The sequence below is a fragment of the Tetrao urogallus genome, assembly GCF_951394365.1.
Source record: "Tetrao urogallus genome assembly, chromosome: 27".
Taxonomy (NCBI): Eukaryota; Metazoa; Chordata; class Aves; order Galliformes; family Phasianidae; genus Tetrao; species Tetrao urogallus.
In genome coordinates, this window is record NC_136840.1 from 3,860,997 (window position 1) to 4,005,175 (window position 144,179).

The window sequence follows — 144,179 nt, forward strand, 5'->3', positions numbered from 1 at the left end:
CACTCGTGTCAGTTTGTCCTAGAAATTCTTTCATGCTGGTACCCTGTTTTGTTGATTTTTTTTATTTTTTTTTTCTGCATAAACTAAATTGATATCTGAAAGGCTCCATATAAAATAGAAACTTCAACTTTTTTCCCCTACAAAGTAAAACAAATTGTATCCAAAATATCAAGCTTGAATCATTTTTGCCAATTTCTTTTTCCTTTTAATATTTTACAAATCTTAGGAAGGTTTCGTGTCTTTCAAGACTTTGCATTTCTGATCCCATTCTGCCAACTGTTGTTTGTCCTCTGGCTCTTGGCTGATTCTTCGTTCGCAGTGTTCTAGGAGTTGACGTGGTTGTGTCAGAAATATCAAACAGGTAAAAGATGCAGCCTTCTGTCTCGTCCAATCCATAAAAAATGTTCCTTTTATTTCCTGGGCCTGGCTTTCCCCCCAAAAAGAGCTTGTAGTGCTATTTATTTTTTTTTCTTTTTAGTGGTCCATCACAATAAGTAGTTTTGTGCTGTAAAAGAAAAATGAAAAAAAAGAGGAAAAAAGGGAAGAGGGAGAGGAGCAAAGCTGCCTCTTCCTTACATCGGGGGAACGACAAGACCAGTCATGGCTGAAAAAGAAAATTGACAAAGATGAAATGCTGGCATATTTTTATGGAGAAAAGTTTATTTGAGCCCTTCACCCTTCTGTGTGCAGTCACACATTGCAGCAGTGCATCTATTTGCAGGTTAAATGATGGTATTAAAAGACCTTCAATGTCTCAGAATGTTTTTATGCTTGATTTGTGCTTTAGTGAGAAGAGCCAACAGTGCAAGCCTGACAGCAGCCACAGAAAATGAACAACGTGCCACTTCACTGTGGGTTCCACAGGGCCAGGCCCATCGTGGCTTTTAAGTCAATAAAGGAGAGAACGGATTAATTGAAGCCCCAGTGCGTGAACTTTCAGAAATGCCTAATAATTTTTGGTGCACGTGTCCTAAGACTTCTTGCAAATGGACACTGAAATTTTTGGGACAGTTCCTAGCAGATTTCTCATGCTTTCTCAAGTTGAGCACTCAAAATCATTCTTGAACTGTCAGGACCAAGCGGGGTCCTTGTTTCTCACTCAACCTGCTAATTTGCGTGCAAGAAAAGGTTATGGTGTGAGTGAGGAAGGATAATGTGAAAGCAAACGGGAATTTACCCAGGAACCACTTATGGGACCTCGCCATAGAACTGTGAGTGCTGATTCATTGGAGAATGACCAGAGCTGAGCTTTACTAATTCAGTTTCAGTGGAAATAATGGACCAGCCTCTCTTTCTCGCTTGGTTTACCCCATATGTCTGAATCACTGTAGTCTTACCTGGCACGTTCCCAGAACACCGGGCTTATGTAAATTATTTATTAGTCACTCTCACTGCCTTTAATTGCAGTTATATTCTTCGTAACTGACAACGGCAACATTTGAAGCTGCCTGGAACTGGTGCTGTTCCCAAAGGTTTTGAGGGGTAAGTTAAGTTTATATGTATTTATATAACAAATGAGTGAGTCATATTTTCAAAGGGGCCTCAGCGTAGTGCAAGGTCCTAATCCTGTGAAGATTTACGTTCATTGAAATTTGTGGGATTATTCATGTGTTTAAAGCCCTGTCCTCCGAGAATTAATTTCACCCTTATGTTCACAGTGTTTAAAAAAAAATGCTCAGGGCAAGATCCTCAGCTAACATGACTCTTTTATTGGAGCTCTGTTGATTTTAAACAACTGTGGACATGGTCTGTGATTTAATACAATAGGAAAACAAATATTTTCATATTTTCTATGTGACTAGGGCTAAAATTTCCTGCCAATTTTGACAGCTGAAAAAGAAAGTGAAACTGAACAATCTTGAGTCAAGTATCTGCTGTTCTTAATGGCATTTGTTAGTGTGTTTCAAATGGAGATCTTTTTCAAACAGGCAATTGATATCACCCTAAATGAGGAAGGTAAATATTTGCATGCCTACTGAGGGTCAAGGGGGAAGAGAGTGCATCTGAAGAAGAGAGGCCTTCTGGTCACGTGAGGGGCTGCTCCTCTCTTCTTCCTGACTCCCCCAAACTGGAAAATGACTTTAATTTCCTGGAGGGCTGGGACACTGAAGAGTTACCCACTGACCTGCCTTTCTACCCTCTAGAAAACTGGATTTAAGCCTTGGGTTGACGCCCTTGCCTGGATTCTGCAATGCTGGGGGAAGAGGCACGCGCTCCCTCGGCTGCTCACCGCCATCCACAGGTTTCCCAGCGGAGCAATCTGTGCGAGCACTTCCTAATCTGCTTCAGGCAAAATCATCCAAGTTAGCTCAAAGAATTTAAGTTGTTTGTCTGAAGTATCCTGGCTGGGTCTTTTGCCTGAAGCAAAGAAAGCAAGACTTGCACAGACTGTGCCTGGTCAGTCCTCTGTTTGGATGACTCTGCAGAGAAGCAGCAGTCCCTGTTACAGCTAACATGGTTTAATTTGAGACATCCATAGTCTGCTGTCAGTGTGGTTTAAACTCTGTTCCTAAGGGGGAGAGGCCACACTGGCGTAGGAGCCACTTCTGATACTACTCTTATCAATGTTATTGTCGTTCTTTTAATCAAGTTAAATTTCCAGCAGATCAAAACAAGGATTAAATCTGAGTTTCTTCCAGGAGCCTTCAAAAATATTTTAGGAATGCTTGCAGAGGCAGCATTTTGTAAAGCTCCTTACAGTGAGGGAGGAGCACATTTTCACGGCGTAATTAAAGAGATGACGTTTTGGTCCAGCAGTCCTGGACTCAGACTGCTGCCAGCAACAACAGAATTGCCATCTGCAACCCACTGCGTTATTACCTCTGGGGCTCTGATCTCTCTTTTGCCACCTTTTCCCCTGAGCAAGTCTCTCTATCCTCTCCTTTCACCCCCCTCGGAAAGTTTGGTTTGTCATTGCAGGCTGTAAATGCTCCGGAGTGGCGAGAAGCCCTTGGAAGCTGTTAGGATGGAATCTGCCCGTGGAGAAATCGAGGTGGAACTGTAAGATAATAAGGACAGGCAACGAGCTTTATTGCTGCCCTGGTGTTTCATCTGAATGTTGCAGCTTCACCTCTTTCTGCAACAAAAAAGGAGGCTGAGGACTGTTGGCTGGGATTCTCACCTGTTCTTCCCCAGCTCACACAAACGCCTTTGCTCTGTGGTTCTCTCTTTCTGCCTACCCTTATCTGTCCATTTCCACCCCACCTCCACTCCCCTTTGGGGCTGCACTGTCAAAAGCCTATTCCCAGCCTGTATCGCTTTTTATTGAATGTTTGTGAGGTTTGGATTAAGGTCTTACACTGCTAGCAAAGCTGTAATTATTTTTGCCTGTATTACTATATATTGAATCGATGTAACTTTTCAATAAAGGTGGTTCAATGCAGGACACTCCCTGATGAGTTGGGAATATAGAAACCACAGTCATTATCCCAGAGGGTGGGTTTTTTTTTTTTTTTTCTTGGAGGGAAATGGAAAAAGAATTAGAGATGAGCCTTATTGTATTAACCTTGACAGCTTGCAATTATCAACTGAAACACTTGATTAAAATTGTCACAAGGTTGGAGAATTTTTTTATAAATAAATAATCAAACATGGATAGTACCCAGATGCTATGGTGATAGGCACCTTTAATGGCTGTAATTAATAATGATCATAAGCCCTAGTGTACACGAGTGGCTCCTGGAAATGCCATCTTGCTCTGCAGTGGAAAGAACTCTGCAGTTCACACAACCATTCGGTAAGAACTGGAGATGGGCTCTGCACTGCTTATGCATTCTGTAGCTAGCATAGGTGCTTTGGTGGCTAAATTATGACTTGTTTTACAAACCCCACTTTCTAAAGAAGGGTGTTGAGCGTTTTCAGCCACTGTGTCTTCCTCTCTCCTTTGGTTGTATGACTCTTTGTTTTCCTCTTTTGCCAGTTTCCAGCGAACTGCAATCTTACAGTTCTACAGCTCTCCACAGAAGTGAACAGTGTGCTGCAGTGGTGCAATTTTGAGCATCTTAAATGAATGCTGCTATCCTGCAAGGTCAGAAATACCTCTGGCATGAGATGTCCTGCACACAAAGAGGTAGGTTTGTAATTGCACAAGCCACCAAGCTGTTGGTACTAGATGCAGCTGGTAGGTGCAAGCTTTACCCTATTGCTATCTTTGCTTCCCATCGTGGCTGCCACTAGAAAATGCATAGTTTCACTTTTAATATTAAGACTGGGGAACTGTTTGTAAAACAATGCACTGTTTTACAAATGAGCAATCAGCTCGGTGTTTTCCTCCAGAAATCCTAGCTGTACATTGTGACATATAAAGAGCTCCTATAATTAACATCCCATCAAGTGAAGGATAAGCAAATAATAGGATTTTTGTTTAGCTAACTTCTAATGAAGTTTGAAATATCTTTTACGACTTTCTTTATTTTGAAACAGTTTGTGCCCCATACGTCTCTGCCAATAAACTGCAGAGAAAAACGTACTTCATCCTTATATATCAAATTTAATCAAATGACACATATATAGTTTTCTTACATATTGACATCATGAATATATCATTTACGGTCTGTAAGGTACTTAAAGCACTGTCTAGGCTCTGGAGTCACTCTGACTTGGCAGCATATCACTGGAGGTTCCCAGCAAGGAAATGCCCACTTTTATTTTCACCTGGTTATGGCTGTTAAGGGTTGGTTTGAAGTGCTGTGTTGTAAGTGCTGACTGGAGCTAAGATTCCAGCTGGCAGGTCAGGCACTGCACTGGTAGCAATCAGGAACAGTGCTTTGGAAATGTGAGCCAGTCGTTCCATCTGAATCCCACCCTCTACAAACTTCTGAGCAACTGTTCTCTCATTACCTGTTTGTACAAATGTTCAATGCAAGAGTCCCTCGTGTTAACACCTCTGACTTTGTCAAGACAAGATATGAATAATTACGGCCTTCAACTCAAATACCTCTATTTCCTTAGGAAATAGTACAGATGTCCCCCTTGCTAAATTGAGGCTGTTCCTATGGGTATCAGACTTCAATACTTTTTGGGTTGGCTAGGATCCTGATGGTTAATGGAACATCTGACCTTCTGGGGCTTGCCTGCTATTCCTTGTAACTGAGCTTGCATTTTCATGTTGAGATGTGCTGAGCTGGCCAAAGGTAATCTAGGCAGTCAGCGGTCCATGCTGTTCCAGCAGTTTCCAATTTGCTTACTTCTCCCCATCAGCTGTCCTCCATCTGAGATGAGTTGATTAGGCATTTGTGTACTAATCATGCTGTGTTGCATCACGTCACATTATATCTTCCCAATGCCTTCTTTAAACTCCCTTGACATCTGACATGAATGGAGAATACAATTGTTCTGATCAGGATCACCTGCTCTCAATTTGGGTAACATATAGAACTGAGTCGCATCCAGTATGGATTGCTGCTTGTTCTCTACCTATCGTGTCCTATAACAGTGTAGGAATGTATAGCAGATGGCAGGTGGAAGAGGTAAGCAAGAACACGTGGCACAGGATGGGGTTATCAGAGGGCATTCCACAGGTCTTGGCTGAGTTGTGCAGCCCCAAGCTGAAAGCCAGCAGATAGGCACATCTCATGCTTAGCTCATAGTTTTGATTCACAGTGTGTTTTCCTCAAGCTGTCCTGTTATTTCCAGCACAAGACTGTCCCTCAAAAAAACATCTTTGCATCTCTAAATGGCCAGGAATAATGAGAGTGCTGATCTGAGGATTAAGCTCATAAGGCTCCTGTTAAGACTAGTTTTTATCCAGGCTTAAACACTGCTGTAGTTAACGTACACAGAAGCTCCATTCAAGACTTCTGTTGCTGCTTGTAAGCAGAGTGGCCCTGGGGGCCAGGTAGCATTTTTGATGCTATCACTGCAACAGGATGCGATAAGTAGGATGGAGGTTGTATCACTAGGAGACTTTTTGCCTTTCAACAACAGATGCAGGCAAAGTACAACACTGGAGATGTTACAACAGAGCTTAAAAAAATCCCAGCTGGAAAGATGCTTTCGCTGTTTTATGGGTAGGGAAACTGGGAGGTGATGTCAAAACCACTGCATGATGTGCTTTCAGTTGGAGCCTGAATATACTTACAGCTTGTTCTATGCTTTTGCTGATGCCCATGTTAAAATAAAATTTTTATATATATATATATATATATATATATATATATATATATATATATATATATATATATATTAACAGCATGCCTGTTCTTAGCTTATATATTACATGGCAATGGCACAGCAAAAGGAGATTAACAGTGTCCCATTACTGCAGCACAGTAAGTCTATTCAGGAGGCCTGTTTGGGACCCTCCTGTTGACTTTCTGGCCACATCTGTCTGTCAACACTGTGGGAATATTAATTTGGATATCAGGCTGTGCGTAGCTGGACCCTCTCCAAATCATGCGCTCCTCAGCATCAATTTAAGCAGTTCAGTTGGAAAAAAAACTTTCCATCTCTGGCTGAAATAGTTCAATAGCTACAAAAACCTGACATAGCGAACCTGGGGCAGAGTGGTCTGTGAATCAGCTGCTGTCTTTGCTGTGAGTCACAGCTGTGGTTTGCTGCTGCAGCCTGACTGACAAGTCTCACTGTGCAGGTACTGTATCTGCTGAAGTCACTTGTGGCTTTATTACTGCTGTTATGTATTGCAGTGCTGAAGCACAAGATTTCCCACAGTGAAGGAGACACAGTGGACTTCCATCGGTGAAAAATGCAAAGGTGTGTGTGCTGGGTTTTTAGTTCTAAGATTTTATGTTATATTGAAGTTCCATTACTAGAATCTCTTATTTCCAATTAATAGACTGAATAAAACACATCGTGAACACTAAATGCCATTAATAGCACAAAATGAACTCTGTTACTTCACTTGTTTACAAAAGGGATTAAAGAAAAATTAAAAAAAACTCTTGCTAAGCTGCATCTGAAGCAGATGGGACAGACACAGTAAGTCAAGGGACAGTGTTAACTGAAGTTCATAACTAGTCGGTGTGGTTTTTGTTACCCAATCTTTTCCTTTCTCCCAGGAAGTGTCTTGACAATGATTTTTCCCTGAACTGATCTGCAGTTAGCTCTGCCTTTGGTAACTTGTTAAAATAAACCTTCTAGCCTGGTGGGTTCACAAGTTTGAATTTAAATCCAATTTAAATCTACTCTGAACACAAAGCTGCCGTTGAGTGATTTCTCTTTAGATTACGTCCAACTGTTTCAATCTATAGAACCAAACTACTACTGAGCTTGATAGGCGTTCCTAGTTCAATGTTCAAACCTGCTTACAATCACGTGGCCTTAGAACAGTTTCTCAAAACAGCTAAAATCTCACCATGGGTTTTGTTTGCTTTTTACATATAAAAATACAGTGAAATCAGTATGGTCCAACATTAGCTGATAGAACTCAAAAAAAAAACAACAAAGGTAACTGCAGACCAGGTAGTGATGATAACTCTTCAGAGTCCATGATCATACCCGACACAAAGATAAATTTGCCTGTAAACACTTTAGATAAATAGCCCCAGCTGTTGGGTCAACAAAGCTTTCTTTATGTACAAATCTGTGTACAAAAATTGCTTCAAATACTCCTGCCCTTCTCCTTTAAACAGAGTAGGAAAGAAATTGTGTTCCCTGTCAAAATGTTGCCTGTGCATTTACATGGATGGGGCAATGTGTTTCTTTAATGGGGAGGAGATGATCTTAAAGAGGCATGAAGTTTCAGGTAATTGCAGCAGGGGAAGAAGCTGTTTCACATATATAGCAGAATTCTGCATGCTAGCTTTTAAAAATGTAATTATTTTTGTTTAACACACCCAAAATTTCCTTATTATATAAAATAATCACAGCTTATGTAGGTCCCTGTGGCCTGGCTAAGGATTTATAATGCACCCAAATCAACAGGTGCGGTTTGTAGGACTCATTTTTAGAATTACCACTGGCTCTTGGCATGGCTGAGTTCCCAGATTTGTTTTTTTTCTATGATATCTCTAGTGAAGTCTGAAGGAGCCAGATGACTTCTAAGGCCCTATAAAAGCTTTCTTTTATGGAGACTTGGAGTGTATTTATGTGCTGCACAACCCCCCCTCCCCTCCCACAGCCTGTTAAAGCAAAGAATTTAATACAGGTTTCCATTCTTATCTTAATACTCACATTTGTTTTGCAGATCACCTTTAAAAAGGCTGTAAATGTACTATAGGGCTTAATTCCCTGCATGAGCCTAAACCTTGCAGCAGGTTTCAAGACATTGGCCATTGTGTGCAGAGCTGTCTATTAACTCTGCAGGGCAGACATTTGTTTTACAAGTCCCTGCAGCTTAAGGAGAAGCCATTCCTCGCAAAAGAGCTGGTATTTAAAAGAAGCATGGGTGAAATCCTTGTTGGTATAAATGAGTATCTGTCCCTCATTGCTTTAACGTGAAAAAGACAAAACATGGAGTGATGCTTTAATCCAGCTGAGTTGGGTCAGAATTTCACTATAGAGTCCTCTAATGGTGTAATGGTCTTTCAGGTGGTTATTGTATTGGCTACAGATGAACACAGTGTGCTTGGTATATGCCAGCTGAATGTGAATTGTGCATTTCTTACCTCTAAACCCATTTCCATTGCCACTGGAGCAGGCAGGAGAAGGAGACCCTTGGGGTCTGATGACGGGAGCAAAGGCACTCTTCTGTTTGACAGCAGGAAAGACGGAAGAGGAGAACGGAAGGATGGAAGAAGTGCTGGAGGAGCCAACTGTTGGACTTGAAGACATTACTGCAAGAGAAGAAAAAGTTATTCCTCATCAGAGATGCAGTAAGACATGTTTGGTGTTGCTTTCTATGTCTGTCCTGTTGGCTTGGCTGAGGTAAGTCTAAAGTAGAAGGGTAGTTCAGTTATATTGAACAGCTAGGTCAAAGAAAATATGTCTAATTAGCCCAAACTGTAAGAAGAATTAACCAATATTTCTTGTGTTTTCAAATGAATCCCCAAATCTCCTTTAAGTATTAGTTAGAAAGAATAACAACAATATGCTGCAGACTTGGTCCTTTCCTTAATGAAGTCCTACAGAGGGAAATCAAGTCATGGAAGGAAGAGTGACTTGCCTGTGGTCACCCTCGTAACTGGAAGTGCAATAATACTTACTTCATCAAAGTAAAAATAATCCAGAGTTCAGCTCTGTTATTGCTAATGTAGTACAAAAGTCATTTCAGAATGTCTTTTACTAAGGATATTCAATTCACAGGCAGGGTTCAGTATTCCTCTGTTATTCTTGAAAGAGGGGAACGTTTGTAGATATACTAGAACACAAATTCTGAGCCTCTTACAGAATTTTCACTGAATCTCAAAAACTTTTCTTGAAAGATGTTGCTCTGTTACTTGATGCGGTAAATGAAATTAAGCAGGGCCAGGCACAAACGTAGAAGAAGCAAAGCACTTACTTCCATAAGGGGATCCTGTTGGAGAGCCGTTAATGAAACCGGGGGAGCCTGGAACACCCAGGTTTGACATGGGGACGTTGCTGTAGCCGTTCATGCTGTTGCTGGAAGTGCTGTAATTGGACTGTTGAGGCGTGGAACTGGATGAGTAACCGCGGGGTGAGATGCTGCTTGTGTTACGAATGTAACCTACAAATAAAACATATTTCATGGAATGCCAAGGAATTTAGCTTAAAACTTTCTCTTTAATAATAAATAAAAAAAAAACAACCCTGGTTCACAGTTAAATTATTTATTTAAATCCAGCTTAAATAAAACAGCCAAGTAAGTGTAATTAAACTGTGAGGGGGGAAAGAACAACGTAAGTAAATAAAAGCCATTTGTTGTCTTTCATGTTTGGTTGCAAAATGTTTGTGGTATTTTTCTTAGCCTTCTTTTCCTCCAGAAGGAGATTTGAAGAATACTACAGCTATCATCATTAAAGTACCAGTCTATTAAAAAGGTTTTTTAACCCTTTATTAAAAGGGTACATTAAAGTACCAGTCTATTAAAAGTAAAAGGGTTTTTCCACTGAACAGACTTCATTAGAAGGATGTGACCCAATACTCTTAACTACAACTACTACACCAGGTCACACAGGTAGACATCCAGATGGGTCTTCAGTACCTCTATCGAAGGAGGCTCAAGTTGAGACACTACTGTTGAAATAACTGAGATTCAATTTCTCACTGTGTGAATTGACACTGTACCGCTTGCACTGCTCACCTTGGTTGTTTCCCTGTGTTGACTCTGAGATGCTGACCCCCAGCTGGCTGCCGTAGGAGTTAATGCCCATCATGCTGCTGTGCGCCGGGGAGCTGGACAGCGCAGGGATCTGCGCGGGATTCCGCGGTACGCTGTAGAGAGCTTCTGCGATGTCTGCAGCTCGTTTCAGAATGATGTCCTGCAGAACGAAGGGCACAACTTCAGCAAAGTGCTGGCAGAAAAGTGCTGGAGTTCGTTACAAAAATCTCAAGGCATCCCACTACCCTGCCCAGAGTAGTTACTCTGACCTGGTTGTTATGCGGCGTTCCGTACAGTGCTTCAACTAGGTCAGCAGCTCGTTTCAACAGCATTTCCTAGGGAAGGACCAGATAGAGAGACACGTAAAGCAGCTGGAAAGGACAGGAGTCCCGTGCAGGGGAAGCGGCACGGTGCGGGCGCTGGACGGCAGCGGGCGGCGGCTGAGCGGCGCGCCGGGCCCGGAGCTCTCCAGCGTCCTGAAGGCGGTCGGCCATCCCGGATTTCCAACAGCAACTCGGCTTCCTGCTGGATTTCAGTACATCTTTTTGCATAGACACATCAGGCGAGAACGCAGAACCTGATCGCCTATCATCACGCAGAGATAGGTAATAACAGTTAGTCTTCTACTGCACTGAAACAGAGGAGTAAAGTCATTCATGCCGCTCTCGTAGTGCGAGGCACTGCATCAACAAGCTGCAAGATTACACACAGCGCTTTCAACACGTACATGCTGCGGTTGTGGCTGCAGAAAGCTGACTTTCAAGTGATCTTTAATGAAAGATTCCTTTCAGATTAGACCTCTACAGCAATTCCTTTATGCTTATCATATTTAGGTTCAGAGATTTGCCAGTGTGGATAAAGACAAACAGAATATCACAGAATCACAGAATTGTAGGGCTTGGAAGGGACCTCCAGAGATCAGCGAGTCCAACCCCCCTGCCAAAGCAGGTTCCCTACACCAGGTCACACAAGTAGGCATCCAGGCAGGTCTTGAACATCTCCAGAGAAGGAGACTCCACCACCTCCCTGGGCAGCCTGTTCCAGTGAATATATCCATATGAATATGAATGGAGAAGATATCTGCAGTCAACGCACATTTTAGCAGTAAAAGAATTCATAGACAGTGCTTGAGTTCTAACAGGTAAAACTTACTGGTAGCTATAGAGCCAACATGATCAAATTGTTGTTTGGACCTACAACCAATTAGTGAACTTTTACTTATGTTCAGATATAATTGTCAGTTAAGGTACAATTTTCCATCTTTATGAGTTATTTAAAAGTGAAAGAAAATACTTACTGGGCTTGGTTGGAATGCTTAAAAATGTTTTTACCTTAGCTAATCTTTCAGGGTCCCCAGGATGTCTTGGGATGACTTTTTGCAGTCTTTGGAAACCGTAATCTATAGTAGGTTCATTTAAAGCTGAAAGGAAAACAGAAGATAATGTATTACATGATTATGTGTCTCAGGCAATACAAACTCAAAGTCTTGCAAAGAAAGATGAGTTTTACAGCTTCTCCACTGCCACAATATCTAGCAAGTTATGGAGGAAAAAAAAAAAAAAAAAACCCTCAAAAATTTGCATACGGTATTGATTATACAGTCAGAAATCAACAGTACCATATTTGGTCATCTAATAAACACATCACCCACCCTGCATACATTCTGCTATCACAAACTAGGGTGCAGCTATTCATTAGACACATTAAATTCTTTAATTGTATGTGGCTTTTATGCATACGTAACCACTTCACTGTAACGATGTTAATTTCTAGTGGCAAACCAAGATATCCTTAGTACGAGCTGGTGGAGCCCTGATGGAATCTTTGATAATTTCATAAAACTTCAGACATGCTGATAATCTTTACTTTGACAGTAATAATGTAGTTTCTGATTATTCAAAATTAAAATCTGTTTGAAATTAATATAGAAACCAACATCAGCTCTTCAGAATTCTGCACGCTGGTAGGATCTGCCTCTAATATGTTAGGATTATTAGTGTTTAGTAATAAATATATAGATAGAATTTCATTATACTTCAGAATGAGCATTGTAATGTAAACGACACATTCATGCAATCGTATGCAAAGAATCTTACTTAGAATTCCATGAACCATTTAACAAGTGATGCATCTAACTCCTGTAGCAATATCCTCATTCAGTGCTGGCTTCTTTCACCTTTTGGTACAATTTCTCCTTCTTCCACAACTTTTTTTTTTTTTTTTTTTAAAGAACTGGTGACATCAGCACAGCTGAAAAAATACCTGATTCCAAGAAATGCAGGTGACATTTACTGACTCCTCTGAAATATTCTCAGCATCTTTCAGGATAACCGTTTCAAACACCGGGAGAATTAAACTATCAAGTGAGACAGACTATTATACGGATCCAAATTCTCTGTTTATCTGTTTCTATCTTTGGTATAACAACATGAAGGTAAAAGGTCATATTCCCCACCGAGATACATTTTATATTTACTTTTTATTAAATAATTATGGCATGGCATGAAGTTTAAATATTACAGGAGATAATCAAGTGGGAATTGTGAAGAGAAAACCCAGACCAGAGAATTTAGTCTTGGCTATACTTAGAATGTCTTTGCTCTCCACTGGGAGCCATTCTGGTTTGCTTAAGGAGTTTAATAATACACATTTCAACTGCCACAGAATCTACATCCCATTTGGGAAGAGGTTTTTTTGAGGGGGTGGGTTGTTTTTGTTGGGTTTTTTTTTGCCAATAATCCTGAGAATTATAGGCCAATTCTCTCACGAGCCTATACATCATTGCGTGCCATTTCTCTTCTTGATTACAAGTCTAATGAGTTATGTTGCATTTTTTAGATATAAGCAAGAGCAATGTAAAATATACAAGAAATATAACATATATCTATATATAGTTAACTAAAATTAGCTAACGGGAATATACAGCATTCTAATTCAGGAAAAAGAAATAGGCTGTTATTCAACAAACATTTTTCCAAAGTACTGACATGGATTTTTTTAAAATTCTATTCAGACAAATAAATAGCAACAAATAAATTCTCAACAATGTTGAACTGTCTAAGAACTCAACCATTCACAGTTCATGCAGATATTATGCCTCTTGTCAAAAAAAGGTTTTCTGTATGATCTGTGGTAAAAAAGATTACTGCTTATTTTACTCATTAATGAAACAAAACTATCTCTGTCATGAAATCCTGCAAAGAAACATGTGACATTTTTGGAAATAGATGGTAGCTTTTCAACTGAAGCTGCAACAGGAGAGGTGAGATGTAGACTCCACCAGCAAGCTTAAACAGCTTTACCACAATACCACCTCCACTGAGAAAAGAACTATTGGATCAGCAGTGATTTATCTATGTGTTACATAGACTGTATGTCAAAGTTATCTCCAAATGCTTTTTGGTTCCTGGTAGAGACCAGAAAGAGATAGGTATCCAAAGTGAAGCCCTCCAGAAAACTGACTGAGGCATAGCAAAATCTCTTTGACCGCTCACAGATCCAATGTTTCAGGCACTAAGGGTCTCTTGAATTTCCCAGAAAGTAACTTAAAAAATTGTTCATGACATGAGATAGCATGTGCACAAAAGAGCACTCATCTAGAAAATAAACACATTGTTGGTCAGTTTATAAACTGCACTCTAGCACAGTTGTTAGAATTATGTTATAGAATTGTCACAGTCAGCAGCAGGGAGAGGTCTGAATGCCCCACAGCCTGCCTGGCAATTTATGACAAGACCCAAACAGAGTACAGCATAATGCTGCCTCTTTTATATCATTACTTATCCTAGATAAACCATGCTTCCATTTTAAATACAAGTCTCCGGTTACTATGGCCCACTGGAATATGATGCCATGACACCTGTCTGCATTTGCACAACCTGAAACAACAGCTCAGTCCCATTCATCTCAACGGGGACTAACTCAGATACCCAATGATAACAGTGCTGACATTTAAAGTATTAATTATTTCACCACACATCAAAGCACATAAGACTGGTGAAGGAGGAGGATGTTTTGAAGATCTGCACAATTTACCATGAGTGACAGCTCGCTCTGATATCACAGTGATGCCCTGGGAGATGCGTGTTGTCCCTCTCCGCCAGTCAAAAAAGGGCCTCAGTCAAAGCCCTTGGCAAAGTTCTGCAGCTTGCCTATGCTTTACTCTATGACACAGAGCAAATGCCAACAAGCCCACTGTTTGCAAAGCATAAATGAGAAGAAAGAAGGTATGCATACTTCTAGATGTATCTGGAGCATAGAAAACTGAGCAAGGGAGCATATTTAATATTCAGAGCATGACACCTAACCTTCAAGAACTTAACATACAGAAAACAAAGCACAAAGTCTTGGACTCCAGCTTTGCACTGAGGACTACCATCACTCAAACCAACAGTAAAGAGATGCTTAGTATTCACCCTACAGAATAAAATATTTATCTTCACATTGCTGACTACAGAAGATCTTTGCTTACAGTCAACAGCAATTCTGTGCATTGGGAATCATGTGCATCTGGTCAGTCTACTCGGAGGAGTACATTAGGACCTAGAGACCTAGAATTGGAAGGATGCTACCAGAAGTACACACCTTGTGCTATATTTGCTGTTTCAGTAACAGCTTTCTCAAACACCACACTCCCAACACAGCAATGTCTTCAACAGGCTGAAGGAGCCCAGGAGCTGCCCTGTGCAAATGCTTACAGATCACATCAGTTGTGTTCGGGCCAAGTGAACTCACTCTTCCAATTTCTAGAACTCACTGTATCCTTGTAAGCGTTGCTTTCCACAAGCAGATAACAAGAGCTTCTCAAATCTACTTACAAGCTTTAGTAAAACAGTACCTCCTATCCTTGGTACCTGGCACAGAAAGTGAAACACCACAGCCTGGGAGACCAACATATCCTACAGATTAGTTTATATTGCATTGCTCTGACAAGTTAACTCCAGGAGGATTTTTGCTCAGCAAGGAGAATTATGTTCAAAATCTCCCTGAAATACGCATTTCCAGGTTAGAAACTGTACGACAAAGTAAATGCAGAGCTGTGATCAAACTTAAGATATGAAAGCCTACGAGACATATCTGCAGCTGGCGTAAACTGAGGTAAGTGTTATTAAAGTCAATGGAGTTATAATGGCACTACTTAAAGGAGCAGAGAATGTGAATCTGTGTAGTATTACAGCAGAATATGAGGCTACTGCTGGATTAGCAGCAGGGAACAAATGTCCTGTTTTAAGAACAACTGATGATAGAGAAGTAATACAGAACACGGAGGTGTACGTGTAACCTGTATTCACACCAGTTTAAGGTTTATTTGGAGGATAAATATTTAATTATGGTGATTTAAAAACAGACTTATCACCCTTATTATACTAACTACTGATGTCAGTTGGTTCAGCAGCTGCCACTGCCAGTAACAAGACATTCCACTAGATTTTTGCCATACTCCAGGACATTGTTGGACACCCACAGAATCTTACTGGCTTCACCCTTAGAAGGGTTTTCCATCTGGCATCTGTAGGGAAAAGTCCACACATAACATTTTGGTGATGAGAGGAGTTTGATGGGTGAGATGCAGCACCCTGAATGATAGCACTTAAGAGTGGAAATGCTGACAGAACAGTAACTACAGCAATGCCAGCACAGCACACTTTGCTAGGAGCCCATTATAAATACACATTAGAGGATGCATATGAGCTCCCACAACAGCTCTGCTGTGGCATTTAGATTTACCCTTGAAATTTATATCTGATTTTTATACTCATCTTTTTAACACTTTATCATTTTCTTCTTCAAACAACCTGTATTGTTACTATTAAAAAAAAAAAAAAAAAAAAAAAGACCAAGTATAATCAGGTCAAACATTAATATTTGATGGTATATTAAATATTGAGGGCACAAACAGAAACACACTTCACAATACTAAGATCACTGCTTTTCTGCTTCCACATTTTAGGAAAGTATTGGTGGCCTGGTGACAAAAAGATCTGCCTAGGACCTGGGAGATCCGTTCCCCTGTCTTCAGCTTTCCTGCACAACCACAGGCAGTGCTTAATCCTTCTTCTTCTTCCCATGGCAGTTCCTCATGTACAGAAAGGAAGCACATGTCTGACGCAGCGAGGCCCTGATGAGCCTTTCAAGGTCTGGTTTTCTATGAGTAATTATCATTGCTATACCTGTGATGTGCCTATAGCCAGCTGCTCAGTAGTTTTAAATGACTTGACCCTTTGTACTTTCCATCTGAGGTTATCTCAGCACTTAATAATTATTAAGGACTTAATATGACATGACCCTGCTGGTAGTGGAGCTGCTCGTTGGTGCTGCTGTTATTAATTCTGACAGAAGTACATCTTCCCATGCTTTCACTTTGCAGAATTTCACACTCCTCAGTCTCCTGGGCTAGATATTAATGTCTCCACATTTCTTCAGCATTTGCCAAGCGCAGGTTGGATGTAAAGGGGATATATTTAGAGGAGAAATTCCTGTTTATAGGGACAACCACAGTTCAAGAGAGAAGTGGTCTCATTTGCATCCCCAAGCTGCCCCATTCTCTGATGGTTTGTCAGATGGAAGCTGTGTGACAGCTGCATCACAATGTAAAGCACTAAGAGTAACATGAAAATAATAAGATCAATTCTCACAAGAAAATAGATTTTCATTGTGATGCACTGGACTACCTCCTCAATAATAGAAAATATATTGAACTTTCCTGTTCAATACTTAATACATTTGTCTGCTCTACTCTTCCCAGCACAGACCTGCACTTCTGTGGTGCTACTGAGTATATTTGACAAAGTGCTATGGACACATACATGTTCTCTGCCATTTAGATAACCTGGTTTCCTGGGGTTGGTAGCTTCTCTCTTGCCTTACAATGTGATCGGAGCTCTGCAGCCTTTCCTTCAGTGGAGGATTCAGATCTCTTCTATGAATTCCCATTTCTATAAAGCATGCTAGAGCTGTGCATCTTTGATGCCTCCACTTTTTTGGCAGAAACTGATGGTTCAAAAGTTTTGGGAGGGTCCTAAAAGGACTCACAAGTGGAAGGACCTTGACTGCACAAACACAGCTTGCCTGGGGTAAGGACTGGTGTTTGTTCACAGCAGTTTTCTGATATCACAATTGCAGAGAGGAAAAAGAATAAATAAAAAGCCACCATGTTATTTTCATAGCTAAGAAGTTGTTTTTATTGCTATTAGCAGCAACGACCTGGGGGAATTGATTACACAGGTGAGCCTCTACCTAATAGCTGTGTTTATCATTTTGCCTGCCATGGTGGGAGAGCTGCAGGTTCCCATACAGACAGATTGAAACGTTGTCTATTCTACCCTTGCTCGGCATCTTTCATGAAGTGCTGTTTTGTAACATATGGCAGTGAGCACCCACTCACTCCTCAGAGAATGCTAACAGATATCCCTATGCCAGCAACAGCAGTAACACAGGGATAGTAGATTTAACTTTCCTCTCTTCCGCCAGCTCCTACGTACGTCTTCATGTCCCTCTTAATGGAAGCACACTAATTAATATGTCAGAGAACTGCACTACAGTCTGACTCCAGTCCCCCTCGCTGGTACAGATAAGTCTTGCAATCAAGACAGCTTCACAATAAGAAATACACGTATTTTCATAGACAGATGCATATTTCTATTTTACACATCTCTGCATCACTCCGCTCCTAAAGCTCTTCCAGCACTGGTATCAACAGCACTCAGAGAAAGGCCCTCACTTGGTGTTGAAGAACTGCAAGCCCAGGCCTAAACAAGCAAAAAAAAAGTATAGGAAAACCTGACATTTTCTATCTGTAATAATAACTAAATAATTAACACTCTCTGAAGGTAAAAGCATCACACCTGATGCTGCCCCTAAGAGCCCTTCACTGCACATAAACCAACAACCTTTGGTAGCTTTGGCCAATTATCAATCAGAAAATGCATTAGAAGAAGATGCATTTCTAAAGCTTTTGGTCAGATCCTGATCTCACAAGTCCAAGCCTAATTCCAGAACGAATCTATTCTGCTTCAGGATTGTTTTGGTGCAAGATCAAAAGAAAGTCCTCATCTTCACTCAGTCAATGGATATAATTCTAATGCTTTCAACCAACCATGGATCAGATCATAGTCATAACAAAAATAACCCTATGTCAGTTAAGCTCATGTTTCTTCAGAGCACCACATGTCATTTAAAACTTCATTCTTGCTGCAAGTTTCTTAGTGTGTTAGTCATGAATAAAAAACTTCCCACATGTACAGCTAACAGTAATTTAGCATTTGTACTAATAAGGAAGATATAAAATAACATATGACAGGAACAGGAGTCTCACAAAGCATTGGTTCTTCCTGAAGTCTCTGATTTCCATTCAAATTTTTCCAGTTTTAGGAAAATTCTAACTAGTTCACCCAACATGTGGCTAAGGTTTTCCCTTGAAATTTTTAATAAAAATTTATTGTACCTTCATCATTACTTTTAATTGATTGCTTAAAATCTAACCAACATAATACTCAAAGACTGGTTCATGATGGTTGTTGGTAAGAAGAGGCTTTAAAAAGCAATAATTCCTTGCATTTTGAGAAACCTGAATGTGATCCAGTGGGAGCAAGTCCATCTCTTTAAATACAAACCCACCCTTTAAACACTTTATATGATCATTCTCCAGACAAGGCTAATAGGGTACAGAAAGTTGAGCACACACATTGCTGGCCTGATGTTCAACGAGGTGCTCATCTGCTCCCATCTTATTTCCCTGTCCAATCCACGGACTGTTCTCTCCATAACATCAGTGTTCTCCTGCTGGCTGAGGTGAATGTAGGGCACTAAATAAGTTGATAATCCATTTAAGAATAGAAAAAAACAAACAATTTTACTTATTTCCTACTCAGCTCATTGGCTTCTCTCAACAGAAGACACTCCTTGTCCTCTGGGATTACCTTGAAAATGAAAGGTTACCCCAGTGAGGAAGAAATGTAAAATAAATAATGCTATAAATAAAACATCTTCTGATATAAGGAGCCATGCTATCGTGTTACTGTACATCCAACATACGTACGGGCAGACCCATAACAAAACAGCATGAGCTCTATTCTAGAAAAACTATTAACGTGTACTAACTGCTGCTTAACACCTCTGCACAGCAATGAAGCTGCCCTGTCCAAATGTCACAACTGGCAGAGTGGCCTTCAAACAGCAAGAGGCAGAACAAACAAACAAACAAGCAAAGCAGAGAGTTGTCAGTAGTGCTTACCAAAACAAAGAGGCTCAGAGCTTGAGCTCCTCCAGCGCAAATCAGAAGCACCTACCTGTGTAAATAAACCTGCCTGGGGCGCCTTTGCAAAACTGTTTGGATTTGTATGATAATGTCACTTCAACCACTCCCGGAATGTGACGTGGAGGCGTCTGAACTCGAATGGCATGAGGTGTGATAAGCTGGGAAATAACAAAAGGAGAGACACAATTACACGGCTCTGTTATTCCCCCTGCTTACCTGCACCCTCCAAATGTGCTTTTTGAGTAAGTGCACTGCTTAATGCTGTGTAGCAGATGCTACGGATTAGGCAACTGATATATCTTGTGTCATTTCTTACCTCCAAGAGAGGAAAGAGCATTTTAGGATAAATTGTCATCAAGGAAAAATAGTGTTACTTATACCCATTATTTCTGGACCCAGAGGGAATTCTTTCTCCTTTACAAACTGTTCCTATGTTCACTCCTCCTTTCTCTCCTTCTATACCTTTACCTGTCTCCAGACCCCAAGAGTTATTCAGTCCTACTCTGGGTATTACTGAGCAGTTGGCCTCAGTAGTATCACAGAGCAAGTAGTTCCCCAGAGTAGATTGCTATGAATCACCTTCCTGGAGTTTTACATGGCCCATCTTACACACCACCATTTTTGTAGCATTACTGGAATGGGAAATAATGCTGCTCCCTCCCTACTTTGCAAAGAACAGCAGTTTTCCTTCAGCTTGGGAGGTGCTCCTACCTACCTCACTCCACACAAGCATGGTTCCAAACACTACTTGAAGCCCATCAAAGAAGTTGTCTCCAATAATGATCACCATTGCTCCTCCTGTTGTCCACCCTTCGCTTGGGCTGATTGCTTTGATGCAAGGTGTGGCTGAACAAAACCAAAAGGAGAGCAGAGCGTCAGATAAGGGATTTAACACGTTGGGTGTAAACCCTTGCAGAAGATAAGTGCAAGCGACCTCTGTGCACTTGAAGCAGTCCTAAGTCATACTGGGGCAAACCGTAGCTTCACCTGTCTGCTCCTGGGACTTTCTGCACTGCTGCAGCTTCACACTGCCACAAATTCCCCAGTGCTGACAGAGGCCTAGGACATGTCCCTCCAGCCAGTCACCTGTGAAGGCTGCTTTTCCATTCCAGAAAGCCAAAGAAGGCAGTAAATAAATAAATAAATACAAATACATGCATGTTTTCTGCCTTGCTAGTGTTAATTACTTGCCTATTCATTACCAGCACTTAACACTGTGTCATTAAAGCCCTAATAGGCCAACTGTAGTGGGTGTAAAAATGAAATGCTTAAATGATCATGCAGAGGTTGTTTTTAAAAAAAAAAAAACAACAACACCCACACTCATTAGCATATGATCACACAAAAGCTAAACCCTGTGCAGAGACGTAGATGAAGATTTATTAGGTTTATCGGTGGGCAAGAGAGATACGGAAATATCAAATGTTTCCTCCAATTCTTATCAGGAGACAATTTCTAACAGTTTTCTTGGTTTTGTGGAATAGAGTTTTTTTTTCTTCTCTCTTCCATATGTTCAAGGCCTCTGGACTATACATCCCATCAGGAACCCAATATGGTTTCCAGGCCATAACCAAAGTCAATCCATCACTCCATTCCCAATGTTGACAGGGTCAGAGGTGGAGGGGAACTTTGGCAGGGCTCCAAAAACATGAGACTCCTTTGAACAGCCAGTCAATCACATCCAATCAGTCAAGGAAAAACTGGATGGCTTCCTAGGCTAGGAATCCTGGGATTTTCCTTCTACCATTTCACTGCCCGCTGGGGGAGAATTAACACCACTCTGAATTCTTTACTGATTCAATCATTTTCTTCCAGTTCATTAATTCTTCTTATAGGTTGATATAGGGCACATTTAAGGAGTGGGGCAGCAAAACATTATAATGAAATAATATCCCTGCTTGTCTTTTCTGCTAACATCACTAGCTCTTCTCACTTTCACTAGCTGCAGGGGAGGGAAAAGTAGACACATATAGCATTTGCTAGTAATTTGGAGTACTGTCTGCATGAGAAGGCAGAATGCATTGGTAATGAATGCACGAGAAGAGGGAGAGGAGGGGCCAACCACTCTGAAACGTAACAGATCCAAGTATTTGTAATTAATACAGTCCAAAACCATCCTGTAGACGGCCGTGAGCCTTGCTTAGCCAAACAAACTAAAATCAATTAGTGTCAGTTTCCTTCTGTGCATTGTTATGCTTTGCACATAGTTTATTTAAGGGAAGCAGTGACACTTTTTCATACACATCTTGTGCTGGAACAGTTCTGTTTAACTAAGATGTCATGTTGCCTAATTTGCCTGAAATCAAATCAATCCCAGCTGAAAAAGAAGTCCGAATTTTAGATAATACTCAGTGTTTCTGCATTTTTCATCTCTTCAGGACAAACTAGTAAATGAATTGGGAGGGGGAGGAGGGAAGCCAGCATCTTATATGTGAAGAGGATGATATTTTGCATGCAGTAGACACTGTTTTCCTGCCTTTTCCTTCTCTAAGCCCCCTGAGGTTCTGTAGTTCCCTCTTAGCTCTCCTTTCCTCCCGAAAATAAACAGAAATTGAGGAATGGGTAACATGCTTTTGGACTCATTTCTGTCCCACTCTTCATACAGCATCCTACCTTCAGAGGGGTCGAGTCTCCTTGCTCTCCGTCCATGCTTGGAGTTGTTGTGAACAAACATGTTGTCAGACACTGCCAGCACGTGCCCATCAACATTCACTGTTGTGGATAGCACAACCTAGATATTTTCAAAGGGAAGAAAAAGGAGGCAGGTAAACAGCTTAGTTGGATATTCAGCTCATAATGTATTAATTATTCAGTTTAGTTAAAATCTTATTCTGTTTGTAAAATGAAATCATGTCCTGCAGGTTTTACTCCCTAGCAAGAATGGGAGAAAATATTCTCAGCCTTTACTCTGTGCATTAATTCCATTTAACACAGCATCCTAAGAGCCATATAAAGTCCTTAATGCATAATGAACCAGCTACTGCAGATGGCCCTAAATTTCGTTTCCTATGATGCACCGTAGCATAGCTGATGGCAAAGAGGTCTGTATACAGCAACCAGGAGGACAGGCTGCAGAGCACCGCAGCAATTTGCCCTCTGATACATACATGCAGATTCAGAGCCATCTGCTGTACTGCACACACATGCAAATGCATCTGCATCTGCTTCAGAAATAAAGGTCTCCATTGACCGAGCAAAAGAGAAACTCCTACGACGTGAAAAAAGTACCTAATACGATGGCTGGTTCTTACATATACAGTCTGAGTGCCTCTCAGAAAACACCTGAGCCTGAGCACACAGAGTCAAGCACCACATTTGAAAGCCTTGGCCTCCATGGCTTCACTGCTGGGCTCTGAAGGCGTAGGAATTCTTAGAGTAATTGAATATGTTAATGAATCCTGCTTCACTCTCCCTTTCAAACACAACGTCCCAAACCTGTCTTTAAACCATGAACTTTAAAGAAAAAAATAAAAAAATAAACGATCCTGCATTTTAAAACTGAAAAAAGATGCATCTTGTTGAAACTTTGGGGTTTTATCCATCAGTTGGCGCAAATCAGCTCAGCCCCACTCAGCTGCCATGCAGCAATAGAAACCCACAGCTATTGAGGATTTGACCCTGGACACATTCACAGCTGGCATGGTCCAGGTAAGAGAATAGGCTCTAATTGCTGATGAAGCAATACTCATCACACAGCACGAGAAACCTTGCCCTCCGGCAGGATTCTGCAAGTTTAAAGAATACTTTCTTTCTCGAGACAAGTTTAATTCATTCCAAAAGGCTCTTGTCATACCGTGCTCTTATATTTCCCAAGCATTCTTGTCACAAAATGTGTTGCTTTCCGTGTGCCAACGGATTTCATCATTGCACATTTGGGTGGAGTGAGACTCCTATCCAGGGTGAACGCTTCCCGCATGACATAGCTGAACCCACTCAGATGCACTTCATTATTTTCCGTTAAACAATGGAAATAAATTTTAATCTCTCACTGGCCAGCACAGAGCACACTGTGGCAACAGGGGAATAGGCCTGAATTATTCCAGTGTCTGAAATATTTACGACAAGTGTTTAAATTGCAACCAAATGTAAATCAGAAGTATATCATATATATACAGTTACATTATATAATACATACATACCTGACCTCACATACACAAGGTACGTATGTGATAAATGCACACCCACGTGCCCTCGGTATGGGATTTTTTATAGTATCTGCAGACTCAAGTATGCACACTCCCTGTTTGAAAACCCACCTGGGTGTCAATGCTGCACAAAAAAAAAGAGTCCTATTTCAAGAGTAATAGCAAAAAAAAAGTCCTGCGTTTAGAAGCTGAGTGTTGAGCATCCTCAGTTCCAGCTGAAGAACCTCTCCCCGTGAATGGCTCCATTTCTATTTACCTCTCCTGTTTATCACAGAAGGGTCAAACCCAGTTGGCATTGCATCAGCTGGGCCCTATGGTAAATAACTGCAATCCTCAGGGATAGGACAAAAGCAAAGTGCAGATCTGGACCAGAACCTTCTCAAAGTTTTAGACCTTCTTTGCAGTAATCTTTAAGGCACTACTGAAATTCAGCACGCATCTTTGTCATGGTTACTATGACACAGCAAGCCAACTCATTATCAGTGCTGTGGAGTAAGAATATGCAAGATTATGGACGTAACAACTCCTGAGCTTCTCTACTTTGGTTTGGTCATTCCTTCTTGGCTGGTGAAGATGGCAACCCAATTGTTTTATACTGAAGATTAAAAAATAATGTTTTATGGATAAAGGGAAGAGGAATGCGCATTCCACTCTGGTCTCTAACTCCCAGGCCCTTCCCTTTCACAAGCCAACTGCTTTCCCCCAGTGAGTATTTCCTGGGTCATGAAGGGTGACCCTTTCCATCTGGAATCAATCAGTCAACTCCTGACAACTTCCTGAAACACCTCACTCCATTTCCTGTTCTCTCCCCCTTCTCCCTTTCCCCCTGGTTTGCTTCACTCTTCAAAACTGCAGGCCACAGCAGCTTAATGTTAGAGGGTCAGACACAGTTAGACTCCAAAACACTACATAAGAACACCTTTGACCTTCAAAAATCTTTACATCTTAGCTAAACAAATCAAGGTCAACGCTTCTTACCATTACCTTGTTAACCATTTCTAGGCTTTTTTTTTTCTTCTTTTTTTTTTTTTTCCAATACCTTTCTGAACACGTATTTATCAATAACACTTGTTCTCCCAACATCGTAAAACATCCCAAGCCTTTTTGTAAACCTGTGTTTAGTGCTGCTGAAAGGCAATGTGCAAACTGCTCTGGAGATTTAAGTTCTCAGATTTGCCCACAGCACTGGCAAATTATTGACAAATGTTTTGGGGTTTCTGTTTCCAGATCTGATGGCTCGACTTCTTGTGTGTGGAAATTCAGCTTCTACACCAATTCCATTTGAGATCTTCTTGCTAAAATCAGTAGTTAATGCAAAACACAATTCTGAGGAAACGACCTGAGAACATCAAAATATGTCAGCTAGAAAATGCATTCTGGTAATTGTAGCTTAAGGCCAAATTTGACATAGATGGCATAAATAAAAAAGATGTTATGCTCCTAAACAGCTGGATCAACCAGTCACCTCCAGTGGAGCTTCAGAGGACAACCACCTGAGCAAGAAACAGACACACCAAAGTGCTCCTTCAGCCACCAAAGGTGGATTCCATCTACATCAACAGCAAGGGAAGTGCCAGCTTCTCAGCAGGGCTTCTAGCAGTTCTTCAGAATCTCTTTGCACATCTGCAAGGGTCTCAGAACCAGCTATGAAGCCACAGACCTGGAGCAACGATTCTGCAGCAGTGCTGAAGAAACATGTGGTTGTTTTTGCTTCCCAGGTGGATTTCTGTAATGTGCTCCCTCCTCAAAAGCCACAGTGAGGGCTCATCACCTCCCGTGACATTCAGTCAGACCGGGTTTAGCACATGGCACTCAGGTTCCCCGAGCTGGATTGCCCCTCTTCCATTTCCCTGCGCAGTTCAAAGTGTTGGTATTACTTTACCTTAAAGATTACCTCTCTGACTCGCCAGTACTGACAGCACCAATCAGTCTAACAGTTCACATTACCCGTTTTCAGACTAAAATCTTCAGCTCTGGCAGCAGCCGTTCTTCGTTAATGACTGCGTCCCCTGCAGAAGCCCACTGAAGGGTGGGCGATGGGGCAGGCACATTCTGCACCTACCTAATGGTACCTTAATGAAAAGTTCAGAAATACTACAAATTCTTGGTCAGAGGCACTACAATCTTTCCTCCCCCATCTGTACATTATATTGATACCTCATTAATATAAACTCTGCTCCTCTTCAAATCGCATACGCGCAAGGAAATACCCAGCATCTACGTACAAAAGCTGCATCACTCGTAGACACCTATTCAGACATATGGTACAAACATTCTAGGCATAGAGGCGTTTATTTACATGTAACATATCTCATCACTGTGTAAATGATCTCTCTCAAAAAATTCCTGTTACCATTCCAAGTGTGGAAAAAATTCTTATGACATTGTACATCTGGAAACAATATTACATTCCTGATGCACTTTCCCTTACATCTCTCTAGTCACAGCACCATGTTATTTTAACTTTTCAGAAGAATAACTACTAGGAGGATTTTAAAAATTATTAGCGTTATTATTATTTTCCAGCTGGGTGGAGGAAAAGATGTCAGGCCTCATCCTGCTGTCTTCACTTGGATGGGGCTCCCATTGATGTCAACAGGCATTTGGGTCGAGTAACACAGGAGTAGATGCTATAATATGTGTTTGCTTCATAGTTGGATTAGGAATAAGATAAACAGAGAGGAAAATGCCAGCAGCTTCTCTCTGCTCAAAACTTCCATCAGATTCTTCGGGAAATCCCCTCTGATACCCTAAGCCTGCTGAAAACTGGGAGCTGATAGGAGCTCTGCATGTGGCCTTCATTTTGGGAGTGGGGCCTCCTGCCATTTTAGGGGCACTGGGTAGGAGATAACTCCTGGGTCACTGCCATCCCATCTCCCGCTGTTACAGACGACTAAACCATGCAGCCACTTCTAAACAATTGTCTTAAACCAGTCGAGCTGGTGCTTTTGGATCTCGTCCTGTTTTAAAGCCTATGTCTCCTGATGGTGAGGGGTTTAATGGTTTACAGCCTAAGTTCATTTGTAGTCAGTTCACACGTAGCACTAGCTCTGAAATTACTATTTCCAATTCTGATCTATCTCAGGATATTTTCAGTTATGCCCTTTCTCAGTGTGTGTTCCTGAAGTATAAGAGCTAAGTACCCCTCCCTATTCCACAGTGTTCCAGTCCTGCACCTGTACCAATCCCATTTCCATTCCATTTAAAATCAGTTAAACCAGCACACCGTATTCCTGACACAAACACATCTTTCCTTCTACCAGCAGAGTTTACCTGAGATCCAGTAGGATCTCATTTATGGTTTGCTTTAATGGATGATACACAAGTTTGGCAACCCACGGTTGTAATGGCCATTTGGCCCCCAGATCTGAGCACACTGAGCTCTCTGAGTGGTTCAGTTGCAATCAGTCCCACCCTTACATATACAGACTCTAAAATAACATCACCTCCAGTGAAGAATTCTGCCAGCAGTAGCTGGACTCTGCTGGTAGAAGTTGCTCTCATTTTGCAAGCTATAGCTGGGAAATGAATCTCCCATAATGACATCAGTTCCTGTAGTATTCATCTCTCTAACAGAGATCTCTGTCCACATCCAGATCTGACTGCGGGGGTCCTTAGCACGTTCTCTCTCCATCAGTCTGAAAGTGATTTTGATTTAGACCAGTTCTGTTTTCCTCCGGCCATCCCTTTCTGTTTCTTCACACAGTGCAGCATTCCTAAACCTCAGCACCATCCGACTGCTCTGACCCATTTTATTCCTTCCCAAACAATACAGATCCTTCTGCGCTTCATACTGAGCCGAGCTGGGTGAATTCTCAAACACAGCCAGCTTGGCTCAGGTGCCTGATGATGAACTGATCCAACCACTCCGAGGTCAGGAAGGAAATCTCCCCAGGGACATACCTTGTTATTTTTCCTTTCTCTTTCTCCCTAGAGCACCTAGAGGGGAATACTTGCCAGGAAACATTCCATGTCATGATTTCTGCAGAAAACAGAGGACAGTTGCCGACCTTTCTCTTTTCTGTTACTAAAAAATGATGTTGATTCAAAGATGACCATCATTAGCTGTTCTGTTGCCCGGTCCCATTCACAACCACAGCACTGTAGGATCTGTACAACCAGTGTGAGTGGATGCAGCAGAATTCCCAGTCAACAGGAGGCTAATGCTTTAGCACCAGGTCTCAGCTGAAGCATTTTAGCTGAAGTGCCTCATCTTAATTCCACAGAATTATTGTCCCCCATTACACACCGGTCGTTACCATTAAGTGTCATTGGGCTTCAATCAAGTTCTCCAGGAGAAGTCCTCATTAAGTGGAGGGCATCACTGCTTCTTTTTTAATTCTGTTTCTGGGAGATCACTCACTGAGAGTGAAGCAGTGACAGTAATGACAATACACAGGAAAGCTCAGATTTGCAGATCAGTTGAACTCGAATAGCGCTGTGTTTGAGCCGGTAACTCAAACTTTCCTTTTTTGTTGTTGGTTTCATTTTTCACCTTTCCCTTTCATTCAGAAATGTTTTAACTGATAAATAATCAATATTTGCTTCGGCTGAATTGACAAGAATGTGTTCACGTGTGCACGTGGGCAGGCAACAAGTAACCATGAAAACATCCATTAGCAATAGAAAGGTTCCCCATCCTTACTGAGTCACAGTAAAATTACATTATTACTGGGAGAAGGGATGTTAAAATAATGATCACATGTCCTTTAGCTTCTGAGGTGTAACACATTTCAACAGTAGAAAAATATTAGATGTGTAAGGTCTGTAAAAGTTGAGAGATTTTCATTTCATCTGCGAAGATCTACTTAATATCAAAGCAAATTTCAAACAGTTAACGTGATCACAAAGCAGCTGGTGTTGCTTCCAAACCAAAGAATTATTCTTAAAAACAAACAAAAAACAAAAACTTAAAAAATCCCAACCACAACTCTTCAGGCATCTGGAGCTGAATTAAAATTACAATGCAGTGTTAATGTAACCTTTACACCCTTTTTTCTCCCCACCCCCAGGTTGTGTTTTTTTCTTTTTTTAAGTGGGTGTGACATAAACGAAATCTAACATTTAATTTAGTTTAACAAACTGTAACTATGCTACACGAGAGCTAAATCTTGTATCTAGAAATACAGAGGCTGAGGCCAGGATCTGCATCCCAGTTCCCTGGAACCAAAACGAACAGCTTCACACCCATCTCTAATCAGAAGCATTGACTTGACACTCTTCCAGACATGAGTAACCATTCATCCCTGCTTGGAGAACTCAGTAAGCTGTGTTGTGCTGCACAATTTCCATGTCTCTTATTTACATTTCTGTCTCAACAACGAAGCCAAAGCTTTGGGCTTTCATTCCATCTCCATTAAAGAGCAGAAATGTTTTGATGAGACCCTTTCAGTTCCAGATTTCAGTAGCAATGGGAACTTGGAGACTGGGATTCTCTCTTCTGTGTTTTGTTTTGTTTTTTAAATAATGAGCTAAATAATAAAATCAGTAAAGCAGCCAACTGTGCTGGGCTTTTGACCTTGCTTTTACTCTGATCGTACGTTCCTGGACAAACATCCATCCTTTCAAACCCAAGAAGCAATCCTGCCCATTAATTACACCGCCTGATACAAATCTTAAAAACTAAAATGAACACGACCATGCTCATGGTGCACAAGTGTATACTGCTAATATTTGGAACAATGCCCCTTTTTCCACTTAAGACTTCAAAAGCAGCCGACAGACACAGCAAGAATCAGGCAAAAAAAGTGTTTGCCTAAATTAAAAACAATAATACTAAATTGGAGGAGGATCCTGATGACACAGCAGACCACTCAAGAGTGCTCTTTTTTACATCACAACCACGGAAGTCACGCTTCAACCCTTAGAAACAATCCAGCAGACTGAAAACAAGCTCTCTCTGCAGTCCATCCTGGCTAATTTCCATTGGAACACTGAAGTTTTTACTCTGAACAAATACAATTTTAGCAATGGAACTAACATTTTTTATTTTTTTGTAACTTTATTCATACATTCTGAGCTCCACAGCCCAGAACGAAGCTCATCAACTAACGCGCCCTGTGCTGAAGGTGCCTGAACAAAGATTCTGCTTTCCCTCAAAACCTCAAGCATTTGACAATTTGCTTCAAAGGGCTCATTCTCATAACACCCAAACAAAGTCCTGTGAACATTTTGGGTTTCGACAGACAGAGGAATGTAGAAGCTTTGTCTAATCTTGATTAACGTTGAGGTTTGAACTTAAATCTCACGACAGAACTGGAAAGGATATGAATCCACATTGACTGCAAGTGCAAGAAGAGTTTAAGCAATCTCTGCAAAATAGAACCAGAGTTGTGCTTGGCTCTTTGCTTCAGGCTTGGCTGCTGTAAGGCAGAAAATCCAGATCAGGAGGCGTTGGCCCCAGCTCACTTTCGTCTCCAGTAAGCTGCTGATTTTGGTACAAAGATCAAAAGGAAGCCAATGCTTCCTCATGTACAAGAGGAATGCCAGGTGGATGGGCTGAAGGCATTCCATCAGTACGTGTGCATGCTGTAAAGCTCGTTTTAGTTTCACTTTTCAATGTCCCACTAAAAACGTGAAGCTGTTGAGATTCTTAATAAAATGGCTATTTTTGCTGTGGAGATGTGGAGGTGAAACAAAGAGTAAAGCTGACAGTCGAGAGAGATCTTCACCAAAAAAAAAAAAGAATCCAAAATACTCATGCAATTCAGCATTCACCTGAAATCTGCAATTTCAGCTTCAATCACAAAGTAGAGTTCATTTCTTTGCTCTTGTAACTCTATCATTGGGGTTATGGCAATGCTAACCAGGATGCCCTTGTGCACAATTTCCTACAAACTCATAACCAAATGAAGAATCTCTGGATTCATGCTTCATTACACTCTGCCCTCAGCCATCCTAACCAGCCCTAAGAGCTAACAGGATCAGTTCACATGCTATCATTTGAGTTTTCCTTTACTCTCCTTTTTGGCATTCATGGAAGATGATAATGGCATTTTTTTTCTTGGTGGAAATTACAATTTCCATTGATTTGCTAACAATTTGCTAACATTTACCACCTCTATTTTTTTAATTATTATTATTAAATTTTTTGATGTCTTATCATCTCCAAAAAACACAAGAAGAAACTCCAGTCTCATCAAACCACCAGTGCCAAAAAAACAAAGTTGGTTGGACTATTATTTTTTAATTATTTCCACTAAAAAACAAAAAATAACCATTTTTATACATTTAGCCAACACTTCTCTAAAATTTTTAGAGCTTTCAGAGATACCAGAGTGGATTTTTGTTTTCACCAACCCGAGCTTTTTCTTTTTCTTTGAGAAAAAAAATCCCTCCTGTGAAACTGTATTCCCACTAAAAATATAAACCAAAATGCATCATTTTGTGGAAAGTATGACATGGGGCTGTAAATTTCTATGGAGTTTTACTTGGTTTCTAAATGAGGAAACTGAGGCAAGAGCCCAATAACTAACCGTGACTTGGCAGACCTCAGGATGTCACTGCCCTCCACAGACCTGATGGGTCTACAGGAAAGCCATGCATCCCCCTGCAGCTAAAACCCTCTTTGTGCCACGGATGGGTAGCAATGAGGGCACGAGAAAAATGGCAACAAGTAGTACAGCCACGTTACCCTTTTACAGGTAAAACACTAAACTATTAGACATAGCTGCTTAAAGATTAGAGTGTGGAAGAAGAGGGACTGCGTCAGCCTTTCCCTTCTCTGCTTCTAACCTGACACACTTCACCTCCTCCTGTGTTTTTATTAGCTGGTGTTCACAATACATCAGCGACAGCTATGATGAAACCAGTGGCAGATTTTACTGCAAAGCAGCTGGGTCATCGTCCCCTGGGTCTTGTTGCTTTCCTGCGTGAGATCTTAAAGTGACCATCACTATTCGGGCTATTTTTTTTTAAAGAAGCTGAAAGGAGGGCGTGAAAGAGTTAAAAGGCAAAAGAGATGGGAAGAGAGAGTGGAGGGAAATAGGGAGATGCTTCTGTACCACGTACAGAGCTACTTTGAAAAATTCTGAGGCATCTAAGTATCACAAACACGATCCCTGCTGTGGGCAGCTGTACGTGCGAGTGCTTTGCCCGAGGGTGTCAAATCAAATATCCACTGCTGGTTGGTACAGTACATCACTTCCCCTTGGGGATTTGGAGTGGGAAAAGACAGAGGAGAGGGGGGAAAAAAAGGTTTAACCACAACAAACGGAGAAAAACTTTAACAATATCCGATATGGCTTATCATAGACCGTCATCTTATTTATTACGAGCAACGTAGGGGAGAGGAGAAAAAGAGAACGAAAGAGACAGCTTAATGCTGAGCCTTACCTGGAACCGCCTCATATCTCGGGGGTTTCCTGCTGTTTTCAAACAATTCTGATTGCACTTGAGAAAAAATTTTAAGAAGAATCTGTAACGGTAAAGAATTGTGCCACTGTTATTAACCATAACGAAACGCGTTGTCGTGTTGTGACTGAAAGTACACAGCGGAGTGATTTAGATGGAGGTATGTCAGCCATCCAGGACTGGGAGAACTCGGAAAAAAAAACCCACACAGCCAACCCCAACAAACAAAAAAAACACACCAAAATTTAGAAAAATGGTGTGAACTGCACTCAGCTGACTATAATCAGCTCTGAGATGGGCTGTTAGTTGATACAAGTCAACGCAACTACTTTGATTTATGCCCATTTCTCCACTGCACATTTGACCACACGATTTGAGTCTGTTCCTTTATCTGTCCTGTGCATACAAGGGCTTTCTTTTGCTGTCTGTATGGATTTTCCATGAGACAATATAGAAGGATAATGTTATTGTGATAACTACAAAAACCGACAGGGCAACTCTGTGGCTGATAAGCCTTGAGACTACTTAGAACGTATAAAAAAACACGGAGACAAACAGAGCTCCCGGAAGAAGCTGATGAGATTTCATCCTGATGATGTTTTTAGCTGTTAAGATTTCAGTAACTAAAGCAAAAAAAGACCCAGATCGGAACCTTGCACTGATTCTGAGAGAGGATAACAAAAACACAAACGGAAGTAATAGGTGACAGCTCACACTGTCCAAGCAGATAAACCCATTAACATCATACAATGTGTCCGTGCCAATTATTTTTGCCCTGTCACATATATCTATCTTTATACATTATTCTCCCATCGAGTTCAGCTTGCTGTGGATGTGAGTTGAACCTTCAGGATGCTGATGGGCTCACCCAGCACCATGTGTTATAACACACAGATCTCACATTTCAGCAATATTGGGAGGCCTTTATCAAATTTGGGTACTCCACAAAATTTTTCATTAGGATTCATCCCTTTATTATCTGATTCATCTGATGACATTTTGAATTTACAAGGTAAAGGAGCCAATTCTACATGAAAGATCACAGTTGTTGGATTAAAAACATGCAAGTCTTCACAATTCAGACAAAACAGGCAAAAAAAATCTCACAGATTCTTCACTCTACCATAAGTGAAAATATTTTCTGTGACTCCTTTCTGCGTTTCCATTTGTAGAACAAAATGGATTTAACAGTAACAATTAAAAAGAAAAAAAAAACAGATTTTAAGATAGGTTTGAACGGAAAAGATACAGATATGAGGAAAAAAAAGAATGATACAGTTGAAGAATTGGTTCAGAATACAAAGAACTTATTTATTTATTTCTCTTACTGAGTGCTTTTCTTAAAAAAAAAAAGAAAAAAAAGAAAAAAAAATCAGCTTTTGCAGTAAGTTAAAGTCCCAGGTGAGCCAGGCCTATTTCCCTTTCTGTTACTATGACAACGATTTTTTACCGCAGTCCCTAAGTCCCTTCAGAACTCACACATTCATGCCTTGAATTAGAACTTTAAAGGAGAAAGATGTATATTTCCTAGGGTTTACCAACAACAACTGCCAAAATAGTCCTAATGCAACACACAAAAAAGCAGAAATTCAGTTCTCCTTGCTATTGCTACTTCTTTGCATCACTTACAGTGCGGTATTTCTCTTCCATCTGCCCCAAAAATACAAAGAAATACCGAAGGATCTGATCCATTGAAATGTGGCTTGAACAAACAAAACCCTTCACAGACCTCCCTACAACCAAACCCACAAAAACGACCCAGGGAACGTCACATACAATGACTGTCACAAAATACATCCTTCTAGCGAGCATTTGTTTGCCTTAAATCTGTCACAAACACTTTAAACGTATCTAAAATGTTTATTTGCTGTGCGAGTGCATTTTGCAGACCAGTATTTTTGTCTACATTATTGTTTCTTGGTTACAACATAGCAGCTCTGAGTGCATGGGCTGTGATGGGAGCCCAACATCCTCCCTGATCCCATTGGGATCCAGGTGTCGGGAGCCCAACATCCCAACTGATCTCATTGGGATCCAGATGTCCCCATTGATCCCACAGGGATCCAGGTGTTGGGAGCCCAAGTTCTCCATTGGGATCCAGGAGCAATGGGAGCTGGGTCCAGGCTCCCTTGGGCAGCTCCTGGGATCCCAGCCCTGGTCACTCGCAGATCTTTGTGCCTCAGCAGCACGCTGCATGTATTCTATCAAACAAGTTGTATCGACTCCTCGTGCCAAAACTGTGGCCTCTTTTATTTGAATGATCAGCAAGCAAGATTTTATCTGTAAGAACGTTTTCAGAACGAACAATATTATGCATACTGGCACACTCAGACATTCACAGGAGAATTCCAGCCAGAGATGTTGCTCACAAACTCCTTGTTATCCTGCCCTCTTCTTACAGATATCAAAAAATATTTGCAGATACATAAACTGCTTATGCTGCTGAGATCTGGCTGTGCATGGAGAAACTACAGAACGCCGCCAAACTGTGTAATGAAACCAAGGCAAGCAACTTCTGCATGGAACTCAGTGAGCCCACGGATATCTGCTTGTTTGGGAGAAAAAATGCAAACAAAAACCTGCAAGATTCATGGCTTGTCATTGCTTTCAAGGAAAAATAAAAGATCAAATTAATCAGGAAAGTGTTTGCTTTGTAATTTTTAAAAAATTCTTGTATGCCTTTCAGATCAGAGAAACAAGGCAAACTAAGGGGCAAAGATCAGAGCACAGACGAATCCAACAGAGCTCGCCGTGTCAGTGAGCTGCCCTGGGAAGAGCTGAGTCCCACAGCATCGTGTGCTGCACCAAACCCCACAGCACAGGCACAAGAGGTAAAAACTCCACGCTAATCTGCGTTTAACAGCACCCAGGACTGAATTCCATAACACCACGTGGCAATTAATGAAATTCATATTTTCTGTTAAATATCTAAAGAATGTTTGGGTGTGGATGCCCAGCTAGTGTAAATCAGAGGCATATGTGGAAATTAACTTGCATTTCAATTAGATCTGCACTGATTCATCCCACTGGGTGTACTGACCATTAAAACTACACAGAAAACAGAACTCTCCTTCTCTAAGAGCTGGCTGCCTCCTTGGAGGAGCAGAGCATCACAGCCCTCCCAGTGGTTGGGGACAAATATCCAGCATCGAAGCACTCAGCCAGGATCTGTAACCAGGAGCAATTTCCATATGCAGCAAGTGCAGGATGCCTGGTTTAGTGGAGTTCTTGAGCCCCTCAAGCTGCTGAAAACTCTGCACCTCTAAGATATCACAAGGTGGGCATCAGTAATCACTCACCTCACTTTTCAAAGTGCTGCCTCAGCTCTGAGGTTGCAGCATTGGAGCAGAATCCATCCACCGCCATGCCAACTTATCCATGTCTCCTTTCAGAGTTTTTCTAGTCAAATTTTAGCTGCAGCTGGGCACTCACATCAAGTATTTGCTAGGTCGTTAGATATACATATATATTTTTAAGTGGTTGCATCTGGGAAAGGTATTAATATTTATTGCAGCATTAGAATAAAAATGACTTGGGGGGAGCAGAGAGAAGGATTAGCACTAAATGAAGCTGATTTAGGGGTAACAGGAGAATTGCAGAAGGGCTGTATTAATTTTTTTTAGCCAGTTTTTGGCATGGACTTATACATACATCAAAAAATGAAAATAATTTTTAAAAAGTTAAACAACTGCTGATTTTCATGCTTCTCAGCTGACCTTTGTTCCTTCCAAAGGACAGCACCAGCTACAGGTTTAGCAGACTGCAGCCAAGCAGAGAGAGTGTGGCATGGTCTTCCCATAGATCAACACTGAAGGGCAATGAGGGAAAACTGGAACACTTTGAATAACTACCACAAAGAACCTCTGGCATCTCTATAGAAAGCCTGATTAACTTCACTGTAGATGTAAAATTAATTAAGACATGCTACAGACATTCACTTCAATATGGTCAAGCCTTCCATCTACAGGCTGATGCACTTCCAGAGGTCTCCAAAACACCGCCTTAAAAACATTCCCTCTTCTAGGATTTCAAGGGAGCTCTTTCAAAAGTTTCTGCTCATCCTATTGGGAGTTACCACCGTGCTGGTATCACTTAAATGCCCCTTTTTCACTGCAGTGCAGAGACAGCTGTGTTATCTCAGGCCAGCCTGCCCGGCCGCAATGGATAGTGAGGTGGAGTGCTCAGACATCCCATAATGCTCAGAGTGGAGGGACCAATTCCCCCGCAGGTAGCTGCCAATGGACAGGAGAAAGGGTGAGGGCAGAGCAGGTGAGGTCTTGTATCTATCAGGCCGTTCCCTGTGATGCTGGCCCATACTGGCACTTTGTGTCTGTACACCCATGTTATAAGGCTCTGAAACAGAGGCGATTTAGGATGTGTAATCTGCCCCAGGGAACTGCTTTAGCAAGGGGGTTGGATTGGATGACCTCCGAAGAGCCCTTCCAACCGCCATGATTCTGTGATTCTACGTAGCTGGAACTCCACCTCTGAGGATGTTGTTCATCCTCCATCTGAGCTGACTGAGAAGAACCTTAATCAAATCCTGTTGGAGTCAGAATAACGTTCCTCATGACTTGAACAGGACGAGGCAGAGGCCCTAAAGAGCACTCCCATGTGCACGAGAAAGTGTAGGTTTCTTTAAAAAAAAAATTAAAAAAAAATCCATTACTGTTTTTGAAAACCCTGCCACAGAACCTGGGACTGATTAGTCTCCCCACATGGAGACACAGCACTAGATAATGTGCCTTGTGCTTTTGCAGCACCATTCTGTGGGACTTCAGCTTCAATTAACTCAGCCTCACCAAAGCCCTGTGCAGCACGTGGTGTCACTAACCACCATACAGCAAGGAAGTCGGGACCTGGGAACTGGAGGGGAATTGCTCATCGCAGGCCTGCGGCTGGGACGCAGTCTCTTGATTCCTGCTTTTACATCTTAACTAAGCTTCCTATCCACCTTGTGTGCTTTTGTAAAGTACAGGAACAGAATCAAGAGAGACAACTTTGTTGTAATCGCCTGAGCAGCCTCTGGAGACAAGAAAAACATCCCTTGTAAAGCAAACACTGGTAGTCCTGTCTTGTTTGAGTTGCTGTAGAAGTTGGACTACTGGCCCCAGCAATTCTATGGCACCAGAATACGGCTTTCATCAGTGCGATTTATCAGCAAGTCTATGATGCTACAACCAAATGAGACTATAAAGATATCATAGCAATCTGACTTAGTAACTGAAGTGCTTTCAAGAAGTCACAAAGTGAACTAAAATGAAAAACTGGAAGTTTTTATAAGAATATCTTTCCTCCAATTGGGCAGTACCAAGAGTGACCATGCTGTGAACCACAAAACCATCCTTACATTGAAGGCAGCAACACCAACACAAGTAAATTCTGAGGTCAGAGTCTCCCATTGTCTCCTGGACTCACTCATGAGCGTCTTGGCACTGTGAACTCTGAGATAAGTATGACAAGGGACCATACCCATGCCACAGTGCATGACAGAGCAAAAGGCTTCACTTGGAAACCCTTCCTTCCAAAGGGACCAGATCAGATTTTGCACCTACGTTTGAAGGTTCATATTTAAAATCTATTAATTGCATTTATCTGAAATCATCATTTTGACTTTAATGACTATCACAATAGAAGACTTCTTTGTAATCTGAATATTTATCTCTGGAGTCATTCTGCTCTATTATGTCAGGGTATATTATTAGAGACCTGATGAGAAAATTTCCTACTCGTTTCAGCAGTTATAGTCAATGTGGGATCAGGCATTGCACAAAAGCGTTCTAAATGAACGTACACCATATAATGTCTGAGAAATGATTGAAGTTATTACAATAATCCAGAGTATTTATATGATACTCCACAAACAGCAGCTAATTAATCTTCACAAAACTCCTGTGCACAAAGTGTGTTAAACCCAGTTTAACAAATATGAAAGCCAACATATGTAGGTCAGAAGACTTCTGAGTTTGTCAGGGACTTGCTGTGAGAGAAGAGAGTGGAACTCAGACAATAGCAGGTCCCCAGCCTGGGCCTGGCTGCTCATTTGGCACTCATTTTTCAGTAGAGCAGTAGTACCAAAGAACACACACAAATATTATGCCTTCCATTCCTGCCCCAACAATGAAAAAGAACGAACACTTCCCTTCCCTCCTGCCTTCATCCAAAGTAATTTCTTCAGCTCTGAGAGCAACAGACTGGTTAGTCTTTTCTCCAGTCTATGCAAGAGCTCCTCAGCTGTGCACAAGATGAGCACTGAACCACCAAAAGAACTCTGCAGAGGATCCCATGTCCTCACTTGCCTCTAAAGAATGTCATGTTCCCAAATCACTTGTTTTTTCTTTAAACTAATGCTTCAGTTATCAGGCTCACATATTTCCTGACCTCTTTTTGCCATTTGCTACCCAATCAGTCTCCTGTCCATTCTTTGTACCTTCTCCACAACTAGGCTGGAAGAAGGTAGAGAGTGAACACCATTGGTGCATGCAAACCCTAAGGGAACTGGACTAAGCGATGGCTTGAAGTCCCTTCCTTATCAATTTTTCCGATTCTTCCTTCTTTTCTGCTCTGCTGCACTCAGCCCCTTACATCGCCATTACGTCTTTCTCCTCGGCTCACCTCTCTGACTTTCTCTCAGCTTCTAGGCATGGATCCCAGTTCCTCTCTATGGGAACTTCTTCCTGCGCTCTGCATTCCTTTGGAACAGAAGCCTGCCAAGGTAAGAGCTGTTTCTGCAGAGGTCTGAAGAATGTAGCTCATGAGTAACTGCACTGATGCTAGGAGAGCTGCAATAGCAAGTGTGAAGCTGGCTTTAAGATGTGAGGCTTTTATGTATTCATATTTGTATTATTAAATCAAGGTGCTTTGGACCAAAATCTACAGGACTAAATATCCTTTGCACTGACGGAAGTCTACATCAGAAGTTTTCTGTTTTGGCCCATCTTTATTATTAAGTCAGTATCTGATCAATCAATAACAGCGTTATTGCTCATTCCAAGATGCTTGCAATGCAAAGCATATGAGAACATGCAGATCAGATAAGTGTAATAGAGAACAGGTGGAATTACTGTTCCTATTTTAAAATGGAGAAAAACTCAAAAAGAAGACTTTCAAAGGCCTCAGGGCACTGTATCCCACAAATAAATCAGAAACATCCAAAAATGTTATTTATCAAAACAGCTCTGTTTCACAAATGTAATGGTCCAACATTAGGTGGGCACGAAAGCGAAACAAAACGATTATAAGGGAAGCCAATAGAGGAGCCTACCTTAAAATTACAGGCTGGCAGCACCCATCTTAAAACTGCTTCTAATTGTCACGCCAGGCACTCTGAACCACACTCTGGTGAATAATGCTCTGTGCAATTAACCAAAGATATGGGATGAAAGTGATCCATCTGAAGGACAGGATGCCACCGAGTGAGAACAGTGTGCCCAGAGGCCATAGCAAAGACTGGACTTGAACTCATGTCCTCTTCATAATGCCGTGTCCAAACCATTGAACCATTCCTTCAAAAATATCCCATCTCTCTGCAGCCTAGAACACCATACTTCTCACCACCCACATCTAGTGGCCTTTTGCTTTGGAAGAGCTTAGTTTCAAACTAATCGTGTCTGAACATAAGCTGCAATATGTCATCCAAACCCAGAACATGTCTGTAAACTCGATGTTTATATTCTGTACATTTTCCACCTTCTGCACAATTTCCATCTCTGAAGCAGATTCTGCTCCTTCCGAGCAGCAGCAGCAGGCACACACATCCACAACTGCAATTCACGCTCATTTGGTAAATGCTCATTCTGTCTTGCAAAGTGATTCCAAGGGCTGGAGGAGAGTGCACTGCCAGTTATGGAGACAGGCATTTCTCGGCGCTGAATGCAGTTATTTGGCACAGCCACATTTGCTAGAGGAAAAAAAAAAAAATCTCCAAGGAGAACCTCCTTGTTTGTGCGCTCTGATGAAAACCTGACACCATTAATGAAAATAATAATTGAACTCCACGGGTTCGAATTGAAAATGAAGCACAACACTAACGGCATGTTTGTAATTGCAATTATTCTCCAAAAAACCTTTGGAGAACTCTCTGCAACCTGAGCAGTTTCCCTTTTCCTTTGGGTTCTCCTTGTTCCCCTCGCACCAAAACTTTCCAGTAACACACAAGACAATGGCTAAAAGCTGATTTACACTGTAAGATCCATACTATTCATGCCGCTTGGCACACAACCAAATACCATAGCATAATCCAAAGTCAATAGGCAGGGAGGTAATATAGCAGAGGATTGGGCTGGCGGGCTGTTGAAAGGGACATTCCGATAACATTCCCTGGTTCATTACAGTGTCTATGGCTCCAACTGTGCTAAGCATGGCACAGTCACGTTGCGAAATTGTTATGGGAGACAAGATGCACCAAGGACAGGAGGAAAGAAAGGCTTTTAGACTCATTTCACTGCTGAGGAAGTCGAGGCACCCGGAAATTAGGTGACTTACTCCATAGGTGGATCAAGCTGTTCTTTCAGCCAAACACCACACAGCATTCCCACAGGCCCACGGTTGGGATCGCTACAGCTCTACGCAGGTGCCAAGTTAACCCACGTTTGACTCTGCCAGTCACAGAATCAAAGAACCATTTGAGTTGGAAGGGACCATTAAAGGCTCATCCGATCCAACTCCCCTGCAATGAACAGGGAGAGTGCCACGGACCACAAAGCAGACACATACAGGTATCACGCAAGCCCAAAGTCTGATCCCCACTTATTTTCTCCATACCTGGGGAAACGTATGCCCACTTTACCTTCTGGTTCCCCTCTCCTCATTTCCCACTGCTCTCGGAATGCCTGTGCCGAGCCATGCTAGGCTGAACAGTGAGCACCAATTACACCTCCAGCCTTTTTGCTGCTGATGGGTCTGCTGGTTTTTACTATTCCTGCCAGATGGTAGAGGCCAGCACATAAAAACTCTTTACCCTGCAGTTAATGTGGAACTTGATAACAACTTCCCTGTGACTCTGAGAGATCAGAAAGCAGCACCGATGCGAACACTAGCGACGGAACCAAGGTTAGGCACCTATTTTACACCTGCCAGAGTGGATATCGCTCAGCTGAAAGCTCTCACTCATTGACTAGGTGGGGAGTATTGCCCGTCCCTGAACGGTTTTTGTATGGAATAAAAAAGCATTCATTTGCTAAAGAGGCAAATTGACATCTGAGCAACTTGCCTCCGTGCACATCCGTCTCCTCCCTCCTCCAAGGGCTGCTCAGCCAGCAGGTTTGCACCCGTTGTGCTTCTGGGTCTACTCACAGATGACCTTGAGCCTGAACATTGGTGTAACATTATATTCCTATGACAGATTTATAGATTGGCAGATAGGGGTGCATTCAGAGCATTCCTTCCCTAAGACAGGACAGCATCCAATGTTTGTTAGCATCATTAAACTAAAACTGACTTTTCACCTGCTCCCATACCATATGCAGCTGCAAATTTTTAAATTAAACTATGAAGCCATGCATAAATTTACATATATTACAGACTAGCCTCTCCATTTAACATGCAAATGTACTCCAATGTTTCAGAACACCTTCTGTCGCTAATTAATTTGCTGAATTATAATTAGACTAATCCTGCATAATTAATAAGCACAGATTTTTTTTTAATTTCTAAGCAGCTTGATGAGATCATTCACTTCCTTCTATAAACTGCTAAGTAACTGTTAAAAAAAATCTGGAAAGAACATATGTGAAAAGGTATGTTTGATGTCGCATACAAATTCAAACTAGCGGGCGAGCTTCAAGAAAGTCAAGATTAATATAGGGACACGGCTGGAGCAAAGGATCGGCAACGCTTTATTTCCAGGGGCAGAGAGCACGACTTTCCTGGTCTGCTTTATTCCTTCTGCTTCGCCCATCGGATCTTCCAAGATCATAGAGCGAGACAGAGAAGGATTACAGAGCCGTGCGCAGCGTCAGGAGATGTTATGATATTAACACACCGTTGTATATCAAAACACTCTCCCTGTACATGCTGTTTGTGGATAAGCTCCTTTGATGGTATTTGGAATTGTTTTCATTTCAGCTGCCAAAACCAACGGAGATCATTCTAGCGAAACAATTAAGTGCTATTAGCACTGGATTCATTCTGTAATGATTAAAATGAAGGGTCGCGCTTTAATGTTGAAGAGCTTGGATTCGGAGAAATATGCGTGCCAGAACGGTTTGTAAAATGCCTCGTGTTACAGCCCCTGCGCAGGGAGGCCGCTCCTGGTGCACAAAGCAATGTTCCACGTTGAGCAGACGGGTCCTCAGACCTCATGCAGTCACACAACCATGCAGATGAGAGGAAAGAGCACCCCAAAATATCACGGGATATTTTGCAAATGAGAACGCAAACAGTGCTACAGGGCTATTACACACACGCACTGTTTGTAATCCCACTTGATAACTGTTGTATTGATTCATTTACTTTTGGACACGTACTTCATTTCTCATTTCTTCCTGCTCCTCATTTTAGACTGTGAATGAATTGGTCCAAAGATATCTGGGTCACAGAATAGACTCAGAAATAGAATTTGTCTCTCCGGAGCCACATGAGCACATCACTGAAATTCTGGTTTTGTTTCAAGCTATTCTCTTTTTGCCAGAATAAGACATTTCTAAGACCTTTTCCAGCCATATTATATTGCCACAACTGAATGTCAGCATCCACATCCTTCAGGAGCCTTCTGATGGCCAAGACTACTGCCTTCCAGTTCAGTGGCTGTGGATTTTGCCACAGCTGATATTTACTTTGCATCCTATGCTTTATGCAGTTCGTAATTATTTCAACTCAAAGAAAAAAAAAACATTTGTGCATACATATAGAGAGAAAATTCTGCTTTAAAGAAAAAAATTACAGCCTCTGAAACTCACCTCGTCCTGTGTTTTACTGTTCTCAGAAATCAACTGATTTTCCATTGGAAAACAGCACACAGTCTTGGATTTGTGAGCAATACAAAAATTTCCAGCATGCAGTAAATAAATTAATACATTTAAAGTCATTCCAACTTTCACTACAAACATTTAATTCACCCCTGCTTACTAGCCTCCAAATTTAATTAATCTTCTCAGTACTCTTTCATATAGTACATACATACAAAGAAGAAGCAGAATTTTGGGGTAGGAACTCAAATGAGAGGTCACCAGGGTAAACTGCTAATTGGCAATTGAACTTTGCCTTGAATTGAGGTTTGATGTGAAGAAACACATCATTCCTGTGCCTTTCCAAGGACCAAATTGCGAGGCTGAAGTGAAAAGAAATAAGGCGGAAAGGGAGAAAGGGAAATCCTTCATTTCCACCTCTGCTGGGGTGACACTCAATAGGTGTCAATAGTAATAGGATTAGAGGGAATTTGCAACAGGGAGGATTGAGGTTGGACATTAAGAAAAATTTCTTCTCCAAACGAGCGGTGAGACACTGAAATGGGCTGCCCAGGGAAGTGGTGGAGTCACCATCCATGGAGAGGCTCAAGAGATGTTCAGGCGTGGTACTAAGGGACGTGGTTTAGAGGGGAAATATTGGTGATGGATGGTTGGACTGGATGATCTAGGATCACCATGTTGCGACTCCCTCAGTTGTTTCTGAGCAACTGCCTCATCCTAAGAAGCTACAAAGATTATGGCGATGCATAGCACCAGTTTTCAGCAGGCTCAGCGTGAGGCCCTTCAGAAATGACACTAAGTCATGGTCTCCAAAGGTGCAAAGCCCTGGAGTCGAAGGAGTCAAAACACCAGCATGCAATTTCTGAGCGCATACAGGATGCTGTGATTGTACATCCATGCCTCCCCCCAGCTCACAACTCAGGTTTCATGCAAAAGAAGCCACTCTGTGCCACTGCATATAGCATCCAGAACGTCAGTATTCAAAAGAAGACTGGATTTCCACAAAACGTGACATGAAACTGTACTTCTTCAGATTGGGCACGCAGGCATCAAGATAAGGCAAGATTCAAACACCTGGGCAATTAGTTTGCTATAAACTCACTGCAGCAGCAAGCTATTTTGCCTCTGGCAAATACTTCATGCTACAGGAGAAATTGCTTCTCTCCACTCCATCCCTCTCTCTCACACAGACAACCCCAAGTTCGCGCAGCAATGTTAACAGGAGAGGAAAATTGCTTCCTGACCTTCCCAGTGATCAATTTACACCCTGAAGCATGAGATTGGTTTCATTTTAGTGTATATATGTAATACTTTTTCCCACATCGCTTTAGACAATGCAAAATCTGCTGCTCACTTGAATGGGTGCACATGTTTGGTTGTGTTTAGCTGGGCCTCCTTCATGACAGCTATCTGGTGACCGAGTTCTTTCCGGAGTGCAGCCATAGGTGCCAGTGAATGTGACAGTGTTATTTCCCCTTGATCCATGTATATATTCATAAAGTTGCTACAGAGCTTTGTTTCCAGCTACGCAGCCTCAGAGGCTAAAGCAAAACACATTCCTGGGGCTTCTGTAAGAGATCCTGAGTGAATGCTCAGCAATTGCAGCTCCTGACCTTCCACCTATGGAAGCTGAACAACGGCTGGGAAATGTACTGAAGGCAAAACCCAAACACCTTACCCCTGGGCCTCTCCCCAGGGCAGACAGAGCCCTGGTTTGGACCACATTCCCCCGAGAGGAATTGCAGAATGCTGACAGCCTGGCACCAGCCTGGATTCCCCACTTCACATCCTAACCCCAGCTTCCATTACATCCTTCCAGCTTAACCACGTTTCCATCCAGTGCCACCAGCAGCTCCCTGTGCCTCACCAAAGTGGTCATTCCCATGCTGGGCTGTTTGTTTTAGCTCATCAGGGTAAGACCCCTGCAGTGCTGTGCTTTATGACTGGGCTAATGAGCCCGTGGGAGGGCTCCAGATGTTGTCAGCTGCAGCAACTGAGAGCTGTGTTCCTCCTTCCCTTCAAATTCCACCAGTCCCTGATCTGTGGGAATCGTAGGGACAGATGCAACTCAACGTGTGCACAGGTACTGCAGAGGCTGGAGCTGAGGCTCTTCCAGCAGTTTGGCAGTGAGGCAGCTGGACACAAACCCCACACATAGCTGACTTTAAAAGACTTCTCAGGAAGTAAATCCAGTCCACATTATCTCTTGAAAATGTACAACATGTTTCTACGCCTATATGCGACATGCTCCACATATTCCCAACTGCAGCCATACTCAATACATGCAGAGCACAGGTTTTACACCCGCAGTTGGCTAACTGATTGGAAAATATTAATCTTTTGAGCCTCTGACTAACAGGCCATCATTCCACATGCATCATCACAATGTGCTCTTCTGAAAAAAATCTCTTGGCAGTCCCCAACTTCCAGACTTCCTGCCCTTGTCTCCGCTGCACGAAGAAGTTGATGCATGCAGTGAAGTCTGATTTTTTCCTTCTCAAGTTCTCCTGCAGCCATAATTTCTGGAAAGAAGCTTTAGAGCGCATGCAACGTTCACCGAACGTTTTCTTCATTTATTTAATCCAGATGTTTGCATTTTAAATAATTGAAAAGCTGCTATGGCAAATAGACATCAAGGGAGGCTAATGGGAGTAGCACTATCATTAGGAAGAACTTGTATGATGAGGCATTAGGCTAAGGAGTCAGCCCTGCAATGTCAGGACGGGTTACAGGAACAGAAGAGCGCAGTTTGTTGGAAAGCATCACCCATCAATGTGGGACAGTGATGACACAGAGATTGCTGAGCAAGGCTGAACGCAGACCTTACACAGTGCTGAGAATCTGCACCTTCACTCTTTGGTTGTCCTAACTTTTGTCTCTGTCATTCAACTGCTCTGTTTTCAGTCGAACCCCTTAAAAACCAACATTAGGCGCCGTGAAATCAAGTCAGTGGCTGCAGGATATCTCACAGTTATTTCCAGTGGTTTAAATACCTGCAGCCCTACCTCAGCTCTGTAACCTGACACAGAAATTGCGAGTTACAATAATAAAATGAACCAGGTAAAGACTTGTTCCTTGAAAGCAGCTACTGCATATTCACTCCCTCCACCCACGGCATAAGTGTGTTTTCCCCCAGCTTGAAAAATGCAGTTTTGTTGGGGACCTTTTGGAAAAATGCTGTTACAACTCTTTTTAGAAGACCACCATTTGCTAGAGAGGCCAGCTAGAAGGCTTGCACATCTTAATACACATGCTAAAAGGATGTGCCACAGCTTCAAAGCTCATGGGGTTTAAACCTACTAATCACAGTCATAAGGAACCATCAAACCAATGAATGTCAAGGCAGAAAGTCTGATCCCTGCCAGGAGATCTTCATAAGATTAATCAGTTCCCCCAGTAATAGATCTGTCCCTTCTCTATTTCCCTCTTCCCTTCAAAAAATTAAATAAAATCAGTCAACAGTTCAGTCTAAATTCTGCTTTTGCAGTACTTCACCAAACAACAACATAATCTTTTGTTGCTTCATTAGACAGCCAATCCAATTTGCAGGACTGTTTAGGAAAACATCCACTACAACTCCAGAAGTAAGACATTACAAACCATTTAAACTGTCCTACGTAATTACTTTGTATTCGTCTGTCAGGACATAAAACACGCAATGAAAAGTTAAGCATCTCTAACACACAGCACAGTGCCACACAACACTGCTCAGTTTTTAACTTGATGAGTAAGCTCATGCTCCCGAGCAAGGAAAAAAAAAAAAACAAAACAGTGCAACTATTATTTTTGGCAATGCTTTTACCTTAGCTTCAGAAACGAGAGGACTTTAAAAATAAATGAAATTGTTTTCCTAAAGGGCTTTTCTTCCACCACTGCTCTGGATAGCACTGCAGTGTGCCTGGCTGGCAAGAGGCACTGGCTCATGCATAGCAACTTGTGAACATCGGTCCCTCCTAATGGCAGGATTTGTTTTTACTAAGAGACTGTGCAAAAGCTTTAGAGAGGGATCAGAACTTGCTGCTCCAGCAGTCAGAACAGAGCAGGAGGCTCTGACCCCTTCCTGAGCCTCCAAGAATGAAAAGATGAGGAGAAATTGTTCCAAAACCTGTCTTAGATCCAACAACAGTTTGGTTTTACAGACAAGCGTTCCCATCTCTGAGATTTGCAGCTCAGTCACCGCAACCTTGAGGTGAAGTCACAAGTGGGAAGTGAAGCTGATCCTTCCCTGTGGTTATTAAGCTCCTGGTTTCTCAGAGCCATCCTCTCACCAGTTGCCCTCCATTCATTTTGGGGTGGGATGGTGCTTTTTGTTTCCATAAGGCATTCTGGAACTCCCTGCTTGGGCTGAATGCTGACAACAGCCCACCTCAGGCTCTGTGCAGCCACCCCTTCCATCAGCATCCCCAGCAGGAGTTAACAGCTGTGTTGCAAAGGCTGTTTGCAAGAACAAATCTGACTCTAAGAAACACCACCCCTTAGCCTTGATTTCAAGCAGTCTTACTCAAAATTAATAGGATTCTTTGATGAATAAAGTAAGACTCCAGATCCTGGTGCAACCAGGATTACATAAACCTGATGTATCTGTGACCTCCAGTGCATACACCCTGCCAACATAATGGCTGTCCGAAATCTTGCTCTGCCTGATGTTCTTCCCTATAAATCACAGGATAATAAAAGAACTGACCAGAGAACAGCAGCACTCAAAAGAAAATTGGGTGGTGTTCAGAATTTGAGGAGTTTGTAACAGTAACCTATTGGATGCTACTGGAGATGAAGGATGTGTAAATATCCTAAGAATGATCACTGAGCAGTTCAGCACGGGATGAAGTCCCCAGCCTCACTCCACCTATCCTCAGTTCTTTCTTTAGCTGAAGGACAACCTCTCCTTCCCCCTTCATATGCACTCCTCATTGACCAGCCCCAGCCAGCACAGCTTAGCAGACACCAATCTCACAGCAGGGGAAGACAAAACCCAGGCAAAAAGGACTTGGGATGAGATGGGTAACAGCAACCACATCCACAAAGACAGAGCTGACCCCAAAAGGGAGAAGCTGTCTGAGCTGGAGATTCCTCCTGGCTGTATACCACCAACACAGACATGCAAGAGTGCATTTTTGTTTAGGGAGAGCTCAGCATACCTGCAACCTTGCAGCCGAGCCGCGGGACCCCGCGCCAAGGGCCAGGAACATCTGCAGCACGGCCTAATTTTCTCCAGGTGCTGAGCATCAGCCTCTGCAGTGCCCGAAGTTTACAGCTCAGCATTCCAGACACTTTTCCCTGCACTTTCACGGCCGTTACCAGAAGAGCTCGTTTTATTACTTGGAGACACTGGATTTGTGTCTGCGTGCGTGTGTGTATGTACAGAGAGAGGCTTAGAGAGGTAAGGGGCATAAATCACTTCAAATTGCTACCGTAATAAATGTGGACGAAAGAATAAAATTTGTCACCAGCCTAATATTACCATCAATGTTTTGTCTAGCTACATTCCTTCCAATTTAAAAACAGTTCGATACCCCTTTTACCTTCAAGTAGCAGCACTTAATAAACAGTGATGGATGCTTTTTATTCCCTTTCCCCCCTTCCTCCTGTTCCAGGCTTCCCTATGCCTGTTACAAGGGGATTGTTTAGCTTGGGGGAGATGTAGATCCTCCATCCTTCTTGCATTGACATGCATCCCTCAAGGAATGACGACCATATTTAATTCATAACCCCCGTTGGCTACACAAACATACAACTTCCCATCAATTAGGCAACACAGAGACGCTGTTAAAAATCAATGAGCTTATTATTAAATATATTTTCTTTTCGTGTAACAATAATAGTTATTGCCTCTCCATTGTGGGAGCTGTGCTATCGGCGGGTGAAGCCGCTCTCCAAAAAGGGGCTGATTGCTTTTTGATCAGCGATAGCAGAGCATGGCAGCAGCACTGCCCTCACTGCACAGCTCGATGTGGATGCTGAAGGGATCAAGGTGGTAAGAAGTGACCAAACGGATGCTGCCTGGATAACATCACCTGAATATTCACCCAGTTTCCATGGACTCGTGGAACTACGATGTGTCGAACGCCCCTCACACACCAAAGCCATGGCAACACGGATGGGCTCCTATTTGTGTTTTCACTGTGGCGTGTTTATTAGAAATTATTTGGATATTTTGACACATGCCACTACTGAGGGAGCTCCCTGCCTACAAACAGAGACGTAAAGCCTGTGCCAGCTCATGCAAAGGTGAAAAAAAGCTCCGCACACCCGCGAGAACCCACAGTGCACAGATTTTGGCAAGTACATCACATGCTGTCTGGCCACAGCTGATCTGAAGCGAGGCCCCTGTAATTATGGGAGAAGGTGGAACAGGTTTCCTGCTAATTGGAAAATTCTGCAAATGGCACCACTGAAGTAAATTGACAGTCGTTAGAATATTAGCAAAAGGAGGGAACTGATTAGGAAAAAGCTCAGATGTGGACTTCTTCCTTTTCTTCCCTTCTTTCTTTTTTTAAATTCTTTTTAACAGTGCCTGAATCCATCGACAAATTGATTATAAAAGCTGAGCTTAATAATAACAGCTGTTATTTGGTCTGGATGCAAATACATTTGTGCACATATATACATACTAAGACTATATATATATATATGTATGTTCCCCACATACACACATATTAAGTGCATTTCCACATTACTCTCATCACTCTTCTCACATTAAGACAAAAACACAGAATGTTTGCTAACTTCTAAGAAAATAAATGTCTCCCCAGCACATACACACAGAGCGTAGGGAGGAAGCTGTCTTGAAGAACACCATCAAGAGGGCTCTCCTAACGAAGCCTCGCTTCATGCTTCAAACACATCTCACAGGATACTTGTTTACGTCTTTAAACCTTTAAGTGATTTGTTCCTAGGGGGAGCAGCATTTCTGTCACGGATTTGTTCCTGACTGACTGCCGCTGAGAATTCTGGTCGCCACTTCTCTTTGTGTTTCAGTTGAAGCGGTGCAGGAAGCAAAGAGGGATTTGGCCACGACTTCGGCCATCCATCAACGCTTCAGTGTTTGTGCTTGGTGCTTTTCAGCTACCAGAGGTAAGGGAAAAACAGACGTGAGGGGAAAAATAAGACATTCTAATTAGCCACACTCCTGCTCTAACTTCACTAGGAGCCCCTCCATACAATCCTCTGTTCATCCTCAATGGAACGAGGGCCTGATCCTTCTTCTGGGGTGTCACTGGGATCTCCACCTCCTCCAAAGCCAACAGCTCCAACCCAGACGGAGCTCTGGGTGCAGAGCTTTCCCTGCTGGCCACTGGCTTCACTGAGAGAATTGTTGCTTCATCTTTTTGCTTTAAACACGCTTTGAAATTTACTCCCTTCCTCACAGGCAAGTCCAGGAACCGATAATGCAACTGAGCCAAAGAAGCCAAAAAGAAATTCCTCCAAAATGCTCTAAAATTTACTTGTACATATATATACATACATAAATGAGATGCTATCCATAGATTAGCAATATTTTTAAAGCAGACCAGCAGAATAACAGAATAAATACACAACTCCCATTGAAACCCTGTAGGCAGCCCACTAAGGCTTCCCACTATCAATGCAGTAAGACCTTCCCTTGGGACTGCTCCCATCAAAATGTTTGGAACCAATGCAGCCTCCAAACGAGTTGGGGATCACTTTGCTCATCCCACACAATAAACCTGACAACAACCCCACTCTGGATCATTATATCACACGTAGAACACAAATCACTGCAGAGTATTCTCTGAGCCTAACAGTGAAGTGATTTTAACTGTAACATCATCAGATCTGGGACACAGCACTTGCTCCTCTCATATATTTCTACCATTTTATTTCCTCCTATGTAATTTTTATTGCCGTCTCTTTTATATTGCTCTTAATTTTTTGGGGGGTGTTCTTATACTGTATCCAGCAGCCAAAACGTTTGTACCTAACCTATAATTCCACCTAGAAGAATAAAGAACACAGAAGGAATTTTAACAAAGAATGAGGGGTTTATGGGCCAGATTAGCTAATTTAGATACACATATGCTTGTGTGCATGGTAGAACCTCAGCTGTACTTCCAAAATCAGACCCATTGGCTTCATGGAGCCATTTCAATGCAATAATATTAGTTTACATCCTGCTAAATTTCTAAAGGACTTTCATAGTCTGTGGTTTTCTGTATATTTTCGGTGGATCTGATGAGCAGACAGCCTGCTGTTTGCACTTCAAGTATCCATGTTTATTTTCATACATTTATTTAAACAAATCAGGGAGTCAAAATAATGCCAGCTCTAGTCTCTTCATAGTGGTCCCTAGATGGCAAGAACACACAGCAATTCCCAGTTCTCGTGCTATTTTGGCCACTTCAGCATCTAATATCCTGCCCCAAAGCCAATTCAAATCAATGGACTTATTCTCATCAGCTGCTATGGATTTTGGATCAGCTCCTTTGGTGCCAAAACTTGGCTGAGTGTTTTCTGCAGGAGCAGATCTGCATTCTCACAGGGCTAAGCCTGGAAACCCACACAACATAGCATGCGGGCTGGGAACAGGCAGGATTTCTTTATAAGTAGGGAAGGAACATAAAGGTGCTTTGGCTCAGGACGTTGTCTCCCTGTCTCGCATTGCTGCCCCACTTCAGAACCACAGAAGGAATCCTCCATAGGTGCAGGAGGCACAAAGACCTCCGAGCTGCCAGCCCTAAGGCTTGGTGGGCTCCAACAGCTTTTGGAGAGGTAACCAGACTCTGTGCCACACAAACCTGGGTTTCCTTCCCACCTCCCTGGGGCTTTTTCTAGTTTTGGCTTTGTTTTCCATTTCTGGTGTATTCCATCTCCTAGTTTTCATCCTTCCCGACAATTCCGTTCCACGAAAACAAAAGGCAGGAGGAGGGGGAGAAAGGAAAGGGAGGAGGAGGAATCCCACAAAAAAAGAAAAAAAAAAGAAAGAAAGAAAAAAAGAGTCCAACCCAGACAGTTTGTGCCAAATACATTTAAGAGTGGTTGGGGAGCGTGGGGGAGGGGAAAAAAAAAAAAAAAATCAAGTTACTTTCAATCAAGTGTCACACCTTTAAATAGTGGTTAAATCTTTGCATTATGCAGCTCATCCCTTTTACAACATGGGGTTCCCGTAGAGAATTCCCTGTTTACACTGGGAATTCCTCCAGGAGAGCATCAATAAAGCTGAACAGATGTCAGGGTGGAATGCCAGCGGCAGTGGCTGTTGTCAGGGGTGGTGGGGAGAGGCTGGGGAACAATACGAGGCGGCATCTGCTGCACAAAGCCCGGCGTGTGGGTCGGGGGCTGCCAGCGCGCCGAGATCCCACCCTCTCCTTTGTCTGGGCACATTGCCTCCCTTGTTCCTGGATGACAGGGGTTGACACATGTCACCCAACCCTATCAGAAAGGCTATTTGTTTGGCTCTTGCATATGCACCAGTGTTTTTGACCTCTTCTGCTTGGAATACATTGAGCAGCCCTGGATAGGGAGGCTGGGAAACCTGGAGGGGAAAAAAAAAAAAACAACGACGACGACGACAAAAAACCTACAACACTCACAGGTCCTCCCTGACACACAATTTCATTACGCGCTTTGTCTGGTGTGAGGATGGTGATGCCCTTATCCTTAATTAAAAGTGCGACCGATAAAACACAACCACCAGGAAAACCCAGGATTTGAAATATTTCCTAAAGAGGACTTCAACCAAGTATTTGGATCGGGTTTTGTTCTATAATGAATGGATAAAATGAAAGTTAGCAGTCTATAAGGAAAAAACCCTCAAGCCAGGCTTCAGGAGGCAACAACAACTCTTGAGACCCATTCTGACACAAACAGTATCACAACCTCAATGTGGGCAGGCAACCCTGAGCCAAAGCAAAAGCAGAATCTGAACCTCGTATTCAGATCACCTGATAGCTGATGATAATAATTTAAAAAATGGATAATTATGCAATAGTATAAAAAATAAACCGTATTAAGTGAGTATGGAGAGCTCATATTGATGTTAAAAGAGAAAACAGGATTACTGCTGCATACAGTGGGCAGAGGTCCCACCCCAAATGGGTGAGCGTGCACATTTGGAGGCCCAAAATGAAAGGCTGGTCAAGACTATGGACTTGGTTTTCAGAAACAAGAAAATCAGAAATACTTGGTTGGCTTCTCCTCTTTATGAAGAATTTCTTTGCAGTCATTCCCTGCAATTAATATAAAATCATAGAATCTCCAAGGTTGGAAAAGACCTCCAAGATCATCCAGTCCAACCATTCACCTACCACCAAGAATTCGCACTAAACCATGTGTCTAAGTACAACATCTGAGTGTTTCTTGAACACCTCCAGGGATGGTGACTCCACCACAATCTGGCACCAACAGAATGTATTTCATAAGCAAGAACTGAAGGAGGCAGCGCACAAAGCCTTCGCTGCCAAGTGACCCCTTGGAAGTAACCCCCAGTTCTGGTTTGACGTTGCCAGGTACGGGGCAGAGAACAAAGTCCAAAGGCCAAACCTGGGAGCAGCCATTCCATCACTGCTCTGTGGATCTGCCACTCATGGCCCCAACCTGACTGCTTACATCCCAGCAGGGACTGTCAGACAGTCTGGGTTTTTTTAGCAAGAATAAAATGATATTCGACAAGACGAGATTTTCACGTCATCTTTTGTCTCCTACTAACATCCTAGCTGTGAAAGGGATATTTTTTAGCAAGCAGCATCTCGAGTTACAGGGCAGGAAAGCCCAATCTTTCATCTGAAAGGATTTAGAGATACGTTCCAGGCTGGCACTCTGTGCAGAGTCAAACCTTTGAACTTTCTTTGCTCCCAATTTCTTCACTACTTTCACAAGTCCAAGAGAGAAATCCATACATGCAGAGTTTAGAATTTCCCTCTGATTGCAAAACAAACAAGAAATCCCACTTTTTCTTCTTCTTTTTTTTCCCCCGTAATATTTATATGCTTCAGAGGTTCAGTGTTTGGGGTTTTTCTTCCCCCCTCGTTTAACAATTAGAAATTATTTTTGGCTGCTACGTAGCTAGCAAAGGTTAATTGGCCTTGCTGCTGTAAAATACTGAATCCTGATCACTTGATTAATGAGGTGTCAGAGGCCACGAGTAACCAACACTTTTTTTTTTTTTTTTTGAAGGAAAAACACTGACATAAAATGTACCTTTAGAGATTTCGCATTTCTCTCACTCCTCTTCCCATCACTGCTTCAAATGCAGTTTCACTCTTCAGCGTGGGCAAGAAAGAAAGAAAGAAATCCCTCCATCCAAGCACCCAAATCTTGGTGCTGTGCTTGGCCCCTGAGGGCATGGGATGGGAAGACACCCAAAGGAAAGTGATGGAGTTGAATGCAGACATGTAAAATCCCCACTCTGCTCCCATTTTTGTCACTGATAACAAGGGATGCAGGTACAAGGATGGCTCCTCAGCTAAACACCTTCTTTGGAGGATTTAAACAGACTCCATGCAATTTTAAGGAACATACGTTTCACGTAGATCTGCCTTACTGAAAAAAAATACCCGTGGTAAACAGCGTTCTGCTCCCATTTGACTCCACTCAAGAGCAAGCTGATCTCTCCCTATTAGCGGCATCGATGCACTTTGTCACAATAAACCACTGTATATTATGTTTATATATGTCCTTCAGGCATGTCACAACAGTTTGGCGTTCTGAGCCGCTCTACCACTGTGTACATTAAATAGTCATGTAGTTACATTAAACAGTGGGGAGTTCACACTTCACAACCACTCAGTGTTTTAAAACAGATGTGGGCTGTCTGCTGTCAGGCTGTAATAGAAAGACTTAGGAGGACCTTGGTGAGAATTTAATCCCCGGGTGATGGAGCGCTCTCCTTCCACCAGCCCCGAACCCCAACTTTTGGGATAGGATGGAGAGGAAGGAAGAGCGGGAGCCGCCATCCCAATGCTGAGAGCAGAGCTGGAGCGCAGAGCACTCTGTGCTGCGGAATATTTCCTTGCTGGGGGGGCTGGGGGGGCTGCCAGGAGTGCCCAGGGATTTACTGACAGGAGAATTTTTGACAGTTGATGGACAGATGAATTCCGTCATGGAAGCGTTAGTCGAAAGCGGCAAGGCCAGATGGAAACTCACAGCTTGTCTTTAATATTAATTTTCTCTCTCCCCCTCCTTTTTTTTTTTTTTTTTTTTTTCCACTTTTTTTTTTTTCTTTTTCTTTTTTTTTTATTTTGCAGGAGATCAGAATTCCCTAATTCCCTAAAATGTTTCAATGCATCTCGAGGTATTATTTTTCCAGTGCCTCAACCCACCTACTCTTAATAAGAAGTGCTTCTTTGTGTTAATGTTATTTTTTTCCTCTTCCCTCTCTGCCTATTCCCCCGCCTGCCCAAAAGTCAAAAGAAATCAAGGAGAAAGGGAAAAAAAAAATAATAAATCTGTAAAGCTCCACAGCTGCTGAGTCTCTGCCTGGGTTAAAACACACAGAGATGAGTCATATCTCAGCTCCGTGTAATATTTTAGAGATGCAGATGAATCCATCACAGCCAGCACAGTTTGGCTGCGGTGACACAGAACCAAACCCACACCTGAAAAGCACGAGGCACCAGGAAGGAAGACCTAATGACATCAGCTGTATTCCGAGAGGAAAAAGCAGAGGAGTGGGAGTGCAGCGGTATGTCACGGTGCTGAGGTTTCCAGCAGCTGCTCAGAGAGTTTTCTTTTGATAAAAGCAATTTTTTGCTGTGACAGAGAATCAGAAAATCAACCCAAAGTCACACATTTATAGACTTTTTTTCCCTTGTTTGTTTATAAGCTCGGCCGCCAGAACGTCTCCGTTCCTAAATTGAAAGTGACCCCCAAAACCCCACAGTGGTCCTTAAAAAAAAAAAAAAAAAGAAAGAAAATGAAAGAAAAACAGCTTAATTTCCCCCAGTATCCACTCGTGAAACTGATGTAAATAGACAATTACAGCTATGCAGGAAAAAAAAATATCGATGCTACCATCCTCCTTTTCAAAAGTCCTATATTCAGCTGGGAATAAACCATATGGCCCCATCATAATTTAGCACACAGGATCCTATGGATATTTACTCTGCAGAATTCCAAGAGGGAAGGAATAAATATTTTTCCCAGCAACTCTCATGAATCCAACCACAAAATTAACAGCACAGAACTCAACGATACACACGTGGAAGATCCGAAAGCCCCGTAGAAAGGCTCTCCCTCCCCAGGTAACTCCATGGACAACTCTCAGCATTGCTAACAAAAGGAGCTCAGCCTGGGCTTTGCCAACTTCGGGAGATTCTTTGACAACAGCGTTGCTCCAAACTCGCTGCATATTAACAGGCTCGAAGATGATTATTTCACATTGAAATTAGAACATATGCATGTTTGGTCTATTTGTTTTCTTCTCAATCTTGGTTATGTGCAAACATTTGCAATGCAAGATGATTGATGTGCAGTAGGAAGCCCTGCTGTAATCGCAGTAATTAAACATTTGGCCAAACTGCTAAAATCAGGGGTGTATGCAGCAGTTTTAGGGGACGAACAGAATGGCACTGCCTGCTGCAGGAACACTCACTTCCAGAGAGCTCTCTGAAGCACGGCTCAAACAGGAACAATTGTTTGCACAGAACTTCAATTCCATGTCACCAAAACTGCAGTCTGCACATTACAATCCCAAACTGGGGAAACGTGCAAGGATCACACGTATGCAATGCAAGAAACAATTATTCCAATGTAATGTCAGCACCGTGCCTAGTCAAAGGCATTCTTGCACATCTGACCCATGATTGTTTCATCATGCATGCAATAGCTCTGCATTTTTGCAAGCCAGACCCCTCCTACGTGCACTGGCTGTGGCTCCCCATCCCAATTCTGCACCCACTGACAATGCACTCCGAATCCAAGAGCTCTGCAAACCTTCACGAACTTATACTGAGAGTCTAAGGGAACAAAACAAGCTAGAAAAGAAAACACAACAATTTCAACTGGATGGGGACCAAAGAGCAGCTCAGACTGCAATATCACATCCCAACGCCCATGACTGTGAATCTGGAATTGCATCCAAGCCTCGTGGCTCAGACATATCCTTACTCACAGCTGCAGTTTTTGCATAGTTTTACACAAAAACAGCACCATTAGCCACCCACACAGGTCAGGAAGTCCTCTCAACCTCATTAGCAAATCTGCTCCTATTTTTGAGTCTGGAAAAGTACCATCTTCCTTCCCCAGCTACTGCCACATCAATCTCCCCAGCTCAGGCAAACTTAAAGGTGAAGATATAAATATGCATCTGTGTAACTTAGCACAAGAATTGGTGAAGACTGACCTTCCTCCACTGTTAATAGAGCACAACCATTGAGAACTCAGCTAGAGGTGACCCCACTGTGTTACAACACTTACCCTGCAGCCCAAAAGCTCCCAGAAGTGTTTAAATCAGTAACCTGGGATGTCCCTCCCAAACCAGTCAATGAGTTAAATGGGAATCACACCCAGGCTGTCCTTCCCTCGGAGAGAGCTTTCACCAACAAGCTAAGTCAGAGCTAAGTCTGCGTGCTAACATCTGCAGTTTTAAGGCTGAGACCAATTGTGTCACAGTCAGAATTTCACGTCTTGGATAACAGAGTGAGGATCTCAGCTGTGGAAACATTTCTGATCCTGGTTGGTGACATCACCTTTGAGTCAGTGATACAGATACCATGCAGCATTAACCTTGCATCCTAAAGTAACCAACTGCTTCTCAACAAACCACTGCTTCTTTGTCAGCAAAAGATTTTTTAAGATCATGCAATGGGTGATTAAGGTGCACGACTCACCTCCAGCAATGAACACCACTGTCAGTGCATTATGGGGCTCTCAGTTAAAACTTTTACACTTGCACAAGGTCTTATGGTCAGTCCACTCATTCCCTTTTGCTGCAGGGCAAGGAGCTGGCCCTGTTATGCTGCTATGCTGGGTTCTTTCCGTGGGTGCACAGCACACTGCACCAAATTGCTGTGCTGCGTTGCAGAGGTGGCTGCATTCTGCACATTCACGTATATGGGAACTGAAATACGGCTTTGCAATTAAAAGGTGCTCTATGCAGCAACAAACTTATCATCAATATGCACCAGGCAGACTTCCTAATGATCTTAAGACATCTTTTCCAAGGTAATGATTCTATGACAATGACATCAACCCTCTGCACCTCTGCAAGGCAACCAGGAGCATCTTCCCAACCCCTCACCCTCCTCCCCATGGCCCTGCTGGTACTGAAAGGTACAAGTGAGACAGGGATTTTTTTCTCTATTTTCTGGTTACCTTATGGAAAATTGGGTCTTTCAAGTCCTGAGTACTGCCACCACTTTTGTAGGAAGGAAAAGGTCCTGCTCTGAGCAGCAATAAGAGCTTTTCCATTTTTGGTCTCTCTTCTAACTTCACACAAGCCAGAAGCCAAACTCCTTGATGCCGACACCCCCAAGTATTTGGGAGAGCTCAGATCAAAATCTGAATCTGTGTTTGTTTTTAAATGAAGTAAATAATCCTTTTCAGTCAGATACCTGCTAGCTACAGCACTCCTTAGCAAGGAGATGGTCAGAAAGGGTGGAGGGGGTGCAAAGACAGCAAAACTTGAGAGTTCACACAAGAACGGAGCATTAAGAGCCTAGCTCTGAAACTAAGAGCCCTGTGCCAAATTACAAAGAACCCACAGATGCAAGCATTATACAGAGCTGAAGAGTGGAACGCGATAAGCCCATGTCTGGGCACGCGGGATGGGGAGGAGCAAAGCACAAAGCATCACCCCAGCCAACCACTGCAGTGCCAAGCTGTGCAAAGGTGTACTGCTGAACAGCAACAGGTTGGATCTCCCCATGCAAAGCAATGCTCCTGCTGCCAGAAATTCCCCCATCTCTAGCTCTCCAAGCCCCCCAGTCCCAGGCTCCACCACTGCCTCTCCTGCCCCGGCGCGCAGAGCTCAGCGTTGCTGCAGTTCTCCTTCATGCTGCCCTAAGAGCAGGGGAAGAGGTGATGAGTTCAGGCTCCTGATGTGGTGATAGCGCTGTCCGTGTGTACGTCTCACCGCCACGCATCTGGTCAGCATTTACAGGGGGCTGTGCTGGTAGTTTTACAGCTGTTTAGGCATGTAAGTAGCATCTATACTTAAAAGACTCCAGAAGGGAAGGGTGGGAGGGAAAGGGAATGAGGGATGAAGCAGAAATGGAGAAATAGAAAAACGAAGGTGGCCAGATGCTGCTTTAAAAGCAGGGATAACAATCCTTTTCATGACCAGGATTTGTGCCCCTTTAAAAATGTATTCCATTTTGTGGTTTATTGCCTTGTTTATTGATGTCATCCAGGATCTGACATAGGAAAAGGCAAGATACTCAGCAAGTATCCGGGCCACCTAACAATGATTTCACAGAGGACTTTGATGGAGTTCAGCTGCAAAATCCTTAGCATTGCCATCCATTCATGTTTGCATTTGTGCACTTGGCCAAAGCCTTGAAACTCAGGGCAGAGAATACACAGTGCTTTACAAAGCCCCTTTGCAAAGGAATGCAATCAATATAACACCTTATTCTAACAAGCCAGGGGCCCCCAAATTTGCACAGGAGTTGGGCACACAAAAGTCGCCAGGCACCTTAATGGTAAATTCTATAACAACCCATTAATTGAGAGCCAAAGCCACGTGAACGCTGAGGCTGGGAAGGGGTTGTTATTGCAGGATGGGGAAGCCTTCCCCACCCTCCAATTCCTAGTTTTAGAGTTCTCTAGGGTTCCAGGATGATGGTTCTGGCAGAAACGAGTAGTAAAATTCATAATAGACAATAGCATAAGAAAAATATTTCTGTAGTTTTTGTTTTTCTTGCTTTGTTGTTGTTGCTTTTTTTTTTTAATAATACCCTGAAATATAAAGGAGATGTTGTGCAACAACTACTTGTGGTTAAGAGCAAAACAACAGCTGTGAAAAAGCACTACAGATTCCTTCAAGAGTTTAAAAGACAATAAAGAGTTTCTGGATTCAAAACATTTTATACTTGAGCAAATTATTAAGTGATACTCAGACACTGGAACATCCTTTATTTTCTGTCTGATTTATACAGTTAGATGTCCAAGTCCTAAAATGCTGCAATTAGAATAAAATAGCAAACAAGCCTACAATGATTTACCTAATTGCTGAAAACGAAATCATTTTAAGTAATATGATTGATCTATTACTGTCTTTTTAAGTCTGTTTCTTCCATTAAACTCCATCATCTCTTTTTTTCAACTCAAAAGCCGCCATTCCTTTATGCTGATGTTTTCAGAGAGCTGAGGTCCTGTGCTGGCCCTCCTGCTTAGCACACAATGCACAAGACAAGGGGCAAGAGAGAAGCAGGCCCTCCAGAAAGCCACCATGACACTGTAATATGCATAGTTACCTAAATAACTATAATGTTGTGATGTGAATTCCAGGTAGGTAGGGGAGACCACATGGACACAGCCTCATCCCCCATCCCAAATCTACAACTCCACGAGCACAGAACTGACAGAAAATGCACAATTTGACCCAGTCAAAATGCGCGGCTCCAGATCCTCATCTGAGCTCTGCTGCAGCCTATGAGAGCATTTGGCGACTCACAGAGAGCATCTCTCTTGTTTTACGTGCTCAGATCAGTAGGACACAATGGCTCAATGCCTTCAAAGCTCGCAGTGCTTTGGTTTACCAAGTGTGCAGCAGCGCAACACGAATGGCAGGACTTCCCTCTGTCACTGCAGCAATCTGAAGCCAGATGTATAGAGGAGCACTCAGAAGCAATTGCAATGTGGGCCATAAAAGGACTTTAGGGAAAGAATACAACAGCATTACTCATCAGATGAACTGCAGAAACGGAAACAAAACTGCAATTAGCCTGCCCAACTGCAGGGAAAAATGGGTTCATATTCGCAACAATTTAAGAAAATAAGCCTGCTTTGTAATTAGGAAGAACATACCCACTGTCAATTGCCATAGTGAGGCTTTATTTAAATAATACATGATAAATTTTGATTGTTTGGCCATATGCTGGATTTAGGCATAGATGCTACACAGAAAAGAGGCAGAGAGGAGCAAAAAACAATTGAGGAAAACAGTGACAGCAAAAAAGCCTGTAAACGAGACCGTGACATCCTGCAGCCTCTACAATAAGCAGAAACACTGTCGTTCCTGCAGTGACATCACCTTCTCTTCCTAAAGACACAGCCAGACGAGAAGCAAGCAGCTCCTCAGCCCACAGCACACCTGGGTGCTGCCGCTGCACGGTGCAAAAGAACATGGGGCAAGAGCAAGTTATAGGCAGCAAGGTGCTCCCTGCAGAGCACAGCAATGCAAACACGACCCAGGGCTGCTGTTCTCTGCACACCCCAAGAAAAAATCACCTCAGAAAACCACTAAACATGAAGACACTGACTTGCAGCATTATTTCTCCTCCATTTTCTCTCTTTTCCTTGTCTTTATTTCACTCCCCCCCCCAATCAACTCTCCTACATTCTACATCTGCACTTTATTCAATGAACACATCTGCATTCTTTCTCTCTGTTTTTGGCCAGAAACTCTATCCAACCTTTATCACTGACACCTCTCTGCAGTTTCAAATTCCAACCTTGTGCCAAATCCCCATTTCCTGCTGCTTAATTTCCATTCATTTACTCTTGTTTTTGCTTCTTCTGCCATTCCCAGCATGGACCAGCTCCAACCCAGCTTCTTCTAATTTTTTAAGGAAGGCTCCCTATTGAGTGCTATTGGAACTTGATCCTCTGCTCCAAGCCAATGGCTGGCTATTGTTTATACTACCTAACAACAGTTGCCAATATGACTGCTTTTTTCCTTTCCTTTATTTCACTCTTTAAGTGTATATCCTAAGACCCAAGAGAACTCCTCTCCACATATGGTGACCCATTAGGTCTGGTTTTATTATTACTTCTGCAGAATCTGAAGTAGCCTCTTTTATGTATGTATATGTGGATATGTGTGCGTATGTATTCACTATATATACACAGGTATATAAAATTTAAAAGAAGAGTTCAAAAAAGAGTCTGCGGTGTCTTCTTTACACCAGCCAGTTGATCTGGCTCTGTTCCTACCTGTGGAATAAACTGGGATTAAGATATTAAGATTGTGGTCTTTCAAGGAAAGTCATCCTCCTAGCGATTCAACAAGAGTTATGTTTCATGCAGGTGAAACCCAAAAGCTACAGCAGAACTTAAGCTGCAGCTGCTGAGAGCACAGGAACTTCCCAGGTTCTAAATTACACAGAACTATTCTGGTGGGTTTGCAAAGCTTCCCTCTTCATCTCAGACACAGGGAAATACTTTGAATGAATAGTAACCGGAGTTTCGGTACTCACCCTATGCAGAACAAAGCTACCAACAGATGAGAAGAGGAGCAGGTTAAGGATTGCAATGATGAGGCAAAAGGTGCCCATCTTAGCTGCTGGGAAAGCTCAGGATGTTCTCCAAATCAGCCTCAGTGAAGGCTTCTCCCTTAGGAAGAAAACCTAAGCATTCTATTCCACTCCTGCAGGAGCTGATTGTTGCACAAACATCTTCATTCATTGAGCCCACTGTGAGAGAATATGAGAGGGCTCAAGCAATGCCTGTGTTAAAAACACATCCAGACACAGATGCAAATATCAGGCCCATAGTGTGAGGGTGCCCAAAACGTGCTCCAACACTTTCCCCTTCCCTGACTCGCACAGAAACGGTGTTATATCTCAGGCTTTCAAAGGGAGTTCGCCTCCTTGTAAGGTTTTATGACACAGATATGTTGCACACTTGGCTGGGCTGCAATCTCCTTACGTTTAATTATTCTGTTCAAAGTTTTAGAAGCAGCTCCTTTGCAACGTTGGTCCCATTTCCATGCTTCCTAGCAGCCTTGTGACTAACAGTACAGCTCACAGCTCCTTCCCATTCCACCCAAGGACAACAACACCATAACACAGCAAGTCCATCAAGGTGAGTGAAAGGCTTCCACTGCCATCAGTGGCCTTTGGACTTCATTTTTTGAACCGTACATTAAGCCTCCCTAGGAGCCAAGTGTTACACAGCCATGACAGGTCAATGATAAGCAATCAAAGCCAAAAACACACCTTCAGATTTGGTTTTGTCTTTCAGCCTTCATCAGCTGAAGAATGTCATATCAGCAAAGGGAAAAAATGCTTTAAAGCAAAAGCAGTAATGGAGGTCCCAGGTTTTGACAGGCTCAGATTATGCCATCACTTCTTCTGAGATACAGGGGGTGATGGAAGCTCAGCTTTTTATCCCCTCTTTCCCCCCAGAAAAGTAGCAAAATAGCTGATAAATGCACTCTTACCCCACATTAATTAACACAAAGGTAATGTAAGATCCTAGTAAAGATGATGCAAATCAAGTCTGAATAAAGTCTCATCTCTGCTGTTATCCTGACCTGCCAGCACGTGCAGACATTCAACCCAAGTTTCTCTTCACTCAGGATTTACGCTGCCACTCCAAATTCATGCATCTGTCTCCCATTTATTTTTATGAAGATATTCTTCTCGGTTTAGAACATTCCACAAACATGAGGGATTTTCTCTAAACCCATTCTTAATATTTCTTACGCATGCTTCATTTGTTACACAGCACGGCCGGGTTCAGAGCAAACTCCACCCCAGGAGCAGATATTTCCCCATTGCACACTCCTTGAGGTGCTGGGTGCAAAAACAACCACTCTCCTGTTGCTTTCTTTCCACTGCCAACATGTTCGTGGCAATGAAAGCACAGTCAGTGCCTGGTGTCACGCTGCAACAGCCAGGCAGGGAGAAGAAAAGTGGACACACATTGGTGTGACAAAGGTTAAAGTGGTTTACTGACAGATCAACAGAATACATAAACTGGAGACACCAGAGAACACCAAGAACCTTAAAAGAATAAAAATGAGTCTCAATCAGTGCAGGATACCATTTTTTCCTCATCAGAAGACTCTACCCGACGCAGAAGGAAACGTGATAAAAGCCATGCAATAATTATTGTTGAATGTTTTGTGGTTCGTACCCGAGCAATCGTCCCCAATGGCTTCAAAAATATAAAATACCATCCTATCAATAGTATCTTAACAATACAAATACGTACATCAAGAGAAAAAGCAAAAATGCTAGGTAGGGTGGAGACACCTGCAATTTGTTCTATTTTTCATACAGGGCAGAAAAATCAAATGTACAATAGTGTTCATGACCAGGGTGGATGGGGTTCTGGGCAGCCTGATCTGGTGCTTGGTCTGGTGGTTGGCAAATCAGCCATGGCAGGAGGTTGGAACCTGATGACCCTTGAGATCCCTTCCAACCCAAGCCATTCTATGATGCAATAAAAGTAAGAGCTTTGATCTTAAAATGAGATTGTTTTTAACTTTAAAACAAACACAAACTCCATTCTAAGCCAGCCTGAAATTTCGACTTCATGCTATTCCATTCCTGAAATTTTTCATGTGGGATCTCAAATACATTAACCGACAAACCCTTAACGACAGCCTTTTCCAAACAGTTGCGTTCTGCTTAATGTAACAACCGTAAACCAAATCAGAAAACTTCGCTGTCAGATGGGAAACAGACCGAAGAGAATGAGACTTGCACAAGAGAATCTGCAGCAGATTTAACGAATGACTCAGACCTTCCACACCCTTTCATTTACCCACAAAGCCAACCATTTCCCTGTAAACCTCTTGCAGGATGATATACGAAGACCAAAACAGCAGGTATCGAGATTTTGGCAAAGACTCAGCCAGTTTGAGAAGCCGTACTGTTGGCTATGGGGCTTCGTAGTTACAGATGTCGGATTATTCACTCAGATAACTGACACATCCTGAAGTAAACACCTTACCCAAACACAACCTGAAGGACTGGATTTTGTTCTAAACGCGGAGCTGCTGTGACAGACCCAACTGACCACTTCATACCTCAGTTTCCCCCATTAAAAAAAATAAATACATAAAAATCCATGGGGCAATGCTCTCATAACAGGGGTTGGGATTTCAGGGCTCTGCGCTAATCCTCGCGCTGCCGCTGCCCTGCTGTGAAATCCTAAGGAAGTTGTTTCACATGCCGATGTGGTTTCTGGGCTCAGCACCCCGTGTTTATACAATCTGGTTTGAATGCAAACTCCCCCTGGCAGGAGCTGTGCCTGGTGATGGGAGCGGTACCCGGAGCCCACAGACCTGATGGCAGCCCAGGCTTTGGGCACAACTGAAACACCACAGAATGCTGCACATCTCGATGGAAAGTTTGCAAATGAGGGAGGGAAAGGGTAACGATCCAGAGGCTAAGCGTAATGACTGTCCTAAACCCAGGCACAGAGATGTCACATATTTGCTTGATGACTTGTCAGTACAAATCCCATTCTGTAAGAGCCCTCTCACTTATGACATCACCCCAGAAGTATTTGTGTGCTCGCAGGGCAAGCCCTGCTCTGCTCCCCTCCTGGCAGCTCTGCCACTAAATCTCACCGAGGATCCAAAATAGGCATCAGTGCAGGTATGCATCCCTCCCTGTGCTTCTAAACCCTTCTTAAACCTCAGGAAGGAAACAGCTTTCAGCTCACCACAGCGCACAACTGCAACACGGGATGTTTTTCCAGCTCACTGATATTTCATAAATACCATTTGTTGTCATGTGGTTAAATTAAAAACTCAGGATATCAAACATCAAACAGTATGTTAATGTCAAGTATGCTTGAATAAATACTAAAGAGTTCAACTGACTGAAATATGTGCACTACTAGCTAATTAAGAAAGAAGCAGGTGTGAAAAAAAAACCTAATTCAAGCCTTTTTTTTTTTTTATAATTAATAATGTTTACTTGTAGTTCCCCTTATAATAAGGCTCCAGTTTAACCTCCAGAGAATTCCTAGCTGTAATCCAGCTTTTTAAAGAATAATAATTGAACGCGACGTTGTTAAAAAGCAGATCGGTTTTCAAACCTGAGTAATCGCCCGGCGTTACGTGCAGGGAGGGGCTTTGTTTTATTAACAACGGAGATTTGTGTCCACTGGATCCGTTACCAAATGATCCCAGCAAATACAAAACTCAACCGAGCCCAGCGTCCATCGCACCAATTCCTGCAGGGATGGGAGAAGGAATGGAGGTGGGGAGGGACGCGGGTTGGTGGGATGGCTGCAAAAATCATTCACACAACGAACATCAACGTGCTTTCCTAATTCTGGGGCTGTGTTTTCTGGTGGGTCTGAAGCTTCTCGGAGGAGCAGCGCCTCTACGACATTATAATCCAGTTTCATGCCGGCAAGTGAAAAATAAAAGAAAAACAACATTAAGATTTTTATTTGGACGCTTTTGGCAGCAAGCACACGGCCAATCAACTGATCCAAAACTGTATTTAACGAAGAATTTCTTTCCAAGGAGGCAAATGGAAGTAAAGGAGGAGAAAATGGCTACAGATGTAAAAACAGACCTGGGATATTTCATTGACATGACATATCTACTGCATTTAATTAAAAGAAGAATGTATGGGAACAATGCATCCTACTCAATCCGGGTCGGGGGAACAAAATAGGACTGGATTAGATAGGACAACTCCAATCCCCAGAGAGATTCCCATATTTAATGGGAGCGCCACATGTTTGATATGTAGGGAAGCAAGTGGGTGTTCCTGGATTTGATCCACTATTCATCATAATACCGCAGCCTTGTTCATTCCCAGTGAGGAGGCTTAAAACCATGAAACCATATGTAGAATATTAAAAATCATTTAAAGCTAAAACGAACATTATGAAACCATGCGCTCCGGTGGAGGCTGCAGTCCAACAGCCCTCCAAGTGCTCCCTGTTCCTGTTGATGTGCAGGGAGTAAACGAAGTCACACGCACACATGGGCACACACACACACACCCCTTCGGTGCAGATGATGGCTGTGTGCTAGCACTGCAGCGAGCTCGTTATCAATAATTGATGGGGCTTTAATACCTACAGCATCAGAGCTTTAATTCATAATTAAAGATCAGAAACTCCAGCTCCGTTTTTCCCCTCCTACTATTTGGTGTTTTGACTTTCTTCTTCTTTCTGACGTTAAATTGTTTCTCAGACACAGTCAATAACTTTACTATATTCTCATTGCCATTGAATTAATCATAGCTCTGCCCTAACCACATGGAATTTAATTTCCCATAAGAGAAATGTTTACTTTGGTTTACTTTGTTGGAACTCAACGTACTTATACAGTCTATAAAGATTTACTGTAACATATTTTGTTAAGCAACATTAAAGCCTGTGCTGACAGATCTTGTCTTACATTACTTCACTTACGTTCAGACCCTTAATGCTTTTGCTGTACACCAGTGCAGCAATAAGGCAGCAGGACTGGCTTAGATATACATGTTTCAGAAGTCCATGAAATGCAAAAATCTTGGGGCTATATTTTTTTTCCTCCGGTTTATTGGTGGTCAACTGCTCTGTACCTTGCATTAATTTCTACTACAGTCATTATAACCATTGGGATGAATGAATGCCATGAACAGAAGAAAAGTATTCTAATTCCTTGCTACACATTCATTTGATCTAAACCGATTGCACGGGAGAAGCTAAAGGAAGCTTCATCTAAGGATTACTTCCCATTAAACAGTCCAGGGACAGGAATGGAAAGTTTGAGGCTTGTATCACAGAACGGCTTCGGTTGGAAGGGACCTTATGGATCATCCATTTCCAACCCTGCTATGGCCTGGTTGCCACCCACCAGATCTGGCTGCCCAGAGCCCCAGTCCACCTGGCCATGAGCTTCTCCAGGGATGGGCATTCACTCTTCTCTGGACAGCCTTAATTATCTGCTCATTCCCCTGTGCCTCAGTTTCCCTGGTCTTGCTCTGCATCAGCCTGGTCCATTCACACTACGAGCACCCCGACGTGCAAACCTCTCACCTCCACCTGTGCACACACTCAGCAGGGTTTGATCATGGAGCTGGCTCAGGTGGTGCTGGGGACAAGAGCACCGTGCTCCATATGAACACAATGTCCTGGCAGAATCCCTGCCCTCCAATGCTTCAATGCTTTCTGTGCTGGAATTGCCACTGAAGCCCGTGGGAATCCTGATAGATCTGTGCCAGGGAACTGGATTTGAGATCTCAGAAGCAGAAAATTCCCATAAATATCCAAGCACTGGAAAGCAGAACTACACATACACATTAGGCAATCCCATGACAGACTGCATTCAAACATGTTTTTCAATGTTCAACAACAAGAACTAAAATATTTACTGTAGCACTGAGCAAATTTGGGTAGGGAATTCCACGTGGTGCTGACAGGGTTTCTCCAAAGATTCAGCGTATCCCATCTGCTGGGAGCAAGGACTTTGTCATCCTGGTCTGCCCTTCTCTAGGTCATGCTCTCCCCAGATCTGAGCTGCCTAAAGGACACGGAGGGGAAAATTATGGAAAGCATCATGATTGTTTTTGGTTCTGGTGAAATCAGACCTACTGCTGGCTGCGGATGTGAATTCAGCTCACATGCATACGCACATGGATGGGGGTGGGAGTTGGCAGCCGGGTGGAGGAGAAAGGAAAAAGTGATTTTTTAAACTATATTTATTAAATCACTGCTGAGAACAGAGGGGGAAAGAAGAGCCTGGGAATCTGCAGCTGAGGCTCAGCTGGGGAGAAGACAAAGGGAGACCACAGTGTGCGCACACTACAGGAAAGTCATGTAAAAAAACAAAAATATCCCCAAATTTTCACGTTTCACCTCCAAGAAACAGCACGATTTGCCTTAAAGAGATAGTACAGGAATCAGCCAGACAGTGTAACTTTCAGATGCTACCCTACAAATTCCTTCCACAGAACCAGCACATGGGATGTCCCACCTGTTTCAAACAGGACAACTCCCTTTAATTAGCTTTCGCAGTACTCATTACCTAGGAACATGCTAATGCAGCCCTTGGTATATCCATGGGGCAGCTGCCTGCAGGCACTGGGGCACGGACCACAAGCCCTCTTCTCCAGGGACTGTGCCCAGTGCAATTGACCCATGGCTCCAAGATGGCCACAAATGAGTCCCTCCTCACCTGTAGGTCCTTTGGGAAGCCTGGGTTCTCACCCTGACCTCAAGACAACCTTTTTCCTTCCTGCTGTTAACCAAGAGCCCAGGGAGCGATGCCAAACCTCAGTCTGCATCCCACCCAGCACGGGAAGAGCAGCATTCCCTTCAAGGAAAAAGTCCTGGCTTTCTGCTGGGCACCTGGATGCTAACGATTGGGATCACTAAAGTGCAATACCTCAGCATCACACAAGGTGGCTTCCAAAATCTGCTCCAGATATTCCCTGGACCCAACGACACACCGGGTTGTGGCTTCTCTCTGTTTAAGCTTCCATTCCAAGCATGCAAACACTGATGAGGCAAAGCAATGCTTGAACACTGCAAGGTGTGATGGCAAAGTCATCATCCTTCAGCTTCCTTGTTTGTAAGGGAGAACAGAAGCAGCAATCCCACGGCAAATCCCTTCAGCAGAAAGCAGTCTTTAACAGTACGATTCATTTTGAGGGCAACACTTTAATTTCTCTCATCAGTCACTACGTGCATTTTGTGACAGGTGGAATGTGACCATAACCAGCACTTGCATAGAGCACAATTCACTTCTTACTGGATCCTCCCTGATTTGCAACACGATGGTGAAATCCTGCCCAGCAGATTGGGCTGTCTAAGGAGAAACCACTGCAATACCTCTCACCAGTTCCTATTTTACAAACTACGTGAATAAAATGAAAAGCTTCATAAGAGGTGACTGGCGGTGTTTTATTTTTCAGATTTTTTTTTTTAACCTGCAAAATTTGCCACTGTTTTCTTTCTCCTTAGAGGTGAAGCTTCCCTTTTTTCCCTTCCATTGTGCAAACATTTGGGCCCAGACATACGAGCCTGAGACGCACTGAGCCCGGCTGCAGGAAAACAACCCGCAATGGGACTCCCCACTCCTTCCCCCATCTGCCTCAGCCTTCTGGGAACAGGAGCCTCTCAGAGCGCCACAGAAGCAGGTGTGGGTGTATTTTAAGCAACAGAAAAACCAGTTTAATTAAACTCTCCTCGGACTTGCAAACGGCGAGTGTTGCTTTCCTTTCCCCAGTAAAACAGCCCACAACAAACAGGGCTGCTCCTGGGTCAGCTCGCCCCGGTTTCACACCTCTAGAAGAAAGAAATCGCTGCTCATGCAGGGAGTGCTGGTGACAGCATTGCTCTTATTGGTAAAGAGAGTACCTGAAGTTCTGCACCGTGGGGAGAGAAGCACCGTGATTCTTATGGGTGGGAAACTGAGGCCACGGTGGCTCTGGGTACTGATTTATAGACCCAGAATGGTACTGCAGGGAAGTCCAGAAGGAGTAGTTCACAAAGCAAATTATTGCAGGGAAATGGCGGGCAGGGCTTTTAATCACCCACTAAAACTGATAAGTTCATGTATGTTGCACTCAGTGGAGGCTCATGCACCAAAAAGCTCTCCTGTCCTGTTCAGCACTGCCTGTAAGCCACCACACACACACAGATGGATTCAGAGTTATATTTGAAAAGCCATAAACAGACAGCAGAGGCACTTTCCTTCCCAGGTCTCCCCTTTTTCTACTTGGGTTAAGGGGTAAAAATTCAGCATTTCTCAACTCAGCTTTGTTTCGAGCAACCGAAAAAATAGCTTTAGTCTCCAATGTTGCTCGAGCCAAATCTTTTTGCCACATTTTTCCCTTGACAAAACCCTACAAAAAGTCAAACAATGCAAAACGTTTTTGAATAGGGGTAAATATCTGCCCTAAGCTGACAAAATGCAGGGAATTGGAAGTTAAGGCTGATGGTAACAAATCGAGGCTCTCACAAATGATAAAAGGCAAAGACAAAAACTGAGCTGTAAATAATGTCTGCCAAAACTTCTCACCTTTAGGATCAAGCCCGCTTGTACGCGGATGGAAATGCAAGCACAAACACATGATCCTACTCCTGTTATTTAAATGCTGTTTTGTGTACTTAATTCTTACCTGGTTCATAAAGCAGATAATTTACGCCAGGGACCAGCGCTGTATCAGGGCTGAGCGCACTAACGAAGCGCCTTTATTAAGTGTTCCTTATTTACCTGGAAGGCCAGAAAACCACCAGTGGAGGTGTTCAGTCTCTCAGGTAAACACGGGTTCAGTCTGCAAGAATTTAAACACCTTTTTTAAAGGCTCCTTTGGAAAAATCCTGCATAGAAATGACACGGCTATTTCTCCAACGGAGCGTGATAAGCCCGGCCTTTCTTTCTTTTGGGGCTCCTCGCATTGTTCGGATGATGTTAAAGCGGCTGGAAGCCAGAAGCAGCCGTGATTTACACCTTCAGAGTGGTGTAAAGGGATCGTGGTAATGGGAGAAACCCTCTGCCTTTCCTGTGTGCCTTAGAACAGCACAACCCCTCTGGCAGCCTCTGCGTCGTTTAACCCTCAAGTAGCAACCTTCAGTTAATAAAAATGATTCCTGTTTCAAGTGGGAAAGGCAGTGAGAGAACAGGATCTCCTGCACCCAACGCACGTGTTTTAAAACTCTATTGTTTATGTCTGTTGATTTCTTCAGTTAATTAAGGACTGGGGGTTTTCTCCACGTCTCACTGATTGCACCTCATTACGGAATAGCATCTTACCAACAAAACCCCAACATCATCCGATCCAAAACCATTCACATGAACACACAACTGTATGCCCTCAGCAAGACGCACTGAGATCCACTGATGAAGTCACACCAAGAATGCTGGCACTCGTTTTGCAAATAGACTTTCTGTGCTGAGATAGCACTGTCCTTTATAAGAGAAAACCATTCATGCTCCTGCAAAAATCAGGTCTCAGTTCCTCCAAGAAGCCTTTTTTTTTTTTTTTTTTGTCTCCTCCAGTAGACAAACCAGGGCAAACACAATCAAAAATAATTTGCTCAAGCCTAATATTAAGTCCACAGACAGCATTACATACCACACGTCAGAACACAGGAGAGAGTATCTGTGCAGCGCGTAATAGAAAGGGCAGGTGAGCTGAGAGCATGAATGGGGAGCAAGGAAAAACACAACCAAACCCCATAGAGGCACCCTGTACAAACTTTCAATCAAATACACCCTTCTCTCCTCAAAAGGGGATAAAAAAAATAAAAATCTTGGCTCGCTAACTGAAATCTTAAACTGTTGACTAAACTTTCTGCGAGTTGTATGCTCACCATACACGTTTCTGGATATTGGCAAAAAATAATAATCTGGAAGTGCTTATAAATCCTAAATTGCGACATCAGTCACAAACAGCCTGCAATCAGCTCTGTTATTGTACGGTCTCAGGCTGTGCTTTACTACGCCGAACAAAGCTTGGGAATTCGGAGAAGCAAGTGTATGATCCATAACCTCCTATGCGTCCAAATGAAAAAACTGTTGCCAAGGAAACACCCAAATATCAGAACTGAAATATAGCTTGGCCCTTAATGAGCCCAAAAGGAGCTGTAGGAAGTTTACTCAAGTTCAGCGGAGATTTTGGCTAAATGTGGGGAAGACATTATTAAAAGAGATCTCAGCTCTGTGGCGGAGCAGAAGAAGAAACACGATGCAATCTTGCAATGTAACTGTGTTTAAAATCTTCTATTACATTTTTTTTTCTCCTGGGACAACTGCAAACACCCTAAATGCCATAAAAACGGGAACGTTACCGAAAGGATGTGAAAAAGGGAGAGCACACATTTGGGAAGAAAACAAAACAAAAAGAAGGAAAACTTGTAACATTAGCACAATGATGCAACCTTAAAAAAGGAAAAGAAAAAAAAAAAAAAGGTACAGTTTTCCAAGAACTGCATTTTTCTGACATCTTGTGCATATTGAGGTCCATGGAGACTTCGCATTTTCCACACTCAGCACTTTGAGGGTCAGGGAGGTCAAGGTACCAGTATTCCCGGTGGGTCGCTGGCAGTTCATCCAGAACAATCGCGCTCCCGCCCGGTCCTCCCCCCTCGTTACCAACTGACACCGGGGTAGAGAAATAGCCACAGCACCAGGAGTGAGAAATCCAAGAGATTAATCTGAGCCGCGTCTCTTCCAGCGGTTTTGTTCTTTTCAGACCCACTTCTATCAACAAATACAAATGGGAGTTGTGACCGATCCCCACCTGAAAGTAACCCCATCCCCAGGCACCTCCGGCTCCATTTCTTACAGCCTCATCTGGTGGAAGATTAGGATCTCCTATAAGTACTATAAGTCTGTTTTCTGGACCGTCCCTTCATACCTTAAATATGAATCCATACTACAGTTTCCATCTCTAATACATACATTCATCCGTTCCACCAATGTAATCAACAACTAATTAAATCCCATATCATAAACCCCCATCCGACCTATCTCTGTCTGAAAGAACACTCAGCTCTGCGTGCAAAATAAGGGAGAAGAACCGAATGCAGGCACATGTTTTTCTATTCACCTACACAACAATTTTCACAATACATTCCACAGGAATTCCCAATGGAGCCAAAAAGAACCATCAACCTCTTGTTAGCTCCTGGATGTCAACGCCGATTTCCAAACGAAAAAGCTTGGGCACCATACAAGTGTGCACCTAAATACCAGCAGGCTGCGCATTTCTGTCATTTTCAGTAATGGTTCCTCATGGAGGTTGGTTGGAGATTAACAGCTATCAAAATCCAGAAAAATAAAATTAAAAAAAAAAATAGTGTCAAAAAATAACTACCTAACAAAATTACCTAAAATCCAAAAACAATTATATAAAAACCCCCCAAAGTCACATAAAATAAATTTTAAAAAATTACATAAAATCCAAAAAAGGAATGGATGCTTCTGCTTTAAATCTGTGATTCTTAAAGAATTTTCATACAAACACCCAAATAAAAAAAGCACACACCCATGCACACAAACAATATTTGTTAGGAGTCACTTCTGATTCGTTCTTTCTGGTTCTAACGAATAAACTACTTCTCAGAAGGTCAATCACGCTGCATCACGTGTTTCATAAAATAAATTAATTTTTCTCTGAATAGGATGTGGTTAAAATTGTTAAATCGTTATTGAATATAATTCTCAAAAACCACATACAGTTTTTCCATGTTCTTTCCCCACTTCGGAATCAAACTCGGTGCCACTGAGCCAATTTGGCAATCTCCCACCACGGGCTGCTATTAAACACTATTCAAGTGCTAAGCTTTCTGACTTCCATAAAGGTTTGTAGGCCCCAATAGATGCCGAATGGCAATCTGACATCTTTAGAAGCACTCATAACATTCTGGGCAAGAGACTTAGGAAAATGACATAAAGAGGGAGTTTGCTGAAAAAATATACAGCCTGCTTCAGCTGAACGTGGTATTATTTGGGTCTGATTCCTCACATTTTCTTTCATTTATTAGTTATTCTGATCTATTTTCCACTGCTTGGGAATTCCAAGGTTTTGTACAGTTAAAAAAAAAAAAAAGTTTACAGGAAAAAAGAAATACATTAATTCTCACTTAGGAAATATCCTTACTGAAAACATAAGGCCTGATTTCCAGTTCTTACAGTGCTATGGTGATAAGAAGCAGTTTTAAGAAGGAAGAAGGAACAAAAAAAAAAAAAGGTTGTTGCATTCTCTGCAGATACTGTAAATATTTTATGAACGGATACCTCAGAGCAAAGAATCAAGACAAAAATTCCCTGTAATTATTGTTCTAACATGCTGGGTGAGGATTTGGACTTTGCCACAAGACCTTAATGCAAAGGACCTGTCGACACCAGCTTGTTGGGCCATTAAGAGGATTTCTTTGGGTGCCACCTTTTAAAGTTGGGTATTAAGCCACAGCTTCTGGTAAATTTATCCCACGGTAAACAATTCCAGATGAGCTCCAGTGACAGGCTGCAGTCTCAAGGTACTCATTCACTGCACGTTAAAATCTCGCGTTCCCAGGACTGGGCTGTTTTCTGACTGATATCCAATTAGGGAATAGGGAAAAGAGGCATTTCCAAGGCTGGAGTTGAACAAAGTGAGGCAGAGCAGTGCCAAACTGATAGCCACCATCACAGCCAGCACTTTCTGTTTACTAACCAGATAGGCTGGGGAGGGTTTGGGTTGAAAACAGAATAACTCAGGTTCTCTTAAATAGCCACAGAGTAGAGCAGGACCAGGATTTCATTCGTGTAACTGCTTCAGAACAAACTGTGCAAAATACTTGTGCGTACTGAGCGATGAACTTTTGGTCCATTTGGGATCTTTCTTACCAATCCATAAATTAAATTGCATTAAATCAGCACAGAACTTCAGCAACCCAGACACACACTGCTGAAGAAAACCAGCATAACGACCATTTCGTGGACTGGAAAGCTAAAGAGCTTCCAGAAGTGATGTGAATAACCCCAAGTCACTGAGGAAGCTCGTGACAAAGTGCTGAGTTGAAACCAGGCCACATGAGCGTTTAATTTTAAATTAAGGCAGAGAATAACTCTTCCTCTTCCCCACCAGATAAAATTGCCAGTCCCATCAAACCAAGCACCGACCTCTGACAAACTCCAGTGTCTTGTGGCACCTTCATAGGGCCATAGAATGGTTTGAGTTGGAAGGGGCCATTAAAGGCCAGCTGGCCCAACTCTGCCACGCACAGCGACAGCCACAGCTCCATCAGCGCTCAGAGCCCTGCCAGCCTGACTGTGGGTACCTCAAGGGATGCGGCATCCACCACCTCTCTGGGCAACATCATCAACAACTTCTTCCTTATATCCAGTCTAAATTTCCCCTCTTTGAGTTTGAAACCATTTCCTCTTGTCCTGTGACAACAAACCCTGCTGAAGAGTCTGTCCCCTTTATCTTTTTAACTCCCCCATGAGCTTTGGCACTGGCTAAGGAGGAAGCAGACCGGGATGCTGAACAGAAAGAAGAACCAGGAGTAAACCTGCACCTCTCCTCTGGCTCCCATTCACCTGCCCTTCTCTCTCCATAAAGGGAAAGCTTGATACAGACAGACAGACGTGCCAGAGAGAAACCGAGACACACGTTTGCCTGAAGCTAAACAAGAGTCAGGCCTGCAGGAGCTTTAAAGCACACAAAGCAGTGCTCCTTTCAAGCAGCAGCAGCAGGCCACATTTCCTTTTTATGACTGCTAAATGCCTGGCTTTCTCCCTAAGCAATTTACAGTGCAGCCACATGTCAAGATGGCTGGTGGGAACCAAGATGCTCCAAGTTACTCAAAATAGATCAGGGATTCTACTGACAGATGCCTTTGGTATTTGCCTGGCTAATTTGCTTTTATTACGGTGAACAAGGTTGCTGTTAAATGTTTGCTGACTAGTTCGCATTTATAATGATGGAGAAGCTTCTGTAGGTGTTTGCAGAACTGTGTCTACCTTTGTGACAGTGGGGGATCTTACCCTTGTTTAGATTAGACTACTTTCATCAGGATAGGGGTGAATGTTTTTAATCCTACTTCACTTGAATTACAGCAGATGCTTTATTTAAGAGTTCCTCACTGCCTACAAGTAACACATTTGCATGAAGCCTTTTGTATTCAGCTGTTTTCATTAGGCAGAAAAGTTGTTGCACATATCTCCGCTCATACTTAAAGCTTTCTACATCCAGAGATGATTCCCAACAAGAATTCAATGCAAAGCAACCCTCTGCAAATATTTGCAAAGCACTGGTAGAAATTTATGTGCAGCTGGCAATATGCTGCACAAACACTGGCTGTCCGCTGGGTTTCCTATTCATACTCATAAGCTAACAATACCAAGGAAGAAAGAAGGAAGAGGAAGTCAACCCATGCAGTATCAAGATGGCAGGGTGGCTCATCACAGAGGTTGGTGTTAAAGGTTATTTTGTCAAAAAGGCTGAAAGAACTTTTCTAAGTTCCCATGAGTGTTCCAAAGCTGGGAACGGGAAACAAGGATTAAAGAAAAAGCCCGTGGAGACCACTGAAATGGATAACAGCAGTGAATGGTAAGAAACAGCTCCTGGATGCAGCAAAAGGGCATGGTGAAATGGAAGAGGCACTGCACAAGAGTCACATAGAATGAGGAATGGTTTTCAAACCCAGAATGATGCAAAGTCACAACGATGGGAATGGTTTCTGTTGTCTGTGGAGAACAAAAAGCTGTACCAACCCACGTGTGAAAGGGCCATGACTCAAAATGGGAAAGAAAGAGCTCTGCTTTAAAGAGGGATCTGCAACAACAGTGAGACAGCAGCCTGCAGTGGAAAACAAAGGTGAAAAGAGAAAACCTGAAGATTATATTGAGAGAATGGGCACACAGGACCAAGGGAAGAATATTGCCTGGAGTGACCAAGAAGCCAAGATTTGCCTGCTATTCTTTAAGGTAAGCAAGCAACAAAAAAACATCTCAGGAAAGAGCATAGAATAAAGTCTGACGGTCAGACTTATCATGCACAGCTACATCTATGGGCATTAAAAGCTATGGCAACAAATGTTGTCAACTAGCATAGGTAAGAGACAGAAAGAAGGAATACTTGAAAAAAGTACAGAAAAGGATTGGGCAAGCTGAAAGCAAATGTTGGAACAAAGTCAAACTCCGGAAGGCCACTCTAAGAAACGAAGACTAAAAAAAAAAAAAAAAATGTTAAATTGGCAAAACATAATGAGGATAAAGATTATGCAGAGGGGAACTGTTGGAGAACATAGCATCTACCAAGTTTGATCACGCTGCACGTAGCAGGTGGAATCAACAAGCAGCCAAACAACTGAATCCATTAACTCTTACACCCTGCTGGGAGGCAGAGAAAGTTTCTTAATCCGTATTTAACAGATGGGGAAACCTAAGCCAAAGATCCAGCCCTCTCTTTCTCTCTCCCAGGTCACAAACTGAGATGAGACTGAGTCACAGCAGACCTGTCTGTTCCCTTATGTTCTTTCCTCGAACACAACACACGACCCTCAGTGAAACACAGCATGCTGAGAGTCCTGATTTCCAGGTTTCTGCTGTAGCAGCGCAACAACAGGACCCCAGAACTACAGGCAGCAGCTTTCTTCCCAGCACAACCCAGGCAGCAGAGCCAAGCACGTGTCTCACAAGTCTGCAGGATCAAGGCTCAGGCAGTAATTGCCCTTTTTCACAAATACTGCTGTACATGTTAATCAATAGGAAAACCCCAACGCATTACAAATGTTAGACACGCTACTCCCTCATCCAAAGTAAAAATCTCTTAATGGTCTCAAAGTCTCAATGCCCTGCAGACGTTTGGAGTTCTCTGATCGCAGCAATGCCTGTATCACCCTGCACTGCAAAGGAGGCTCAAGCCATCACGGTATGCAAAGCTTTGACAAAAGGGCTTTCCAACATCATTTTACATCACCTTTGAGGTTTCATAGCTCATAGAGAGCAAGTCTTACTCTCATTTAAGGGGGAGGAAAGTGGCTAAGGTTTCTGGGGGCAGATCCAGCTAAAAACATTCAAACAGTATGTCCAGGCAAGCACAAAACTGCATCTCAAGGCAGGAAAGGGCGAACATGAGTATCAGCAGAACACCAATTAAATAAATACAGGAATTGCCATGATAAATCAGAGAGATCATCACTAGGCCTATCCAAAGAGAGTTTATTTATTCTTGACGTTTGATCTAACATTAGAATAATGCCAGGAACAGAAGAATATGATGGTGTGTCATACTTAGCCCCAAGAAAACCACATGGCAGGGGGAGTTATGGGTTAACTATGCACTCAGCTCAGAAAAAGGTCTGCCTACCAACATGTTGAATCCAAACTTCTTCTGTCCAATACCCTCCCTGCCAAGATGGATCAGAGATGGGGAAACATCATCAACAAACTGCCCTCAAAGCTAAAACAAAATCTGACTTTGAACGTGAAGCAAACCAAGGCTTGTATTCCAAGCTCATTGACAGAGGCACAGCAACCTGCATTCACACAGCTGCACGCTGACAGCAAAGGAGGTGGTGGTGTGTCTGCAGGAGGTTACTCAGACCTGGCCCTGCATCTCACATTGCCATTCATCACAGACACTTATTTTCACAGCAGTAAAGGGAGTGCATCAATATTTGGCCTGAAGGTGACAGTGCAAAGCCCACTGACTTCAGCTCGCCACAAGACACCCCATGGTTACTTTATTACTGTTGGCAGTGCAGGAGCTGCAGGAGCCAAAGGCAGGGAGCTGCCTGGATGGGGCACTTGGCCACAGACACCCCAAAAATCTGCACAGCTGAAGCAGACACACACATACACCACTTCTCAAAATCAAAGATATCCTTCCCCCCAGAAATCCCTTCTGAACACCAGGGTTGCTGTTTCCTTTCTTCCCCCAGACCAAACCCTCACCCTACTGATGGCACATTTGCAGGGTTCGACCCTTTCCTGATGTTCTCTTGCAAATATTAAACATTGGTGGGTCCTCGCCCTTTACTCCATGGTGACCTGTACATCAGCCAAAGAAAAAGGAAAGGATAACTGAATCTATGGAAAAGAAATGCCACAGTAGAAAAAGACAGGGAAGTAGATTTATTTACACAAAGCTTTGTTTATACTTCAAAAAACAACAACAAATGCAAACACCATTCCCTGATGGAAACTGTGGTTAAAGTCATGGAAGTGGATACTTCACCCACAAAGAGAAAGCAGGGGTGTACACTTGTTTGTGTGCATGATTAGAAGAAGAAAAATTACAGCTATGAGTAATGTGCACTGATACGTGCTAAGTAAAAGCAAAACCCTCATTTCCTCCTCTGCACTGAAATAAAGTCAGACGCTCCCAGTCCCTGGGGTGCCACCCCCATGGACCACCAAAAGAAAGCAGAACAAAGGAGGCTCACTTAGACCTTGTTGGAGGAAAATATCTTGTTTACAGATCATCAGGATTCTGAGAGGAAGGCAGCAGCTGAAAAAAAAAAAAAAAAAAAAATCTATGTACTGCTGAGGAGTTGTGGAGGGGGAGATGTTTGTTTCTGTGGTCTTGCTTTGTAGGCGAGAATGGGGCAAGGGAGGAGAAGGAAAATTCAGACAACTTCATCCAGCAAACGCAATCAGAGAGGCTGCTCACAACGTTGCTAAAAAGAAGAAAATATTAACATTTCACGAGTTCCCCTCGTGGCCTCCCTTGCTCCTCCTCCCCCATCAAAAATTCATAAAGGGAATCAGCATTCTTTACCGAATGGGTCCCTGAGGTGCCATAGACCTTGTTGGAGAGAAAGGCTATAAATATCGAATTATACACCTCATGGGAAGAAAGGGTTGAAGATTCAGCTTCAAACCCACTGCGCTGTTCCCAGGGGAACTCCCTCCAGACTCAAGGTCCAGCGGGGCAAGGAAATGGGTCAAGTGTGTCAATTTTGGGATTGCCGACCTCTGACACCTCTAATGACGCCCGCAGTCCACCTCCTTGACATCCTGCTACCCCCTGCACCCCAACATTTCCAAAGTTCCTTCAGGTACAAAATAAACAATGGAGTCAAGCAGCACAGGGAGGCCGTGCTGAAGGCTTTGGCCAATGGAAGTGGGTGCAGCGTGCAAATTTTTACATCTCCACTTATCTCTACGCACTGCAATACAGTAGAACTAAGGGACAACTGTGTTCTTGCCATCAACCCTTCTGCACAGGTTCTGTTCTAAAGCCCACATTATTTGACCTTGCAGTGCTCAAAACCAAGCCAGCAGCCATTTCCAATGCCCAACACAGATGGATGTCAAACAGTTATCAAGCTAAAAAAAAGTTCCCTGTTGATGTGCAGGAGGTTGGAAGAGCTGCGTAGAGCTCAGCAACGGGCATCTCCACAACCTGCCCTCTCCCCACATTCCTCCCACCTCCAGCTCATGCTGGTGGTAGCAATAGCTGCCCACTTCCAGCAGAAAACACACAGGAAAGCAAACTGCTGGCCACAGGCCATGCCCAGGGCAAAACAACTTGTATCACTGCAGTTCATCACATCTTTAGGTATTTTTAGGAAGGTGTGGGTGAAGGAGTATCTTCAAGTAGCACCATCAGGAGCAAGAATTACTTTGCCTTTGACGGAAATGCAGTCACTTATGGAGTGGAATGCATTTAAAACAGGTTAGGTCATACCACACAGGACAGATGTTATTCAATAATCTCACAAGGAATCATAGGTAGGAAAATGCAGCAACCCAATTCCTAAATTGGGATCTGGCTAGAGCATCAGTGCCAACATTTCCTCTTCCAAAATAAACCATCATAAGATCATAACGCCACAATGTTTTTTCAGCATAAAATAAAAATAAAACAGGGCTTAGCAAATTTCAGTTCCCTGGAAACATATTAAAAAAAAAAAAAAAAAAAAAAAAAAAAACAAAAAAAAAACAGTCTACATGAAACCTGCCTTCCACCAAGCCAACCACCACCCAGTTAAGCAGTGGGTGTCAGATGTTGGGTTTGTTTCCTTGGTCTCTGACCACGGGATTTTCTGAAGAAACGACACAAGATTCAGGTTCTACGGCCATGTAAAGACACCACTAAAAACTGGGTTCCATTCCCAGTGGTGCTGTAGAGTCTTAGCACAGACAAGTGAATTAAACCCACAGCTCTAGTTCAGATCCTCGAAGCCTAGTCCTAATAGCAGCTGGACTTCCTCAATACCAGCCTAACATACATAAACATACATGTGCATATGCTTAAAAAAAAGAAAGTCTGCTTGTTACTCTTTAAGATCTTCTGCAGTGCAGCTCTCCTCCTGTGAATTGATTTATCCCTTGAGCAAGAAAAGTTCTGAGCCCTCAGACGAAGTATTCCCGTGCTGCTGAAGGGAAATTTACCTCTATATTGGGGGACGTTGAGTTGCAGGAGGGCAGACTTGACTTCCCAAGAAAGATGAATTCCAATTATAGAGGTAAAAATCATTCTAAGCCCCCAAGAAATACACCGAGCTAGAAAGGGCTTCTTGCCCTCGCAGCCCTCCATCCCCAATTTGGACAGACTGCCTCATTAGATTCTGCTGAAACCTCTCAGCTAGGCTGGCTCATATATGAGTATAAATCCCATTTATCCCCTGCCTCAAGGGAAAGCAGGTTCCTTTGGATAAGCAGGGTTAGAAGAGATGGGAATTGCAAGGCTCCCAGCACAGAAAAGGCCATGGTCCAGGTCTCCACCCCTGAGGCCCAGTACAGAGAAGACCAAAACACTCTGCTGACTAGCCAGATTTTTAAGGGACTCTGCTCTAAGGAGGAAAAGAATCTGTGGGCACACAGACTTGCATGCACACAGCGATCCCAAGGTTACAGCTAAAAACCTGTTAACCCCCTTACTTCCAATTTTAGCAAAACACTGAGGAAAATCAGATGACATTTGGTCCTCTTGTAAGCTGTTTATTCCCAAAGTGGGCACAGGAGATGCTGTAGGCAGACAAATATATTGGCTCACCTCAAGGCTACCTTTAGTGACCTCTCATCATTCTCAGACCACCAGCAATACCTTCCTTACTTCTATGGCAACTGCTACTGCCATTGGGATACTGGGATGGATGGCTCTACACACAGTTTCTGAAGTTACTCAGTTTCTTCTTTTTGTAAAGAAACATTGATGAGGAGAATGGTTTATGCAGTTGAAAGCATCAGGTTATTAGCACATCTGTGGGGAAAGTGTTCTCAACACCAGAAGGAAAAAGCTCACCAAATTCATCACCATCATTTCTCCTGTCATTTCCCAGCCCAAAAGCACTGAAATTTTTATCCTACATCCAACATTTACATCCAACTCCCATATAACATATAACTATGCCTTGATACAACCCCTCACCCCAAGGGAAAAAAGCACTTTATGGCACCCGTCAGCATTCATAGGTCACAAACAGCCCTGTGTGCTCACCTGCATCGCAGCTATTGGGCACAAGTGATCCAAACCCAATGTCCCACGTGTCACTCACACAGCCCAGATGTGGGATAAGGCATATTTTGGATGCCTCAACTCATCCCGCTTACAACATGAAGCCACTCACCCCCATTCCTTAATTTGTAAAGAAAGGTTTAAACACCGTAGGGCAGAGCTTTAATGAGACACTTTGTCACAAAGCCCCTTCTCAGACCTCCAGCCACAAATCCATAGCCTGGCACCTAATCAGAGCAAAGGACTCCCATCTACTTGTAACCTCATCATCCACCAACGCAGAGCAATGGAACAATGGTATTCACCCAGAGATTGTGGAGAGCTTTTCTTATCATTTGTTCTGCCTGTGATCAGAGCCCCATTTTAAAACAACATTTACGTAAACTCATCTTGCCGTGGACAATTCATAACTGCCCTGTTTTCTTCTCTCTTGCTTGTAACACTTCCCATGTTGCATTTTCACACTGTCATTAAATGTCCTTTTTATTGCTCCCTCATTGTAAGTACCTGAGTATTAACCAGGGCTTTGAGATTTACAGCCTATTTTAAACTCAGATAACGATGTTTAATTTGTTATTGGCTGTGTAAAGGTTAACAAAGAAATAACTCAAACTATTAGCAAAGGAATAACGCATTACGACAGGGCAATTAAGAGCTATATCTGGCACTGCATGAGAAGATTGATCTCATTTCAAATGGAGCCTGCTGATCTGGATTCACACCCCACGAAGCATGAGGGTGGCTCATCCCTTACCTACTTTATGTACCACCAAGTTGGTTTTCAGCAAGGATCTCACATGAGCAAAATGCTGTCAGCCAAACGCTCCCAACTCCACCTGTAGGGCTGGAAATAAGTTCCTGCTTGGTGCAGTTCAGACTGCTTGCTTCCCTTTTTGGGGCTTACTTCTCCCAAAGCACAGCTGGGAGAGCGCAATAAGCAGCACTAACCTGGGCTGCCTGCCTGTGAAAGCTGCCTTGCTTGGCTGAAACACATCTTCAGCAGCACAGCGAGCTCAGCCTTCACCCATAACAGAGCAACGCAGGCGTGCATCTCACACCACCTCCGCAGTGAAAAAGAGGCACCATCTGAAATTAATGTACCAGAAACGAACACAAATCAAAGGCCTAAGCGAGAAGACTCAAATTGATTTTATAGTACTGCTGCAACTAAGGTCCTGCTTTAATGTCACGGTTATGGACCTCTGCTCATCATGTGGTGCTTTATTTTTGTTGCTGTGGAGGTTTTGGTGGCAGTGGTGTTTATTGCATTCGAAGTTGTTGCACACTTACAGTTGTTCTCATGTAGTCAAATCCCTTTTTTGCCTCATTCAGGCTGTTGGGCAATCACCGGAAACACTTTTTGGAAGAGTTGAGGAGAAGTTATTGGATGTGGCCCAAAGCTTTTGGAAAAACAGAGAAGAAAATATGCAAAATTCATGGAAGAAAGACAAGCAGATGCTGCTTGAAAAGATGGTTTTATTCTTGTGTCAACAAATTAGTACTGGAGCAGCCAAAAAGCCCACACAGAGGTAACATAAGTAAATGTGTCCTTAAGACATTCAAGAGAAAACACAAACACTCCCTGTAGGATCTACACTAGCAGGCACACCATTAAGACCCTACTAAGCAACGCACTTGAGACCAACTTCTATAAACTCTGGACCAACGCAGTGGAAAGGCCGAGTATAAAGCAAAGCCAGGCTTGAACTTCTGCAGCTGATCTATATTTTTGAACAAATCCATGCGTTTAGAAGAAATTCCAAGCCACCTTCCATGGGGCTGAAACAACTTCGCCTTGAAGAACACTCACTTCACTTACTTCAATACTAATTCAACATTTCAGTCAAGAGCTAATTCGTTTAATCTTCCTCACAGCTGTCTGGGAGGGGAATGGACCTCCAGGTGATATAAAATGGAATGCAACCTCCACAACTCTATTTCCACCAGACACAGGGTCTAACATTCTTTTTTAAAATCCCTTTATTCATTTTATTTTCCTACCTGCGAGCCCCATCTCTGAATCTTCTCTAACACCTCCACCCAAATTTTACATTTCTTGGCTCAAGATTTTCACAAACATCCGGGTTGGATGCTTTTCCTGTATGATTTTAATATCAGTTCTATGCGATCCTATTAAGCACTATGGAACCTTCCCATCCCACACTTCCAACAGCTTTCTTGATTTTTTTACCCCTCTCCTCCTAACTCTTACCATATGTTGTAAAGGCCAGGCATGAATCAGACAAAGCTCCTTAAGCAGCATGGAGAGGAGGGAGGAGGTAAGCAGGGTTCCTTTATCAGCTAAAAGAGGGGAAATCTCCCGACTGCCCATTCCATACTCCAGTGCTACATCCCATAGCATCAGAGAATGGCAGTGACACACAGCTACACCCATTAAATAAAAGTCCTGCCAAGAGGCTGAAAATTGAGGGCCGACAAGAAGCTCATAAAAGCAGTCCCAAAAAAAAAATGGAGAACTTGCTCATTTATTGGCCAGTAAATTTCTAGTGGGTCATATCCTAAATGACAAACAGCTGATGGGTTTAGATGTAGGGGGTCCTGGATGCTCTCAAATCAGCGCCATACGTGAAGAATGAGGACAAGGAAGGTCTCACAAACCACATAATGCTCCTATACTGAAACATGGCTTAAGGCCATGGAATGGTTTCTGTCTGCTCACTCTCATCACATTTATTGTTTTGTTTGCTTAACTTGGTCCTGCATCCTGTTGTGCAGAGGACACCTTTCAGCAGCAGCGCCAAATAACAAAGGCTTTGGTCACGAGCGTTGGCACATCCAACAGGAGATTTGGCCTTTCAAATCCTACCTTGCCCTGGGTGATGGGCTCTACAGTGAATGACTACAGAGCTGTTGATCAGTATCAGAACTCACCAAGCAGTTGGCTCTGCCCTTCCTGAAACAAAGTATTGCATACATACAAAATACTTGAAAACATGGATAATCTCATGTATTCTGCAGTACCAACTGGGAAGGAATGCCAGAGGCCAACTACACCTCAAATAACACTATTTCATCCTGTCTTTTTCTGAGGTCTTTACGTTTGATTTAGTACTCCTCTTTGCTACAAGTATGATAGAGCACGTTCCTACTTCACAGTATGCATTCTTTTCTTATTCTTTTATGTTACCTTTCCTATTTATTTTTACACTGTTCCCTCTTGGATGAAACCCACAGTCCATTATGCAACAGGCGTCTATCAAAAGCTTCAGGCTAGAGAGGATTTTTGTCCCACTCATTTCACCCCCACGTAAACAAATTCCAACTCTCAGAAACACTTTCCAGCTATGCCTTCATATATTTGTGTATATTCCATATATAAAGTTACCGGCCTCTAATTTCAACCAACATCTAGCCCATTCAAGTCAGCACCACTGGGGTAAATAGACAGATCAAAGGTCCACAGTTTAAGTGCAGGTAATGATTTTTGGATTATGAAATGTAATTCAGGTGATATTAGTTACCACAGTGGTCAGAAAATCCCCAGGAAATAGAATCATCTGGATGGATTTCCTGCAGAGCCAGCTCAAATATCTCTGCATCGTATTTGCAAGCGCTGATGGATCCAGGAGGACTCACTAACTTAGTTGTGCACCACACAGAAGACACAGAGCAGGCTCAGGTCCAAATGCTGGACTGTCACATCCTGCCAACCCCATATCCAAGGCAGTACGTCCTTTCTGATCTGGAAGAGCTGGAAATTATGATGCAGAAGTACACGAAGCTCTGCCTGGAACCAGCGCAGACGTGTAAGCAACGCGTTTAACGCTGCTTCCAGCTCACTGCAATCCTTGGCCCAGCAGGGTTTCTGAGCTCTGCGCTAACGGAACAGCTTACAAACAGCACAGATAACCTCCCTCCTGGATCCGAGAAAGAACCACAGACAGCACTGTATTAAAAAGACAAACTGCCAGCCCCTTGATTAAAGGAGAACACAAAACATGACACTGAAACGCATCCAGCAGCAGGAGCTGCCCCAACAGCTGGCTCTGCTGAGTACCATGTTCCTCCCAAGGCTGCAGGCTGCACAAAAAGAGCACAAAAAAGGGGTTTTTTTTTTGCTGCTTCTAGGACATCAGTGTTTAAAAAATATATATCTATCTATTGATGAACTACTTTGTCATTGTTAACAGCATTGCTGACAAACTCACAGCAGGCCCACTGAGAGGAAGACAGCAGCACGTCTACCGAATGCCTCTTGTAGCTGAGACATGTGCTCTGAATTAGGCAAGGTGTGTAAATTATGACAGCCGGAGCTCTTCAGAGAGTGCCCAGGTCTGAAGGAGCCCAGCAGACTTTTGTTGTTGCTGCTGCGTTTCCCCCAGTCCTTCTCTCAAAAGAAATCTCGGCTCCTTGGAGAGAGCATTAACGGGCTCCAGCTCCTCAAGTGTCATTTGACAGAAATAAAATTGAAACGCTAAAAAGAAACTCCAGTTTCCTTTCTTTCTTGCATTCATTATTTTATTCTCTTCAACTACAGAGAACCTCAGAGGAGAAACAACAACGGCTCTGGGCTGGGGGAGGAGAAAGGATGAGATATGCAACCAAAATACACGGTTTCCTTGATAGAAAATCATGTGTGAAAGCAGCAGCCTGGGAAGAGCAACACCAGGTGGGTGCAGGGATGCCCCTACCAGCACAGCATCACCCAATGTCAATCACCACCATCACTGCAAGGACGCTGGGTTATGCTGCACTCAGTCACTAAAAACATTACACTGGAAGACACCTGGAAAGGATTTGGGTTCCTCCTCCTGCCATCATGCCTGAGCGCACTCAGAGCAGTATTTGCAGAGATGTGCCAGTCCTGAGGAGCAGGAGTAAGACACAAAGCTGTAGGCTGGTTGTTTACCCATGTAAAACAACCTGAAAGAAGAACCACAGCATTCTGCTGACAACACGCAGCAAACAGATGGGGTAAGTGGAAGCAGGCTAATTGTTCTAAGAAAGGCAGATCGGTCTGAGCAAACCCGCAGACGTCAGCTGCGTGGATCCATTTCAGCCCTTGGGCCACACATAGCTGTCAAAGTAAAGACTGGCAGCCTGGAGTAGGAGCCCAGGCTGCAACACAGCAGCAAAGAACCAGGATTAAACCCACATTTCTTGTCACAAAGACCTTCAGGATGGGGCTGTTCCTTGAATGCCCGGCATGTTCTCCTGTTCTACAGACTTTACATTCCAAAGGCACAGATCAAAGCCTGAGTGGCAGATCGACCTTGGCACTCTGATGTTGGCCACTTTACACATTCAAAAGCAAAAGCCATTAACCTAATTCAAAGGTGGTAAATAAAAAGGTTCTTAATTAAGATGCCCTGAAAGCAGCACACAGCCAGCCACTCATGAAAGAAAAAAAATACACTTTTCAGATTTATTTTTTAAAGCTACGAAAGATGCTAATTAAATTCACCGGAGAAACACTGTTAATCAATCCCACCTCACCTCCCACAGTTTTGTCTTTTTTGTCTGTGGATCTCAAGACCTTTTCAGATACTCTACCCTAAGAAAAAAGATCTGAAACAGTTATCACAGTTATCTCCATTATTAGTTATGCTCCTTCCAGGAAATATTTTGACCTCAAGTACTGTAATACAAATGCTCATCATCATCTAAGCATTTCTTGGCAGGGAAAAGAGTGTTGTGTTTTTTTTTCCTTCCAATAATTGAAAATACACTTTCCAGTCTCAAGAGCTTCTTGTTGAGAAAGGAAACTTCGCATAAAGAGTCTAAAAATCAATGGTTGCAAACAAAAAAAAAAAGCAGCAACCAACTTTCCAATCATTGCTAATTACTATAATTATGATGCATTTGAAGTTTGCCCCACAAGAGCCCAACTATAGAGATATTATTTCTTGAAAAGATCTAATGAAAGATTTAACAAAACAAAACATCATTTCCTCCTTCTGTTGAGCTCAACCTCATGTTTTTTGGCTCTGGAAATATTTGTGCCTCTGTTCCTTTCAGTGTGGCAGTGTGTGGGAGGACCGGGGGGGGTTTGTGTGCAGCGCTGTAATCACGGTCATTCAGTCCCATTCTGCTGCGACGCTCAGAAACGTCCTCATTTTGAAATAATTAGTCCTTTATTGCAGGGAAAATTAACCAAATGAAACTTTATCAGCTGTTTAATTAATACTCAGCCTGCCAGCACTTTTTGCCAGAGAGCACCGTGTTGGATTTGTTCATCCCTTTGCTCCTGTGAGCAGCGAGCTCCAAGCGCCCGCTCGCGTCCAGCGAGGTACGTCAGCTCTCACTGAGATGTCCTTAGAGGGGGAGAGAAGGAGGTGATGTGTAGCTGAGGGGCTAACACTCATCAATTGAGATGGCTGGCATCAACCCCACTGGTTCATCTGCTGAAGGAGTCCCCACTCCTGCAATCAGCCCTCGGGCATCAGCTGAGTCACAGGGACCTGGAGATCTCCCCGGACCAGCGACTCAGACACAGAGCACTCCTTCCAACATGGCATCATTTTATTTACAACCTTCTCTGTTCCAGGCTTGAATACATCAGGTACACCCACCTGGGAACTCTGAGTCACTCCTCCTTTGGGATGGAACTACAGAGCACTGAGGTCTGACAGCAGAGAGGTGTGAACCAGCCCTGCTGCACACCCCCTGCTTCCCAGGAACAGTCAGATTTGGGGGATGACTTCTTACAGCAGGAGGTCACAGTGCATTCACATCCTTCCTTCTGAAATCATATCCTGCCTTCCCTGACACAACAGATGGGCTATGGCATTCCTACCTGCTCACCAGCACATTTTGCAAGCCCCCAGTAACACCCCCCAGAACATTTCCAGTGGCTTGCTATGCTCACCGCAGCTTTAAGCCATTGTGGTTTACCAACTTCAGCTGTCCCATGAAACAAGATCAAGTTGTTCATATGTTCAAATTGCAATTAAAAAAAAAAAAAAAAAAAAAACAACTTCCATGTTGTTTTTATTTCACATCATTCTTCCTCTTTGTTAACTGAATGCTTCCAATGGAACACAATCAACGTTGGCTACTGCAACTGAAATAAAGACCTGAGACATTAAAGAACTGGTAAGATTAGAAGGGGAAGCTGCGTGAGATATGAAGATGACAGCAGAACTGTTCCTGGCTTCTCCTCCTCCAGTTATTCCAAAACTTCCCCTGCTAAACAGTGACCAGGACTCCCATCTCTTCAGAGAGCATGGCCACATCCTACAGAATTAGCCTTATTAACAGCCAGACTTTTAACATTTACCTGAATCTATCTGTACTGCAGCAACCTTAGTGCTAAGAGGAAGAACACAGAAACTGACACCAGAAATGCTGCAGTGCCAAGTAACTGGTCAAGTGGGCTTGTGCAGGAGGAGGCCAAGCTGCAGCTTCACAGGGGGAGCTGAAAAGAGCTCGGCTCAGCACTTCTTGCTGGCACTGGTTCATGAATCACAAGAAGGCTGCTGAGAACCAGCACTGAATATTATTGGCATTACACAGCCGGGAGGAAGGGAGAGGGGGGTAGAGAAAGGTTCGGAAAGAGAAATGAGAATGAGAGCCCATTCAACAGATGGATTATCTGTGCAAAGGGAGAAAAGTCATAGGGCAGGGATTCCTCAATGCGAGTGGTCAAAACCAGGGGCCAAGAGACAGAACTTGGCAATCCAAAGTCCTTATGAAGAGAGAGAGCCCCAAAAAGCAGCACAGCATGTGGCTACGATGACAAAGGAAACACTGGGCTCTGGGAAAACTCAGGCACCATCCAACTCACCAGGCTGCTACAGAGGGAGAAGGGAAATGCAGTATCACCATTGTCTAGCCATAACTCCATAAACACAACTCGACTTCACAAATTCTTGAAGGAAAGTGGGGGGGGGGAGCAAGTGCCTGCTGTTATTGGTCTAATGAGCTAACTCTGAAATATGAGCTAAAGACAGCTCCCTAGCGGCTGCTGACTACTCCAGGAACTGAGAGGAAACCTCCTTCAGAGTCCATCAGTGCAAAGCGTTGCTGACAGCTTGGGACTGCACAACGCACAGATTTATTTCACAGACAGGAATTTAGCACCCCAAGCTGGCCTCCTGCTTAGCAGAGAAGGTGTTAAAATCCAACCACGCAGAGCCTTCCCCCATTTTCTTCCCTGACCCCCCCCCCCCAACAAAGCATGCATTGGGTCACCTGCTCCAGGCTGCAGAACAACACCAGGTTTCCCCTTTTTCCACACAGTCCCTCCCCCCCAAAAAATAATTACACAGCAGCAACCCAGAAAGGAAAGCAGCAGCCAAGCAGCTGCTCCCGGTGCCAACCAAGTTCAGCTGCAGAGCCTCCAGAACTCCCAAATATTTTGCGTGGCCTTTCCTCTTACAAATTAATTTGCTTCCAGACGGCAGCCAGCTCCTTCTGTACCTGACGGCTCCGAATGGCTGAACTCGTCCAAAAAGATTTAAAAGGAGGAGAAACAGAGACTCTGTACATGCTCCTGGTATTACTGAACCAGAGGGATTTCTTCCTTCTTTAAACTCTGGTTTCAACTTTTAAAATAAGCCATATTTATTACCCTTCCCCTCCTCCCCAAATTTGCTTTTTATACATCAGAAAAGGATCAGCAGTTTCCCCATCGTTTCAGTTTAGTAACATTAATAAATGGGGGCTTGAAAAACAAAATCAGGTCAAACAGATCACCGGAGGCTCTCAGACAAATTTATACATTCATACGCAGAAATTTCATTGCTATAAATGCAACTGTAGTCACTCTGATAGATCCCCAAAAAACTCAAGGACTCTTTACACAGCTGGCAGCATAGCTGTTGCTGATTAGATCTACAAACAGTGCCCCCTCAGACACCATGCTCCTGTTTTTAGGTAAGAAAAAGCCCTTACTAGTGGCTATCTGCTTGATTGGGAAAAAAGGAAGGAATAATTCAGGCTATATTTCTCAATCAGCCTGCTGGCTTGCACACAAAGCACTGAGGCAATTACACCAGCTAGTACAGTAGAGGAGAGATTTAGCAGACATCATTAATGTTATTATTCACATCCTTAATTCATTTCTTCCTCCTTCCATTCCCAGAGACATCACACCGTGGACACAACGCGTCCCTCCGCTGGCAAATGCAACTGCCATTAATGTTGGACACCCGCCTGCAGGGAAGCAAGGCACCAAGTTACAGCAGGGGGATATATTAATAAAATACAGCGAGAGATCCCTTAACTGGGCCACACTGGGTGACCAAATGGAGACAGAAAGCCCTAACTTCCACAGTTCCTTAATTGCATTGACAGATCAGCCACAAAGTTGAGGATTCAGAGAGAAAAATCCCTTAAGCGCAGCTGAGCACCAGTGCTTCAATTCTCTTTGGACACCGACAAAAGATTACTTACACTGACTTCATGCTCTCTTCTGGAAAGAACTCACTGCTGTTGTGTATCTTTAGACTAGGTGATGATTTGGCTCTGAATCCTTAAATTCAAAAGCAACAGGTTAGAAAGGGCAGTGCTGCCATAAGACCCTAAGAGCCGCTGCTCTCAGTAACCTGAAGGCACTGCTGTCTTCTGCAGCTATCTCCAAGTTAGCTGCTAGATTGGATTCCAATTCCTATCATAAACTCTTAGGCAACACTGAAAATCTCAGTCTAAATACTGGGAACATCTCCTCCCAGCCCAGCATAACCACACTCTGTATTAACCAGATTGCTCAGCAGCAGCGAGGTGCATTTGCACTCCAAGGTGAAATCTATTAAGGGGAAAAGACGAAGCGTGAGATTTTGGTGCAGACAAGGAGATCAGATAATGACATCACCCTGCACGGTGCAGGATATGGTTACCATTTTAAACGGAGCTCTTTGTTTATTCTCTCCTCCACCCACTTGCAAGTACACAAGGCTCTCGATATCAGTGTGATACAAGGAGCTGCGCACCGGGGTAAAGCTGCTTGGCGTTCAGGGTTTAGCTTAGATAAGCATCCAGCTGAAGCCTATGAGAGGAAATCTCCTCGACACAGACTATCTGCCCATTTCAATTGGATCTGCACAGATTGTCCTTTCCCGTTTCTCAAAGCACATTTCCAGTCATTCAGCTGTAGTGCTTCACTCACTAAGTGGCTTATTGTTACCAAAAGAGCTCCGTCTGAGCACCAGGTTACCGGCACAGACAAAAGCTCGAAACCAAACTCAACCACAGACTTCAGAGGGACAATCAGCGGTGCTTTGCTACCTTGATGTTCAGACCAGGTCCTGCTCACGCAGACCGAGAGCAATGAACTGAGGCAATCAGCAAACGCTGGTTCCACTGCGCCAGCAGAGGGAGCGAATCCCAGCATCAACGCGTTCTGCTCTGCCTTCTGTAAACCTAACCCTTCCCTTCCACTCCATGCAATAACCATTCTGGATCCCTCCTCCTCTCCCCTAACAAACCAAAGACAAACCCGGAGATGCAACCAAAGCTCAACACAGACTTCAGGGGAGGGCAAATGTTCAGCTTTCCCTCTTTCTGTTGTCTACTGTCACCAGAGCATTAAAAACAGCACTGCTGTGTTCTGAGTTCCACCATTCAGCTCTCTGCTCCATCCTTCCCCCAGTACCAGGATACTCCAATCTGAGAGCCTTATTTTCTCCTTATAGTTACTTGTTCCACCAGTAATGCATGCCTTTCCTTCTTATCTATGGTTTAAGAAACATTTCAAACAGAAATTCCTTAGTGCCTTATTCTTCTGACTCCCTGTTGCCTCTTCTTCGGCCCTATTTCCAAAGCAGAAAATGGAAAACATCAAGAACAGCCCACGGTATAAGTCAAGAAGAGGCTGTATATTTGGACTTTTCCGTCCAAATGAAGTGATTCTCAGATTTAAAGTTGTCTAGAATAGGATTTAGATTTGTGTCTTTCGCATGCACCCACCTGCACTATCCAAGGAAAGCAAACACCCTTAATCTCCTTTGGAAAGGAAACAATATGTATGAATGCACACATGTATAGGCACATATATGCACACACACAAAATAATTCAAAACATTTCCACTTTTTCTTTAGGCACTCCTATGGAAAGCCTCTTAGTGGCTTAGGCATTTCTTTAGCAATAGCTCATGGAAACTCATTCATAAGGATTTGATATACTGAAGAAACAGCAAGAGATAAAACCTTAAAAATTAGCCATAACATCAAGACATCGGAGAAAGCTGAGACCCCCCACAAAAATGAAACGTTGCACTCAATTTCTCCTGTCTGTTGGTCTGTTTTCTTATTCCAGATCTTGCCATTCCCATCAACTGACCTTGTCTCCCCAGGTTCCCAGTAAACCCCACACTTTACTGTCTGAAGAGCACCAGTAAGGTCTATTGCAGAAAGGCCCACAACAACCAAATTAGGAACAATTCATCAGATACATTTTTCTTCCCTTTTTAAGCCACCCTTTCACTGCGCCCAGCAAGACGCGATCTTCCTACAATCACTTCTCTTTGCCAAGGGCAATACTGCCTCTTGGTAATACAGCCCTTGTGTGCACCTACAGAATCAAGGGAGATGCAAGGGAATTGGGGAGTTGAAGGGAGGTGGCTTCAAACCAAAAACGAAGCACCGTGCAGAGCAGGGAGGGTGAGATCAGATAAAACTTCTCCTCTCTGATCCATACTATAGATCTTGCCTCCCAGTTTCCCACATACACATAAAGTCTCCCTTATGTCAGCACTGTATATCAATGGAGGAAAAAAAAAAGCAGCACAGCAGCCACCTCATTTACTATTGGCAGTACATTACTAGATTAGGAAGGTCCACTGTGCTGGACACCATACATGTTGGCTGCAAGATGGCTTTTGACCCTGAGAGCCTCCAATCTAAACCAAGCAGAGCAGAGCAGCAGGATCTTCCTTGTGTGAAGTTTAAACTGAAAGGTGTTACGAACAGTCATTTCACTTCCATCATCTCTACAATTAAGCTGAGTGTTCAGTGTGGTCAGGGCAGCCTTTAATTTTGATTTGTTTGTTCCCTGTCCACACGTTAACACCAAAAGTTGATTTTAAAAATTAAAATGATTGTTACAATTTGCTCAGCTTAATACAGAGAAAGACCAAGGTGCCCTCGTGAGCACTACTGCAAGTGGCAACGTAGCCTGACCCTTACTCATAATCCCCTGTAAATTCACCCAAAAAGTCATGAACTACATAATATTAGTTCTTACAGACTGACATATTTCCCTGATCTTTCATGAGCCACATGGGGAAACAGTTTTCGCCTGATCTGAATGAAGAAGAAAAACAGTGATCCTAATCAACCGTTTACCCTTAGTGGCTTCCCTAAACAAATCTGGGAAAGAGCTTAAAGGCTTGGGAATATCCTCGACCCTGCTTGATGCACTGTAATAACCCTACCTAATTATACTGATATAAAAACTAATTGGAAAGATAGCAAATGTCAGGGTAAGATGCAAATTGTAGGGTGTTAATTGCTGAACAGGTGCTGGGATAGAATTAAATGAGCATCTTGATTAGGAGAGTGGAAAAAACAAATGTGGACCCCGAAATCAAGTTGGCCACGTGAATTATTTAGCAGCCTCCTAGTACCAGCAAAAGGTCATGTTGACGTGACCTCTGCTTTGTGATGGGTGGGCTGACAAAACAATAGTGAACTCCAGGAGAAAACACGGCTTAGGGAAGAGATGAGACTCTACAACATAGGAAATTTTCAATGGGACAAGGGAGGAGCTCCATTTATTGGTGGACTTCTTGGTGGGTAAGGCTAGTGGAAGTTGTCCATAAGGATGACAGCAGTGATGCAGAGCCACTATTTCTAATGCTACAGGAGGCCCCAGCATGGGCACAGCCGAAAACGGACTGAAAGCCGGGTTTTGTGTTTGCACAGCACTTAACAGGAATCTCATCCACAACCAGAAGTTCCTCAGTGACACAACTACAGCAGTAAATTATTGCTCACAGAGGTCCTCAAAAGCCATCTCATGTTTCAGCTGCCACCCAATGACCAGCAAACAGATGTGATCAAATAACGCCAATTAGTACCAGCAGTCCAGAAATATGAGATCCTATCATTAGTGGTTACAGTTGGGGCACAGAAAGAGAATCATTTTCATGAAACACTTAAAGCAGCTTCAGTTTTCTCAAATTTTAATCTAAGGCTGTATTTTGGGGGTGAAAAAAATCAGAATTATCAGAATTTTGCTACAGCACGCTGGGGCAGAAGGCGGCTTTTTAAAGAAAAAAATCTTTTTTTCTTCTTAAAAATGGTTTCAACAAATGATAGAACCTACTGAAGTGTTTGTGAAAAAAAACTGAAAGCCAATTTAAAAAAAAAATTGAAGACATTTCAGTGGTCATTTAGCTAGTTCTATCAACTCCTTCTCAATATATCACATTTCTTTAAACAACTGAGTGGCAGGGAGAAAAGGGACTTCTTCCATCAAGTTCACATAATAAATAAATTTGTCTCAATGGACAACAGCAACAACTGTGTTGTTTTAGGAGCAGTTTGAGAGCCACTCTGCAGCCAGACTCCAGTCCATTAGGCACTGTATTAAAATCAAAGCACAAGAAGCCCTGCATTGCAGAGCATCCAATCTAAACAGAGAAGACGGAGAAGGAACGACTGAAATGCAAGAAAATGGGCCAACTGACCAGGCAAGCTGAAAGCCTGAAAGGGAGCTGAAAAAGCAATGTAAACAAGAGCCCAATTTAAATCTTTTAATACTTCCAAACCACAAAAAAGTCATAGCACAAAATCTGGATCTTAGGTTTTGCCACATATTAGCATTTTCTCTCCCTTTAGGAAGCGCATTCCCAAATGCTGATGTAACACCCTGCACCACACATCTCTAGACCAGCTCTTCACCAAATCCACCTCTACTGTTAATCCAGCTTTGTTGAAGATCCAAGCACAGAGGCTCATAGAGACATCCAACATCACTCTGACACCAAGTAGTGGATGGAGGTAAGGCAGCAGTGAGAACACAACTTGCCCAAGGCGTCAGCCCAGGTCAGTGACAGAGGGATGTGCTGAGCATCCCTTTTCCCCACCCAAACGTCAGAATACTCCATAAAGATACCCACAACAGCATTGAGAAGAAGAGTGTTGAGTTCTCTCACAGCAAGAAATGCATGCTTAAGACTGAAAACTTCAATTCATGACTCTAAAACCTGAAGCTCCCTGTGTATCTGGGGGATACGATGCACCATGACAGGAGAACAGAGCGGGTGCTGTGTCGCCAGGCTCAGTCTCCTGAGATGAAGCCACCAATTCATTATCTGCACACCATCCTTCTTGGGGCTCTGCTGCTGGAGGAGGGAGCTGCCAACCACTTTCCATCCTGCAGACTTCTATTTAGTGTGGACTAGAAGCAGCTGCAGGGAGAATCAGACTCAGTTTTTCAAGTTCAGATTCATGTCTTGGCAGGGAAGGGCTGCAATCAGATCGAGTTGTTTCTCAACTGACTTCAGCTTTAAGTGCTGCTCAGGACCACTGTCGATATGCAAGAGGCGTTTGAAATGTTGTGTCTGAGGGCATGAAGAGGAGGAAGACAGCCTCGATTTACGTGGGGTTAAGCTAAACACAATCTTGGTAGTCTGCTAAAGTCTGCACACAGGTGGGATCACAGCTGTGCTGCAGGCTATTCCATGCAGCTACGTAGAACTATTGCATTAAAAACCACCTCAAGTTGTTCTTTGCCAACACTTACTGTCCCGAAACAGCTCATGAAACAGCTCCAGATTTCTTATAGACAGAAAATAGCACAGGAGATATTTAAATACACACATTAAACCTCGCAGAGAAACAAAGCTTTACCTACATCTGCTGCTGAACGTGATTTTAATAGGATACCCCAGACCTAAAGTAGAAGAATACTACTGAGCTCTTAAAAATGTATTCAGAAGCAAAGACAGAAGCAAAGAAATGCTTAAATGAAAGTTGAAGTAGTAGCTCTCATTTAAATCCTTTTGACATACACATAATTGATGTGTGTGTGTGTGTACATATATGTAAAATACAATGCTTAATTTTATATTTTCTCCCCATATGCCAGCATATACCATAAAGGCTTTGCCCAACCAGTCTTCCTCCCCCATTTTTACCTTATTCTTGCTACTTATCTCTTCCCAAGACTCCTGCTACTCCCTGCCTGCTATCAGGTGCACATCTTCCAACCAAAGCTCCATTCCAGTAAAGAATTCCTCACCCAACACCAAATCCAAGTTCTCTTGACCAGAAGAATCATTTCCCCAAACTGCAGTAAGAACCATCAAGAGGATGCTTCCAAACCATGCACCATACACACCCAACTCTATAGGCAGCCTTAGCTGACAGAACCTGCCCCAGCTGCACGCACTCCACATTAGCCAAAAATCAGAATCTGAAGTCAGCTTAGATCTCTGCAAAAATGTCTGAAACGATGTCTGCTTTTCTCTGCTCTCAAGCAAAGCAAAACAGCCATTCAGTGTAGAAGTGCAGAAAATGACAATATTGCATCTCTTCATTGGCTTTGCCTATTAAAAAAAACAAAACAAAACAGAAGCTATAGAAGAAATAACAAAAGAATACAGTTGTTTCATCCATCAGACAAATGGTTAAGTTTGCTGCTTCTGAAGGGCAGCTCTGTTTTCAGCAAGTTATCAGGCAGGGCTGCGGTCCCAGGCTATCGTCCCGCTTGTGTTGCTTGGCTAAATAGAAAGAAGCAGGGACATTTTCTGAAAGCACTGAAGTAAAGCTAGAAAATGAGAGAAGCAGATGTTCTGAAGGAATGCTGGGAAACGCTCGAGATAAAGGGGAAAGAAAAAAAATCCCTAACAAAAACATCCCAGAGGATTTTTTTGAGGTTCTGTGTCAACAAGTGACACTGACACAACACTGTATACTTTTCGCCCCTCTTTAGCAGAGGAATTTTGACTGACCAGATATTTTGTCAGCATCAAGTAGAATGATTTACACTGGCATGGGTTCAACAGAGCGATTATTTTCCTTCAAGGTACTGAGCACCCATGTTCTTAATGAGACCAGAGATTTAAGAAGACATCATTATTCCAGTGGATATTCATACTCAAATTCAGTATCTTGCGCAGCCTAGTTTGAGGTCCCAGTGAAATCTCTAGTAGCAAGGAATTCAAGCATCATTTAAGCTGTCCATAAGAGCTTAAGAGAGCCCCAGCCATGGGCCATAGGAAGGCAGCAGATCTCCTCAGTGTTACCTGCTATCCAGAGCAACACCCAGGTGCTTTCTTGCCTCAGATTTACATGAACATGAGACTCCCAAGTCTGCTCTTCTAAAAAAGAGAAACTGAAATTCTTATTGAAAGTTTCCAAACACAACCCAAGCCAGAAGCTCAGAGGGGGTTTTTCCACGGTTCCATTTTTCATTTCAGAACTGATTTCCAACAAAACGTTTGTGTGTGCTTCTTGATACCGATGCTAACAAATACCAAGCACTAATTGCTTTGCTGAATCAGGACCCATTTGCTGAAATAGCTTTTTATCAACGCTGCATAAGAAAACTTAACCACATCCCTTCAAAAATAATTCAATCCAATTTGCATCGGCATCAGCAATCCCGGCTTCGAGTCCAATCTCTATGGCATCAGCTCATTTCATCTGCTTGCTGCGTATTGGCTTTCAGCTGCTTTAACCACCTCCACAATTACACTCCCTGTGCCACTTCCTTGCAAACACTCGGTCATCTTTCTGTAAGATTTGGCTTTTTGAAAAGGAACTCGTGTGCATCCGCCTAACGCCGCCGTGCCTTGTGCAACTGTGCTCTTGCAACACAGCTCAGGGGTACAGAGCCATAAGAGCAAGGCAATTATTTCCTTCCTTTCTGATACAAGCCTCCTGCACAGAGCTCCCAAGATCAAGACAAGAACCCAGAGGGAAAATATGGTAGCGGAAAACTTTTCCCCTGGAGCAAAGAAACAGACCTAACTAGAGCGAGCGCCTGCAACAATCAGACTGGAGGAGAAGAAAGCAGCTCGGTGGTGCAGGCAGAGAAACAATGGAAAGCACAAGTGTGCAGAACTGGCAGCACGTCCTGGGGAGAAGGTGGGCGGCTTCTTGGGGGGCAGCAACAGAATAAGAGGGGAAGATCTGAGGAGTCACTTCCCAGCAGTCTAAAGAGCCTGAATGCTGAAGGGACTTGTGGCAATTGAGGATATCATTTTCGCTTGCTCGAGATTCACGTTTCCAATGAGAATACTTGCTCTATTTTTTTTTTCCTTTGAAAGGAAGAAAAATCCACAAAAGCAGGGATTTCTGCCTTCGTGCAAAAAAAACTGAGCAGAGGGAAAAGGGCTCAACACTCCAGAGGCTGCAGAGCCAGAGTTGCTCTGCTCACTGATCACTCTATGCCATACAGGCACAAGGCTAGGATGCTCTAACCCAGGCCCTTGGAGCCCAGGCACAAGGTTAGGATGTTCTAACCCAGGCCCTTGGAGCCCAGTCATCCTACAGCAGAAACAGGTTAGGCTCATTCCTTCCATTTTGCTGAAGGATCTTAAATAAACAGGGCAACAGGAAGCCAAAAAGATGACATTGGACTACTGCTTTTCTTTCCTGGAAGAACAAACTTCTTTTCAGTATTCATAGGGTTTTGTTTTCCTTTTTCAGATTTTTATGCGTTTCCCCCCCACCCCCTTCCAGTGAAAATAACAATATTTTAGAATATGTATCTATAATAAGTTCATTTGTTTTTAACTATTTCAGCAGAAGTGGTTGTGCACGATGTAGTGGCACCTGGGAAAGAAACCTTCTGAAAATGGCTCATTCATGGACCTTGGAAAAAAAATAAAGTCACCCAAAATTGTTAGCTGCTTTTGGATTATTTTTTTTCTCACTAGGTTCTATACAGTAACGGCCAAAATACTTGAATACAACCTTGCTGCTGTTTCCACTGAAATTAAAGCCGGTCTCGATGTGGATTTCCACAAGAGAAATCCCAAACCATACCCTATAAATAGGAATCCTAGCTGCTGTGTGTGCTGGAATAAATAAAAGATCCCTTCGGCACAAGAAATGCCATCATCTGGTGGGATCAGCTCCGTGCCATCTCTGCCAGGTGTGACAGCCCCTGATTGCTCACAAGAGGGGCAAGTGATTAAAAGGCACCACAGAGCAATCCGTTCCCATTCCATTTCATTCTATTTTGCCAAAATAGCCTTTGTCAGAAAGACACAAATCCACGCAGGAAAGAGCAACTCTCTTTGCCTAATAGGTTTGCAGCCACTGAGACTCAAATAAGCTGACTGCTTAAAAACAACTCCGGAGCCACAGTAAAAGATAGAAAATTATTGCTTCCTGTCATGGCCAAATATTAAACACAGCGCACACCTAATGGCTCTATCACTCCCCAGGGAAGAAGCTTTATGAACAATAAAATCCCAGCAGACTCACACTGTTTGGACTTAGAAGCCTCATTATAGGCTCACTGATCCAATACAATTTACAAGCTCAATGGACTCCACTTGAAGGAAAAGCCACCAAACATGAAGTTATAAATGGAACGCCCATGGAGCTCTTTATTTGGGAAGGAAATTAGCAGAGAGGATGGGAGGGGGAACGAAAGGGGGAGGGAAGGGGCTGGATGACAGCAGCACATTAGCAATCCAAATCAAATAAGAGAAATACAGATCACCCTGACAGAGAGGAAATGCTTATTTGACCCAATCCGGAATACACAACACTTGGACCCCGCTCCTCAGCATGGCACAGGGCTCCTACCTGTGCTGGGCACATCACACAGGGACTGCACCTCTTTAAGATCACAAGCCCAGTCCAACTGATTGAGGTTCAGTTACACACCACATACCTTCAGCCTAAACCTTTCTCTCTTATAAGTGCTTTGGGAGATGTTCTGAGTAGGAGAGACGTTTTTTCGTGCATTAACAGACACGCTGCATTCACTGGGAGGCTTTCTTCAGACAGGGAGGACACACTTGGGAGAGGCTGAAATCTTAGCGTGTTGGCAGGGTAGAAAAATAGATGAGATCTCACCAGAAACAGATGGTGAGAGAAGCACACAAGGAAGGAATGGGCAGAAACAAAAGGTTCAAAAGGGAGGCAAGAGGCAGTAACAAAAAGAGTCAGGGCCAATGAAGTGACAAGTCCATAAAATCAGGTCTAGACAGAGGCCAAGGAGTGGAAAGGTGATAAGGAAGACCATTTCAGGTCATAAATACGGGGGATGCTTTCATTAAGATGCAGATGCTCTGAAGTACTGGCACATCCAATGGCAACTGCAGACAGATCCAGGGAACACAGACATTTCAAAAAACTGAACTGCAGAGATCCCACATCACACATCCAGAATTTCTTTCATGCTGCTTGCACGGTGGATTTATCATCAGCTCCTATTCCCAGGGGTGCTTTAGTTCATGGGAAACTTACTCCATTCCCCTCTCCACTGCTACCAAAACCATTGATTCTAATGGCTCCTCACACTACCTCATCTGTCCTTCTGAGACCTCTTATCATCAGCTGGCTGTGCAGCCATTTAACCTCCCCACTTGCTGTTTGGAAGAACACTGCATCTGCACAGAACAAATCTCTCCTAATTACAGTGGCAAAGCTTCCATTTGAAAGAGAACAAGGAATTTTCCACACCATGTTTTAACTTCACCAAAATGTTTGCATATTTCAGTCAAGATTAACCCACCCAGCACCACCAGCATTCTTTATCTTAACTGAAGCAGAATTACTCCAAGATTGGAATTCATCCATGCTTGCTATCCAAAGTACACTAAGACATGAAGTTCATCTAATCCACAGCTGCTAAAACTCTTTGGGTTTTGCTTTCACTGGACTTATTTCCTTAAGGCTTCCAGGCAGTAGTAGCAATAATCAGATTATTTCTTATAAATATATTATTGTATGTCTAAGCTCAGAACTAACCTAGTCACCTTCTGGACCTCAAATCAGAACACAGAACAGTGCTAACTGTTCCTATAGCTATGGACTGAGTGGGACTCAAGCAACCAACACTCCCACCCATCACATATTCTCCACTTCTCCAGCATCACATTTCCCTACAGCATATCCCAAAAGGCTGAGGACAGAACAGCTATGCAGTGGCAGCTAACTGAGAAAAACCCAGTGGATAGGAGGCTTATAGAACTGGAACCTCCTTATGAACCTGTGCTTGAAATCAGCAGCGATTTACACTGATTGGATTTATTGCTGGCTTCGTTTCAACAGCAGTAACCTTCAGCCCAGGTGACTGCAATCAACAGGCTGGAGGTAAGGCAGCTCAAAGCATCCCAGTACAATCTCTGCCTTAACAGCAACAGTTCCCACAACAAAGTATTTACACACCATTTTCATCATGTGTATCCTTACATCCTCACGAAAAGCACACACTTACCCTGGGCTGGCTGGTAGAGACCAAGTGAACGTCCAGACAAATACAGACAGCCCACCACGCACCAAGGAAGGAAAAAGAAGCAGAACCCAGGGCTTCCATAGCCCAAATTAATCCCTCGACCACAAGTCAATCTTTTACTTTCCGCTCAAAGAGCTCTTTATGTTTTTGGCTCATCAGCCTCCTGGAAGAATCTGTTGGCTGTCTTATAATCAATGAATATAAAGATGTTATAATCATGAAATAAACAAGAGAGGTTGGCAAAGCAGATTATAATAACAAAAAAGAGAAGAGATAGAAAGCTTACCCGCACCCTGGGCTTGCTGCAAAACTCCAGCAGAGTGGATCTCCAGCAGAGATCCTTCCCCACTGGTAGCCAGCTCTTAAATGGGTCTAGGAGAGGTGCAGCCTGGCTCCACCCCGTCCAGCAGCACAGGAGAATTGCCTTCACCTGTGCTCCCAGGCTGACTCATGGCTCACCTCAGGTGATCAATCAGAGGTTCAGGCCGTCATTCAGCAGTTCACACAGCTGTGTACGCTGAAAAAATAAAGCAACACAAGCTGGCCCTCAGTTTGCTCCATGTACAAGCTAAAGTGACTGTACACATTAAAGATTTCAGAACTCATTGGATGGCAAACTTCTAAGAAAATTTTTAGTCAGCCAAAAAGGAGAAAAAAGTTAATCATTGGGAGAACCACTTGTTAAATGGAAATGGCCAGCACTGAGCACTAAGTTACCAACTCCCCACAAGCATCCAGTCTACTAAAAAATTCATAAAGAGACAGATGGCACAACAGCAGCTCTTTGCAGGAGAGCAGGGTTTAGCGGTGAACAAAGGACTTTGACTCCTTAGGACAAGAGGAGCAATCATTGTGGGTTTTGGAGGCTTGGAAGGGGGGACTGGTGCACATGGGGAGCTGAGAGGGGCTGCATCTATCTGCAGCTCCTACTTTCGCTCCATAGCAGCAGGTTTGAGACATTTATTCTACTCTGGCAGGCATACAAGGAGGAAGGAGAATAGAATACAAGTGATCCAACACTGCTGTGTATTGGAAATGCTCCCTGCAGCAGAAATCTGAAGGAAAGGAAAGAATTAAGACAAAATAAAAGAGCCCTCCTATTTGCATAGCTAGGCAGCTGCTGGCACTTGGCATTAATGGGGAAACTGAGGCACAGAGTTGTGCAGTTTGCTTAAGATGATGGTACAATTGTCAGTGGGAATTTGATAGAAGCTGTTCATGCAGTTCTGCTTTTAAGTGTTATCTTTTCCCTTAAGGGTATCTCATAAAGTCCTTTTTGGATGATTGACAAAAAGAGGCAAAAAGAGCCAAAGCCTGTACTTTTTTCAAGCCAGGAAGATGGGAATGACAATGAAAGCCAAGCTGTAGGGTGGGCAGGGGAACACAATGCAAGAAGACGTAAAGCCCAGCGCTATGAGTGTGGACATTTCATGCAGAGCACTTTAACACACAGCATGAAAACTACGGTGGCATAGTCAGAATATTTATATGCCTGGCAAGGGATGTATTTCCTGAAGTGAGTTTTAGTGCTTGTGAAATGTGCCAGACAGGCAGCCTGGGAGAGTTCAGCCCTCTGTTTATCTGTACAGCAGGTAGAGCACGAGTATCAGCAGGGAAGAAAACCTCCATCCGTGCTGCCCCGCTTCTGTGCTGAAGGGAAGAGGGAAGACCCCCACGCTGCAAGTCTGTAATCCAGTCTCTGTGGCTTCTTGTAGAGATGCTAACAAGCGCGCCAGCTGTGTTCATGATCTGGGGTATTTCTCTAAAAATGGTAATAAAAAGGCCTAAATATTTACAGCGTGAGCCAGCTGACCAATCCTGTACCTCCCCATCTACCAAACTCACCATGCCAAGGGCTCAGCTGGTGCGCATCCTTGCCACGCTGCCAACCCAGCTGCAGGTCTGGCCCCACGCCTCACCCACTGGCTAATGCATGTCTCAACCCAAGGTACACCCCAGCAGCTCCCCCCAACCCCATCCATCACAGCAGCCCTTGCCCCTCAATTGCAATAAATAGAAGTGGAAACAAAAACCACCTGATACTCTGCAGGGCAATTAAGAGAAGCGTGGGTAAACTTCAGCAGGGATCAAACCTAGCATCTTATTCCCAAAGCATATCTGACCTGAATGACCTCTCTCCAACCAGTTTGAAGATAGAGCAGAACCCCAGAGCCTTCGTGCAGCACAGAGCTCACACTCACGTGTTGCAGCACTGCTCCGAGTAATTCCACTGTTGTAACAGAAAAGACTGTCCCGTGCCAATTACACTCCATTGTTTCAAGTGAATTAATTTTTTTTTCTTAATTAAGTAAAAATTTCTCTTGACAATTCATCTATTATTAGAAGCAAAAGTAATAATAAGCAAATAAACTGATCAACCGAAAAAGCCACCCAGTTCTCTCCAGTACCCCGGAGGCTGTAAGTCAATGGTAGCTTCTGCAATCTAGAAAAAGCACTGTGAGTAAAAAGCAGACAAATCACCTGCTCTCCAGGACTTAAATCTGAAGGAAACAAAGTGTTAAAAAACATAGCTATCCAACTTGCATCTGATGGGTGGGTAATTTACATCCAGACCTGTACAACTCACCTGAAATGACAAAGTCTGTAATGAAATGAGGAATTCATTTGCAGTATTCCTGGCCTTCTCATCATGTGACCAAGTTCCTTTCATTTGCATCGCAGGGGGAAAAGCAGCAAATTAAATGACTACAAGAGTGACAAAATATAGCTTTCATTTGGGAAGTATCATACAGAAATGAATTACCCTTCTACATCACTCTCAACTACACCCCATCCAATTCATATCCCTGCCTACAAATTCAGAGAAAAAAAAAAGTTAGCAGGAAAAGATCAGATTGACTGCTATGAATGATGGGAAGTGTTGAGAATTGTTGAAATGCTGGTTTAGTGGGGAAATATTGGTGGTAGGTGGATGGTTGGACTGGGTGACCTTGGAGGTCCTTCCCAACCATGGTGATTCCATGAGAAGAACCACTTCAGCCACAAAGAAAACAATCTGTAGTCCCAAAATTATGACTACCACAGATATTAACTTCAAAAATGAAGTGGAAGAAAAAAGGAATTTGGATCACTGGGAATTCACCACTAGGATTCATTGAGAGAACACACCAGAACCAGCTTAGCTCTGGTGAATTTTGACCTCCTACATAAATTCCAAGCTTGCCCTAACATTTTGAAACATGATTGTGGCCCATAAGATCTAACAAAGTTGCAGCCCATATTTTGGGAACATTTCTGGACTAAAGATCCATCGTTATTTTCCTGCGTGTGTTCCAGTGGTCCTCCCAGTCCGAGGTTCCAGTGCCAGAACATCTGCAGTAGCAGCATGGGAGGATCTGAACTGCGTCAGTGCAGAGGAGGTGGTTGGAGCCCGACCTGAGTTACACTGGAATTCTGGATCAGAAGAAGGTTGCAGGAACACAGACACTGCAGTGCATCTCAAAGACAGCTGCCAGCAGGAGAGGGCACGTGGCAAATGTCAGTGGAGAAGCTCCATTTCATATAATGTAAGCATTCGTTTCCAAGAGCAAAAGAAAAAATTAACTGCAAGGGCCTTAGGATCTAAATCTAGTCTGCAGAGCAAAGGTCGCTGCAGAAATGTTTTATTCAGCATCAAAACTTTTGGAATTCATTCAAAGAGTAGGGGAAAAAAAAGCACAACAGCATGGCTGAGTGTTTTTTTTTTTCTTAACTGAACTATTTCTTCCTTTCTAAAGAGGGACACAGCTTGCATGGTTTGGCAAACACAACTGAGTTGTGTCTCCCTGCAGTAAGGAGCAGGTAAACCAGCACAGCATCAGCCTCTGAAAACACAACAAGTGAGGGAAAGGGAAGAGGAACCAACAAAGGGGGAAAATTTGCTAAATCTGATGCTTTCGTTCATCACAACATCATCTGAGAGATTACAACTACACTGATGTGGGGCCTTAGTCAGCCCAGCAAGGGTAGCACTGTGCATCTCTAGCACGGTCAGAGGGGCTCTGTCCTGTGCTGTGGAGGGAACCTGCCTGCCCCACTACTTTTACAGTAGAGCAGCTTGGAGATTGACAATTAACAACAACACAAAACCCAACAACAAAAACACACCCATGTTGCAATTTCTTTTCTTGCTTCACTTCCACCATATCCACAGGTCTCCAATCCCCACAGAAAGCATCAGATCCCATATTTTGTATGGGAACGGACGGCCCTGGCTCAAGATGAGAAGTTCAGCTGGTGGTAGGAACTGCCTCCCTACCTCCTTTGTGGTTAACTGCCCAAACCCATTCACCAGGCCTTTGTCCAAGGCCACGCTGCTTCTCCAGCAGTGAGACAAGCTTCACAGAATTCAGACTTCAAATGGGAAGATTCCCAAGTGCAGATTCATACCAGATTCAGTCTTTACCTTTAAGACAGCCCAAAGTTTGCTGGAAAACTCATATGATAACATCATCTTGACCTTTCCTATCTGCTGTTAGTTGGGACATGGTCCCACCACCACCCCCATGCACAGACAGCTGAGTTGGCTGGCGGCAGCTTTGGCCCATGACTTTGGCTTACGACTTGTAGTGTAGAATAATAAAAGGAGAACAGTGGAGTCCAGGAGTGGGAGCAACTCCACCACAGCACCGAACAAACTACATTAACTCCCCAATGGAAAAGTGGAGGAGATAATTGTAGACCTTCCTTCAATCCAGCTTGACCATTCTGGATGCCAGGTCAAATTCACAATAAATATTATGACAAATAACACCTATCAGAATGTAGGCAGGTGATGCCAAACACATACAGACATAGAAAATGAATCTGAGTCAGTTCATCCCAGCATCAGCTCTGCTCAGGCCCCTGATGCCAGCTTCTCCGGGGAGAAGAAACTCTTTAAAACAGTTACCATAGAAAAATCCGTATGGGGAAAAAGGTTTCTTCCCACCTTGTCTTATTTACTTATTTTCCTTATTTACTATATAGTTCTTATTAACTATTTTCCTTCTTGAAATCTTGGATTACAAGAGCTCTGTTACTCTTAATTTTTTTTTTTCCCTTTTCACTTTGCTGAACTCCAAATCAAAAAATACTTTGAGTAACTGAATTCCACAGGCTGGTTTCCTCAGCTTCCACCAATACTGACAGTTTTGAATGTACCAATCTGTGATTGAACAAACTGCTGCTCTCCCCATTTAAGGTTTTTTACCCAAAAACTGCAAGTGGAAACCAGGCCTGGACCTGGAACTAAGTCATATATGAAGTTGTTGCATATAAAATCACTCACAATCCCCAGACCATCTGTTTTAATCCTTGCTAACGCACTGCTTGTCTGCCTTTACCCCTTCCTTCCTCCCTGCATTTCTTGGGGAATATTGTTATGTTGTGAAAGAATGCTGTTGAAGCTGCCAGGCTGCTCCCAGCTTTATCCTCTCCATGATCCATTTGGACACATAACTGGTGAGCAGGAAATACTCCAGATACATCCACAGAATTCTTAACTGCAACAAAAATGGGGCACGTGGAACATAACTGAGAAAACTGAACTCCATTTCGTCCAAGCCCAGGTGGACCAGAGGTGACCAGGTTTTAATGATAACAAAGCACAGGTATCCCCAAACAGCAGACAGTGACAGAACCATCAATCCCTACACACAGCCCTGTAGGAGTCACTCTGTGGAAAAATAAGGAATCCTTTCCTACCTGTCGATGATCACGGGGTCCGATGGAGTCTCGTTTCTGTTGCCACAACTCTTCTTCTCGCAGCACCGACTAAAGAGAGGAAGAAAACCAAGACTGAAAGACCACTATGACATCTGGTAGGCAAAGCAATGAGCTCCAAGCCTCCTCCAAGAAGCTTCAGGACTCAACGTGCACCTGGAAGAGCAGCTGAGAGATTTCTGGCTACGATTATGAAGGGAGAAGAGCTACAAGAAGTGGGCGCCCAAATCCCAGTCGGTTTTGGCTGGAGCTGGGCAGTCGGCTCCCCTCCATCTGCTCCAACATCCCCAAGGCAAACACAAAGTGGTCACACTAAGGCAGCACTTACAGAAGACTTATAAATGATTCACAGATGTCAACACGACATTACAGACATTAATATCACACGTTATGTACAGTCAATCCATCCAAAGGTGTTCAGCCCGACTATGAGAAAACAATTTCTTACATTTCAATAACCAAACTGTTGTTCACTGAATACCTACAAACTTTTTAGAATCTATGCTTACTAAAAAAAAGCTTCAGCAATACAGTTGGGTCACACTGAGGATCCAAAGAGATCGCTAACGCTGGCATTTGTCTGAAATCCCCTTGCCATGGGCTCAGTGATGAGCCCTTCCAATCAATCCTGAATTTACACACCTTTCATACTGAGCAGCCACCTGCAGGACTGCATAAAAGTGATAACCCTCTCTGATGAAAGCAACATAAATAAAGCAAATCCAGGGAAGGGACAGAAATGCTACATTTACTTTCCTTTAAAAATAATAATAATAATAATAATTAAAAAAATTAACAAAGAGCCAGTTCATTGCTTGATTTGCATGGATGTTCCATTGATGCAAATGGTGCCCCTGGCACTTACCATCTATATAAACAAAATGAGTGTGCTCTGAATGACTCTGTTTTAAACATTTGTCTTAGAGCAGCACTAGAACCCATTGAAGTTTTAAGGATCCAATCATTTGTTCTGAACCCCCACGTCTCAGAGCTACCAGATCAAATCTGAGGTTGCATTTCCATTGCTGAGGTCTTTCAATTGTACACCTATGGAACCAAGAAATATTTCTGGTTTTTCGTACAGTGGTACAATAGGTGTTGAGTATGTTCACACAATAGTTGAGTCAGACTCAACCTAAATCCACTGCACTGTTTTAGGCATTAGAACAACTCCAAGCAGAGGAGTTAAGACAAGATGCTCGAATTCACTGAAATTGGGATAAAATATGAAAGAGCAGTTTTTTTTTCTTTTACATGAATATTCAACTCTAATACTTAAAATAAGCACTCAGACCAAAAAAAAAACAAAAAACCCACACCTCTTGTGGGTATGAAAACTATTCAAGTGGGAGTGTTTTCTCCATGAGTTACAGTGCAGCAGGATCTTCCATTCGCGTGCTGGGCACGACGAGATCCAACGGAGCCATGTGAACAGCAGCTCTCCCCATTCCAACATCTCTACACGTTCCCCTTGCCCCAAACCTGCACTTACTCATCGATGCCAGTCCTTTTAAAATAAAAGGAGATGCTAAATATTTAAAAATCCCTGGGGCAGAGCCTGGGGCTGCTGTAAATTGTCATAGCTCCATCGGCTTCGGTGCACCTATGGTAATTCATGCTAGCTAGGAGTTTCTCCAATCCCTCCTCCTCTCAACTTTGCTTTATTTAAGTGCATCTTTAATGCAGTTCTCTGCCAAATGATTGTTTATATAGAATTGCCTCTCTTTTTTTTTTTCTTCGTGCTAAAAAGACAGCAGAAAACAGTAGCTCAGAGGAACATAAATTTGCCATGACTTTTGACATGCCCAGTGTTAAAATGCATTGGAAATCACACTGGGAACAAAACGCCCTCTGGTTCCTGTGCTGCTCCAATAAAACAAGAGAAAGTATTTCCAAAAAATATTGAGTTCAACTTTTTTTTTTTTTTTTTTTTTAGCAGACATTTCGTCTGTCTGCAGCAATGCTACGTGAGGTATCCTGTAGCCATGGAACTTATGCAGATGGTCGTAACAAAAGTATGCTTGATAGCCCTACGCCACAGCATTGTCTGGGCAGAATAAACCAGCAGCACATTTGTCCATCTCATCCCCTGTGCCATGTGCTGGCATAGTGTTTAGGATGAATTATGTGAGATCAGAGTGCAGCAGGGCTGGGTTCTGTAATAAGTGCATCTTGTCTTATTGCATAGCTGGCACAGCTATCACAGAGATCGGGAACAATACGTTTAAGTAATACTTCAAACTTCTTCCTTCTAAAACCACGGCTCATGGCTAAAGTGTTCCAAATATTTCACTAATATCTACACGCTTATCACTACCCTCATAGCAGATCTTTGCCACCCCTGAGCCATCCGTACTTCTGGGGCCACAACAAACACAAAGATGCAGAGCAGTTGCTCCTTCCCAGCGATGGACCAGTGCAGAGGTCCATCAGAGCACCTCATGAGGACTAAGGGAGTCTGAGCCTGAAGGTTTAGCAGACGTATCTCTCAGATCTTTCAACCCCAAATCTCCAAATATTTCATTGCTGCACCCAACTCCCAAAGCTGCGTGGGGTTTGTTTCACATGTGCTGCCTAACAGAATCGACTCCTTCCAATTTCAGTCAATGGCAAAAATCCCAAATTCTGGTGGGTCCAAGACCGAGCCTATAGGACTCTCCTGGAATGGATTATTGCTGAAATATGCCAACACTTCAGCTTCTGCTTCCACACTGCTTTAGGGACATACCTTTACAGGTGTTCATTTCCTTAAAGCAAGGATATTAAGGACCAAAGATTTCTTTCCTACACATTTTCCATTGCAGCACTTTCCTATTTAACTTCTTCTGTGGTTTTCAGTACCATCAGCCCTGAAAACAAAACTACAAGCAAAACTCTTGCAAGCAGCACCAGACCCCACAACCCCATAGGATTCATCTCAGAGGCAAACTTGCAAACTTACACCCTTCTCTCCCCCCCCCCCCAGGAAAAAACTTGACTAAAATGCTTTTAAAATTCAACCCTCAACTTCCCAACCCCCCCCCCCCCCAAAAAAAAAAAAAAAAAAAAAAAATCTGTCTCTAATTTCAAACTCAAATAAGCTCGCAGCATGGTGGCCTTTGTTTTGTTTTCTTCTCCCCAGCTCCTCCCTGCAATTGCATAACAAAAGTGTCTAAATTCACACCATCTGGCCGATAAAGCCACGGGCCCCAGCGGCCGCCTGGCCCAGCTGATTAGAGCTGCTGTCTGCTCCGAGCCTTGTGGCGAAAGTCACAGCTGTGGGGCTCGCCTGCGCTCAATGCAGCTCTGTTATTAGCCAGCTGTAGACCCTGAGACTACTTCTGTTCGAATTATAATACCTTTTAACCCTCTGAGCATTGAGGGCGTAGGGGAGGGCTTGCCGGCTTCCTCCGGGTTGGTAATTGGGAGAAGAAATGAAAAGAAAAGGACAGGAAAAAAAAGTTATTCTGGGAGAGGGGAGCTTTGATTTCCATCTACCGCCCGTTTGGGAGACATGCGCCCAATGGATCGGGCTGTAATGACCCAAATGGGGGGAAAAAATAAAACCACCTTCAGATCGGCCAATAAATAAGTAATAAAACCTCTCCCTCTCGCGGAAAGCGCTAATTATTGGAGCTGAGAGCTTAACTTCCAATGGGTATGAAATGGGTATGACAGATCGGCGCAGCCGTATCAATATTGAGACAACCCCGCTGCTCAGCACACATCTGTCACTGTCTGAGTGGGAGATGTGGAGCTTTGGGTGCACTCATCTCTATGCAGCAAAAAAATACGTCTGCGTTGTGAATATATATAAAAATATGAAAAAATAGCAAAAAAAAAAGAGCCTACCTTCAACTAGCAAGGATGGGAAGGAGGGGAGCAGGCAGCCAGACAGACCCTTCTTTATAAAAACAGTAGGCATCAATTTGGACAGCAGAGCGGGTACAGTGCATTAAATTTTTATATACAGTTACGATTGCAAACCGAACTGGGGCTTTAAAAATTGATGCTGCCACTTAAGCAGCACACAATGAGGAACATTTGATTATCGCACTTAAAAAGAAAGAAAATGAAATGTCAGGTTTAAGTGGAGTCGGATCCGTTCCCTGGGCGTTACGCAAAGCGATGGGCGTCAGGCCTTGCTGGGACAGCACCACGCTTCAGGAAAACAAGACCTTTAAAGTGGAACGTCTTGATGAGGACACGAAGCACGGAATGAGAAGTGCTTCGTGTGGAAAGGCCATCCCCAAGTTGTAATTCTTCCTCTGCTAATTGATCAAGCCGGAAAGTTGAGTGTAATCTGAATGACTGTTTGTGTTTTAGGATGGCAGCTGAAATCAAGCCCTGGGTGTGCTTCCAGGCACCAGCACAGGCCAGGTGTGTAAAGAGATGAACAGAGTTTCACACTTGGAAACCATGGAGAAGAAGCACGGGAGGAAAAGAAACTCCTCTCATTTAAAGAAGTGCATCTGAGGGGACGGCGTCGGCTGAGATAATTTAAGTTCTGGAACAGAACCTGTCTGCAAAGAGGAAAAGCAGATAAAGGCCAAGTGTGCCAATGTGATTTGATAGCACAGAAACCACGAGGCTGTTCCTTCTGTGTCTCTCACCCAGCACAAGTGGACTTTCACAAGCAGTGAAAGCACAAGTGTACAAACGTGTGCACAAGCTCTCAGTGTGCCGGAAGGGAACAGCACCCGTGGGTTTTTGCTGCTGCCTCTCTTTGTAGAGCACACGCTGTGCATCTCACAATGCTGATGGAAAGCAACAACGCTCATCTTAAATAGTGGGAGCAAAACAGGCGCTGTGCTTTTATGCGATTCTTATTCTATTCTTGCACCAACTATTCCTCTTTAAGCACTGAGACCTTCTCTGAACAAGGAGTCGGCCCAAACGCGTCGCTTTTACCACTCTATTAATAGTCACTAATAAAAAAAATGGCCTGTAAAAAAAAATAATAAATAAAGGCTATTAATATCCCTAATAGTCAGGAGACTATTTTACAACGTGGCCACCAGCAGCACGCAGAGCAGTGACCTCACCACCCCACCAATGCCATCCATCACACAGCGCCCTCGGTGCAGGCTAAGGTGGGTTTTGCTTTTCATTTCACGTAAGAACACCATGCAGAATTTAATGTATTTTAATCTAAGAGCGTTGACTGTTTGCATCGTTATATTTATTGGAAAAACCCTAATGATGTGAGAACAGGGTAAGTAATAAGTTGCCATGGAAGTATGATGTAAGTATATAAGGTACATGCAAAAAGGGTTACAAAAATGATATTAAAAAAATCCTCATGTCACCCTCTAATTTATAACATTAAAAAAGACCCAATTTTCACGTGTAATTAAAAGACACAAACCCTTTAAGTATGGCTTACAAACTATAGGAAGGATTTGGGTTTTGGTTTGAGAGCTTTCTTGCCTGGATGGATTTTTTGGGAAGGAGAACAACTAAGCAAAATTAAAGAATGTCGATTCTGTTAATTTAATAAGTTAAAATAACGCAAAGGAAAGGCTCTTATAAGAAGTATTTTGACATGGAATCACTCTGACAAAAAATAAAATAAAGACAAACCCTACCTATGAGCTCATTGGCCATTTCAGCATCGGTGCAACCACTGGCCACGAACAGAAGCATCTTACCTGCACATGACTTCATGGGTGAGCAGCACTCTGCACATCTCAGGGTTCTTGTTCTGTCCTTCGTAAGTTATGGGCTACAAAAATGAAGACAAGGGGTCAGCGGGCAGCATTTGGGCGTCACTTCATTCTGATCACAGCCAAACTGAAGGTGCTTTTTTCTATTTTTCACCACGGTTTGCAAACAGACGCCTTCCCCAAATGCCCTCTGGAACAGGAGGGCAGCTTATACAGGAATACTGGTAAGGAGCGGATAGGAGCTTGTAACGCACAGAGGGGAAAAAAGTAAAACAAGAATGACATAAAAAACATAAAAGTTTATTAGGAAATAAAACGCCAAGGAGACAAAACCAAACAAGAGCACGGATAAATGGGGTGGGGGCATTTGAGCCACGCTCACCTGCTTGGTGACGGAATCAATGAGTCTGACATACAGATCCTGTTCAGTCCTGACACCTACAGCGAGACAGGAGCGATTAGCGCCGACACGTCCGTCACAGCGCAGCACAACACGCGGCACTTTAACGGAGCCCCGTTAAACGCCGCTGGGTTTCGTTTCCTGCAGTTCCCTCCCCAAAGCCACCGACGCACAGCAGAGCTCAGCCCGACGACGAGGGGATGCTACGGAAGGGAACCCCAATGGGTTTCCGCTGTCCTCCAGAAAGCACAGCGGCAGCGCCTGCAAATCCCGCCCGGGTTCATCGCCTGCGGGAGGAGCAGCGGAGCGCACTCACCGTTGCTGTACAGGAGCTGCAGTTTGTAATGCGTGCCGTTGTTGGTCTTTTCGTTGCCTTGCTCCTGAAAGAGAATCAAAACTCAATTCTCCAACAACTTATCGGGCGCATCGCAAACGCGAGAGCTGATCATTGCGGTGGGAGCCAAAATGAAGTGCATTAAAGTGGTGAATTCAGTGATTGGGATAAATTCACCTCCTGACCGACCTGGAGGAACTACAAAATACCGCCGGCATCTCCTTCTGTGGGAGTTCAAGAATTTCTTTTCCTCTCTTAGTCGCTATTACGCTCTCAAGGCAATACAGCACACGATGGAGGGGGACGCTTTGAGGCAGTTAACATCAAGCAGATTGATAGCAGAAACGCTCGGTGGTTTTTCTTGCTTTAAATGTGTTCGATTACTTCGCAGCGCTGTCACTACTGATACTTATTTCCCGCAGGTTACTTTACAGTGTTTTCTTTCCTTTTTCCCCCTTCATTCCCTAGAAGACGTACATCTCTGAGCACATTTTCCAATCACAATCATCTTTTCCACAACTCAGAAAAGTGATCCTAAAAACAACAGCACGAAGCGACGCAAAATACTTCACGTGTGGATTTAAAGCACAAAAGCAAATGCTTTGCCAGCCCTGCCACCGACTGTGGAGCCTTGAGAAGCACACAGCACGGTGGATGACAGGACGTAATTCAGGTCACATCCCGCTCCTGTCGGGGAACTAATAAAACTTGGCTGCTCCGGTGGAATTAATCAAAGTAAAAAAGGATTTGTGTCGCCCCCCCCCTCCCCCCAACCACCACCTCTCTCCCTAAATGAAAATTTTTATTCTGTTTTTAGATAATGTAGGAAACTCCCATTGTGCTGCTGGCGCTGTGGGGGCTTGAAAGCTTTGCAGCCCCAGCAGCCCTTCCAAACACCTGAACCCTTCCCCAAGAGCCGGCCGCGCGGTGCCGGGTGGTACAACAGGTATTCAGTCTAAAGAGAGAAAAGAAAGATAAGCGGCCTTACTTTATCGTTTTCTACAAAGTCCACAAAAGCCGTCCTCTCTATTTCCACGGGCTGCCCTTGTCTGTCGTAGAGCGCCAGAACGAAGTGAAAGAAATTGGATTTCCTCAAGTTGGAGGGCGGCTGCTTCTCAAAGTGGGCTCTGGACAGAGCTACGCCGCTGTGGAGGAAACACACGGGACGGGGTGAGGGGAGAAACAAAGAGGTCGTGCACAGCAACAGCCAGACGGGGCAGGAGGAGCTCGGGGAGCCCCGGAGCGCCCAGCAGAGCGGGATGCCCGGCGAGGTGAGAACAGCCGCTCGGCTGCGGCTCCGAGGCAACGCCGGGAAAGGGCTCTGCCCCATTCGGTGCCACTGGGGCACTCGCAGCCCCGCGCATCCGAGCTGTGCTCGGAGGACGAAAAGAATTCGCAAGAAATAATTTTAAAAAATTGCTGGACGCAATAGTTGTTTTCCTGCCTCTCCTCTACTCGTTTTTCTGCTGGATGCAATAGTACTTTTCCTGACAAACTCTACCCTTTGCTTTCCTGCTGGACGCAATAGCTGCTTTCCTGCCTCCTTTACCCGTTTTCCTCCCGGCTGTCACATTTCTGCCCCCCGAAGTAGGAAGTGCAGACAGCACAGCACTTCCAGGCTCTCTGATGGCCGCACAGCCCACCCTCGTTTGCTTCTCCTGCAGAACACAAACGAACTGAAAGCGGTTCCTACGAGCGGACCGACCGCCCGAGGACACCTCGGGGAGAGGCAGCCCGTTCCGGCACAACATCTGCCTTGCTCAGCAGCGAAGTTTGTCACGGAGTCTTTAATGACGGACCTCGCAATGCTGCTCGGCTCTTCAGAATTAAACAGAGGGGATCTGGGTTCGTTTGCCCCTTCCCTCATCTTCCCCACGGACCGCGGAAAAAGCGGTGATGTTTCCCAGCTCGGGATGCTGGAAACGCTTTTGTGTCTCCGCAGCACCGCGAGCTGCGCTGGGCAGCGAAATGGGTCACAACTCCCTCTCCAAAACACGGCGCAAAGGGGTGCAGAGCAGCACCTCGCAGCACCGAACGCACGGGTTAAATCTAACAGCCGGACGAGCCCGGAGTCAGAACCGTTCAATTTTCAGCCTTCAGAGCTGTGCTGGCAAAAAGCATTCAACTCTTTCGCAGAACTGCAGATGTTTTCCTGCCTTTTCCATTGCCAAATAGGTTCGGTGCGAACTCACCGCATCCGCCACAACTGCGCCCACTTTGGGGCTTTGATTTCTCGGTTCGTTACCGCTCTCAAAAATAACCCAGCTCTGCTCAGCCCCCCTCCCCCAAACCCCGTGCGACCGCTGCCGCGAATTGGAGGCTCCAAAGGAACAGTTTCCTTTTCCTTTCGCTTTCCCCGTGGATGGTGACGGTTTAATAAACGTCTCCCCCCTTCACACCGTTTATTAAACCATCTATCGACATTTACAAAACTCCGATAACTCCTCCCATGGTGCTCGGAAAACCTCGCTCACGGATCGGGCCGTGGCTGGGCTGTTTCTGGAAGGTCCCTCTCTCGTTTTGGAGTCCCATCCACTGCCCTTCGCTTTGCCTCTGTATGAAATAAAACCCAACCTACTCGGGGGGCTGATTCAGTCTTCCCCTCCCGTTTGTGTACCCAGAGAGTGATGAGAGAAAGATATATATGTTAGTTAAAAGAGTTTTTATCATCTCGTCCTAGAAGGGAAAAGAGCGGAGCAGCGGTCCTGCACCAACTTGGCTGGAGAGAGGCTTAAAATAAAATAAAATAAAATAAATGGGACAAGGTGGTGCGCGGGGGATGATGCTAAATACCAAACGGACCAAAGGAAGAAATAATTGAACAAAGCCAAGGGCCAAAGCACGGGCGAGGTGCGAGCAGTGGGAGCGCCGTGCTGTTACCGCTCCCCGCATCCACGGGTTAACATTTCGCCGGCGCTCACGGTAGCGACAGACACTTGAATTAAGTAAAACAAGATGGGACGAGGGGAGGGAGGGGGGTTGAGAAGATCTGCGTTTGAGTTGATCTTTAAACGTGGGCTGCTCCTATTCTGCTGCGTGGCTCGGAAAGTGGGAAAGAGTCGTTGGTATCGCTGGAAGAAGAGATTCCCTCTGACACTGCTCTTGTGTAGAGCAAAAAAATTGGGGGAACGAGCCGATGTCTGATATCTGAGCTGCAGTGGAACTGAGGAGTCCTGATGCTCTCTGTGTCCCCATCTCTGCCTGCACTGAACCCTCACTGACAAGAGAAGTCTGAGGGGGAATGAGGGGGGTGGGGGGACAGGAAAGGAGAAAATCAATTTGATATCAAATGCAAATAAGAGAGAGGAAAGAAAAGGCTGCTTCAGAAATTGGGGAATAAAGGAAAAGAAAAGAAGAGGGAAGAAGGGGAAGAAAACCGCTCCGGTTACCTTTGTGCTGCTACATTTGCATCCACAACCCCAACGTTTCTGACCCAGGACCTGACGGAATCCATCTCAGAACCCAGAGATTTGTCTTTCAGAATCGGTCCTCTTCCCAAAGTATCTTGGATCCCAAACATTTAAGAAGTCTATTCCAAAGAGCAACAGTTTCCTTCGGAGGGGGATCGGGGAGGAGGAAAAGAAAAAATAAGCAGCTTCTGAAAATTGACACAGACAAATCCCGGGAAAGCAGAGGACTTCAGCTTTGAAACCAACTTCAGCTTTAAGTGCTGCGTGTGTTTGAGTGCCTTCAAATGGGGGAAAAAGTTTCTCCTCTCGCAAAGTGAGTCACGCCGATTCGGTCTCTCCTGGCATCGTCATCTTCCAAACGCAGGGAATCGCATCCAGAAACCGACGGCCGTTAACAAGGATCAACCTGTTTCGAGAAACACACAGAGAAGGGGCTGATGGCTGCCTGATCCAGAAGGAAAAAAAAAAAAGAAAAAGAAAAAAAAAGTCTCGGGATGATTTGGGGGAGGAAAAGAAGAGCGGAGCTGCGGCGGCTGATGACACCGCGCCGGGAAGAGCCGCCGCTCCGCGCCCGGCACCATGAATGGGTTACAGCGCCGGGAGCGGGCGCGCCGGGAAGGGGGCGTGGCCTGCTGCCATATAAGGGATGCTCATTTGCATGTCGCGCTCCGATTGGAGGGCTGAGGGCAGTTCCGAGCCGCTCGGCCCCGATCAACCTCCGGAGCGCGGCCGTCCCGGCGCGGGGCGAAACCGCGGCGTCCCAGCGGGCAGCGCAGCGCAGCGCCCCGCAGGAGCGGCATCGCAGAGCAGCTGATGGCTGATGGCTGATGGCTGATGGCTGATGGCTGATGGCTGTCGGGCGCGATATTTGAAAACGACACGGCCACGCACCCCGAAACGGTCGGAGGGGGCCCTGCGAGGGGGGACGGGGCGCGAGAGGCCGCCACACCCGCAGCACTCGCCGCGCGCGGGGCTGTCGGCTCGAGCCTGAATAATTCCCGGTAGAGCGGTGCAGGAAAACATCCCCCGGGAACGGAAAGCGGAGCTGCACAGCGGGCCGCTATGGTTTTACTTTATAAAGCCGTTTGGGCTCGCTGCTATTTTCCTTCTGTGTTCTGATCTGGGCACAGATCTGCCTCCGAAATCCATATAACACCAACGCGAAAACAGATTTCAAGACAATGAATGCAAATCTGTGCTCAGAGACCATCTGCCAGATGAGGGAATCAGATGTTCGGTAGTTAAAGGGACAGCGCGAGGATTTCCTCCATTCATTATGCGCAGCTCCTCTCCAACCCGCTTTATTTTATAACGGGATGAGATTCAGACCGAAATTCAAGCAGTGTTTTCAGCTCCTGCTTCCATGTCCATTTCTCGGGGCCACCTTTGTAACACGTGTCAGACCGATACATTTTTTGCGTTGTTTGATACGGCTCCCCTAAAAAAACATTACCAAAAACCATCACAAATAAAACTCTTCCTATAAGGTTCTCGTAGAAACGCGCCCTTAATTCAGCCCGAAGCCGGGACTGAATTATTCTGTCTACATGAGTGACAGATACGGCAGGAGATGAACCCATCCATCCCACGCCGGCTCTGTTAAGGAGATTTACCACCCGAACGCACCTCCCCAAAGCGATCCGTGCGCAATGAGCGCTTCGAGCAGGGCAGCAGAGGGGCATTACTGAATAAAAGCAGCAGCAGTTCGGTGCTGCTACAGGGCGGCTGAGAAACCGCACCTCACGGCTCCGAAATTAAAACTTAGGAAAAGAGGTCGATCTGTTCCCAGCAAAGGTATGAGAGAATAAAACGTACAACTGAAGGGACTTTTTGTTGCCACCCCACAACGGGCACGGGTCCGTCCCCTCGGCTCAACTCCCCCCCTTGGTACCAGCAGCGTTTTTGGCAAAGCCACCCCGATCGTTTCCGCATCAATTCCTAAAGTCGGGGCAGGGATGGGAGGGGGCGGCGGTGGAATTCGAGCGAACCTCGGCTGATGTATTCGTAAGGAGAAAGTGTTTCCTAAGAGCCGAAGTCTCTCGCTCGCAGCGATACAGCCGAGTCCGCACAGCGTCAGAGGCGCTCCGGTCGCATTGAAGGCAGCTGCTCATTCAGCCCCAGCGAGACGCTCAGGAAAGCCCGGTGGGCTCCGGGACCGTGCCGGCTTTGGGGACAATGGGGACTCGTGTGCCGTGGCCCCGGGGGAGCGGGGCTTTTAGGGATTCATAGCGGGTCAGGGGGCAGCGGCGCGGGTCAGAGGAGACGCGCTCCCCTCGCCCCGAACAGCTGCCACCAGAATTCGGCACTTCAGGGACAAACGAGCGGAGCCGTTCCCCGGTGCCTCAGCGGGGCTGGGGCCGTGGGGCAGCCCGGGATCCCCACGCCGTGTCTGTTCCATGGGGGGATCGTGGGCTCAGCCCCGCACCGGGGAGAAGGGGCGATCCCGGAGGGGGATTTCCTTCACCCTCAATATAAAGTTTCTCTCCTTCGCAACGTATCTCAATAATGCAGCACTTAAGCACTTCTAAATCCTGAACTCCGAGTCTGGAATCCCTACTCCGAGCAGCCGGGTTAGACACAGTTCACAGAAAGCAAATCCCTCAGCCTCTCCCGATGTAAGCGCTCCAAGCGAAATCAGCATTGACATCGGTGCAGCCGCTGAGGAGGTGGCTGCGGATCGCTTAAGGGAACCCGTTCCAGCGGCAAGCGACAGGTAAACGGCACCACGAACAGCGGGACGGAGGAGAGCTTGGGGGAAACAAACAGAAAGCTTTTCTTAAACAGACGAAAGCCTCGAGAGCCCATCTCCACCGCGCAACTCCACTCCACAACTCGCTCCAAAGAGAATTTAGAGGCAGAAGCGAGTGCGAGGCTCGGGGAGGGCAGCCCGGGGTGGGGAATGGAGCCGCGCCACCCCCATGGGAGAACCCCAACCCAATTCGGGAATCGCCCGGAGCGCTCCTGTTGCTCATCCTAAGGAGGAAGAGAGGAAGAAAAAAGCGACAGTTCAGGGAGCGCTGATCGTTTCCTTCTGGCTCTTCTCGGTGCCGCACGCCGGGCTCAGTGGGACAGGTGAGCCCTGCTTGGATGCGGTAAAGCAAGATGCTCGCCTTCCTCGAGAGATTTTAGGCACCAGAATCAACTTTCACCACGCCTTAGGAGCTCCCAGGAGGAAGGAAAGAATTATCTTCAATATATACATAACTCCTTGAAAGCATAACCTTAAAACTCCTATTATTTCCTCCCTTTCCTTTATGGTGAAAAAGTGGAGGAAAGTCAGGCTACGGCCAATGAAGGCACTGAGACGGAAGCACTTCGTTCTCGCTCTTGAATTCGTGAGTTCCGAATCCTTCAGGCGCCCCAAGGGAACAAATCGTAGGTTAAAATTATCAGTGTCAGAGGGGAAAGGAAAATTCCTCCTTTCCTCTCGACCGGCAATCTCAGCGAGTTTCATTCACAACTGCACCAGAAAAATCAACGCCCCTGTTGACAAACAATTCACATTTAAGCCCTTCTCAAAGCAAGCTGCTCGCATGCAAACACGCAGCCGTGGTTTTGAAAGCACACAACGGTATTTGAGAAACGAAGAGCTCCCCGATTCCTGGAGCCCAACAGCAGAGCCAAGAACGCCATGGGAGCGCAGGGTGCCGAGAAGCAATGGGAGCTGGCGATGCTGACTCGGGTCTGAAGGGCACGGGGCACTGCATCAGCACAGCTCTGCTTTGCACGGCTGCTCTGATTCAGTGTAACCCTCGTTTACAGGATGGCCCATTTCACAGCAGTAGGAATGTCTGGAGTAAGGAGGACAGCCTATTGAAGTGTTCAATACAAGAGGTTTAAAACAGTGCAGGTGGGTGCAACTAAATCACAAACACAGGCTGGGCTCTTAACTGGGAATGCTATGTGCAAGACAGGGCTGTAAAAACGCGGTGCTCTGGTTACATCCATTCTAGAACCTTTTGTTTGCTCTAAGTTCTGCTTTATCTCAGGAGCAGAATGCTTGATTTGATGGCTGGGAAAAGTTCCATCTCCAAATATAGGACTGCTCTCTGTTCCTCCTCCCTGTGCTGCTTGGAAGCATTCAGAAGTAAGGTTCCACAGCTGTCAGATCCTGAGCTGTACCCTCGTGCCATACAGGCAATGCCAACCCAAGCCATCTCTCCCTGCAGATCAGTGCAAGTCTGGGAGGTGCACAAATCACATTTATAAGCATGAACAAAAGAATGCTTTCCAACTTACAAATGCATAACTAAGCATTTAATAGAACTTCTCCTCCATCTCATCTTTCCCAAAAGAGAAAATATTGTAACCATCACATCCTCCTTCCAGTCTCCCATTCATTCCAGTAAGTAGGTGCTTTTCTCACCAGAACAGAAAAGCACATCTGCTACGTTTTACATCCAGCTTTTTAGGATACTTTTACTGCCTTTTGCCTAGCATAGCTTTTGGAACACGTTAGCAAATAATATTTTACCATCGGGAGTGTACGTTCCATTTTATTTTATAATGCAGACTCAGAAGCCTCGGCGCAGAGTTTGTTTTTCTAAGCACGCGGAGCCTCAAACCAACAAGCACACAGGGGAAGAACACTTCAGGTGGGTGCATATTTGTGCTGGAAGTCTCCCTCATCTTCCAGCTTATGGAAAACAATTAAGGTCAGCTTTCAATGTGTCTTAGGATATCAATGACCCATACTGATCTTCGACTCAAGAAGCAGAATTTGGGTTATCAGAGCATTTGTAGTTCCACCGCACACACACTGTGTGACACAGCTCCAGCTGGGAAATCCATCCTCCATAAGAAACCAGACAAACGCAGACACACTGAAGAGCAGAATCACATCCAGTCATTAACACGAGCCTAAAGCAGCCCCCAATCCTACAAACATTCTTATCCTTAACCTATATTACCCACCAGAGGGGTCTTACAAGAAGTACTCAACGATGCACACATCCTTAACCATCTGTACAGCACGGGCCTCCTTTTTATTTCTCAACTCAACTCAGTGCTGTCTTAAACAGGTGTGTTCCAGTTACATGAAAACTCAATCTGAAGCCATGCCATGGGGACGCTGCCTACTGATTTCCCTTCCTTAAGCCCCTCGCTGGATGATAATTTGATTTTTTTCCCCGTGTTTCAAAATATAAAGAACTGTGAACACAACTTTTTGCAGGAGGAACCTGAACCCAATGAGTGAAAAAACTCACTTACCGAGATTCTGAATCTGGCTGGGGGTTATTGGTGCTGCCATCACACAAATTACCAGGATGGAGAAGATCTCTCTTGGGGACGGTCAATAATCAAAACATCTGCCTCCACGCCTCCTTCTAAAGCATCTGGTACTTGAAGCTAAGATATAACATACAAGAAGCTTAATCTAATCTGACTAGTCCTATGTTCTTTCCATAAGGCAAGAAGGAAGTAGTTAGAAGCTCAGTATATCATAATTAGAGCTTCACAACCTTGGAGAGACAGCTCTGCTCTTCTCTGAAGTGTATTTAATGATTTGAAGAGTATTGCAGTGTTTTCTTCTTGATTTGGTGGAACTGAACCACTGCACTCCTGGGCTCCTCCCTCAGCAAACCACATTTCAGCAGCTGCCGGTCTGTGTGACCAGATTCTGATCCTGCAAATGTTTGCACTTTAACACAGGCAGTGAGGATCCATGGCACCCATGGCTCACGATAGATTCCTGCAGGGTCAGGGTCCCACAGCTCTGAGCTTCCATTTTTTGGGAGTTCATTCTGACTCATTGGCACCTACCTCCATCCCAGACCCTTCCTAGGGGAAGGAGCAATCTGCCACGAGTTTTACACCCTCTGTGCTATTCAGTTACCATTTACCATCTGAACTGTTTCTTTCATCACTACTTCTTCAGTATTCATTTTTAGAGTAAATAGAGATGCTTTGAAATTTACACATACCTAAATGGTTCTGCTACTTAAAAGGATCTGGGCAGCCCGACTGGACATCATTACATCTCCATCATCAGTATTAGTTAGATGGGGAAAAGCAATGTTTTACTAAATAACCTGATACTATTCCTGGTAAAGAGATTGCTAATATACTTAAAGTGAAAGGCTGTACCACGTGCCCCCTGCAACCAAGCTGAGATACTGCAAAAGAAGGAAAGCATATCCTTTGACTTTGTCTGACAGATCTATCATACACCCAAATACAGCAATTTTAACTGCAGCTTCTCAAGCATGTTTTCCATAAGCAGAAACTCAGACCAGCAAAGATGAAGCCTGAGGACAGATAAAGTCTGCACACACCTGCAAAGATGATGGACCCAAGGCTGATGGGTGTTACCATGCTCGGGCACACAGAGAAGGCTCTTCTGAAGGCATTCTAGGGCAACAGCAAATATGAACAGACAGCATGAGAAGCAGATCTCTTTCTACAAGCTCTGGGATTCAGTCAGTCCTAAATAAGAAATCAAGGTAAGGGCATCAAATTCAGATTACCTGATATCTGATAAGAGCAGAAGTCAGATTGGAGTCTGATTGGTGAAGGATCACTGTTAGCACAACACAAAAAGGCGTCTTTACAACAATCAGAGGCAGGCTGTGCAGCAGGTAGGTATGCCCAAAGCAGCCTTCATTGTGAGCCATGGCACATTTTAAGTAGTAACAAGCCCTGAGATGAGCTCAGGCATGTTTTCCTTATTTAGCATTTCTCCCACAGATGGGAGAATAAGAATTGTCCCATTGGCCACAGTTCATCAGATGTCTCTGTTTGGGACAGTCCTTCCAAGGCAGGCCACTCTAGTTTTTGTAGTCATTGCACACCAGTTGGATAATACCAGGTAACAAAGGGGAATGGAAGAAAACCAGTTTTCCACATGCATCCTCTCCTGGTATTGAGCTACTGGAGAAAGCAGTACAAGAAGCCTTTGGTCACTCTAAGTCCACAGGACATCAATGACAACACAACTGATGAATGGGTTTCAGAGGGGCTCAGAAGAGCACCCCAGCAGACAAAGCCTTGCCATCCACATGTATTCTTTGGCTTTAGAGAAGGAAAACACACTTGTTTTCAGGAGCATGTGTTCCAAGCATCTGAAGGGTAGAATATGTTGGAGCATATGGCATATAGTTTCTCTCTCCATTCATAATCTGCAGCAAGACAGCAAAAATCAGTTCTACTAAGTACAGACTCCAGCTTTCATTTGAAAACATTTCCAGTGTGAAGTCCTTCCAGCAGGCCTACTTAGGCATCATCTAGACAGAATTACCAAAGTAGCTGGATGTTCTCATGGCAACGGATGGGCTGTGAGATGTGCCTACAGCAAGTCCATGCCATACAGCGCTACGACTCTCCTGCTTGCTACTTCCACTGCTGTGCTGCAAGTACAAACCGTGGGATGGTGCTAGCAGTGTACTCTGCTTATGTGCCACCCTCACGACTGGTGTCTAACAGATGGAATAAAGCTCCTTCACTGCACAGCCCCGTCCAAACTTCACAAGAGACAAGAAAGCAGAGGCACACAAAAGGAAAACCAAGAGAAAATATGATTTCACCTGAGGACCACACACTGTAGCAAGAAGTCACCCTAGGACAGTCACTCCTTTTTCAAGACTCGGTACCCATTTACTTTCACTATAGTCACTTATTTGGTGAAAGGATTCTCCAAGTAATCCATGGGAAAACCTACAGTAACCGCAGCTGCCTCAAATATCTCCAAATAGGCCACGCTTTATCCTTCACCTGGAAGAGAATCTCATGCCCCAGCAGCTCCAACATTTGAGATTCTCGTGATTTTCTGCTATGTGGTTGGTCTGGGTTGTCACTGGACGCAATTAGCTCCCCCCCAGGCACCCCCACACCCAGGGCATCCTGCTCTGACCTCGACTGCTCTGCGCTGTGAGCAGCAGGAGGGGCTGGGTGCCACCAACACACTGTGCAGAATGCCAGACTGCACAGCATGCGCAGCCTCCAGAGGGGTGAAGCATTTCACAGGATGGTTTATGGCATCATCTTTTTTTCCCCCCCTCCCACGTAGAATATGAATAACGTTAATGGTGACAGAGCCAACAGGCAATAAAAGGCCTTTGCAGGTATCAAACGGCTTCAAACTTTGCTTTGGCTCTCCGCCAGCTGCTGCAGCCAGCCAGCACTTCCTATTGGAGCCTAGGACCAGTGTCCAGCAAGTAATTACATGGCCCTGCTGGCTTCCAGTGAGATTGGCAGACAGGAAGCTGCGTTTTGATTTAAAAGATGACAAAATGAAAGAGAGAAAACTGGTATTTCGTGCATATCTGCCACTGATTTGATACACATCTACTGCGCAAGGAAATCCTTGCTATTCTCATTATTAGCTGAGAAGGGTGAAAGCAAGCTTTGGTTGGGAAGCCAGACAATGAGAACTGCTGCTTGGATCATTATCCTTGTTGAAACAACGCAAAAGGCCCAAAGCAGGAGAGATGGCTCCTCTCTCAATATGATTTGAGAAAGAGTCCCAGAGAGAGCTTTAGTATTGCAAGAAATAAGCTGCAATTTGAAATACAAGTATTTTTCTGGGCATCATTTGTCTTGTACCACACTTAAGCACGCTTGGCCAGCTGGTAAGCGCTTACATCCCAAAGCTAGCAACAACCTCAATGTGTTTCACTGTTTCCCTGCTAGCCCATAATTTAACCAGGCAGGGCAACCAACTAGTCTCAGTACAACACAGAAGTGGTCAATCAGGATGTTCCCTCATTATTCATAAGCAAGTTAACAAATCCATTTTAAGAAATACCCTTAAATAATAAGAAAGCAGCCATCTAAAGCCCCCCCATTTCATTGGAGTCAGGTTAGCCTCTAAGTTGAATACCTCCATTCATGTAATAAAGAAGCCCTTCCTTGATTTTCCTTTTCAACACAAGCACCAAGGCAAGTTTTTCAACACCCACATTAGGTTGTATTATTCCTGCTCAGTCACAGAGGAAACAGGAGCACAAAGTTACAGCAGGTCAGCTGCAAAGGAGGGATTCAATCTCAGGAGCTCCCGATTCTGGGACAGTGCTATCCACAAAGAGGGAAAATATTTCCCCAAGGCTCAGTTCTTGGCACATCTGCCACATACCCTGCAAAATAAGAACCTTTAAGAAAAAAAACCTCCAACAACCAACAGACAAACATCTGTTTTCAAGAACATGCTGAGAGCTGGGAACAAGAGAACCTTTGCCTTTCCATCAAGTTTTGGTCGAACGAGCCAATTCCATGGACTTGTATTTCAAGTAGTAAGTGAGGACTTGAACAAGCACTTGCACACTAACATGCATAAAGCATACAAACACATATAATCATATAGTTTTATATACATAAAAGCAATGCACACAACTTAAGATATCGATAAAATATTATGGAATTTGACAATATTCAACAGTTGCAAAGGTTTCTACACTTTTAAAGTGGGGATTGTAGCTTACAAGTCTTAAAGCTAACAGAACTGAACAGAACTGTCTTACATTGGACTTTTTTAAGATAGAAACTGAACATTTGATCATCTGATGCATTTCAACATCTGCACCAGCTTCCTTTCCCCTGGTCTCCAAGGTACATTTGTTGCTTGTAAGTGTAACAGATAGAGAAATCAGAGATCTGATCAGGGAAAGTTCAGCCATTGGTTCCAGCAACAGTCCTAGAGCAGCTTCACATCTGATCACTGACTTCACAGCACCCACTATTGTTACAGCAGAAACCCAAATATGCCTTGTACAGGATGCTATGCAGTCAGCTCTAGCAAGAAAGCCTACATGTCCAAGAGTTTAATCTGTGTCACAGTCAGCAAATATGGGTGAGGAAATAAAAAGGTGCATTATTGAATGTTCAACATAGAAAACAGGACTGAGCAGAAAATAGGAATCCTCAGTTGACACAACTTGATGATTTAATCCATGTAATCAAGCTCAAAGCTCTCCACTGCATAGCAGATCAGTTCTGACCTGCATTTTCCCACCACCACAATGAGAATCACCTTCTAATCAAGAAAGAAAATTCTTAATAAAGGAAAATTATTACCATCCTAAGTCTAAGGAGTCTGGCTGGCAACTTTCTCCTCAGTAGCTGATAAAATGATGCAAAAGTGAGTGCACACAAAGGAGGAGAGTGCCACTGAACCCTCACCACTCTGAGTCAAGGTGTTGACAAAGATGCTGATAAGGGAGTAGTTCTGATAGGAGAAAGGCCCTAAAGAGGCAACGGAAGGGTCTTGGAGAAAGATCTGGACTGCTGGGGGAACAGGAGCAGCAGGCAGAATAGCTGAACTGATGAGCTGAACCCAACAGCAGCCAGCAGGGGAGGGACACGGGAAGCTGGCAGCAGAGCCCCAACCATTTGGGTAGCGAGACAAAAGGCAGATCTGAGATCTGCAGAGTGCAATTCAAGTGCAAATCCGGGGGCTCAAGTGCAATGAGTCCACATGTCAAGAGAAAAGGCCCATGGCTGCCTCAGTGCAGGTCAGCCACTGGTGAGCCATCACTCAACCCATCATTTGCACAGTTCATTAACAGTTAGAAAGCTACGAGGGCACTTCAATTACTTGAAAAGAGAAAGAATGACGGTGAGTTAGGCATTACATACACACGCAGTGCTTGAATAGGCTGAACAGTAAGCAGGGGGGAACAGAAGGATGATTTATTCACTCAACTTACAGTTTGGAAACAGAGGCCTATAGAAGTTAAGCCACTCATCTGAAATCGCCCAGGAAGCCAGGGATTCTGCCCTATTTTGCCAACCCTCCAAGTAGAGCTGCATTCAGTCTTCTCATAGGGCAGAAACGTATTCAAATTGCTTAATAACTTGGCTTGGGGAAAAGAGGCAAGGAGAGGGTTCTCATTCTGAAAAAGTGGCCCTTCCATCAAGAACGGTCCTTTGGACTCTTGGTTTGCAGTGGAACAGATGAAAATACTAAACATAGGATTTCCATTCCTAAAACAGCCCTGCAGGACGAACCTGCAGCAGAAGCCACTGCTCTGATAGCTTTTACCTGTGCAATGCCACCATCTTGTGGTCTGCACAACCACAGCACCACCAGCATCTTCATTTCTTTGATAGCAAGCAAAGCTAATGAATTTTCTTTCCTACTGAATGCTCTTTTGCTGTGTGCTTTTGAGGAAGATTTGCTTCAGTTTCACTCACAAACAAACTAAATATCTTTCCAGTAGGTAATGACATAACTTAACAGCATGTTGTTGTCACAGAGCTAATAACTGCCCTCATCACCATTAATGAACAAGGCCACATTCACTTAAGGAACATGACTCTGCTCTTCCCAGCCCCCAGAAAGCCTCCCTAGTGCTGTTACTCTGATATAGGCTCCCTTCTCTGTCTTCTGAACCACGCTGTACTCCTACAGGTTTTCCCCTCTGAACTTTACTTTTTCCTTACAGCACCTCAAGGTCAAGCAGATTCCTTGGAGCTCTTTGGATGCTGCCATACACACTTGGTTTCCCAAGTAACGCTCGATATAAATGCTTGTATCTGCTCTGAGCACAAAGGCTGAACTACTCTGCCACTACTTTGCCTGGCACCACTGACAGCTCTGTCTGATCTCCAGGACAGCAGAAAGCTTCTGACCACATTGTGACACATAAAGAGGTCTACCTACATAGCATGGTCAATTTGGCACCAGTGGTAGGGTCAGGTAAACAGGACCACAGAAATTAACCCTCTGCAGACTGAAAACACTGCACTGCACCCGCTACTCAAGCAGCAACCCAAAGGAGCTCCCCACAATGAGGAATTACCACCTAGATTAAACTCAACTTCAGGTGCACTGACTGCATCAGGAACAACTTGTAGCAATAAACTGAGGCTCAACAACCTCAGGTTCCACTAGCAAGTTAACCCATGGCCTGAAGCATGTCCACCTCCTTCTCCCTACCTGTCAAATCAGCATGCTGTGCCTTTGCAGCGTGACTGAAGATCCACAGATGACAAGCAAAAATGAAAAGTGGATAGAAGAATTCTCATGTTTGGCCACAGTGGAAAAGCATGACTATTTCTTGGAAAAATTCAGCTCAGCTCCAAATAGGAAAAGTTTATCTGAAACTGCCATGAAGAAACAAAAATACTTTAGTTATCTGCTACTGATAGAATCAAGACATCCTGTATGACTTAAAGCCAGGCTGTGTTCCAGGATACCAGCACACAGCAGCATTTACAACAATTTTTCCCTACAGCGACCAACACAGAACAGGTTCAGGATAGCATCTGAGTCAAGAACACCCCTTCCAAAACCCCAGACATTGACAGTCTGCAGTGTCCTCCTCGGAGGCAGACTTACATCCTCCATTTGCATCACCAATACTTGCATGCTACCTTGCTGGCTTTACATTTGATTTTACCAAGCAATTCTGCAGTTCATCTTCCATTTGCCAAATAATCACAGGCCCCAGAGAGTTTTACATCACAGTCGAACTCCTTCCAAAAATATCAGAAGCTGCCTTTTCTTTTTTTTACCTCTCAGGCCCAAATGGAGCAGATGTGCGTGAGATAACGAAGGCTGTGATCTAAGGGGAAGGATGATGGAATGATTTATTACAGAATCAGCCATTTCAGAACTGCTCTTATTTTCTCCAAAGCCGATCAAGACAAGTTAGGATTTCTGGACTAGAAACATCTGCTTTGGAAGCGATGAAGATCAGCGCTGAAGCCATTCCTGTCTGCTTTCCCACTGAGATAAGCTCCAAGGTCTGATTTCCACTGGCATTTCACCTATTCTCTCAAGTCTCTGCAAGTTTCAGCCCTGCTAACATTCACAACATTAACAAACTGTATTTTAATCTAAGTGGCAAACACTGTAGTCTCTCACAGCCTCCACAATACACTCAGTGCAAGAGGGCCCCCACTGCCAGTTTGCATTCCTGCAGTTAGATCCAGTAACACTGAGAGAGAAATAGCCTTATAATTTAGGGATTCTTTGCAACTGAAACACAACATAAATACCTGACAGAATTAGGAGTCAACATGAACTACTTTATCAAACACAATGCAGGTAGCAGTACACACAAGTCCAGCTTTCCCAATATGTTTATGTATTACATTTTCTTACGCCTATTCAATTCTTCAGAAGACTCATGTTAGGTTTGAGGACATGGTGACAGTCCTAATGAAAAACTGCAAGCTCTAGCAGCCTAGATTGCACCAGGCTCATCCCACACAAAGGACACAGAAACATTGGTATCAAACCCCATGAGGCACCATATTCTTGTGCCCAAATTCCAGCAACAGTGACTGAAAATTCCAGCTTCACTTCCTCACCACACACTGCAGCACAGACCTGGGGCTAAAAAGACATAGGCCTGCCACAATACACCTTCATGTATTTGACTTGCTGCATGATGAGCCATTAAATGGAGCAAGATCCACCCATTAGATGGATCAAATAGAACATTGGGAACAAAGCCTGGTTTTGTGTACCGTTAATTATTATTTGTCCCCCAGAGGACAATCACAGCATCAATGTACCACCACACCACGATTCCAGACTGCTGCTTCAGTTCTATCAGCAAATGAAGCACAGGCACCCTAAGGAAGCAGGGCACAAGTTGCCCCCTCAACCTGTCCCCACACCACCTCCAGAAGGGAGAGCACTCAGCTGTACTGATTCAGTCTTGCCAACATCTCAGGTCAGAAGCAGATGCTCTGGAGATCAGAGCAGCGACAAACAGCAGGATCGTAAGTTTTACACATCACAGAAGTGGGCCCAGGCCTCAGCACACAGCTGTGTGCAACACACAAGGAATGAGATAGGCAGAGCATGTGCTCCAGGTCCACTGCTTACACTCCACATGGAGAGGCACGTGCTGCTGCTTCTTACTGAGATCAAGAAATACACCCCATCATCCAAGGGCATCACTCAGCGTTCAAAACATTCAGACCCTCAGCACCTCCCCTCCAGAAACACACCTTGCTCCCTCCCAGGCAGAAATAGATCCACCCCATGCAAAACCTCAGTTAGCCTCCAGCTCAGCACAGGCTTCCCACTGAGACTAAACACAACACCCAATAACAGTGGCAAGGATCACACTCATCCCTCAGGCAGTCCTCACAGCAAGCATGAAATAAACATTTTTATACCTCGAAGTAAGGCTAAGACTCATCAAGGTATGACAACATGCATTCATGGTAATAAGAAAGGAAAACAACATAAGCAGATTTGTGCACATCTCTTTACAAAAGCAAACCTATAAAGCCACAAGATTGAAGTCCAATCTCAGCCACAGCACTCAGCAATGCTTTTTAAGGTAACACCCCACACTGCTGATTGCTGAGCCTTGTCTTACGAGCATCACCTGAGTATTCAGACCTTTGCTCCCTGCTCAGCTCTCATTACTCCACTGTACAACAGACTGCCGTCGTTAACACCAGATTGGATTTTTATGTGCTCCTCCACATTGCTCCGTGTAACAGCCCTGAGCAGGGCAGGCAGCACAACTGCCAAATCACAACGTGCTGAGCAGCCAATCCAGGAAACCTGGAACAGCTTTCAGGGCCAAGGCCACGCCAAGCATTGCCCATCCTTACCTGGCCGTTTTCCACAGAACAACCGCTTTCTGTGAGGCAGGAGACACTAAGGCTAAGAAGCTTAAGGCTTAGAAGCACTCTACAACAACGTGCCTCCTCCCAGCCCCACCCCACAGCTAGAAAGAGGAAAAAAAACAAGAATTCATAGAAAGGGTGACTTCAGAACAACAGAGTATTAGTTGGAACTGAAGCAGATTAAAACAAAGTCTATGGGTAGGCCTGCAGCCACTGTACTTCCTTCCCTCCCCTGTAAAAGCATCTTACGTTTGTCTTCTTCATTAAGGAAAAAAATAAAAAACAACAACAAAAAAGCAAAATAAATTAAAAAAAAAATCAGAATGTGTTGCTGCAGACCTGGGGCAGAGCGGCTGGAAGGAGGTGGTGGTGAGGTGGGGGTCGGCCTTTCCTCCCAAAAACAGCAATAGGACCAGACATGACGGCCTCGAGTTGTGCCAGCGGAGGTTCAGGTTGGATATTAGGAAAAAATTCTTCTCTGAAAGAGTGGTCAGGCACTGGCATAGGGGGTGCACTACTGCCCAGGGACGTGGTGCAGTCACTGTCCTTGGGGGTGCTCCAGAACCATGGGATGTGGTACGTGGGGACACGGCAATGCTGGTGGTGGGTGGATGGTTGGATGAGATGATCACAGTGGTCTTTTCCAACCGTAATGATTGCATAATTCTATGATTTTCAGCACATTCCTGGTGCGTTTCCAGGATCTTGTCCTGTGCGACACCCCACATCCCGGCCAGCTGCTACTGCAGAACTGCACCGACCCACAGCAAACACCCCGCAGCATCACCCAAAGCAAACACATTCGTTGCATGTGTGCAGAAGTCAGATTGATCCTTGAAGAACTTAATTTTCCTTGACATCTTCCACACCTCTATGAGGAAAGATGGGGGCTGGAAGCGCTGCCCAGCTCTGTCTGGTGTTTTCACAGCTCTTACCATCATGGGGCAGTGGTATTTCATGCTGAGGCCTTCAGGTGCCACCGTCAAGCAAAAATATTGTCTTAAGGACCAATTTCCGGAAACAATTTCAATTTCAAAACTAATTCATTTGAAAGGAAGAGAATTTGAGCCACCTCACGTCTAGATTAACAGAGACCCCGTAACAAATGCATGGTTTTATCTGCAGATCAATGGTGCACTTTCAGATCCTGTTTTCACAGCTGCAGAAGCGTTTGCTGGGCTGCAAAGGTCAGGTTTGGGAAATTTTCCATAGGTGGCAGCATTACTGCATTTCCTACTGAAATACAGCACTGATAGATAAACCCCCTAATGGGAAAAACCTTCGAGGAATTGATTACTTTCCTATGGTGCTGTCACCCAGCACAGGCAGCAATATAGAACATGAGGATGGATTAAAGGAGAAAAAAACATCCAACAGAAGGGTTGTAATCGTGCCTGAACAAGGCTTAATAATGAGCAGGGTATGTGTACTGCTAATTTATAGCTTTTGATAGGTATATCACTGCCCATAAAACAAACCTTTCCTTTCAGAGCTTGACTGAGATTCTGTTAGGGTTTATTATGAGGCTCCTCTGAAAGGGCCTATTTTTGCCCTAAATGTTTTCTTTGGGGTTTCTTTGCCTTTGGAACAATATAACTAATATATTCTTTGAAACATACTGTGCAAAATGGCTGACAGGAAGGAAGGAATTTGGTAATTCTTACATTCCTCTGTTAGATGTTTGTTCTGTGCTCTACGGGCTGTTTAAAATGATTAGTGTGATCTCCACAAGAAGCTATTAGCAATTAACACCAAACTGGAGTTTGTGCAGAGCACTGGCTTAACCACTGCCTGAAGTTCTCTGCTTTTATCCACAGTGCACGTAGCAACAGAGCAAGGATCTTCAGATTGCATTGCTGGCACCATGCTGCAAGGAGAAGATGGAACCTCCTGTGTGCTTGGGAGCCCCTTTTATTTTCAGAGGATGGAGGAAGGGGAGAGATCAGCACTGCCACATTTGTACAGAATTGTTTCAGGTGTGAATGAGCCTTTTCTGAACCGAAGAGATCTCTATTCTAGAGCCAAGTAGTAGCACCTGGTCATTTATAAGTGTGGATAGCAATAGGACAAGGGGGAATGGTTTTAAAGTGAGATGGGGAGGTTTATGGATACTGGGAGGAAGTTTTTCACCCAGAGGGTGGTGAGGCACTGGCACAGGTTGCCCAAGGAGGCTGTGGATGCCCCATCCCTGCAGGCATTCGAGGCCAGGCTGGATGTGGCTCTGGGCAGCCTGGGCTGCTGGTTGGCGACCTGCACACAGCAGGGGTGCCATCCCACAGGAATCAGACTGAAACCCAGCTCATCAAAGACAGCTCATCACATTTCAGACCAATAAACAGCTGATAAATGGTAACAACTCAGTGATCTCAAATTTGGGATCCCAGCATTGAAAGTTTACACATTTCATCTCTAAACTCCTGAGCATTCCTTACTGTCCTGGATAGATATAGGGCAGATAAAGGTGGGGAGGAAGGGAAGGAGAATATTTCAGTCGTGATCTTTCATCTCTTTGGAAGATAAACAATCAGTGGATATATTTCCTCACATGCCTAATAGGAGAGGATAACGCAACGTTGTCATTTTTACAGGCTAGAAGGTCTCTCAGGACATGAAGGAGCAAAATAAGATCTCTTTTCTCAGCTGAAAACGTGACACAATGCAGTTATATAAAACATTTCCCACCCAAAATTGAAAGGGTAGCAATAAAATAGCAGCTGAGTCATTCATCCAGCTCTGATTTGGAAGTTAAACTAGAATGTAATTAATACAGAAACCTACCTGAAGCAAAAGCAGCTCTACGAGCCATGTTGGCTCATCATTCATCAAGCACGACTTAGAATGGAAATTGTCCAGTATTTATGACCTCCTGTCTCAAATTCCCCCAGCAGCCTGATGCAGCTCCTGCCCTGTGCGCACACTGAGCGCCAGCGTTGGGTTCATCGAGGACAAACACCCAGAGCTGCCCTGAAGAACTTGGAGGTATTCTTGGCTCTAAGCATTAGCTGAAATGCCACATACCATTGTGAACATATAAATGGGAGGGATCTGACCTCTACGAGTTATTTCTGGGGACTCACAACACATTTCAACAAAGGGAAAAGAGCGGAGGGGTTTCCACTGGAAGCATTTGAGAGAATTTTGTCCGGTCCTCACCAAAATCACGTTTGGAAGCTGACTGTCGCATAAACTGCAAGCTCTTCTCCCTGCTCTTCTCCCTGCTCCAACCACGATACCAACACTCCCTCTTTTAAAAACCATCCTACACACTGCTGTTCCTATTTCGGGCTGTTTTCCTGGTCCACGTTAAACCCTCCCCCGGCGCCTGAGGATCTCATGCAGCACGGCCCGCTCGTGCCATGAAGGGCAGCCAACGATGTGACATCGATCGGTGCTCCGTGAGGTGGGCAACACCCAGGGAATGACAGCGAATTGATTTCTGTTTTCCTCAACAGATTGAAAAACACAACGAGCCCACAATTAATTGTTCTATCGAGTCCACGCACGGAACTTAATTAACTATTTAATTAAGCCATGAATGGATGCTGTTGTTAGCAAAACGTGATGCGGCTCAGGCCCTGCAGCCTTCCTGCCCTTCGCTGCCCCTCCTCCTCGCGTCCACTCAAGTTTTATCTCCACGACAAAACAGAAGCCTCTCTTTGTTCCAGCTGCAACCCTGGCGTCACTGACGAGGGTGCTCATGTGTCCAAAAATAACCAAACCGGTGCCCATTGCAGCCATCCAGCCTCGTGTCCTCGTGCTTGGCACATCCCTTGAAATCCTACACCTTCTCAGATGGGAATATAAAAAAAAATCAAGATCGTGACTCCTTGTAGACATTTAAAGGGACAAAGGCTTTCTTCTCCTCCAGATGTTACGTGTTTTTACAGTGCTTATGGTCCCTGCATCTCTTTGCTGCTCTTGTTCATAGAGTTATTTTTATATTCCACCAAAGGTATTTGCTTTCTACCCGGCATTTCCCAAGCAATTTTATCTGATGTTTTTATTATGTTTTTTGCAATTTTTCTGACACTGCATTGAATCTTAACCTAACCTACATTTTGCACAGGAATCTGAGGGAACGTCAATCCTTACTTAGCAAGGAATATTTAGTGTCACTCACGTAGCATCAAGAGGTACAGAAAGAAGTCAGGATCCTTAATGCTAGGGGCAGTGAGCAGGAATGAGGTGAGGTGAGCAGGAACTTGAATTAAGACTCTTGTGGGGAATACGTATTAGAAAACAAATCAGAGGAATACATCATTCCTTCCTTCTATCTTGGATCCTTTCACGGACGTTACATCCACTCTTTAAATACAGGGTTAGAACTAGCTTTGTCTCTGGGTGCAGCACAATTGCCAACAACGTCTTTGAATAAACTCATCTTTGTGTTCACCCCATCAATAAGATTTCTGCTCAGTCAGGACTGCCTAAGACCAAGAGGAACCAGAGTTTTGCTTCTGCAGGGTCCATGGAGGAGCAGAGCCAGACCTCGATTGGTTTGGTTTGCTGACATGGATTGTGAGGGTTTATGGTATTTAGCAGCAAAGACAGTTCTGGTGGTGCAGGGGGAAGAGTGACCCCACGGGAACCCCCTGTAGCTGCCCCATGAATTGATGTTCTTGTTGATTTCCTGCCTGCTACTGGGAATCACATCTGATAAGGCTGTTGGTTTCCTAGAGCCCCTGCAGAGCACAGGGAACTTCCAGTTGGTGGGAATTTGAAAATATTTTAGTTGCTGTCCAGTTTGGACTGTAATCAAGTTTGTGTAAGGATGAAATTTCGCTCAAATCAGAAAATCCTTATTTTTTTAACTGGGGAGGGGCAACTTTCTAGCACTGAATACCTAGAAGTACTGTTTTGTTGTTCAAATTTGCCTGGAAAACAGCTCTCTTTTAAAGAGCATCTCTCATTTAGCTTATGGTCAGACTCTTACAACTTTCTACAATTATGATAAACACGCAACCTGACAAACTGACTGATTCCAACCTTGCAGTTCTCTGCCTCAGAGCTATTCAGCCTTGGATTCAATGTCACCAACAGGGGGCAAGTAGGGGAGGCTCTGCACACAGCAAAAGCTGCAAAAAGCAGTTCTGCAAGCAGAGGAATTTGGCATGTCTGATCCCTGAGCCTTACAGCTGGGTTCTCTGGGGTCCAGTAGGATGCAGACTTGGATTAAGGCTTTTGCCACAAGAAGCATTATAGCACTACTCTGCCCGGATGGATGCGCTGAAGTTTAATGAGGCCCACGCTCAAATCAATCTGTCTGCCTATCAGCTTTCCTTGAAATCTGCAGGCAGTGGGATTTCCTTGATTTCCATCCATTCCTATGAGACCAAATCGGAATCGGGCACTGCGTCAAAAGCTACTGTGGGGAAGTGGATAGACATAGAATCATAGAATGGTTTGGGTTGGAAGGGACCTTGAAGATCATCTCAACCCCCTGCTGTAAGCAGGGACACCTCCCTCCAGACCAGGCTGCTCGCAGCCTCATCCAGCCTGGATATGAATGCCTCCGGGGGGGGGCATCCACAGCCTCTCTGGGCAATCTGTTCCTGCATTTCACCCCCCTTACAGTAAAGAATTTCTTCCTAATATCCAGTCTATATCTACGCCCTTACAGTTTAAAGCCATTTCCCCTCTTCAAGCATGAAGACGTGAGCCTCATTTTGGTTTTACCAAAGGAGAGAATGAGAGGAGATATGTTTTGGCACTGCGGCCAAATGCAGCCACACTGCGTGCTAAGGGCAGCAGAGCAATGCCTGAGCACGAATCACTCTGGACAATGGCTGTTGGTGGGGCTACATTTCCTTATATCCTGGGTAAATCATCTGCTTTGCATTGTTACAAGCAAGAAAAACAAAGGCTGTTTGGGCCCCCAAAGGTCCCTGGAGCTCAGAGCAGGGTAAGGAAATAACCTAAAGCACGAAGCCAAGTTGATTTCAAGCCCATGCACTATGAGCTCTTTTTAAAGCACGTTATTAATGTTTTAACTGAAAGGCTGCTCCTAGAAGCTCGTGAAGTGCTGTCATCCCCAGTTCATTTCCAAGGAAAAAAATAGGAGCAGAAAGCTTTTGCTCGAGGTCTCCAAGGGAATCAACAACACAGCAAGGATTAGAACTAAGGATTTCCTGTCCAATCTGCAAACCACACCTCTCTCCTGTTTACAGTGTTAACTTATTCCCTAGCAGAAAAGCCATGTGAATGGAACAATTCAGTCTGCTATTTCAGCCTCCCTTCCTTCCCTTCTCAGTTCATTCCTGGCATTACCTTCAGACTTACAAACCTGCAACCAGAACTGGGCAACAAAGCAAAGCAAAGCAAAGCATGGGGTGTTTCCCAACAGTTTCAGCTCCAAAGACTTGAATACTGTTCACCAAAATGGAAAAAAAAGTTTGAAAACTTTAAACTGCCTTGGAAACACGGTGCTGTTATTAATGAAATGAAAAATGAAACCAAAAGGTCAAGGGACCTCAAGGGATAAGTCAATGGATGACTACAACCAATGGTGCTGGTGACCTGCACAGGCATTTTCTGTATATGTGACTCCAGGAATAGCAGAGCAGCACTGCTACTGCTCATACTCAGCACATATAATCTCAATCAAGAGAATTTTAAAGAGATATCTTGAGGCTCTTTGCATTCCCTTTCCCTTTCTTTTTCCCTTTGTTTTGATTTAGAAGTTGTGTTTCCCTCTAGATTCCCAGAAACTACAATCATCACAGAATAGCCTGGGTTGCAAAGGCCCACAGCGCTCATCCAGTCCCAATCCCCTGCTGTGTGCAGGTCACCAACCAGCAGCCCAGGCTGCCCAGAGCCACATCCAGCCTGGCCTCGAATGCCTGCAGGGATGGGGCATCCACAGCCTCCTTGGGCAACCTGTGCCAGTGCCTCACCACCCTCTGGGGGAAAAACTTCCTCCTAAAATCCAACCTCAACCTCCCCTGTCTCAGTTTAAAACCACCCTCTGTGCACAACGAGACACCAAAAGCATGAGGCTTCACTGGAGGATCAAGAGCAAAAATACTCAAGTCTAACGACTGGAAGGGCATTTTATCCAGATTATATCCAGTCATCTCTCCCCACAACCCGTGGCGTTCCAGGAACGTTTCTCCTGGCGCAGTCAGATCGCTGTGTGCTGAGCGCACGCCCTGCTGGAACCCATGGAGCTGGCAGTTAATTTCCGTACTGCAAAGTCCTGTTAAAGTAGCAGAAAAACACAGTTCCAAAGAGCCAGTGGAGCTTTTCAGATCAACTGGCTTTTATACACGTTTTATCAACAGCTTCAGTGATACTCAGAGAATAACTACAGCACTCAAACTAAGACTTCTATTTACTTACACCTTTTGAAATAAACCTGCGCAGGCGTAGTGATTCCAACACACAGCAAAGGATAACAGCTTGTTAATTAATGCATACAGATACATTGCTTTAGGAAGGATCTAAAATAGAAGACACTGAACCCCACTATTAAAGGTAACAGGGAAATCCCACAGACAGCGATGTTTGTAACACGCTTGCTTCAGCTTCCTGCCTTTGTTAAGGGGATTTGTTTCACAGAGGTTTCTGAGGCTATTACTAACATCACCTATTTAAGTTCACTAGTAAATGAGCAATTCCGCTCCCTCAACACCACTGCGACCCTTCCCCCCAAAATAAAAATTTTAGCATAGAGGTCAGGAGTGTAGAGGTTAAAAAAAATAGAGAAAAAGGAAAAAACCAAAAAGCAAGGCAATGGCCTTCATGTTTCTTGTCTCAGCTCCTCCCCTTCCTGCCGAGTGCCTCATTAAGGTGGTAGTGAGCAAAGCCCTTCTCACCTGGGAACTGCTCTGTGCTCCTGGGTGATGCAGCAGATTCTCAGTTAAGTCTCTGCACAAAATGGTGTTTTTCCAGAAAATCATGTAAAGATTGTGTTACTGCAATGTTTGCTCTGTCTATCTCAATATATTCCAAGATTGAGGAACGTTAATCATCTTTCTTCCAGCAGCCAAGCAAATAGTTTTTGAATCCTTCTGTGTGTTTGGATTTATCTTCTTTGGAGCATCTTCAGAAGTGGTACAAAGAAAGTGCATTTTCAAGCTGAGGAATGGAGATTCTCTGCATCAGTGGTGAAAACTGGGGCTGGGAAAGGCTGTAGCAGCTCTGCCCTCAGGCACAGAGCAGCTCTGCTGAGAATATTCCCAGTAGGGAAAGGTTTTTTTTTTTTGCAGTGCAGTCTGGTGTTCAACTGCTCTCACCAGACTAAAGTGCTTTCTGGATGTCTCGCTCTGCGTTTCTAGTGCTCAGTTTAAGCTTTCTGTTTTCCTCTGGTCTTATTTTGCTGTTTATGTGGTCTGTTTTCTGCTGCTCACAGGTTTCAGAGCTCTGGCTTAAGATCAAATCACCCTGAGGTGGAAGATTTGAAGCTGAAGAGGTTCCAGGTGATCCTGAACTGCATGCTTTGTTAATCCCTCCTAGCAGATGATAAGAAGCAGTAAGCCTGTGTCAGGTGGATCTCCTCTCTTGCCCTGTAGCCATGCTTTCAATTTCAAGCTAATTTCCCATCATAAGTCTCTTATTTTGTGGTCAGATTCACCTTCCCCTAGAAGCAACCAGAACTAACCAAAACCTAGTGAGAAAATTGAAGGTGGTAAGAATGTAGCTTTGGATGGATGTCAAGCTAGCCATCTCTTCTACTGTTTTTTTCTTTTAGCTAGAAGATTCTGGGATGCCTCCTAATTAAAACACGCTCGTTTTGCTACCCCCCCAACAGGTGCTTCCTGCCCATTACCTCCAGCACCATTTTTCTTTCACAGAAGCCCTGCTTTCCTTGCATTCTTGGCTGCAATTCTTCAGGAGATAGAATCTAAAGAATTTTAAGTTCTTTAAAATAAATCTCCTGCCAAAATTCAGGTGTGCAAATCCTCTGTAAATTGGGCTTAACCAATCCTTTAAACTAATATTTTGCAAATTGTGGTTTCAGCCGTTACAATCTAAACCTGCTCTAAACAGATCAAGTTCAGAGCTGGTTTTAAACCGGTCTTGCAAACTACAACTTTAATGAAAGCACAAAATTCTTTCCAAGTCTAATTAGTCTTTCAGTTTGCTTGCACCAGACTGGAGACAAGAAAAAATCCTTTGTAATTCTTGAAAGAGAAAGCTGAGGCTTCCCCTTGTTATAGCAGAGCTTTAATCCAATGAAGTTGACACTTTAGAGATTGCATGAGCTGCTTACTTATCAAAAAGCAGGGGCTGCCTGACCTCTTGTATGGAGCTCCACCTGGCAGCATTAAAGGCAGAGTGCTGTTTTGATAATGGCTGTTAATTAAGTGGCTACGTGCATAGAGGCAGTCACGTGAAATCAAGAATGGGGAAACGTGGGGTGAATGCCAGCAAGCATTGCTCTCCCAAAAAGCAGCAGAAACCCCTGTTGCTGAGATACTTTGTGCTCAGACCATATGAAGTCCCAAGGAACTGCAGCAGGAACGAATCGCATCGCCCTGCTGTTAACTTGCAGTGACCCAGCTATTACTCAATTCCAGTGATAATTTTGGTGATAATTACTCCCTTTATTTCTGAAGTGAGTTGTTGTAATTCATTATAGTCTTGTCTAGCGGGTCAAATTACTAGGAAAGTGAAGCAGATAGAAAATGGATTGGTGACACAGTTCTTGGGGCCGTAGCTGTTTGATCAGTGACTTGACGCCGATGTGTAGTTTTTAATTGGCCATTGGTCACATTTCAGTTTTAAATTGTTTGAACTTCTGCAGCTCCTGATGCTGCTGTGAGCTGCCTGCTGCCTGTGTACTGGTCCTTAATGAGCAACTGGAGATGTTTTTCTGTGAGTCTTTGTCCCTGCACTGTTCTCATTTCCTGGATGCGGCCCTTTGCTCTGAATTCAAGGGGTTCAATGTGTAGCAAGAATTAATGATTCAAGCATAATTAGAACAAACATCCAAGGAAGCTTTGTGCTGTTGGTTGTGTGTAAACTGAACATCTCGCAGTTACCATCTCCCCAGAGCACCTGAAGAAATGCTTAAACTGCAGTGAAATCAAAGGGTCCTCTGTATGTGCTTACAAACGTGCAGGCTGCAAAATGCTGCTGCTAATTTGCCCCAACCATTAATGCTATGGTGAACATGTGTGCCTGAATTGCCAAGCGAGCAAAGGCTGTGATTCCCAAGATGTCTTGCTAATTACCATGGCTGTGATTTAATGTTAATTATTTATTATACTTCATTATGTTCTATAGCTCAGTTAGCTCAAAACAAAAACCTGAAATGTTGGAATTATGATCCTTCGTTCTGGCAGTGTGATATTAAAACTTTTCTAAGAGGAACTTTGTTCTAATTATAAGGTATGTGCTAAAGCTTCATTAATTTATATTACAGAGCTAATTGCAAGTCCTTTTCAACAATGCTCGTTCTGCTACAAGGGCCAAATTCTACAGTAGTAGTACAGAATGCAATGGATAAATGGGGCTTTTCTTGGAACAGTTCCTTCTGTGTAGGGGTGAGGATGGCTTAAAGGGAGCCTGAAGCAAGAGGGATGGCAGCTTCTGTGCCAGCTCTGGAATAAAGTGAAAATAGAGGTCTGTAGATTTGGGTGGATTTGTGCCGAGCTCTGGGAAATGTGGGCCATGTGTTAAGGGAAGGCCCTCAGCACCACGGTGATCCAGGAGGAGCTCTTGATTGTGGACATTTTCCAATGTGTTTGCTTCTCTAGGTTTCTGCCTTGTTCTCAAAATGGAGTAAGCAAAACATGTGGCTCCAGATATTCCCAAACTTAGGTGAGTTGCCTCTCTAAAGCACACACCATATGTGGTGAGTTCCAATACTGCTTTTTGTTCCCATGAATTGTTTGATGTGCACGCATGGCCTTTGAGGAATGTACTGATAAAGATGCTTTTCTACAAAGCAACCTGCAGGCTGGACTGGTTCTGGGTTTCTGGTGTGCACCATGGGGAGCTTGTCTGGGGGTGCTCAGTGCACCAAATGCAGGAAGGCTGTGGATGCTTTGGCTCTAGAGGTTTCCAAGGGAAGCAGGATGGAGCCCTGGGCAAACTGGGCTAGCAGGTCTGCAGGTTGGTGGCCCTGCTTGTGGCAGGGGGTCGTAACTCAATGATCCTTGGGGTCCCTTCCAACCATTCTATGGTCTGTGTTGTGCTGTGGTTGATGAGGAGCTGAGCAGTCTGTTTTTGAGCTGGAAGTGCACGAGCAGTGTGGGAGAGTCGCGTGGAGGCACATCGATGGAGTGCCCGGTTTGCGGGATGAGCTCATGATGCTCAAAGCGCAACCTGGATGA

General features: G+C 44.0%; 1 protein-coding gene across 1 annotated transcript; it reads right to left on the bottom strand.

Annotated features, from left to right (window-relative positions):
- Positions 1-572: 572 nt before the first annotated feature.
- Positions 573-118,478, bottom strand: EBF2 (EBF transcription factor 2; the record flags this gene model as incomplete). The annotated part of the gene is made up of 16 exons (XM_079547466.1): positions 573-604; positions 8,565-8,732; positions 9,398-9,583; positions 10,160-10,337; positions 10,447-10,512; positions 11,509-11,597; positions 19,465-19,591; positions 20,149-20,279; positions 22,047-22,164; positions 31,913-31,994; positions 108,562-108,630; positions 114,210-114,283; positions 114,607-114,662; positions 114,941-115,004; positions 115,947-116,103; positions 118,348-118,478. The coding sequence occupies 16 exons, from the start codon at positions 118,476-118,478 to the stop codon at positions 573-575; spliced, it is 1,728 nt and encodes a 575-aa protein (XP_079403592.1).
- Between the last annotated feature and the right edge of the window lie 25,701 nt (positions 118,479-144,179).